General features: G+C 37.9%; 11 protein-coding genes, 1 non-coding gene and 2 pseudogenes across 16 annotated transcripts in view; 6 read left to right on the top strand and 8 right to left on the bottom strand.

The window, feature by feature from the left end:
* The window catches only part of LOC146157428 (ras-like GTP-binding protein rhoA), a 7050-nt gene extending 150 nt beyond the window's left edge, over positions 1 to 6900 (bottom strand). Inside the window, exons 1-4 of the mRNA XM_083386480.1 lie at positions 6699 to 6900; positions 5099 to 5186; positions 3540 to 3934; positions 1 to 1830 (exon numbers count right to left, since the gene is read on the bottom strand). The exon at positions 1 to 1830 is cut by the window's left edge and continues 150 nt beyond it. Coding sequence (XP_083242606.1) covers positions 1651 to 1830; positions 3540 to 3934; positions 5099 to 5186; positions 6699 to 6821 — 786 coding nt within the window. The 5' untranslated portion in view covers positions 6822 to 6900 and the 3' untranslated portion in view covers positions 1 to 1650. The remainder of the gene's footprint in view (positions 1831 to 3539; positions 3935 to 5098; positions 5187 to 6698) is intronic.
* Positions 6901 to 20423: 13523 nt separating this feature from the next.
* On the top strand, positions 20424 to 45822 carry LOC146157427 (choline/ethanolamine kinase-like). 2 transcript variants are annotated; one of them, XM_083387708.1, is made up of 12 exons: positions 20424 to 20870; positions 21982 to 22080; positions 22175 to 22292; positions 22747 to 22860; positions 23203 to 23333; positions 23834 to 23938; positions 24811 to 24869; positions 25382 to 25463; positions 35430 to 35538; positions 37016 to 37119; positions 41963 to 42044; positions 44189 to 45822. In XM_083387708.1, the coding sequence occupies exons 1-12, from the start codon at positions 20770 to 20772 to the stop codon at positions 44258 to 44260; spliced, it is 1176 nt and encodes a 391-aa protein (XP_083243834.1). In that variant the 5' UTR covers positions 20424 to 20769; the 3' UTR covers positions 44261 to 45822. The 2 variants fall into 2 exon arrangements, with proteins under 2 accessions (XP_083243834.1, XP_083243835.1); XM_083387709.1 differs by lacking the exon at positions 20424 to 20870 and adding an exon at positions 20881 to 21581.
* An 8930-nt stretch (positions 45823 to 54752) lies between these two features.
* LOC146157426 (membrane progestin receptor gamma-B-like) lies at positions 54753 to 67586 on the top strand. Of its 2 annotated transcripts, none has more exons than XM_083387499.1 (8): positions 54753 to 55167; positions 57521 to 57682; positions 61974 to 62131; positions 62873 to 63049; positions 63750 to 63909; positions 64511 to 64707; positions 65750 to 65873; positions 66443 to 67586. In XM_083387499.1, the coding sequence occupies exons 1-8, from the start codon at positions 54989 to 54991 to the stop codon at positions 66597 to 66599; spliced, it is 1314 nt and encodes a 437-aa protein (XP_083243625.1). In that variant the 5' UTR covers positions 54753 to 54988; the 3' UTR covers positions 66600 to 67586. The 2 variants fall into 2 exon arrangements, with proteins under 2 accessions (XP_083243625.1, XP_083243624.1); XM_083387498.1 differs by having other exon boundaries at positions 57518 to 57682.
* Positions 67587 to 68461: 875 nt separating this feature from the next.
* LOC146157424 (notchless protein homolog 1-like) lies at positions 68462 to 80454 on the bottom strand. The gene is made up of 11 exons (XM_083387308.1): positions 80278 to 80454; positions 78348 to 78482; positions 77106 to 77188; positions 76649 to 76805; positions 75360 to 75494; positions 75138 to 75293; positions 73814 to 73996; positions 73104 to 73208; positions 70937 to 71137; positions 70009 to 70136; positions 68462 to 68789 (listed from the first exon to the last, which is right to left on the bottom strand). The coding sequence occupies exons 1-11, from the start codon at positions 80437 to 80439 to the stop codon at positions 68777 to 68779; spliced, it is 1458 nt and encodes a 485-aa protein (XP_083243434.1). The 5' UTR covers positions 80440 to 80454; the 3' UTR covers positions 68462 to 68776.
* On the top strand, positions 74772 to 74846 carry Trnat-ggu (transfer RNA threonine (anticodon GGU)). The gene has a single exon. It is a non-coding gene; the product is annotated as a tRNA-Thr (tRNA).
* A 1292-nt stretch (positions 80455 to 81746) lies between the features above and the next one.
* LOC146157423 (thyroxine 5'-deiodinase pseudogene) lies at positions 81747 to 82880 on the bottom strand (annotated as a pseudogene).
* A 4967-nt stretch (positions 82881 to 87847) lies between these two features.
* On the bottom strand, positions 87848 to 91318 carry LOC146157422 (thyroxine 5'-deiodinase-like; annotated as a pseudogene).
* Positions 91319 to 94833: 3515 nt separating this feature from the next.
* On the bottom strand, positions 94834 to 96109 carry LOC146157421 (actin, muscle). Its single transcript, XM_083387056.1, has 3 exons — positions 95491 to 96109; positions 95230 to 95421; positions 94834 to 95159 (listed from the first exon to the last, which is right to left on the bottom strand). The coding sequence occupies exons 1-3, from the start codon at positions 96107 to 96109 to the stop codon at positions 94834 to 94836; spliced, it is 1137 nt and encodes a 378-aa protein (XP_083243182.1).
* A 1369-nt stretch (positions 96110 to 97478) lies between these two features.
* On the top strand, positions 97479 to 98753 carry LOC146157420 (actin, muscle-like). Its single transcript, XM_083386856.1, has 3 exons — positions 97479 to 98097; positions 98166 to 98357; positions 98428 to 98753. Exons 1-3 carry the CDS (start codon positions 97479 to 97481, stop codon positions 98751 to 98753), a joined length of 1137 nt encoding a protein of 378 aa, XP_083242982.1.
* Positions 98754 to 100845: 2092 nt separating this feature from the next.
* Positions 100846 to 102121, bottom strand: LOC146157419 (actin, muscle). Its single transcript, XM_083387051.1, has 3 exons — positions 101503 to 102121; positions 101242 to 101433; positions 100846 to 101171 (listed from the first exon to the last, which is right to left on the bottom strand). The coding sequence occupies exons 1-3, from the start codon at positions 102119 to 102121 to the stop codon at positions 100846 to 100848; spliced, it is 1137 nt and encodes a 378-aa protein (XP_083243177.1).
* A 1493-nt stretch (positions 102122 to 103614) lies between these two features.
* LOC146157418 (actin, muscle-like) lies at positions 103615 to 104766 on the top strand. Of its 3 annotated transcripts, XM_083386818.1 has the most exons (4): positions 103615 to 103750; positions 103862 to 104110; positions 104180 to 104371; positions 104441 to 104766. In XM_083386818.1, exons 1-4 carry the CDS (start codon positions 103630 to 103632, stop codon positions 104764 to 104766), a joined length of 888 nt encoding a protein of 295 aa, XP_083242944.1. In that variant the 5' UTR covers positions 103615 to 103629. The 3 variants fall into 3 exon arrangements, with proteins under 3 accessions (XP_083242944.1, XP_083242943.1, XP_083242945.1); XM_083386817.1 differs by having other exon boundaries at positions 103615 to 104110; XM_083386819.1 differs by lacking the exon at positions 104180 to 104371 and having other exon boundaries at positions 103615 to 104110.
* Positions 104767 to 105339: 573 nt separating this feature from the next.
* On the bottom strand, positions 105340 to 115201 carry LOC146157417 (E3 ubiquitin-protein ligase RNF10-like). Its single transcript, XM_083386876.1, has 13 exons — positions 114815 to 115201; positions 114353 to 114522; positions 113789 to 113997; positions 113366 to 113456; positions 112743 to 112927; positions 112166 to 112331; positions 111651 to 111758; positions 111370 to 111481; positions 110629 to 110762; positions 110199 to 110333; positions 109347 to 109566; positions 108425 to 108666; positions 105340 to 106469 (listed from the first exon to the last, which is right to left on the bottom strand). Exons 1-13 carry the CDS (start codon positions 114888 to 114890, stop codon positions 106173 to 106175), a joined length of 2145 nt encoding a protein of 714 aa, XP_083243002.1. The 5' UTR covers positions 114891 to 115201; the 3' UTR covers positions 105340 to 106172.
* A 2521-nt stretch (positions 115202 to 117722) lies between these two features.
* Positions 117723 to 121750, top strand: LOC146157416 (microfibril-associated glycoprotein 4-like). The gene is made up of 6 exons (XM_083388208.1): positions 117723 to 117939; positions 118434 to 118549; positions 119518 to 119614; positions 120073 to 120169; positions 120696 to 120836; positions 121561 to 121750. The coding sequence occupies exons 1-6, from the start codon at positions 117723 to 117725 to the stop codon at positions 121748 to 121750; spliced, it is 858 nt and encodes a 285-aa protein (XP_083244334.1).
* A 2723-nt stretch (positions 121751 to 124473) lies between these two features.
* LOC146157415 (putative sodium-coupled neutral amino acid transporter 12) lies at positions 124474 to 132783 on the bottom strand. The gene is made up of 12 exons (XM_083386694.1): positions 132618 to 132783; positions 131969 to 132090; positions 131453 to 131537; positions 131250 to 131376; positions 130670 to 130771; positions 130266 to 130365; positions 129921 to 130023; positions 129531 to 129624; positions 128239 to 128537; positions 126844 to 126960; positions 126055 to 126296; positions 124474 to 124895 (listed from the first exon to the last, which is right to left on the bottom strand). Exons 1-12 carry the CDS (start codon positions 132630 to 132632, stop codon positions 124796 to 124798), a joined length of 1506 nt encoding a protein of 501 aa, XP_083242820.1. The 5' UTR covers positions 132633 to 132783; the 3' UTR covers positions 124474 to 124795.
* Between the last annotated feature and the right edge of the window lie 10103 nt (positions 132784 to 142886).

Genomic DNA, 142886 nt, shown 5'->3' with positions numbered 1-142886 from the left:
TTTCGTCATTTTCTCTGGCTCATTGACATTTTAACTAAATACCCTCGATCGTGAAAACAAATCATAAGCAGCCAGTCTACTTTGCTACTTTTGTTAAAAAATAATAATTTTGAAAAAAGTGCCACATTTTTGGGCGCAAATCCGCAAACATATACCGCAAGGGATTTCAGTTTTCAGGGATGAACTTTTAAAGGAAGTTCTTTAATGGATAGTGCTACTTGGCAACTGGACATACTTAGAGGAGAATGGAAGTCCAAAGTATGTAAACACAGTGCTGCTATGTGTAATTAAATAAAAAACAAAGCATTGGAGCATAATGGTTGGAGGTTGTAGTAAGACGTAATAAGAATATCAAAGCCCATACACAATATCATTGATGTTGAAAATGTATAAAGTTATTTGAAACGTTTAAAACGATACTTCTGTATGGGCTTTGATATTCTTATTACGTCTTAAAAACAAAGCAGCTTTTACACCTAAAGCTTAAGGCATACTAACGGGGTATATAAGGTTTATGTTTTGCAGCGGGTTTTGAAAGTCAATCTAGACATTTAAGAGTAACATTCATCTGGGAACGATATAAGGCGATTTATAAATTATTCACACTATTTCAAGATACGTTTATAGATATGAATATGCAACATGTTTAACGATACACATCGAGGGCGACATTGCCCTGCATACTTGAGTACCGTTTGAGTGCGTTTAACCTAAAACCAAATACTCATTTTCACTCCAAAATTAAAAAAAAAACAAGGCTAAAAGAAGAAAACAGGGCTACGCTAAAATAAGCGAATTAAACCGCAGACGCGCGAGTTCGAAAAATAAAATAAAGAGCTGAAATCGCGTTTATAGTAAAGAAGCATTGCTGCTGGTAAGTGCATGACCATTGGCAAACGTATAGCACAATAAGGGTCAGCCTTCAGGGCTCGGAAATGCCAAGCAAAGGCCAGGTTAGCACCCGAGATAGCGGGCATTGTTGCTGCTTTGTTTGTGTTTCATACAGAGGCGTAATGTGGGAGTTTAAACCTTGAGTCGCCCAAGGCGAACACTAAGCAATGGTGCTGGTGTTTCCGTGTTGCCGCACAACTGCTTAAATAACGTTGCTGACGTAATGTCTCACTTGAAACAAAAAAATGTGAAAAAATCATTGGATTTTTGTGTGTTAGGATTTGTGTATAGTTGAAGTTAACACTAGCTTGATTTGAAAGCAATCCTACAGTAAGTGGATTCCTAGCCACCCATTAGGCGTATTCTTCCCATAAACCTGTTGACATTTTTGTGATGAATTACACCACTACATGTAATCATATTACATTGATGTATTTTTGCCTAAAAATCCAGCTGTATTTTTGCCGAGGAAATCCTGCTGTCTAGGCTACTATTGCCCAAACAATCCAGCTGGATTTTTTCCTAAAATCAAGCTGTGTATTCAGTTTGTAAAGCAGCTTGGAGTATTAAACCAACTGCAGTTTAAAAGGACTGTTAAATCCAATGTGGTTCAAAAGAGCCAACTTTTAAACGGGTCCGTATTGCGAAAACAGCCTACATCGACCAGCCATTTTTTGCTGGACTAAGAATAGTGAGCAAGGGCCCACGCCTTACCCTTTCGGGAAACGCGGCCAAATGCGGTTTACCACCAAAAACGTGTCAAAGAACAAGGCAACCGCAGCAGTCGCCGCCCCTCGTCGCCTGCTTGCTTTTGCATTTGCTGCTTGGCTGAAGGACGTGCTCGCTTGCTACCATGAAGACGTTCTGCACGTTTAGGTCGCTTTTCGCCGAGCACTCGATAAAGGAACTAGCCTGAATCGATTTGGCCATGGCGGTGCCCTGCAAAATCGATAAAGATTTTCAAGTCATTTTAGATTAAGTTATTAAACAGCTGTTTGCTTTGTCCCAGGTAGAGATCTCCGGTATACTTTGTATTTCTTTTCGATAACATTTCCCGATTTTTCGGGCAAAAAATACGAACTGAAACGAAAGAAAGTCATTACTATGCTGTTAATTATCCAAACCTATCAAATTAACAAAATAACTGTAATTTTTTGGATTTAGCCTTCGGAAGTCCGGAGTTAGTTATATGGGAAGGGGTAAGAACGTGTGGAAGGACCATCCCCACGCATTTGGTCATATGTCGGAACAACGTCCTACATTCACACAAACCTAACTAAAGATAGCTAAATGTCCGTGGTATACGTGTACAATGCTGATTATTTCGTGACTGAGTTTACCAGCTCTAATAGTAATAACAGGAAAGGAAAACCCTGAATAGACTACTAATTGGTGTTGGCCGCTCCAAACTAATATGTATAACTGGGACTATACAGATAACCCCGACACTACCCGTATTTGTGGGGATGACCAAACCATAGACCACCTCCTACATTGCTTGGTGGCCGGCCAAACAAGTGTGCATGGCTTAATGGTGCTCAATGAGCAAGCAAAACGTTGTGTGGAAACATTTAAAAATGTGCTGTGCCTTGATACAAAAAATCTTACACCTTTGTTTAATTAGGTTCATTAGCTAGGCTTTTTTTCTTCATTAGCTAGGCTTTTTTTCACTTCCATGGTAGGCGGGAGTTTTCAGGTGGTACGCTACAAAACTGTTTGGGGTTTAAACAATTGACACAAGCGTATTATTACAGCTGTCGCAATTTATTTTTTTTGTTGCAATAAACAACCCTCATTCATGGGGGTGTTAGCATGAACGTTGTCAATATATTTTGTGTGTGTTTTTTCCATCAATAAGTTTGAACAAAATTGACTTTCTAAAACGAGGTGGTACGCTGGAATACGAGGCTAAATTGGTAGTTTTTATTTGCCTATAGCCAGTGTTGAAACTTTTACCTGAAACAAAGCCTAATTCCAGTAGACCTTCTCCAAGGTATACTGTGAACGATTAAATTAGGAATAAATGTGTTTTTTTAATACTGATAATAAATTCTGGTATTTATTGGTTCTGACAATGGTGTGCCAAGTTTGGCGCTTTCCGCATAAGAAAAACAACGTCAGGTTGTTGCTACCAGGCATAGTATGTGCTTTTTTATGCCTAATAAAACTTCATAAGGGCTATTAGTTATAACACAGACGCATAATGTAAATGTATGCTACCGTTACGGGATTAATTACGGGATTCATTCGTGCAACTTTTTTGAAAAACTAATCTAAAAAAGGTGTGTGTATAAGTGGGAGAAAGATGTGGCTCTTTGCAGTTAACCAAGTAACCTATGCACCTAGACCTTCTTAAAGAAAGGCCGGTAAACGTTTCTATTAGTAACAAATGTGTTTTTTTTTGTTGGTGTCTGATAAAACTTCATAAGGGCTATTACACAGACATATGCGCATAATGTACGGTCCCGTATTGCCCTTAACTGACCATATCAGTTGAAATGGTGTCTAATTAATAAATATGCTGTTGCTGCCAGCATACGTTTAGTCTATGTGCCTAATAAAACTTCATAAGGACTTTAACACAGACTCATGCGCATAATGTATAGTCCTGTATCATAATGTATATTTCCGTATCGCTCTAAACTGACCATTTCAGTTGATATGATGTCTTTTCCGGTATCAGGCGCAGAAATGCTTGTAGCTCGCGCGTTCCCGTTTGCCATCTCGCCAACTCCGTTATTGCCGCTACTCGACTGGCGAGTCAACCCGTTCGACTCGTACTCGCCGGCACTCGTCAACTCGGTTCCTTGCGACTGCCACCTGCTGATGTCCACGTCATTCTCGGGCTCAGAGTTCAGGGGTCGCAGGTCGGTCTTGCAGGCCACTAGGACCCTCGGTACGCCCGGGCAGAAATGCCGGACCTCGGGCGTCCATCGCACCTCGATGTTTTCGAAGCTAGCGCTGCTCGTGACGTCATAGCACATGATAATGACGTCAGCTTTGTCGTAGGAGAGCGGCCGGAGGCGATCGTAGTCTTCCTGGCCTGTGGTGTGTAAGGGTTGTTGTGTTGATAAAAAGCGCTTGTTTTAAAAGTTAATTATATCAGTCTTACTCTTATCCCTTATTTGATCGGAGGTCGTGAGTTCGAACCTCACTGCAGGCAAGTTGTTTTTCTAGCCTGCCTTGCTTGCATCATTAATCGAAAAATTCTCGATGGCTTTCGGTGCACTTATCAGATTCTACTACGAGCTTGGAAAAAAAATTGTTGGCTCTAAAAAAATTGACAAATCTTCTCGTTCAACGTCGAAGAAAACAAATATTGAGAAAATTTATGTATATTAGGGAATAACGGTTATACGTTGCAAGGGGATGAAACAGTATTATTGCCGAAATAGAAAGGGTGCAAACTTTTGCAATAAATGTTTATTCAGTATTACACACCGAAGCGCAAAGTAATAAAGTGGTGTATTCGAAAGACAAACAGAGATATTGGGAACAACGTTTATAGTTTTCAAGTTTGAGCAAAACATTTAAATTATATATATACAATACATTTTATTTATCGTCCCAAACACACATCATTCTTGCTCGCGGCCGAACACATGTCCCATACAAAACGTTTATTATGTAAATTTCGTTTAATTCGACAAAAACTGGACCTTTGTATTATAACATACACCATTTGGTGCGTAAATTTTATACGGAATCTACCAGACGATTATACAGCAGTCATATTGGCTGTTTAGGCCGCACCCGCATTAGAATGGAACATCAAATATATTCGAAATCCCTTAGAGTTTTATTGGTTTGCGGTTAATTGTCGGTTGGCCAAATGACTGAGCCTAAACGTTTGTCTCGGAATTGACTGAACGACTAATGTACAAATGCGACCTAATGAAATTTACAGTTCCAGGTGTACAATTACAAGATTTTATTTAAATAGATAAATTTCATGGTTATGTTTCAAAAACCGAAAAACTTAATAATAGAAAATAAAACTAAAAACTAGGAAATCGTCACAAACATAAACAACGATAGGCCTTTAGGTGTTTTCTATATTGCTCCCACTTTTTAAATCGTATACAACCCAAATTTCACGCCAATTATAGGGTTTGTATTTTTACAACAATTTCACAGGCAATTTGAAATTTAAGTGGCCAGACTTCGTACTTTTACTTGTGTAATACAAGTACTGACAGCAACCTACCAGCGGTATCCCAAAGCATTAGAATCGCTTTCGTTTTCCCAACTTCAATTTCTCTTGTGTAGTTTTCAAACACGGTCGGTGTGTACAACTGCGTGGAACAAATAGGCAAAGTAAACGGGAGTTTTTGCTACTTTTTGATACACGTAGGATCACAATAGGTCGGGAACAGACAATAAGACCTGAAAAACAACACCTAAATCGGAAAAATCTATAAACCATAGTATTTCGACTAACGACATAAAAAGCCAAATACGCAGTAATAGTCGATCGAGGGGTATGTGTGCCATCGGCCGTTTTTGTGTCGACATTGAGACGCCCTAGTTTGAGCGGCGCCGTTAGGAAATTATTCCGATTTAAACGGTACTGCGACTATTAGGTATTAGTCCTATTTTGGTCTTATTCCGAACTTTGTTTTATGCTGATGTTGTTCTAATTTCGGTTGTATGGCTGGAGTCCAGGCCACTTTCGCTCTTCTATCTTATCGCCGGGAATTAACCATTGTATTTATTTAAGTATTTATTTCCTGGCCTGAAAATAATTGTTTGCTAGGATTAAAACCAATAACTCTTCAGTATAATTACCATCCGATTCATCAGGTTTTATGCCTTACAGTCGGTATAGCATCAGTTAAAACATGATTTTATTTAGGACACTTGGAAAACGCTTGGGATATAGGTTGCAGGCGAAACAATAATTATTATAAACACAAATTTAAGAACTCATAATACATTATTATGAATTATCACAGTCGTCGTATCACACAAATCATTTCCTCAGCAGTAACGTCATTTTATACTATACAGTTCTACTTTTAGGAGCGGACGAAATTAGATTCGAATTCGCTGGTTTTGACACAATTCCAGTTTAATAAAGTCTGGCACTAAAATCTAAACGGCTTAATATTTGTTGAAATGACAATTAACGCTTTGTAATTAGTTTTTGCATAACTTTAAAAAAAAACGCCAAAATATGTGCAGCGCCAGCTTACATAAAGCGTCAGCAACCAATCGCGGCGCTGGTCTAGAATCAACGAACATTATTTCAGTCAGTGTGCGGGTTAGCGTTTGGGTTTGTTAAGCAATATTATTAAATAATAATGCTTAACCCAGCACCCTCAACCATACACTAGACTAACCGACACCCTAGCCCAGGGGTTCTTAAACTTTTTTTACCGCGCGGACCCCTAACTTTTTTTTGTCTCGCGTGGACCACGGTAAGCAAAAATTCCAAAAATGATGTCATAAATTAACGCCACAATACAAACTTCATAAATCTGCTGATTTCGGTCCAAAAATGTGAATGTTAAAGTAAAATGGAGTCTTAATGCATTCAGTGCAAAACCGTTTTTATTTTTTTTTATTTGATAAATATATTACTTCTTAAATTTACACTAATATTTCAATGGGGTTCACTGTTTCATGGACCCCCTAAAACTAGTTCACGGACTCCCAAGGGGTCTATGGACCTCAGTTTAAGAACTCCTGCCCAAGCCCAAATATTGTGAGTTGATTTAATAAATGTTTCAACGCTGTGGTATAGTATTCTAGTAGACCAGCGCCCCAATCGGGGCTATTAACTATTCAACGGGGGAAGAAATTACCTCAGGAAATTCGCCCTCGGTGTACATGGTGAGCAGCGACGTTTTCCCACAACCTCCATCGCCCACCACGACGCACTTGATCCTATTACCTCCCGGAGAAAGCTTGTCGAAGTTGACATCCATCGCCTTTAGCAGCCACTGTGTACGGCAATCTTAACTCATTTGTTTTTGCCTGTTTCGGTTTTGATAAAATCAGTGTGTATCCTAAGGCCTGGAACACAAGTGATGGAAAAAGTAAGTCAGTGCAGCAACGGAGTATGTTACAAAAGTAAGTAGGATTAACACATCAGTTTGTCAGGTTTTTCGAAAATTGTCAAGACTTAAACACAAATTGTCGTTAAACAGTGCCGCCTGAATTTCCAAATTAATAATTTAGACAAATACGCCTATAAATAAGCAGGCTAAGTAAGTATACAGTTTTCCGCTGTGAACATATAACCCCAACATATGGCTTAAACTTTCTATAGCCATTTCTTAAAGTACAGTTAGTCTATACACAGAGTTGTAACATATAAGTAGAAAATGTCAGGTTTTTTGATTTTTTTTTCGGGTTTTTTGGTATTTTTTTAAAAATAATTTACAGCTAACAACCTATCGTTTAAAATAACTTTATAAATATCAGTCATTTAATTAAACTACAATAACTATCGGACTGAACTCAGCCTAATCCATTCAAAGGTTTAACAACAAACTATAATGCTGTCATTAAAAAACTAAAGGCAAATTAATCGAGAATCTACCTTCACAAACTCAGCTTTAATATACAAGCTCTCTGTCCGGAAATTTCCTCATTGAAAACAAACTTGAAAAAGGCTAGGCAGAGGGAAAATACTGTACACTTGCATAATGCACATACTGTTGAAACCACAAAACCTTGCACCATGAAGCGATTTCAAAACCGTCGCCTTCTTGATTACAGTAATTCCGAAATTGCGCCACGCTGCATGTCGCCGCACGTGATTGAATGATTGTTACCGAGGTGCTAAAAGTTCATGGAGACGCAATGAAATTCGCCTGCTGCTGCTGGTCTAGGTTTGGCTGCTGATTGGCGATGTTTTTTGGGGTTTCGGTATTTGGTAAACACGACAGCTCACTTTCCCAGAAAAAGACGGTCGAAAAACGCAATGATGCATGCGTTCGAGTTTCACGTTTCCGCATATTACACGAAATTTTAGGCTACTATTAAAGCACGTGTACGCCCGGTTGGTGGTCATGGGCATACTACAGTTCAAGTGACAAATGTCCATCACCCCTAAACTACTTTTCGCCTATTTTAATATTACTTAAACAAATAAAGGTTTCGAGCTTGGCGCGAAACTCAGTCAAGTTTTTGACATGTATTAGCTCATTTTTTGAAAACCCGAAAGCGTTGTGCGTTTTATGGCACCGATAAATATTTTGTGACGTTTTATGACCACTCCTAAACCAAAACAGTTGATTCAGGTCTACGCTTTAACTTTGTTAAAGGCCTTTTTTTCCGGCTAAACATTGCTGAAAAGCTAACAAGTTCAAACAAGTATGATCTGTTTGAGTTTACTCAAAACTGGACAGTAAGTGCAAGAACAAACCCCTTGTTGTGACGTAACAACCACTTCATCCTCGAGGTTCGTGTAGGTAACTCTCGCTCCAACCAACGAAACAATCAATAAACAAAATGTACGCAGGACAACATTAATAGTCAACATCAACTTAAAACACGATGCAGTCAGATGTACTGACACTAAATCTGAAACTTTATTCTTATACCTTGCTACCAAGTTACTTGCTAATAAGTTCCCTCAAATATAAGCCAACTGTTTTGTGCGAGGTGTAGATGGGGACGGTGTAGATGGGAAGTCTTGCAGCTTTTGTAACACGGTTCTTGACTTCAAACCGAACGGTATGTCAATATTGTCGCGAACGAGTCTCTATATTGACGTATGCCGTGTTTCTGAATTCCGCACTGGACAACTTTTATACGGGTAAACAACTCCATGGCTACACTTCGGCAAAAGTTCCCCAATTGGAAGATTTGCACTAAACAGACAAGAAAGTTACCCTTTTAACAAAGTTTACTTTTATTAAGAATGAAACTCAAAAATGCTATCCAAGATGCCGAAGATTGTTAGCAAACTAAGATGTGCCTAGCTGCCTCCAACTCTTTTCATAATTTCCTACACTTCCTGGGTGTCCAAAAGAACATCTGACATAAACAGCGTGTTGGTGTGAAGTTAAAGTCAGTTACGGTCGAATTACTCGGAATAAGCTTGACGTTTTTGGCCTTTAGAATTCGATCAAGCGTCCCACCAGTTGCCTCGTGTTACAAACGCGAATTACAGCAATTAACGGGGTATGCCAATACCGGTAAACCAGTTATAAATTCTTGTAACACTACTTACGAGACTATGAACAAGTCTAATTGATTTTGACTAAGATTACGACATCATCTTAAGTAAGACGTTTCGACACGAGCTTGTACCATCTTCAGTTAATGTGCTTGTAGCGAAACGCCTTAATCAAGATGAGGTTGATCTACTCAACCTTTTTGGCTTTGCAATTCATTATCAAGCTACATTCCGAAGAACCCCTGCCTTTTCTGCTAACATAAGATGAAACTAAGGACTCTACTAGTTTCTGCAGTTTGGCCACTACACAAGTCTAAAATCCACAAGAGAAGTAAGTCCATTATGCGCGTATGTAAAAACTCTGACGCACAGATACTTTGGCAGGCCGAATCTAAGTACAACTTGCCGTTGTAAAACACTTGTTACAACGCACATGGCCTAAGACGCCATTTCGAGGAAGCCATTCAAAACAGTTCAGAACACCCTGATATCAACATTGCCTATTCAACAGCACGTCTTGTTACGTCATAAACTGGAAAGCGATTGCGTCATACGACAGGCACCAGTTAAAGTTGTCCCCATCAATCGTAAATTGGCTGTAAACTTGTGGCGTGCATCTTTTCACTCAACTAAGTAAACTACATTTTCCTAAAGTTTTTTGTTATTAACGCGCTCTGCTGACATTGGAAAATGTCAGAATTTAGATTTTGGACAAGCACACACCAAAATTTTAAGGTCGGTATATTCAGGGACGCCGGAGCGATTTCAAGGCAAGGGGGGCGACTTTTTTGGTAAGGGCAGCATAGATCGCAGGCAAGCGTAGCGAGCCGAAATATTTGGGGTCAGGATGTACTCCCCCGGAAAAATTTTTGCGGCCACGCCCTCTAGATTGGCTTAAAATGGTACCAAAAATGTTTTAACAAATGTCAACCATGTCATTTTTCGAATTTTTTTGCATTTTTCCGTAGCTCAAGCCCTACTCCTGTCGGCCCTGTGGACTAGTAAAAGTTACTTGAATTTTCTAATTTATAATATTTAACGTTGTGAAAGCAATATATCATTTTTTATGAAAAGGGCACTTTTTTTTTAGATGTATTGCATAAATCTTGTTTTACATAGACAAATATTCCATCTTTGAGTTTCTAATCCATTTTTGAGTTTCTAACAATGGCTCTTATGGCCAACAGTTTTCTGACCCGGTATTATTGCACTGCTGGCTTCACAAATCACAAGACTATTTGTTTAGAACACAGAACCGAAGCAAAGTGTGCGGAAAACAAAGCGAGGCAGCCAAAATTGTTACGCAAATATTATTACTCCGCGCGCGCACAGTGGCTATTTAAGACGCCCGCGTCATTTCCTTATATACTGCTTAGCCCCGCAGTCCATACCATAGCCAATTTACTCTGGCGCCGCTCATATTGGCACTTAATTGATTTGCCTTGCCAAGCATATTAAAAGCATCGTGTATAACGAAATCAATTGTAAAATTGTTCTTCCGGCAAATTTCAAACTATACAGCACAGTGTTATATAGGCTTACGTCAATAAATTGACTTAAGTGCACGTAAGTCACTGTTTTTTGTCTTGACTTAAGCATTTTGACCAAAATTACTCGACTTGGACTTAAGTCATTATGTCAACTAGCTTTAAATTGGGTTATTTATCTCTATTTTATCACGTAAAACAGTTTTCTAGCTGTTATTGCGTTTTTGTTGTGTTTAGATATTGCTCACAATTGGACGAGTTTACCAATTTTAACGAACGTTTAATTTATTACGTCAATGAACTAAGTGTATAACGAAAGTCAACACAATATCGATAGTTCTTTATTGTAACTCAAACATTGTGGCCAATCGCTGCAACCGACAGTTCTGCTTTAGGAATCGGCATGACAACACTAAAATGTGGCATCGTTTCTCCGAATTATTTTACTGCGTCATTGCGATGACGTGCAGGAATTGCAATTTCTCGGGAATTGTGGATTAACATTTTTTAAAGCAACAGGCGCTTGGTATACTTCGCTATGCAATTCAGTTAAATGAACTGATACAACTGTTGATTTTTTCTGCCCTGCAATACGAACGAAAATGAAAAATTACGAGTAAAATATCTGGTCTTACAAATATATTGTAGGCTAACTTGACAATGAGTTGCAAAGCTAACAAGGTCGATCGACATCATCTTGTTTAAGAAGTATGCAAGAACTCATATTCAATTTAAAATTTTTATCTAACATAGTTGGATGCGCTCTGCCACTGCCTTCTTTACTTTTCACCCATCAAGCATCTACCTTTTCACTTATTTTCACTTTTTCACGCATCTTTCCTGCAGTTTCACTGTTTAAAATGGCAAAAGTACGGTCGAATTCCGTTTCCTTGCGAAGCATATCAAACGAATACGCCACAAAGCACATCCGCTTTATAAAACGAATACATCTGGGAACTGTCTAAAAACCGCGCCAGTCGACTTCAAAACAGCAGAAACGATACCTCAGTAACTCCCCAGAGATTTCCAATTTCGCTGCCAACGTTCAGCTTAGCAATGCTGGCAAAACACATATATAGGAGGCAAAAAAGCACCGAGTTGCAAGTATTGCGTTTCCTGATAAGGCCGAAGTGGCATACTGGTTATACACAGTCCTATACATCCTGTTTTGGGGCTATAACCTGCGTGGGTACACCGTACAACGCTGGTCACGACAATCATGCCTTGCATCGAATCATGCCGTGCAAAAGGGCTCCTTGGTCGTTCGAACTAGGAAGGGTAGAAGTGATAAAGTCTTGAGATTGACAGAGGCACTACAAATGAAATTAAACTCCCTTTGAATTCAGGTTGCATCTTTTTTTTGCTGTTTTACACTCAACCAAATATCCATAACACTTAATTTTCGTGAAAACGGACAAAAAAGCTATTTGGCACCACAAGCGTCGATTCATTGCTTCTTTTTTTTATAGGAATAGTTGCAAAGCAATTCAATAGTTAGCGACAGAGCAACGCTGTGTTTCATAATTTTTACGTCAGCGTTAAAGTCGTGCCGTGACTCATACAGACCAAGTGTGTTTCAATTAAAACAGTAAAACGCGTATTCTATTGCGTTGTACATGAATCTTTTTTCTGTTTGGCCGCAAAATATTTCGGTAGCCGTATCCTTGTTCAAACCACGAATTTTACAAATCTCCTCTATATTTTTCATTTATTGTGCACTAATTAAATCCTTGTCTATATATTAGACGACAACTTTTAGAAGTTTAAATATATCTTGTGAAGATGTTGCGAGCAAAAGTGGAAATAGTTTTTTAATTTACCTGTCCTAATTGTGTTTCCTGTGAATAAAATTGAACGACTAAACAGCATCAATTTCTGTAGAAGGCAATGTGTTGCAAAACGTGTTTTATGAATGAAACGTTCCTCTCAAGGAAATTACTTTTACCGCTAGATGTCCTTATAGCCCCAAAAAGTTCGCGCTTTTCATGGGCGTTGACTCAATGTTGTTTTGTAGCTAAACCTAAGTGGTTCACTGAGATCGATTGCTTAGCCCTTAACAAAAATCAATTTTAACGGGTTCTTGCCTGCATATTTGCAATGCTGTTAATTAAGCTGGGGATTAACAAATTATTTCATAAAGGCACAACAGATAATACATTGTTGTAAACAAGTCATTTTGAAAGTACTCAAGTTAAGTTATTTGAAAAACAATACCTTTAGTCTTTTGTAAATATAACAAGTCAAGTCCCAGTCCAAGTCATCGGTGGCCCAAGTCAAGTCCAGTCAAGTCATTTTGAGAGCAAGTCACTCTCAAGTCATATCATTAATATACAAGTTTAGCGTTAATTAAAATTGGTAAACTCGTCCGATTTTATGAGCAACAATTAAACTAAAAATATAGCACAATTACGCAATATACAACAATAAAATTGTTTAATGTGCAAAACTTGTAAATTTTAATAAAAAACACTTAATTTAATTCCAAGTTATTTGAAACCATGGCTCAAGTAGGCTACAAGTCAAGTCATTAGTCCAAAACACTTAAGTCAAGTCAAGTCATTTTGGTCAGAAGACTAAAGTCAAGTCAAGTCAAGTCATTTTGGTCAGGAGACTAAAGTCAAGTCAAGTCATTTTGGTCAGAAGACTTAAGTCAAATCAAGTCATTTTGGTCAGAAGACTAAAGTCAAGTCAAGTCATTTTGGTCAGAAGACTAAAGTCAAGTCAAGTCATTTTGGTCAGAAGACTAAAGTCAAGTCAAGTCATTTTGGTCAGAAGACTTAAGTCAAATCAAGTCATTTTGGTCAGAAGACTTAAGTCAAGTCATTTTGGTCAGAAGACTTAAGTCAAGTCAAGTCATTTTGGTCAGAAGACTAAAGTCAAGTCAAGTCATTTTGGTCAGAAGACTAAAGTCAAGTCAAGTCATTTTGGTCAGAAGACTAAAGTCAAGTTAAGTCATTTGAAAACAATGGCTTAAGTTATTTCACAGTGGATAATTTTAAACAATGACATTCGTGGGACAGATAACTGTATGGATTAATACTCGTTTTAACTTGCCTAACTTAAACTGGAAACCAAAAAATAAAATACTTAAACTGAAAACCAAAAATAAAGTGATTTAATAAAGTGTCGTTTAGTTTTCGATCAAAATTTAGTTGATACTTACGCCCGAGTGTCCGACCTACATTTACGTCAATACAATTTTAATAAACGTATTTTGGCTTCATTAGGGGAAATATGCAGCTGGTCGAAATAATTAATCGCGCGGGCCGTAATTCGTTGACGGATGGTTAAAACGAATACGGTAAACAAATTCATCAAATATTCAACTTAATGGTGTGACGTTGAACGAAACATTTACCCGAGTTACACAAATCAACATCCACAAAACTAAAACAGAGAGTAATGACTAACTGCCGCTTCTGTAAAGGAAATACTTAGCTTCAACGTGAGCTATATTTGACTGTACACATGAAAAGTGACTAATTAACATCAACATGAGCTAGATTGGCGTTATAAATGCTCCGAACTTTAAAGATTGGTACAAAACGCTTGTGGCATTGAACTAAGGTGTTAGACATAAATTAGTTTTTTCTTTGCAACATCTGGAGTTTCAAGTATATTTTCCATTCACTCGATGAGCAATGCAATGAACTCGCTGAAGTAAGTAGAATCAATATATTGTAAGCTTTAAAAACAAGAAACAGTCTTGAATAAAAAAAGTTTATTAAAACGAAACAGCTTTGAGAGGGAGAGCCCACTAATTTTAGTAAAATTTTGTTTCTGGCATTCGAAAGAAAAAATGACGCACATATAAATACCAAACAATATTATCATAACTAAAAATATCCTTTTTGCCTATGGCGCGAATTTTGTGTTTACCATTTCGCGACTCACATGCATGATTTAGAGTTTTAGACCAGTGCTTCGAAAATCTTTTTTTTTTCTTTCGGCATACCAACAGAGCTAAAACAATTTGGCGGCACGCCTACGAAATATATGTCGATCAACAATAGAAAACTGAAACAAATCTCCTAGGCAGCCAATGGAAAAATAAGCGTTTGACATTGTCACTCGCCATAGGCGCGCCCAAAAATTTTGCGCATTACATTGCTTTGTCCAATGCAGGGTTTCTCAACCGTGGCCCTCGGCCGCCCTGGGGGGCCACGGAGCGGCCATTGGGGGGCCACGGGTATAACTCTCTGGCTAGATATTGCGAAAGCTAAAGTGTCACTATTTTCAAAATTTACCAGATAACTTAATCTTTGTTTTTTTTATTATGACTGTAAACCTTTCTTGTAACGTTTTGTAACCCATTTTTTTGACACGTGTCTGACTCGTCAGTAGTGATGTTTAAATTGGAATATTCAATATTGGATCATTTTTATTCACTTTATCGCGGAAAGTTGCACCTAATTGGCCGTTCACGAGTGGCAAGTTTGGTTAAAGGCGTGTAACAATTGCTGTACATTTCCATACGTAGCCATGCAGTGCGGCGTCAGCGTTTTTTCGATCGGCCAAATATTTCTGTCGATACCCTTCGCCTCGAAGAACAAGATTTGTAATGACTAAAAGTTAATTTAAATTAAAATGCTTATTTGTACAAGTTTTAAAATTAAGTGCATTTAATCGTTGATTAATGGCTGTATTTGTCATAAACGTGAAAAAGTAAAACAAGTAAATACATTAAACACCATGCTGAGTATTTTTTTAAGCACGGGTGCCACGAGTGTCGAGAGCCTTTCGAAGGGGGCCACGAAACATAAAAGGTTGAGAACCACTGGTCTAATGATTTTTCTACAATTTCTGAAGCCGGTCAAGGCCCTAAAAACTGTACCCCTTTATAATAGCTGATTAGAAAACAGAGGGCTTTTAATAGCATTCAAAATATGAAACCTGACCTTTTACTTTTTTGCCTAATTTATTTTGTGAAACAGCTGCCAAGACGAATGATAATACAAATACAAAATGGCAATAATGTATTTGTAGTGATATTTTTTGGGTTTCAATCGTAGTGTTAATCTCCCTTCACACTTTGGCGAAAAGTTTGTAAACATTTTGTTGTACGTTGATATTCCTGGTAGTGAAATCAGTTAAAAAACTATTTTCATATTTGATTTCCTGTGATAGAATTCTGAAAAGAGGGCGCACTTTTTAAAAGCATTTTAAAATGTGCGCACATTTTGAAAAAAAGCCAAATGGCATGTGCAAAACAACGCAACGTACCCTGTTAAAAACAACGCCACGTTACCTGTTGCGTTCAGTTCGTCCAAACCCACACGGTTCAGGGGTCTCATGTTGGTCCAAAGGTCGGAAAAACACTGACGACGGTAAGAACAGCGCACCCGACCGTACAAACAACCGCGATAGTTGGAATAGTTCGCCTTTTGTCGCATTTCTTCGTCTTCGTTCCAACCTAGCACGTGTGTAGCTGAAGGAGCTTTTGTCGGCAAACAAATCCATTGTGCGAAGACTGCACGGCCTATACCAGTGCTGTAATGACTTAAGTAAATGACTTGACTTGAATGCACTTAAGTCACTGTTTTTAAAATATTTGACTTGACTTTAGTCTTTTGGACAAAATTACTTGACTTGACTTAAAGGTCTTTTGAAAAAAATGTCTCCAGTTAAAATGTGTTTTCATTAATCATTTTTCATAATAAAATTGAATTATTTCTCTCGCGCTTTGCACATAAAACTATTTGCTTGCTACTGTATATATATGTTGCGTTTTGTGTTATTTTTAGTTGGCTAACGAGTTTATCCATTGGCATGTGCAAAACAACGAGTTGACGAGTTTACCCATTTTGATAGTTCATAATATTCGGACGAGTTTATCCATTATGATAGTTTTACGTTAATTTTAAGTAGTTGACTTTGAAATTGACTTGCTCTAATAATGACTAGACCTGGATTAAGGTCTTTCAAAGATGACTTGATAGGGTCTCAAAATCACTTGTTTACAACTCTGGTATACCCTAATTGTTTTTTGAAACGTCGAATCGAACGTGGAACAACATGAGTAGCAATAATGATCCATGACAGCGTTTAACAAGTTCTCAGGGGATTGTAAGTAAACAAACCCATATGTGCGAAAGCCTGTATACGGCGTATACCTCAGTGTTATAAACAAGGCATTTTGAAATGACTCAAGTCAAAGTCAGGTCATTTGCAAAAAGAACAAGACAAGTCCCAATCAAGTCCTTATGAGAGCAATTTCAAAGTCAAGTCATTGACACAAAAGTAAATCGTTAAACTAGTGAAATTGGTAAACTCTCCAATTATGAGCAACAATTCAAGTAAAAAATAACACAAACGCAATAAAAAGCAATTAAATGATTTTATATGCAAAACTTGAGATAAATTGTAATGAAAAACACTAAATGTAATCCCAAGATATTTCACAAAAAGACTTAAGTCCATGTCGACTCATTAGTTCAAAATACTCAAGTCATGTCAATTCATTTTGGTCAAAAGAAAGTCAAGTCATATAGAAACTGTGACTTAAGTCAAGTCAATGACCTAAGTCATTGCATCACTGGTATACTCACACTGTTGGTTGAAACGTCGAATCAAAAGGGGGGACAACAACACGAGTAGCATTAACAATCCATGACAGCATTAAACAAGTTTTCAGGGGAGTGTATAGTAAACAAACCCATTGTACGATGACTGTAGTGTACGGCGCATACCCCAGCGCAAGTGAAGTCATTTGCAAAAATAACAAGTCAAGTCACAGTCCAAGTCATCGGTTACCCAAGTATAGTTCCTGTCAAATCATTATCAATTTCAAGTCAAGTAGCATAAAAGTAAACCGTTAAACTATTAAAATTGGTAATCTCGTCCAATTATGAGCAACAATTCAACTAAAAATATATGTTTTTAGCGCAATGCGCAGCAATTAAATGGTTTAATGTGCAAAAGTTGTAATAAATTCTAATGAAAAACACTTAATTTAATCACAAGACAATTGACAAAAACACTCCAAGTCAAGTCATTTTGGTCAAAAAAAGTCAAGTCATTTGAAAACTGTGACTTAAGTCATTGTGGTTTGACATTGGTCAACCCACAATGTTGTTTGAAACGTTGGAACAACACGAGTAGCATTAACGATCCATGACAGTGTTAAACAAGTACCCAGGGGATTGTAAGCAGAGCCTTATAGCTACGCATGAAATCAGCTGCCCGGTATAGGAGAAATTCAGCTTGCTGTAGTGTGGAACATGGGTCGGGAACAAATAAACAACTTTCGCAAAGACAGTGTATAAGGCCAATGAAACCTGTTTTTCTGTGTAATGTACGTGTAATGAACACTGCAGATAAAAAGACTTCGTTGGCTGAAAAGTTAGGGCAGAATTTACACGGAACGATCTAAAAACCTGAAAAGTAAAATTGTAAGTTACTCAAAAAGGGAAAATGTCAAACTAGGGTGTCCAAACGTCGACACAAAAAGACCGACGGCCCGCGATTGTCCCATACCTCTATACCAGGGGTTCTTGTGTGTCCATGAACCCCTTGTGTGTCCATGAACTAGTTATAGGGGTTCATGAAGGCCTAATAGAAACATTACTGTATATTTAAGAAGTAGTCAGTTTTTAAAAAGGTTAATTAAAAATAAAACGTTTTTGAACTGAATGTATTAAGACTCCATTTTACTTTCACATATTTTAAACCGAAGTCGGCAGATTTTTGAAGTCTATTTGTATTGTGGCGTCAATTTATGACGTCATTTTTGAAAGTTTCTTGCCTACCATTGTCTACGCGAAGCAAAACTAATTTTTTTCCGCGATAAAAGAAGTTTAAGAATCCCTGCTCTATACAGTTTCGGGCGTTATTTTGTCCATTTAGGCCTTATTCCAATGGATCAGGACGTATTCCGTCCGGTTTAGGTCTTATGCAGACAATTTGGATTTTATTCTGTCGTGGTTACTATGTATTCGGCTTTACTATGTCGTTGGTCTTTATACTATATTATTATAGAATATAGACTATTTATTGTCTCCTTGTTGGTCTTATTGCGTGTTTCCCACGAGATGATACAGTTAGCGATTTGTCGGGAACGAAAGAGGATGTTGCGCACGCTAGTGTAGACACACAACACACATGCGTAAGTGGCATGACACATTTGCAACTGCGTATAGATAGACTCCCAAGAATAACTAAAACGAGGGGGCGTCCAACATCCCTCGAAAAGAAAAGCAGAATAATACGCAAAAAAACTTAATCTAATCTAATTTAAAGTATATTTTGTGGGACTACAAACAACCGAATATTTGCCCTTTTCAGAAGTAGCCTAAAGCCTATTGTTGTGTTAAAAAAGTATTAAATGGGAGTGAATGTTTTGATATTTTACCATTTTGACATTGTTTACTTATTGGCGGTGCCTATTGCTGGTCTTGGCCCCGCTCAATATTGTGTGAAGGGGAAACTTTTACTGGGAAGTCGCCAGTTGTTTTTGAAAAGCAAAGTCACAACAGTTCGGTATTTGCGTCACTTTGCATTTCTTGTCCGTTATACGTGTCTGACGCATCCGGAAAAAAGGACCTCATATAACTGCTGGGCGATGATAACTTTATCACATGTTTGGTAGGCTTTGAAGTAACAGCAAGACAGCCTGGTACAAAGTGCTTACTGCTGGCTTTTAGGATTTGGATGTTTCGAAATAGCGTCAGCTAGTGTAAAAAGCCTTATTTGCTTATTAATAATAATGGTTGAACGTCGGTTGTTGTGAATTGTTTGACCCCAAACTGCCATGATTACCATATAAACGGGTACTTTTACTCTAGAAGAGTAATCGATTTGTTCTTACGCTTTTTTCTAAAAACTTAACCTTATTGCGGTCAAAATAAAGACAGCCTAAGTAGATAGAAGATCAGTCAAATAAAGTTGCAGCTACTTGAAATAGTTTAGCTGTGACATGTCTTAAGACTCATTAACGATCAGAAGCCTGTAGTACTGGATTTGTTTTTCGGGGTATTACCAACCGCAAAATCATGTTTGCACAGTTCCAGCAGGCCTCCGAAACCACAAGGTGTTTTCGTCGCCAGTTTTCGCCACTGGCGCCCGCAGTGAGGCAGAAAGGGTGACTTGTTTTACACCGCAAATTTGTTTTTCGCCGTTGTCGTTAGCCCTTTTCTAACTCTGACTCGATTTTAAGCCAAATTGTTTTTTTAACACTCTTAAGGTATGTGCTATGTTATTTCAAGTTCATACGACTTTCTGTGATCTAAACATATTATAGTGTAGTAGTTCCTCGCCATAAACACACGAATACCAATTTTACAACTTTGTGGGTGTTCACATATTTATTTTATTGCCTATGTATAGGTCCTACAGTTAAAACGTCGCTGTTTGCTATGTACCCAGTTTAACCCACTTAAAATTGTTTCGACAGAGTGCCTTCTTCCTAATCTCACGCTATAGCATTGATAACGCAAAGCTTTTTTCTCGAAAAAAAGATCGTATTGTTTAATCATTTGAGGCAGAGGCGCCTAGGCGGTTAACTTTAAAAATACCGAGGATACCTCTCCCTAGGCGGCGGCGCTCTCCTACGGTTTTGGTCGAATCATCAAAGCCCAGGTAACGATCCGAACCGACGTTTGATTGGAGAAAAAGTTTGAAGGCGTGACTTTGGGGGCGTGTGAAAACAACGCGAGAAAAAAGCCGCCCTATCGCTGTTGTTGCCGCCACGGGAATGTCGGCTCGAGAAAGAAGGCAGTTAGGTTGTTTATCGGTTGGTAGATATAGGGCTTGTTTGGTCAGATTCTTTTTTTACGGTTTAACGATGGGTGACGGATTTTTTTCATGTTTACCGCTCATCTTCTCCTTACGCTACAATAGACGTCAGTATTGATTTTTGGGCTTTCACAATACTCTACTCAAGGCAAGAGACATCCAAACATGAACTCTCGTGAATATTCGTGTGTCAATTGAGTTTTATAGTCGCTCCACTAGTTTACAATGTTTAGAACCTAAGAACATTCATGTAAGCTTGTTTGTTGCTTAGCAGGTCATTGTGGTTCGCCGTTGGTTTACTGATCTATATTTTAGAAACAATTAAGAAGGCAATTTATGTTTTATGAGGCTTCTAGAGATGTTTTTTTAGTCGTAAAACAGCGGACTTTGTTCAAGGCCCTTACTTATAACGTCTCACGCATCTTGTTGCAGATTATTTCCTAGATAACCCTGTGTACATTACGATTATCCTTCTGCCTGCGAATAGTGATCGTTTGTGCTAAAACAAATATTTCGACGAGAGAACACATGCTTAAACGGACCATGGAAATATTGAAAATTTTGCCAAACGCTCTGTCGAGAAGTATTTCGCCAAAGTGTGACAATAAGTCATCGACCCGACTTATAGGGTAAGTAACGCTTTGGTGGACGTATGAGTGTTATTTTTTATTTGTGAGTAAAGGAAATAGGCCAACTGTACAGCACAGACTGCTTTCTACAACGAAGCAGTAGGTCGCTCGTTGGGTAGGCTACTGTATATCGATTGCTTTTGGGGTCAAAGTCTATCGAGAAGTGGCAGCTTTGCTGTCGACATTAGTTCCAACGTGGAAGATTGCTGTTGAAACTTGTAGCAACTTGTTGTTAGGTAAAGCATAGACTTTGACCCCATTAAGTTCACAGAAACGTCAGGGTTCAGAAAACGGAAATTTTGTCACCGCTATATAATGCTTTCACCTAAACCTAATTTGAACCAACTGCTTAAACAGAAGCTGTCTGAATTTTCGTAGTTAGGCCCTTTTTTAATATGTTAGTGGTCTCTAATGGAGGTATTTTTGTAAATGTGTGTTAAACTTGTTTAGTTTGGTGACCTGTTTTGGCAGCATTCTTAACTAGTGTTTGTTTGCTAAATGCAAGCACCTTTGGTCAATTCTAGCTTTACCTATGCACTGCTAATAACGCTACCTTATAATGATTGACATTTAGGACATGTGTGCACTTTGTACGCGCAGATATTTTTGACTTTATGTACAGTAGATATTTAAGTGTCGAGCAATCATGGCGTCAGTACTTTTCCCTAAACGAAAGCCAGGACAATGTTCTTCAGAAATGGAGAAGCAAAGGTAACAACACTAGCAGCAAATTTGTTTCAACTTTCCTGGAAATCAGCAACAGTTGCCTGATCTTGTGTTGTGCTGAAAGTGTTAGTAACTTGTAAATGTTGTGTTTCACTCTTAATAATGCAAAGACGCCTATATTTGTTTAAAAACTTTTTTTCGATTGCTAAACTATACTGTTAGAATACTTGTACGTTGTTTTAAGTGCGTTTTAACACCAACTGAAAATTTTGTGTGCGAATTTTCTGGTTTGTTTGCTTGTTAAGTGATGTATGCCCAGTGTGTGCCATATTTACCATGTATTCGTTAATGCCACATCTTATAAATTTCTCGTGTACATTGCTTTCTGGAGTTTGTTTACGATGTTTTGCCGGGTTGGATCTTAACATTTGCTTTCAATTTGTAGATTGGAAATTGTTAACCACGCGTATCAGCTTTGCAAGGAATATTTACAAGGACCTTGGGCTCAAATTTCTCTGCATGAATTTGAAATCACTCCTCTAGGGTAAGTTGTTAGGGCAAAGCATTTTTATTTCATTTAAGTGTTGTTTGTCAATTTAGAACGGACTGTATAACATACAAACCTATATTTTGCACAGTGGTGGCCTCACAAACAAGTTATACATTTGCAACCTGCCCCCGAAATACAGAAATAATGATAACGAAAGCTCCTGCCCTAACACAGTTCTGCTAAGGCTGTATGGATTGATTCTTCAGGTAAAAAAATCTAGCCCGTTTTGGGTTTATAGCTTCAGATTTTTCTGTTTAAAGCTTCATATTTACATTATAGCTTTTTAGATTTATAGCTTCAGACGAAAAAATATCATGTTTAAATTTGGTGTAATCAGTTGTAAAACTGTGTCATAAGGACTGATTAGACTGGAAAAAATGTATAATTTACCAGCCCAATTTAGTTTTGGGTTTTCCTTAACCAAATAAAATTAAACAGACTAATTATTTTAACTTTAAACCCAATGATAAGGAAATTACTAACATTTGTTTTAAGATAATTGCATGTTCTTGTTTAGCTACAGCTGACAATTTTTATCTGAAATCCTTTCTATACCGCCTGCCATATTCCCAACTGTATTTTGATGCCTCTTCATGCAGAGTGATTATATGCTTAAATATATATTGTCCAGTTATATGTGAACTTTTGATTTCTGCACAGGATTTCAAGGCCCAGATTCAGGAGAGTGTTGTATTTTCTATTCTTGCCGAACGGGGTCTTGGACCCAAACTCTTTGCTGTTTTTCCCGGTGGAAGGCTTGAAGAGTTCCTACCAGTAAGACTTTTGAGTACTTTTCTTGTTATGTACATTGTTGTTGAAATTATCTTCAAATTTATTGGTCGACACTTTAGTTGTAGGCTTTCATTTTACTTTTGTAGTTGTAGGCTTTCATTTTACTTTTTCAAACTCATGGAAATTTGTTCTAGCCCAAAGTATTGATCAAAATGGATGTTAGTCAGTTTTTACTAGAGACATTACATTGTTCAGCAGCTAATAATACATTTTGTTATTAACATAGATAGCTAGAAAATAGCACTTTTAACAGTTTTACCTTTAGAGTAGGATTGCCAGTCCTTTGCCGGACTAATTATAAAGGTACCTGTATTTGTGTTACAGTGTCGTACACTGACAACCCCTGACCTTGCAACTGGCTTGTCACCTCTGATCGCAGAGCGCGTTTCTGAGTATCATAGACTCTCAATGCCAGTCAAAAAGGATCCAACGTTCATCATGAACAAGTTATTTGTGTAAGTCTATTTAAAGCTGTCAAAACATAACCGCATGTCTAGATTTATCAGCTGACATGAAGGTTTATGGAAATGTGTGAAAAGTATAGATATATTGTATCTACATCTTTTTTCTTAGCTTTATTCCAGCACTATATATCTCACAAAAAGTGGAAATGATACCATGGGTAAAACTATTTTTTTCAAATAACAGAATCTGTCTTAATGCAAATAATGATCAACAATGATAAACGAACGATTCTGGGTGCACATCAAATAATTAGGGTTTTTGAAATTAATAAATAAAAACATCAAATAAAACAAAAATCAAGATTAATTGCAAAACTAAGAAAATGCAAACCTACTTGGTAAAATATTAAATTGAACATACTTCACTTATTATAAGCTGCCTCATCGGTCATCACTTTATTCGAGTTTTAAAGTTAACAACATTTATGTTTGCTGGTGTTACCGAATCAATAAAATGAAGTTGTAATATATTGGAAACCAAATTTCGACAGGTATTTGGAAAAGTCAAAGAACGTTTCCTTCCATGACAACTTTAAGCAAGCCCTCCTTGAAAAGTTTCGAAGTTATGATATTCAGTCGGAGGTTGAATACATCACGTAAGTGGCTTCCTTTGATTGCTTGCTCACCAAGCTTGATTTATTAACAACATTGAGATGGTTTGTTGTTATGTGTGTATGCTGCTGCATTGGAATGGATTATATGAATGGTTACAACAACTGTAGCTACTCTGGAACACTATATACGGATCTGTTCATAAGTTTAATGGTGAAAATAACGGCCCAAATAGACGTAAAAAGCGCATGCTTTATTGTTCAAACGTTTCGGCAAATGCTCATGCCATCATCAGTGATATAAACGGGTGTAACTGATGTGGCCTTCATATCACTGATGATGGCATGAGCATTTGCCGAAACGTTTGAACAATAAAGCATGTCGCTTTTTACGTTATTTGGGCCGTTATTTTCACCATTAAACTTATGTAGCTACTCTATTACTGATAGAATATCGTGACTCTTATACAAGGCGTTGCTGTAAGCATCCAGTACATTTGTAGGTTTATGGCAATGTTTCCAACTTCGAATGCTTGCTAATTAATCAAGCGACCTTGCTTAATGCGCAAGCGGAAATTGTCGCAAACAGCCCAACGGCATTTTATAGCACTTTGCTTGTTGCGCACAATGTACTGTTTCAGTGCAGGCGAGTGTGAGTAATGCAGTTTGATTTCTAGCCTTACTGGAAACGTAAAATATCCATCACGTCTATGTCGCGCCCTAAACAACCGCAGCGCGTTGCGCAATCCCGAATTAATGCGTTTTGAGGTGTTTTGCTGATCTTTGTTAGACTGTCATAAGAATATCAAAGCCCATAATAAAGTAGGAATCATTTTGAACATTTCGAATAACTCTTTATTCTTTTTCAACATCTGTATTATTTTTTCAACGTTGAAAATGATTTCTTTCTTTTACAGAGACATGATTGCCAACATGAACCCGGTTGTAGTGTTCTGCCACAACGACGTGCAAGAAGGTGAGTGTGGTGTGGAATTAAGCTAGAGACTCGTTAAAACGGCTTTCCTTATGAAAAACGGCGGTTGTGGCAGCTATTGCTTTGAAAGACAATTTAATGTTTGCCAGGAAACATGTAGTAACTGTAAACAAACAAGAAATGCAATTTTCGCTGCGTCTACAAATTTACTTCTAACAACCGAAGAAAGCAACTAACTGGGCAAAAAAGGACCTGGAAATCACGTAACTTTTCACGTAAAATCTTAAATAATTTAATCATCAAAATGACTCCGACGAAAAACTTTGCGTAATTGACACTGAAAAGCTTGAAAAAACGGAACTTGGCCTGTTTTAGAAGAAACAATTTTTTTTTACTGCAGCGTCCATCAATTAAATTCAACCAACCATCTGCCCAAAATAACCCAACCACTCTCCTGAAAATCACGTAACCTTCCAGGGCAGCCTCATCTCTTTACAATCGCCCTATTTCCCTCATGCATTTCCCTTCCCTGTTAACTGGTTGTTGATTTTCAGGGAACCTGTTGTACGCTGAAAGGGACGACGGACAAAACCCGGTGCAGATGATAGACTTTGAGTACAGCAGCTACAACTACAGGTATGTGCTAGTAACATCCCAGCAGTAGTTTTGCATGAGGCAGCAAATGCCTGTAATACAATAAAAACGTTGCCAAAAAAATAGTTGGCAAAAAAAATATTTTTTTGATAAAAAGGCGACGTTTCACAAAACTGTTTTTTATAAGTTGGCAACTTTCATAATATTTTTTTGGTAAAAAGGCTACATTTCCAAGGTTTGGTACCTTAACATTCGACATTCACATAAGCATCTTAACTCCGCAATTTTAAAATGAAATTTTCCACTTTTGTTTTGTATTCAAATTTGCTACCGTTTGGTAAAGAATTGTCGGTGACAAAAAAACCCAATTGCAAAATTGCAATGAATTTTAAATAAATTGACTTACGGAGCTATAGTTACAACATTTATGGCAGATAAACTTTAAATATCGATGAAGGTTTACTAAAAAAAAAGCATTTTGTGCGCCTTTGATTGTATAATATAGGCTCTTGCCTAGTAATGACAAACGATCAAGAAAACGTTTAAACTTTTCATGTGCTAGTAGTTGGTACGGGAGCGTGCGATCGATCGTGAAATTTTTGTCTTGCCTATGCTAGCCAGCAAATGTCATAAAGGCCATTTTAGCTGGAAGACTGATAAAGTTCGTGTCAGGAAATTTAATTTCGACACATTGGCGGAATTCGCCAATCACGACTATCTACGTTTATCATGGCTGCTTTGATTGCAAAATAGTAGGACATCCGTAACCAGCAACGCGCCACAGCTACAATCCATTAAAGCAGACAGTTTCAAAACGCAGAACAGCAACACGGACCTATTTGACATTGTTGAGTGCTGTACACATGACGCAGTGGTGTCGCAATCGAAACGATCACATCAGGAAAATGAGTACTTGCGGCGGCGCCTTATCGAAAATCTCTTGCGAAAACGTACAATATTAACGCCACGGACTATTTGAACGCCGTTCACGTAACGAGACGGACACACAATATACAAGTCTGCACGTATTTTGTACCGATGCCGGTATTTAGAAGCAAAAAGTACATGGACCAAAAGACTTCATTACTGTGACAAATAGCCAAACTTGATGAAATCAAAATCTGTTTATGCAAAGTTTTAGGATTCAAGCCATATTTGCTTTTGCCTTTAAACATTGATTCTCAACCAATGGGTTTAAACATTGATACCCCAAACTGGGTCGCTGTTGATTTGGTTGGGTTGCTAACTGCAGTAATCTAAATTGGTATTTAGCGAGGTTTCTCCGAATTTGACAAAATTGTGGACGCAATACAAAGACAAAGCTTATATTTAATCAATTTAAAATTGTCCATGCTATTGTCTTATTCGTGTCGTGTTTCCATCGGGTTTAAAAAAAACTCCAGTCAAGAAAAATGAGTCGCCAAAGCTTTGGTGTTGTAGGCTATACGTAACTTGAATTTCTATTTTATGAGAAAATTTTACTTTTTTGTGGAAAAGGGGTTCCTGCGTCGGCGGCAAACCACAGTTAAAATCAACAAATTGTTTAGTATCGGATCGGCACCGATACCAATTTATATCGAACGACTGTTAGAAACAATTCTAGTCGTCAGTCGCCCACCATATATAGCTGTACGGCGCGTGTAATTCGCATCACACGCGGCTTTTAAAGCATCCCAGTGTTTTGGTTTTGTTTTCCCATGCTCGGTGGGTCGCTTGTGCACGCGCATGTGCGTTTCGTCCACACGGCAGAGGCGTGCTTTCCGGCCTACTACGACCGACCGCTGCCCTGCTGGTAGCAATATGATGTGCGCGTTTTTTGAATGGCCGCTCGCTCTACCTTAGGCAGTTTGCGGGGATCGGATGTTTTTGGTTACATAATGGGCGATTTTTTAAACCGTGTTTTTTTTCAACCTTGCTTGTCCTACGCCCAGTTCAGTGGCCGGTTTTACTTGAGAAAAACAATTATTTTTCTTTATTAATTTTTTGGTGTGTTTAATTATATATACAGACAAAAATACGCTCCTGACACACTTTTTTATATGTTTTTTGCGAGTGGCCAGAAATTATATATCAACACAACGGATGGCACATAAGCAAACGCACAAAAAATTAAAAGTGCGCTTCTATCTTTAAGACAGTATGATCGGCAAGCAGAAACCTGCAACAAATGGTTTTACACCAGATTTCAAAACACGTTACAACCACTTTCGGTTTCAACAGGCCCAACATACACACAGTCACACACACACACACGCGCGCGCGGCGCATGGAATTCCCAATGGTTTGGTCACGCCCACCAAAAAGCTTGTCGACTCCTGGAACACGTGACAGCGAATCGGTGTAGCTTACGGTATCCAAACATCGCCACGTTATCCAGTATCCAGTTGTTAGCCTCTCGCGACCGCGTCATCAACACGAAAACACGCCAATCGACGTAGTCGTAGTGTGCCTGGTTTTGCGAATTAGCTTGGATAAAGGAGCTGGCCTAGTTTTCCGTTTTTCCGTTCATCGACTGCGCACTTGTTGAGCCTGTTTTAACCTATTTAAGTGGCCACGTCGATAAGAAGCCCTAACTCTCATGGCGTTTTACGATTGTTTTTACAAAGTTGAGTAGGTTTTCTGTTCTCCAGATTAGCAATAGCATTCATTTCAATTTAAAAAAATGTAAAAAGAGAAAAATGTGCGAATAACTCTCTTCATTCAATTTCAACATCAAATGAATAAAGAGTTATTCGACCGTTCAAAATAACACCTACTTCTTTAAGGGCTTTGACATTTTTACTACGCCCTACTACAACCTCCAACCATTATGCTCCAGAAGAAAACTCTGTTTGGCAGTTATTGTAGAATTTATTTAAATTACGGTTGTTCACTGTTCAGTCGATTTAAAAACGATATCATCGGCAATTGTAAAACCCGAAAAGTGTCTTCGGTAAAAAGCTGCCGAATGATGGATTTGTTTCAAAATAAAAGGCGCATTGTGTTGGCTTAAACATATACTCGAAGCCCATAATTGTTGACCAGAGTACGTAGGTGTATCCCGACACTGAGACTACTATTGGTGCATATACTTCCTTCTACATATAAGTATACGCATTGTATTCACATAACCATAGCTCACATCGCGGTTGCAACGTTCTAATGCCAATGCGATTACACAGAGCTTATTTCCCAGTAGAGCGGTCACCAAAGCAACGTTAAACGATCGTCAGTCACACAGCACAATGTATTTGGCGCACCACCAACGCACAAGGGGTTATTAATACATCCGTAGTTGTGCTGAGTGTATTGCGATTATGACATAGGCGATAGGGTCGTTAGGCAATATACTAGGAACCAAACTAACCTGTCAGCACAGCCGTAGTATATACATAGCCCATTCAAAAGCGATCGCAAAACAACCGCGTGACAAAATTAAACTGATTAGCCATTTAATATATTTTAGGCAAATACAACTGTGCCTAGATGACAGATACTAACTAGGGGTGGCACATACGTTTTTCCGTAAGGATCCATACTTAGGTCAAAAAGTAAGGTCATTCGACCTAAAATCAAATAACGTCATTACCAAGCTCAAATAAGTAAAATCGATTAAGTTAAAAGTGGATTGTAATGTTTTTCAGGGTAGAAGTTCTAAATTTGAAGCGTTATTAATTATTTCAATTTTTTTAATTTTAAGGTATTTTTTTCCACGGGAAAATGACCTATCAGGCTTAAAAGCTAAAACTTGTGCGTTAGTCGAAATAAAACCGTACCAATACCACCCTAGTATCGTGCGAGTATCGATTCTACCCTCGGTATCCGCTCCAAAATTATCGTAAATCCACAATCTGGATGAATTAGTGTCTAAGAAAGGCGTAACAAAGTTAACAGTAGCAGTGCGGTGCATGTGCTTCGAAATCGATAAACGGCGAACAACACGCCAGCGAGGCACTCGTGTCTGAATATCACAAGACACCGCACATACACGTGCCAAGCTGGCATCTGTCTGGCGCGTGATCTTCAAAAACCGATCACGCAATTTGGCAGGCGCCTCTCACATGGACAGCAACCCACGTCGCCCGGCTGGCGGCCGCGGTGGGAGACGAGTCTCAATCCCACGTGAAAGCTGTACATTTGCTTGACGCGTGATCGCCGTTGTGTGCGTTTTCTATTGTCAGAGTGTAAATCAATGGAAGAGAGGATCTAATTCAGTGATTCCCAAACTGTCCACCGCGCGACACACTAGTGTGCCTCGAGAGATTGTTAAGTATGCCGCGAAACTTTTTGTAATTTTGGAAACAAGTTATTAGTATTACCAGTAAGCATAGCATTTTAGGCTTAAATACGCACAATCAATTAAAATTAATAATTTTGAGACATTTACTGATGGTTTGTCATGTGTTAAGGGCGATTGTAAAATTACTTTATTGTTGTTCTGTTAAAAGTGTGCCGCGAAATAGTTGGGATTATTTTAGTGCGCCGCAAGCTAAAAAATTTGAGGACCACTGATCAAATGGATGCTACTAGGATCGCGCGGGATTAGGTTCTCGTTCATAATTGCGTTTTGGGGAAACTTTACTTCAACATTGTGAAGAAAGACTAAGTGAGGTGATGATCAACTCCGATGTGGTCTACTAGCAAAACAATAAAAAAATCCGACTGTATGCAAACGGTTGGAGATGCACCGCACAAAAAGGCGCTAAAATAGTTAAACACTAATCTTATCTAAATTACGATTTTCCAGTCGAAATATACAAACGATATTATTGTCGGCTGGAAAACCCCGAAAAGTGTCTTTGGCCACAATCTGCCGAATGAAGAATTTGTTTTGAGCAAAATAAAAAAGCTTTGGCGTTTATGATCGGCGCTCAAAATTCTTGACCAGAGTAACTAGGTGTGTCCCGCCTTTCCTGGTCGATTAAGCAGCGGCTCGCATTTCTACCATTCGGTTCGGGCGTGATCGTTTGATGCCTAGCTGAAACTAGGTCGCTCCGCGCACCTACAAAAGCCCTGCTGCCGTCGCAGCGCGGCGACTTAACCTAGCAACGTTCAAAAAGACTTAGCGCAGGAAAAAGAGTAGTCAAAATGAGGCAGGGCGAAATTCTCAAGTGGCATTTCTGCGTACTTTATTTCTAATAGCATTTTTAGGTAACTACTAGATTCGGGTACGCAATACACGGATCTGTAATGTAGCTTAATAATGAATCGCAAAGCAGAAAATATCGACTAGATCGACATCATTTTAAAAAAGACGTTTCGATACGAACTTGTATTATCTTTAGTTAATGTAACTAAAAAGTAAATCGAAGAATCACTTACAAAAGGTGGGACGTAATACTTGATTTGAATTGCTTCTCACATTAACTGAGGGAGCACGCATCGAAATGTTTTAATCAAAATAAGTCGATCTACTCGATTTTTGTTAAATTTGCAATTTATTATCTATTTTTATATGTGTGTATAACAGTTATGTATATTCTCGCGTTAGTCAAGCCGTGGTGTTTGCACATTTAGTTTTTGCCTGACATATAGCCTGTACAGCTATAGAGATCAATTATTCATGCAAAAGATGTAGATTTGACAACTAATCTGTGACGCGACACGCGCAACTGAAATATGTTCTCATGACGAATAGCAGTTTCAAAGTTGCTATATTTAGCCTATTTCGGGCGCGTCGCTGAATCGCTAAATGACAATCGTCGAAAAAGACTGAAAGATGGCTGCTCGCAGTTCGCAAAATGAATGGGTGTTTTTTTTTTTTCATTAAAAGGCGTCATTCTTTGGTTACAAAAACATAATCGCGTAACGTTTTAATTTTTTTATTTCCTAAACTTCTTTTAAGCCATTAACCCTTCGCCGCACTAAGACCTTACAAAAGAAAAAAAAAAAGGTTTTATCAGTTATCTAATTGACAACGTGCGTTGAGAGAATTCCTTTCGACAATTCCTACCACTTAATCAAGTCATGTCCTGGTTAGGACGTTTTCTGTCGAAGCCCATGTACGATTTGTAAGCGGGCCGCGTGCAAAACATGGCATTAATCATTTTCTAACGTCGCACAGTAATAGCAGAGTCGGGCGCTGGTCTAGAATCCTACCACAACGAAACACCACTTGATTTAGGGGCGGGTTAGCGTTTGGGTGAGGGTGGGTCGAGCATTATTATTAAACAGTGAATAAAATAATACTTGACCCACCCTCACCTAAACGCTAACTCGCACCCTAACCTAAATGTTGTGAACTGATTTATTAACTGTGGTAGGATTCTAGACCAGCGCCGTAGAGTCGTGCACACGAATGGCAATGTCGGACAAAACAACACGCGCATACAGCAGTCGGCCCAAGCCGCCAACATACAGGTTCACATCCATCCTATACAACCCCAGTGACATCCTGCATTTTGGGGTATATTTGTAGACGCTGATAGCGTACATTGTCTCTCTCGTACACAGGACAGGACAAGCCAATTAGGTTTTCCTTTTCCGTTCAAAGCGGGTTTGACGAACCGCCGATTTGCATAGCGGACCTAGGTTGGTTTGCGGCCACGCGTTCCGACATTTGGCGTCCTTCTTCGGGTCAAGCCTTTGTCGTGTGTCGTTGATCGTGTCAGTGGAACTCGCATGTATATCCGTCCACATGATTTTCATGCGAACCCGTGTGACATTAACCTAGAACGCGTTTCCACTGCTATTGTGACAGGCCTATAAAGGTGCAGTTTCGCGGCTTTGCTGCAGCGTTTGAATTAGTAAACGTCTGCTAGGGTTGTCCGATAATATAGGATCGAAGCCCATGCCCGATACCGTTTGTTAGTATCGGTATATATTTGATTCCAGGGTGCGATATTTCAAGCATTTCTGTCATGGTTTACGAAATGAGCGTTTTTCGCTTTAAAAAAACTATTTGCTTAGAATATAACATATAAGAAAATAAAACTAATCAAGTTTTTCAGCGCTAGAGCTATTTTTGCCTAACTGGAAAACTTACAGGTTTAAATTTGACCGCAATTTTGCTTAAAGACCGTAGTAATGGCGCTATGTGGTATAAGATCGGTTGGTTAGTACCTACATTTTTCTTTAAAGTTTATTTGTATCGGAATAAAATACGAAGTGTAGCAAATCGCTAATGCGACATCTAAGTATTGAGGCCTTGGCATTACGCCTGTTGCTTTATGAGGGCAATATGAGTACGTTGTCCCCGCGAAGCGTCTATAAGTACATCTGCTGTTTAATTGACCTCTTGTATGCTGCTCAGTATGGGCACGGAAGTCATCAGGTGCTACACACGTAAAACGCCTTAATTGCTCGTGAATGAAATGACGCTTGGCGCTTGTCACAAACGCGTTGTTATTCATGACAGTTATTGACGCGCGAACATTCACGTCAACCCGCCACGCTGCTAAAGTATTCTCATCATGTCTGCACGATTTATGAGGTTTATACACTATGTTAACGACAGATATCCGTGTTTTTAATGCAGATAGCCTATAATAGGCCCTTTCTGCCATCTTAATACCGTTGCCGTCAACTAACGGAGTTTTAATTTAGTTTAATTGGGGCTTTCGGGCGCACTTTTTGTAAAGGTGTGATATCTTGGTTATGTGCGATGACTTCATTTGTTTAGTTTGAGATGTTTGAAGGCAATTTGCCTAAAATCAGGTTGCTAGTTTGGGTTGAAAGTTTTGCCTTTAAGAAGTGACGTTTAAAAACATAACAGACCTTAAAAAAAACAGATCTCAAAAAACTTATGCTGGTAATTTTTTCCGCAGTAACATAATAGGGCGCTCTTTCACTATTGTACGTGAAGTTATGCAAAATAAAAAAAATACTAATACCGTATACCACAACGCATATTGTTTGGGTTAGGGTGCGGGTTAGCGTTTGGGTGAGGGTGGGTCAAGTAATATTATGTTTATTATTAATAATAACTTGACCCACCCTCAACCAAACGCTAACCCAAACAATATGCGTTGTGGTAAGCGGCATTTGAAGAAAAAATTTTTTTAAATAATTTTTACGTACAATAGTGAAAGAGCGCCCATAATAGATAGAGCCACTCGCAATTAGGCAATACGTTTGCTTGTCGTTTCGCAGTTACGTATAAATCATTAGTTAATCCACGCCAACTGAAGATACACATTAAAACCATTGAATATCCGTCGAGAATTGAACAAGACGGCGTGACGTTGGTTTAATTGCGAATGTGACACGACTTTTTGAATTATTTTTGGCCCTTTTCAAAATACCAGTTTCAAAAATCTCGTGCATTTTGCTACCCTTTGACTGGTCACGACAACGGTCTATTTTGTCTGGTCACGACAACGAACTAAAATTGGGGTCTGTCAGCATCCAAGCCAAAAAACTATCATTTAAGCTTTTCTGTGCACGATTTTCAAGCCCGACCGACCTATCATGTCGCCCCATTTTCTTCGCCCTTACAAGGCGTCTTTTCCTTTATTTTTCTTTTGTATATGAAAACGCCGAACTTTTGTTGGCCCGTATGCTTCGAAAAAAAAACACGGATAAACTGTGTTCGTGGAATCCTAGCTGTCAAAATTTTGTTGGTGAAAGCTTAGCTGTCGAAATTTAATAAAATGCCACCTCACCAACGATAGCCCGTGTTAATTTTAATTCGGTTTGATTTTGCAGCCTCACCAAAACGTTATTAAAATGATCTAATATCAGGATTCCAAAAGAAAAGCGACTGCTTTTAAACAGACCGTTTAAACTAAAGTTCCAAATGTCGCATAAGGATGTCAAAAACAGGAGCCCCAGTAGTGTTAACAGTGGCCTTGTACTTACAACAGGCCCAGGTTAGACCCACTGAACCGTTGCCAGTGCCATGTGTATTTTCTTTGTGAATTGCAAACGTCGTTCGGTCTGATTTTACAGCTTCACCAAAATGGTCAAAAACGGGTTTCCAAACTAAGAAAGAAAGCCAACGCTTTTAAACAGACCCTTTTAACTAGTTCTAAATGTCATGTAAAGACAGTTCGCATATTGGTGTTTACAGTGGCGTTGTAGTTACAACAGACCCATGTTAGATCTAAATGCGTTTAAACCGCCCGACGCTACGCCAGCCCCATGTGTTTTATCCTTGTGAAAGGCAAACGGCGTGCGGTTTGCTTGTTGGTGCCAGTCGGCAACTGTTTGCTTCCTCAGCAGCGCTTTTTGGACTTTGTACCCGGCCCTGGGTGCAACAGCATCACCCATCATCGCGTTTGCAAGCTATGGTTAGATCGCTTGAAGCTAGTTTCTAGTTCTTTTGGCGATGAATGTGCGAATGGGTGTGTGAAGAACCTTTGGCTTGAATATATAAGTTCACCAAATTACGACCGACCGGGCGTATTTTTCTCGGCCAGTGAGGTATTCTCGAAATCAGTGGTTCTCAAAATATTTAAGCCATGGCCCCACTTTTGTTTTAAAAAGGCAACTAAAATATTAATAATTTATTTACAGATACTATCAGTTTATTTACGGAAGTGTAAGGAAGTTTCAAATTAAACCTCGCCAATCACCAAATACGTTATTAAATAATTTTAAGTTTCCTTCGATTTATTAATAATTACTGCAATACTTTTCGGTGCAAATTTTTCCATCTGACCCGCGATCTTTAGCCGTTACAGTTTTTTGACCCTCGGTAAAAAAAACTTTAAGCACTCCCCTGTCTACACAGTCAGACGAAAATCTTTTTCAAAACCGCCCGAACAACTTTGCTGTCAGAGAGAAATACTGGCTTCAACCGACGCCAAGCGATTATTATGCGCACTTCCACGAACACAGCGCTGACTGATTTTCATTATCCGTCGAATTTCAGACGAAGCGAGCAAACTTCCAGGCCTAAAACCAAAAATAGACCGTTTCCGCGTGTTATTATCGAGCTTCGCATTTCGCCTTGTTATTGCTAAGCGAATCTTTCCCGTCAAGCCCCTATGAGAAAAGCACACACCGATGACGTAACAGGCACAATGCACCGACGTCACGATATGACGCGTTTTGCTAACCCGCGATTTTTGTTGTTTGCGTGCGCAGGGGCTTCGACCTGGGCAACCACTTCTGCGAGTGGATGTACGACTACAGTTACACAACGTGGCCCTTCTACGAGTACAACCCCGAAAACTACCCCAGCAAACAACAGCAGGTAAGAAAACGGGCAAAGCAGCAAGCAGCAATAAACATATTGGGCAGCCAGAATGGGGTCTCCTCCATTTTGGGGGGTAAAATTTTTGTCTATCGCGATCGCTTAAAAATAGCCGGTATATTTGGTTTGTACAAAAGGAATCAATTTAAGACCTAATAAGAATATCAAAGCCCATATAAAAGTACGTATCATTTTGAACGTTTACAGTAGCTTTAGATCATTATGCTCCAGCATTCATTTAACGTCAAATTTTTTTGGGAAGCGATTTTTTAGCGTTCACTAAACATTGGATTGGTTTCGTGCGATTTGTTTCTCTAAACACCCCAACCATTAACACACTTTCCTGATGTTTCTTGAATTTAGCGCACCAATTGTTTAATCTCAAAACTTTGATAAAATAATGTAAATCATCAATACACGTTTCAGTTGCTCGACTCTGCGTTATACGCAAATAATATCAAAAGATCGTGACATAACAAGTTCTTCAATTGTGAAATTGCTCTTCTAGCAAGATGTGCCTCCAGTAAGAGCAATTTCACAATTGAAATAATGCCTGGCAGCAACAGCATATTTATAACACAGGTTTTTATAATGCCGTCTATCCCATTACCCTAAAAAATGCTTCAAAGTTTGCTTTGGTGCTTGAAGAACACGTTTTTAAGCTGCCGCCGTGTGCTTACTATGCACGCCAAAGCCCGTGGTATTTTTCCGCTCATTAAAATTTAATGCCCCGTCGCCGTTATTGAAAACGCGTGCATATCGGCCAAAGAAACCTTTGAACGGCCCTAGGAAATAGCCACGCCCCCTAGGCAGTTCCATGAAGGCATATGGTTAAAATTATGCGCAGTAATGGAATAACTTTTTCTAATGAATAAACTTAATAGAAGAAATCCAAAACGATTTTTCTCCTCTAAATTCAGTTTCCCGTTTGTTTGACCTAAAACAGCTGGTCTCTTAGTTTTACTTGTTTTATGACGTCATCTATGGAGGGTTTCGTGCCGACCCTCGTCCACGCGAACTTGTGTTAGTTTTTGAGGGTCCACATTAAAAAGGTTTAAGACCCCCTGCCTTAGCACAAATCGTATTTTTGTCAAGGAAAATGCACGCCAAGCGCATTTTTTTCTGCGGAAGACGTATTTCTGTCTGCTCTTCTGAGAAATAACCCGAACTACGATTCGCATATAAGGCTAGGGGTGACAAACGTTTAAGGCGCCCATCAAAGTTTATTTTAAATTTGGCAAGGGGCCGTATGGACTCCGCGAACCTGACGCGCTGCTTTCTAACAAACCGCGAGCGAAAATCTAAGACTGAAAAGAAAAATCGGTATAATTGAACTGTTTGATGAAATGGTCCCAATTTTACGCTGAAACGGGCCGGAAGGTCCCGCGGGCTGTAGTTAACGCTTTGAAAATGGTCCGAACGAAGCTAACACAATTGTCCTCCTGTTCAATCGCCCTAACCCCGTGTTTTTTCTTAGGAAACCTTTGTTTCTTCGTATCTGGCGTCCATGTACGCAGCCGTGCCCGCGCGTCAAGAAGACCCAAGATGGCAGCCAAAATACGTACTGGAAGAAGCCGAAAGGTAAGACATTTTTTGTCACCCGTGCCCGATACGTGTTTTTGTGTCTTAATTGATGACTATGCAGTCAATCGCTCGCTTTTGGCCTTATAGGTTCGCTGTGGTAAGTGCACGCTTTTTAATTTGCCAACATTAATCTGTGAAGGTCAATCATTAAGTAATTAAAGTGTGGAAACGCTTTGAAAAATCACAATTTTTTGGTAATTTGACTTCGAAAATTGTTTGCTTCTGCTTATACTCCTCTCCCGAAAAATAGGGGGGCAAAAAAACAATAAGGAATTTACTGACTTCGGTATTCTTGCGAACACAAAAAGCAACGTTTCTTCCAAGAAAGCCGCCATAAATTCACTGAAATGCTCGGAAACGACCTGAGAGCAAATTTGCTTAACCTATATTTTATACGGCGGCAGTTAAATCACTATTCTCGGATAAGAGCAGTTATCTGTCTATTTAGGTAACGCGTTAATCACTTGTTTGCGTCCGTAACGCGCCTTACTACATAGCTTGTTGGCGACGTTTTTTTGGAGTTAGGAACACTAACGCTCATTTTGCGCCGAAATCTCCATTCACATGAAATTGTGCTTGTAAAGTTGATATTTCCAGGAAAACTAGGTGTGCTATGGGTTTCCTCGCGATTTGGCGCGCCACCGTAAAACCAGTAAAAGCAGAAATTATGGTGTTTAATTCTGTTCGACAACGCAGCTTAATCGGTATTTCGTCGCCAGCCCTGAAGCACTTTAAACCAGTCCAAACAAAACTGCGATTTGCGGGCTTTGCATCTGAGTCAACACCCAACACACAAAATATAATCGGCCGCAATATTTTCTGCTTACCTTGCAAAACGAGTGGTCGTCCCGGTACGGCGCACTCTGTTTGGCCAGAACACATGTACTTCTACAGGTTAAAGCACTACGTTCGAAGCCCTAAAAATCTTTCCGAAATCAGTAGCGTATTTAGCAAACCGTGGGCCAGTTTAGAACGATTGGTTTGAAAAAGGGGGTCTCCTTTTTCAACTGTAATTTTGGTTGAAAATTTGTGCTGTCATGCATGACTTGCCCGAAGCATAAATCATGATTGCTTGTAGTAAGGGTACTCGTCCGTAACTAAGGTGTCTGTGCCGCCCAAAGATTACACTTTTTGTGCATTTTTTGTCCTATGTAAACTAATTTGAAAAGTAATTTCAACTACCCAGAAATTCCTTTAAAATCAAAGTTGAATAATTGCAACACCTTTAAGCACTGCCATTTTAACGCGATGACGCATTTCGTATCGTATCGGACGGATCTATAGGATTTCCTCGACTGTGGGGCAATTTACCAGGGGCGTTAAAAACTGGCCTATAATGACGTTTTGCGGTTAACTTGCCTGTTGAGCCTCGCTGCACTCAAAAAATGCCTGACGAAGCTCGTACGGCGTGCGGGTAAATAACGCAGTGTACTGATTCGCTAAAGTGCTAACCCAACCGTCAAATACTTCAAAAATCTCGTTTTAATTAACGACGGTTAAGTATATCGACGCTACCGTCCATCACGAAACAACTACAAATAGAATTAGACGAAATTGGTTTTGGTATATAGACATCGGTGGCTTTCTAAAGGCGCCAGACCACGAAAGACGGGGAAATCTCAAAAACACAGCACTTCATAATGGTAACGCGTCAGAATTGGGCACTTGACGCAGTTTGAATCCGTTGTCGTTGACAAAATACGCCATTCGTTCAAGCCAACTCGATATAACACCTCATATACCAGACTAACACTCAACGTACAAAAAAGAATTTCACAAGTCACATAAAGGCCGCGGCAGAGACAATGTGAGGGTAAAACGGAAGAAACGCTTTTAAATCTGCTTCTAGACGTGAAAACGTTTTATCCTCGTGCCTACTGACCACTTTACATGGTGCTTAAAAAAGTAAATAACCACAACAAAAGGGTGGACTTTACACTTGCATGTAAACTGGCCAATGTCGTCTCCCGCCAACGCCCGCCTTTTCCATAACATAAGGCCGTACCATACCTATATAAAATCAAGCAAAAAAAAATAAGTGTCGCCGAATACGCGCTATAAAGAGCGTCGTACATATGTGCTTGGTTTTGCTTATATGCATTACCATTCAGCCGTTAAAATAGCCATATTCGCTTAATTTCGCATGAAATACTCCTAAAAAGCCATATATAATATTTTCCGCATTCTTATGCAACTATCAATGTCATAAAAACTTACAGGAAATTCACGACAAAGGCATTTTTTAAGCGGTGGCCAATGTGTGTTGTGTGTGTGCCAGCTGCACTACGAAGTTTCTTCATAGGTCGATCTAAGCCGCGGGTGTGGCTTGGGGTCTCGTCTGCCCAACGAGAGGCCAGTAGCATGCTACATTCTCTATCTCGCACGTGTGACGGCCGGTGGTGATGGTGATGGTGCTGCTGCCATCCAGTTTCTCCTGCAAGTATTTGGACCCCTCCCTCACTCCCTCCCTCCTACTCGACGTGGCAAGCAAAAAGCGCCAATGTCTCGCGTTGGTTTGCCTTGATTGTTGATACGTAGTGCTGCGTTCGGTTTTTTTCGACCTTTCCTCTTTTCCTTTTAAGTCTTTTTCGGCCACCCCTATATATTGTAACAGCGCGCTTATTTTTTATTTTTAAAATAACGCGCTGACGAGTGCGGAATTTTTTTTTTTTTTTTTTGAGGGGGGGGGGGGGGCAGACGCTTTTACGCCGCTGATAACCATGAGATTAATTTTTTTTATCATAAAATAATATGGTTAGGTACACTATGCACGGATTTGTCATGTAGCTTGATAATGCAATGCTAAGCCAAGAAGGTCGGGTGGATCGACATCATCTTGATTAAGACGTTTCAATACGAACTTGTATCATCTTCAGTTAATATGACTGAGAAGTAAGTCAAAGCAAGCGTGTCTCATATTTTATTACTTTTATTACGCGATGCTTTGATTTAGTTCACATTAACTAAAGGTGATACAAGCTCGTATCAAAACGTCTTTATCAAGATGACGTCGATCTACTCGACCTTTATATTAAACTTGGTTAATATTGTTTGTATTATAATTTCTAAGGGGGAGTGTTTTCTAGAATATTCTCAAGTAACGACAACTGAGCGAGGTTACAAAAATCCAAATTCTTTAATTTTAAAATGATGTGGTTAGGTCACTTGGGAACTTCAGAAACGACAAATAAATTATGCTTTCACAATTAACGCGTAAGAAAAAAACTTTCCCTGGAAAAAGCTTTAGTATACTACCACAACCATTCTATATTTCTTTATTTTTTCCGGGAATGCGTGCCTTTTTTAATCAGTTGGTTGGCCTTAAATTTTTGAAATTTTTTTGAATTTTTTTTTTCCAACAAAATCACATCGCCTCAATCCAATAATTATGAACAGTTTTAACGGTTAATTCATGCCTAATTTATGTAATTACAAGAAATTTCTTGCACGGATCTGTAATGTAGCTTAAGAAAAATTGCAATGCCGAAAAGGTCGAGTAGATCGACATTATTTTGTTTAAGACGTTTCCATACGAACTTGTATCACCTCAGTTAATGACCAACTGAATATGATACAAGTTCGTATCAAACTGTCCTATAAGTGTTCATTTAGAAAAAATGGTTACACTGTTTGACTGAACCCTGTAAATGTCGCAAGTAATCGCGACCACCGATCACTTAGGACGAGAAACGCCCAAAACGCCCAAAACGCCGACAGTTTTTTAAGAAACAAAGCAAGCTATGTCCTGCGGGTTATCTTGAAGCATTTAATAGGTTCTGCCGTTAAGTAAATAAGCTTTAAGCGCGGAAGGGCGAAATTCTGATAAAATACCGGAGCCGGCTTATTATCGCCTTATCTCACGATTGTCGCACCGCAAGCTAAAATTTAGCCGGCGAAATAACTTGCTATCGTATTGTGCCTGCCGGGCACGTGGCCAAGACGGGCGTTCTCAAACAAAACTCCTGTAAATTTCCGTTCGGCCTATACAGTATAACAGTGCTGCGGTTGTTTTACAAAGAGAAATCAGGCTGATGTTAGACTGGAGTGTTCAAATATTTGTTTACGTGTAAATATTGTCATACCATGATAGCATTAACCCTTTTTACTGCCATACATCGAAGTCTGTTAGTTTGCCCTAAAAGGATTTCTTATCGTATGCGCAACAGTCCTACAATTTGGCGGGAAACCCTGTTTAAAATCAACTGTATCGCGAGATTTTTGCTTACTGTGTTTGTGCGACAAGAAAAATCGTTGGTGTTTATAAAAAAGACATACCCTGTTTTTGAATTTACCTTGAAGGATAAATTTCTTTAAATAAGTAGCGTGTTATCACACAAAAACCTGTTGAGTGTAAACCAAATATAAAAACCTTTCAAATCTGTAAAACCGCAGCCTAAAAAAATAAAATAAAAAAAAAACACTTTGCAGCACTCTGGTTAAAAATTATTATTAATTAAAATGTTTGTTTAAAAATTGATTTGCAATTTTAACAATTAAAAATTGCAATTTGAATTTTATTTAAGGGAGAAAAATAACTTATCAGTTGTCTATCTTCCCAAGGCACGCATTCCCGCCACTTTTCCAATCTTTCTTGCGCTCTAACACCCCTAGGACTCTCCCGTAAACAAGCATAAAACAAAAACGTAAACTTTTCGCTTTTTTAAGCAAAGCGGTGCACGTTTTTTTTTTAACCAAACAGCAATCAAGCGCGGTTTTCTTTTTAAAATCAAGCAAAAACGCGGCAAGCGTGTGCAAAAACGCGGCAAGCGAGCCCCTTACTCGGCTCAAATTTACTGGTATTTTTCCACTCGCTCATGACGCGTTTTCTCGTATTTTGCAGACTCGCCCTGCTCTCTCATCTCTTCTGGTCTCTCTGGTCAGTCGTTCAAGCCCAGATCTCCGACATTGGATTCGGCTACATGGTGAGTACGGCGATCGTGTAAATTTGGATTACGTATTTGGCCGAAATTTGGGGCCTGGCCGGATCTTTTAATGCAAAATCTAGAGTAAAGAAGACTTGGCTGGCCTACAAGCAGAAAATGATCTAGGGGGTAAAAACAAACGATGCCCCTCCTGAACAACGTTTTGAAAAAAAAGTCTTTGTAACCACAGTGGCCTTTATTCTACTAAAACTTTAGCCAAATGAAATCTCTAGATATTAGTCTTTAACCGCTTTAGGTAGTTTTTTTAGCGCGATTATTTGGCCGAAATAAATAAAAGATTGCGAGTATTAACGGTCTCCACTTTCTTCAAACTGTCCAACGCCGTGGACACAATAGTGTTAAAATTTGGCAAGAAAAGTGGGCTTGGCTGCTTATTATGGCCAGGTAAACCGGCCAGTTATCGTCCCGTTCTGTTTTATTCAACGTACGGCTATAAGAGGTATAGCTTAGTAAAAAGACTCCACGAAAACGCGCTGCTCCGGCCTTGTAAACTTTATAGCAGGGGTTTCTAACTGGGGTCCATGGACCACTTGGGGGTACGTGAACTAGTTTTAGGGGGGCATTGAGAAAAAATGAAAATATTGGTGTATATTTAAGAAGTAATCAATTTTTTGAAGATGAGTTTAACTAAAAATAAGACGTTTTTGCACTGTATGTATTTAAACTCCATTTCACTTGTACATTTTTTGGAGAAAAATCAGCATATTTCATTTAAATTCAGCATATTTCATTTTTTGGACAAAAATCAGCATATGAAGTCTATTTGTATTGTGACGTCATTTTTTGAAAATTTTTTGCCTACCGTGGTCCACGCGTTTTGGAAAAAAAATTAAGGGGGGGGGTGCAGTAGAAAAAGTTTAAGAACCCCTGCTTTATGGGGAGGGTTTGGAAGCTACCAAAATAAGCCCGAAACACGTCAACAGTCTGCTTTTTAATCGGCCACGTTTTTAGGCCTTCTTATGTGGTGAATGTGTTTCGACGGAGTCGTAATGTCCGCCGAAATGCGGCCAGTTTACGTGTTGAGGTTTATAGCGCACGTGCGAATCGCCTCGAGGCCCCTTTTCTTACAACGTGTTGGAAATTTGGTAGTGCCGAAACGAATTTCTTTAGAAAAGAAGAAATTTTTGACAAAAAAAATTCTGGAAACTTCAAAATCAGGAAATCATTAAAAATATTCAAATTAAAATAAACTAAAAAAACGCGATGAAAGAAACTTTCTCGAAATGCTAAATGGCTTCAATTAGTTGTGTTAAAATCTAGTGACCACCATCGTTTTCTTAAAAGTGGAAAATCCGGTCTCACTTAAGGACATTCGTAAAGCCTTTATTTGGGCGAATTTGCGCAACTTCGGACCATTTAGGTTGTTATCCGTGAATTTTGCCGTTCGCTTTGAAATCAGCTTTATCGTTTAGTTTCGCCTAAATTGGCAAATATCACAATAAGCAATCAGAAAAAACGCTTAAAATTAAGCTCTAACACTGTTTGGTCGAACGCAGAATTAAAAACGTCCATTCTATTTCTATACCCCTCGTTTGCCCAAGAGTACCTTGTTTAATGTGTCGGAAGCCACCGGTCCAATGACTTGCCGGCTTATGAGTCATGTGCTGTTTACTATTCAGTGGAGTAAACAAATTTATCGATGTTCGGCTAACGGTGCAGGACCCGCTGGAAAAAAGCACATTACTTTCCGCAGCATTGTTGTTAAGTACGCCCCTAGAAAGAACGCTCAACTCTATAAAAATATCAAATAAATAAAAATAATTTCAATTGTTTTCCATTCGTTTTCCATTCGAGAGTTTCAGCATCGAAGCATTTTTTTAGAGTTGAGGGGGTATGGCCTGGTGAACCCCTGAATTAGCTCCTGCTCTTTGCTTTGTCCCAGGGTTTAAGCTCTCAGACTTTGTAAATTTTATTTAACTATCGTTTCTAGGAAAAAATCTGGGGTTGTGAGCATATTCCTAAATAGTTACTGTACATATTTTAAGTCGCGGCCGGATTAGATTGTTTGACGAGCTAAATATGGTCCCGCAGTTTGCCCAGTTCTGAGGTAAACGTTGTCAGGGCTGCAACTATTGTAGCCACGAATCCACTAACAGTCATCCTTTTACTTTGTGTCGTCGCAGGAATACTGCCTGGCCCGGATGGACGCCTACTTCCGCCACAAGAAATCGCTGTCTCTGCCCCGCAAGCCCTAAAAGCCCCCGATCACCCCTTATCCAGCTTACACCCCGCGCCCGATCGCCACCCATAATTGCCCGCCGACGGAGAATCAAGCTTAAACGAAGCCGAATGCAGAGAAGGGGATTTCGGCGGCTTACCACCCTCGAAAAACTACTAACAACGCGAAGTAGCAAGCAATTCGGCAAAGGTGCAATTTAAAGTTCGACGCAGCGTTTTATTTTTTCTCTCGTTTTGCGTCGCCATATGCGGCGTGCGTCGAATCCGCGTTCGCAGCGAAATTTCTTTAGCCGGATTACGTAGAAGCCAAATTTTCCACGTCCAAGCTACCTTTATCGCGAGTCTTATTTTTTCCACGTTGCAATTCTTCTTCTTATTATTCTTATTTGCGGTTGATGTGTGTCATAGCGGACGAAAAAAGTGCGACCAAAAAAGGTTCAGTTTCTGTATGCTTACTTTATTTGCTCCACTCTTTTGTCGCTGCCAAGTTTCACCAAAAACGTCAGCCCCGTAAAAATACAGCCGCAATTGCTCTATCGTATGATGACGTTTTTCCCTTATTTCTCTTACCTTAAACATTCACATTTTCAGTTTTATCTTTGAAAGCAATTATTTTGTTTTGGATTACACTTAAAATAACCTGCGCTCCTCGATTTTAATTTTTTGTGAAAAAAAATAAAGAGTTTTTTTCTCTTTACCATATAATTGCAACCATGCATCGATAGTATTTCTCCTACCTTCAAATGGTAAACATTCTCATTTTCAGTTCTATCTTTGAAAGCAATTATTTTGTTGCGGATCAAACTTAAAATAACCTGCGCTCCTCGATTTTAATTATTTGTAAAAATAATATGAAAAGTTGTTGTTTTTTCTTCACTATACGATTCCTTCTTGTGTCAATATACGCGCTCTCTGTACAACGTAAGTTTAGATTTAGGTCCAGTAGCCTTGCATCCGCCCACAACCTTCTGTTCCCGTTAGCAACGCGTTACTATAGTTAGTGCAATGGCGCGCCAATTATTGTGACTTTCTTATTTGCAACTGTAAGTGAATACAATACAGTGTAGCGTGCGTTTAAAATTCTCAAGAAACAGCGTAAAGGGTTGATATGACTGTGTGACCATAGTTGCGTTTGTTTTTTGTTTTTTCACGTTTTTACTTGCCATAGGGGTTTGTTCGGCTTTAAGTGCAAAAATAACTTCTTTAGAACCTGCAAATTTAAGTCTAACGTTCTACATGAGTTTTCCCGAAAAATAACTTGTTTTTAGTATATAAGCGAGAAAATGTATTTTATAATCTCCGCCTTGCTTCGCGAGAAAACGAAGACTTCACATCGTGAAATACGGTTCATACAAATTTGCTAAGGGAAAAAAACACTGAGATATGCAACAAGTTACAGTTTGAAGCTCGAAATAACGTTTTTTTTGCGCTTTTTCGCGGTCCATGTCCAATCTTCCCCTGCGTCCTTTCGTTTTTTTATTGTACATTTGGCAACTTTTTCTCTCTCTGTTAATCTGTGTTATTTTTATATCGTTTCAATTATTAATATATTGCGAGGAATAAAACTTGCCGAAATACGCCCGTGTTTTGGGGTTTTTGTTTTCCTATAAAATGAAACTGCCTTAAGTAATAATGAATATCGAGTATAGCCTAAACCAGTGGTTCTCAAACTTTTTAGCTTGCGGCACACTAAAAAAATCTTAAACATTTTGAGGCACACTTTTAACAGAACAGCAATAGAGTTATTTTACAATCGCCCTTAACACACGACAAACTATATGTAAATGTCTCAAAATTATTAATTCGTAGTTAATAGTTCGTATTTAAGTCTAAAATGCTTGAGTGTATGCCTATTGGTAATACAAATAACTTATTTTCTGAAATTACAAAAAGTTTCGCGTCACACTTGACAATGCTTCGAGGCACACTGATGTGCCGCGGCACACAGTTTGGGAATCACTGGCCTAAACTGTATGGTAAGCACATGTCCAGGGTTATACGCCTGAAGTAAGGTATTTTGAAATTCAAGTTCCTTTGTTTTTAAAGCCAAAACATTTGAGATTATTGTGAAGAATCTGTTATACCTAGCTAGTGTTTAGTCAGCATTAGAGGTAAGAGCTTTTTTTGTTTGTTAACCTATGTTACCTTTTTAATATTTAGAGATGTGGTTCTCTAGTTGGGGTCTGTAAACCTAATTTAAATATGTTGTTTGACAGCTTGTGTAAAATAAGGAGTTGAAATTAATAGGGCCCGGCATATTTACAAATAATCAAAAGGCAAAAAGATTGTTAAAGCAATAATTTGGGTCTTTTGATATATTTTGAGAATCTAGCAGGGTCAAGGTTAAAGTAAGAATAACCAAGCCCATACAGAAGTAGGTATCATTTTAAACGTTTCGAATAATTATTTATTCATTTTAAAAAATAAATAGGCCTATAGAGTTATTTAAAACGTTAAGAATAAGTAAAAGAGGTACTCGAAACGTTCAAAATGATACCTACTTCTGTAAGTGCTTTGATCACTATAGGGCTAGGCGGTATTCAAATAAAGAGTTATTCGAAACGTTAAAATAATACCTGCTTCTGTATAGGCTTTCATACTCTAAAATTTTGTGATAAAAAACGTAGATGTGGCTTATTTAAAAAAATCTTTATTTAGTCAATGTTCGATTTTTCCGGTTAGTTACAGTTACAGCTGTGTTAGTGCAACGCGTTACATACAGGCGTTGGTTAGTGTAGATAAGGGCTTCACTAAAAAGTTGTTCGGCTTCAAATATTAGCGCCACAGCGACATCAAACGTTGATATGCTTTCACGTTTTTTTAGCATCCGTAATGCGTAAAAAAAACAGACCTTACAAAAGTATAAATCTGCAAGCCACATATTAAAAAAGAAACTTGTTATTGTTATGAGAGAATTGCCTAAAAATAAACAAATAAAATCAAAAGAGAGAATTGCCTAAGATCTGGGACAACAATATTATTTATGTATTTTCGTTGGCCACAGCAATACGCTATGAATGGTCGTGCTAATAATTTGTCCTTTAGCCTAATTTTTCATAGAATTTTATGTAGGCATTATTTGTAACGGGTACAATATACGAAATCTTTCGGAAATGTAAGCAAATCAAAAACGTATAGACGTCTCCAAATTAAAGAATGCTTTACTGTATTAACGTTTACGTCGCGTACTACAAGGGCTTTGATTTGGACCATCTTGGTACATACCAGTGTTGTAATAACGTAAGTAAATGACTTAACTTAAGTCACTGTTTTCGAATGAATTGAATGAATTGACTTTATTCTTTTGTGCAAAATACTTGACTTGAGCCACTTGAACAAATTATTTGGTTGAAATTAAGTGTTTTTAATTAAGGAATTATTTATAAAATTTGGTTATTTATCTTACATTTTGTACATAAAACAATTTACTTGCCACATGTCGTGTGTATGTTATATTTTACTTGAGTTGTTGCTCATAATGAGGGAGTTTGCCAGTTTTAACAGTTCCAATTGCTATTTTTACGACAAGGACTTGAAGTTGACTTGCTCTAAATATGACTTGACTTGGAAGGTTATTTATTCAAAAATATTTGATTGGAAGTTAAGTCAGTTCAAAATGACTTGTTTACAACACTGGTAGGCTATATACTATATAACTAAAAGCCATTGTGGGATTGTAAATCTCTGTTGCCGTTAAAACGCGTCTATTTTAGCTCTCACAAGTCAAATGTTGTGCATAGGTAGAACCTACATTTCGCGTGTCACATTCTTTCGTGGCAGCAACTAGCCAATTACCCACGTTTTGCACACAACTTAATCTACAAACAAAGAAAGGTCACCCCAACTGAATAGGTGTGCAGACTTGGACAACTAGATTTATTTTAGCTTTTAAAAATTAAATTACAATTAAAATTAGAGCATTTTAGTTTTTCTAAATTAGATTAGAATTAGAATTAGATCGTTTTGAGTTTTCTCAAATTAGATTAGAATTAGAATTACCGAATTCCTAAAATATGAAGTTTCAACTAGAATTTGAACTAGAATCACATTTAATTATTTACAAACAATTTAATTTAATCGCAATTTGTTCTTATAAGACCGTGAATGGAAGTTATGGGTGTGCTAATTTTTATGCCTTTTATTGTTTTTTAGACTGTAAAAATACATACAAGACGTTCCAACCAGGGAGTCGAACCGGAACCGAACCGGAACTTTATGAACCGGTTTTGGGTCCATTTTATCCGAACCGTAACCGAACCTGAACCGTTTTTTATAAGATTTTAAGGAGCCGAACTGGAACTGAACCGAATAATTTGAAAGTACCTGAACCTTAACCGAACCCGAACCTGTAAATAAAAGCGGTTCGCTCCTGTATGACGTCACAACTTCTATTTTACTGAGTCAATTTACGTCATATTCGAAATTTTTTGAAAAAATTATGAATAATGAAAGAAAAAATCGTTGATTTTTATTTTTTAAGATATTTCAATAACGAGATACTGTTTTCTTTATACGTCACGTAACTTAGATTAAATGACTTACAATTCAAACATTATTCTCTACATTTATCGACCAACATTTTTAGATTTAACGCAAATTATATTGTATCTGAACCGGAACTTTATGAACCGGTTTTGAAATAGCGATGGTCGAACCGGAGCTGAACCGGAACCTTTAAATTCCTCCGAACCGAAACCGGAACTGAACCGGATTCCGAAAAAATCCTTGAACCCGAACCGAACCTGAACCGGAAAAGTCAAACGGTTCGACTCCCTGGTTCCAACCAAAAAAAAAAAAATTAATTCTGTGTTTAAGCTGAGAAACTAAAAATGCCGTTGGACAAAGTAGCATTTTTGGTAAAATCCGAATTAGATTAGAATTAGAATTAGACCATTTAAGCAATTCACAAATTAGATTAGAATTAGAATTAGCCGCATTTTGCTCTAATTTGATGAATTAGAAAACTAGAATTATCTAGTTGTCCAAGTCTGTGGGTGTGAATGAGGTTTTTGTGTGGGAACGGTGTTACCATAGAATACTAATTACAATTAGTATTCTATGGTGTTACCAGAAACCACAGGGCAAGTTTAAAGCAAAATAAATTTATGAATTTTGTGTAGAGATTGTTGACAGTTGGACTTATTATTATCTAGGCAAACTGTTTACTTTAATACAATCCAATAAAAAACATTCCACAAATATAATAAAGAGTTGAGATAAAATTTGGGCGCTGGTATAGAATACTACCGTACTACTTTTTTTAAACGTAACGAAACGAGTGGTCAAAAATGAAATTGCAAGGAACCAAAAAATTGGGTAATAAATATAATATTAATAATACTTGACCCACTCAAACCCAAACGCTAACTCTCACCCTAACCCATATTGTTAATAATATAAACCCCCAAACGAAAATTTGGCAGGATTCTAGACCAGCGCCAAAATGTGTATTACTTAGGCATTTTGCTAACATTAATATCTCGGTATTGCTTTCTTTCTACACGTAGTGGTTAACGCCTCGCATTATGTAGTTTGTTTATACTCCGAATTTTCACAATTAACCAGCAAAAGCTCTTTAGTCCAATTCGAACGGTTAAGACAGTGTTTCTCAACCTATTTATCGCGGCCCAAAACTGGGTCGCTCATTGATTTGATTCGCAGTAATTTACCCAGTTAGATTTATTGAACTTGGCCCTGAGAACGATTTTTATGTAATTTTAAGAAATTTGCAATAGCAATACTAATACATGGCTCACGTTGTTTGAATTTGAATTTGAATATATGCTCTTTGTCTTATGTTTTGTTCATTTGCAAATAAATCAGTGTTCGGGCGCCAAAGCTTCGCTGTTACAGCCTATACTTACGCTTAGAATGTTAGGTCGCTGCGAAAAAAGGGACTCCAGCCATAAGACCGAGATAAGAACAAGACCAACGTCAGAACAAAACACAACTCGGAATAAGGCCAAAATAGGACTAATACCTAATGTTATTAGTACCGTCTAAATCGGAATAAGTCCTAATCCGTCGGAATAAGACCTAAAAGGCTAGAATCAAGCCTAAACAACACTTTAACAAACCTTAAACCCCACCCCTAAGTACATCGCTAACTCCCCTATTAATTTTAACACTAACCCATGTTCTAACCACACCCATTACACCAACCAATAACCACAAACAGTATGTTTCTTGAAAACGTCAAAAAAAAAAGAATTTAGGCCTTATTCCGAAGAATTTAGGCCTTATTCAGATAAATTTAGGACTAATTCCGATGAATTTGGGCCTACTCCGACAGATTTAGGTCTTATTCAGACGATTTTGATCTCATGCATGTGTAGTACTGGATATTACTTTGATTTGGCTGTATTATGTCGTTGGTCTTAATACTATGGTTTATAGATTTTTCTGCTTTTGGTATTGTTGCTTTTTAGGTCTTATTGTGTGTTGCCGACAAAAGGTTAGCTACACTAGGCAAAGACATATTTTGTCAATGGATCAGTTTTTGAAATGGAATGTAAAACGCCTGCCTGGTTTTTAACAACGTGTTTGTCAATTTGCAGTGGCAGCATTTTGCAATTTTAACTGTACTCTATTTCTTCGATCGAAATCGTAATGATGAAACTTAATAACATTGATTGTCGTTTTAATAATAAATTCCCTTGACGGTTGACCTGCCTGACACTTCACGGCACCTCAATCCAGACTTGGACAATTAGTTTTATTTTAGCTTTTTAAAATTAGATTAGAACTAGAATTAGACCATTTTGAGTTTTCTCAAATTATATTAGAATTACTTTCTAAAAAAGAATTCCTAAAAAAAACAAATTTGAACTAGAATTACATTTGAATATTTACAATCAATTTCATTTAAATCGAGAAGAATTCCAATAAGTGATGGTAAATATGTTTGCTAATTTTGATGTCTTTTAGCATACCATATGCTTTTCGGACTGTGAAAATTACGTTCCAAACAAAGAGTTTGAATTCATATTCTTTGTTTTGACTAAAAGACTAAAAATGCCGTTGGACAAAGTAGCATTTTTGGTAAAAATTAGATTAGAACTAGAATTAGAGCGCACAAGCAATTTCCAAATTAGATAAGAATTTTAATTAGTCGCATTTTGCTCTAATTCATTGAATTACAAAAACTAGAATTATCTAGTTGTCCAAGTCTGCCTTAATCCTGCTGTTTGCCTTAATCAAGGGCGCGTCGTCAAGAAATTTGGCCGGCAATATGCGTTTCGTCCCAGTATCGAAATTATAATATACCGCCAGCTAAACATCACACGAACTTATGCAATGGCAATTAATAGACCAGTGGTTCTAAACCGGGTTATCGCGACACTCTCGGGTGCCATTTCTAATGCTTAAGGGTGCCGCGACATATTTGGGATTATTTAAGAATCTGATTTTTGCTAAACTCTTGTAACTTTTTGTAAAGATTAGCGTTGAATAAATCCAATTAAAACTTCCTCAGTTGTGCAGAGTTGATGTGCGTTGCTCCAGTTTCGTTTATTGTAATATTCTAGTGAATCCCACGGAAAATCTTATATGGGTGCCGCAATATATTTATTATATCTGAGGGGTGTCGCTAGCCATATAAGGCTGAGAAACACTGTAACAGACATAGACGAGAAGGTGCTGAGCAGTTGAAAGCAATCACGTTCGCAGATGAAGCCTTTCCTCTGGCAGATCGATACAGTTCATAATACCAAAGTGTGTTGGTTGCCGGCTTCAATTGCTCGGCGGGTGACTTCAAATCGATATAGGACCCTTGGCACTCGGGCAGCAGCAAAAGCTACATGACAGACGTTTAGTCCAGCTCGCTTGTGAGAACTTGGCACAGGTTAAACTGTTAAAAGCGTCGAGACGGGCTGAACGAAAAGCCGCACTATTTATATGCGACTTTACGAGCAACAGTTTTGGGTTTCATGAAATGAACATGGTATCGTGCAGGCTTCAGTTGAGGCTGTACCCCAATTTTACTTTAAAGCTTGCAGGGAGCTAATGTATTCTTGCTTCATTGGGTTTGGACCCACAACTTAAGTACACCTGCAAATAAGGCGAAGCGAGTGGCCAATGCCGTTTACAATAGTCAATAAGGGCGAAGCATTTGGCAAGCAAAGGAAAACAGGCCCATGTTATTATTCAGTTGTATTCCAGTTAGATTGTGTCTTGAGGGTTCTGGACTAACTGCAACTACAACATAAGAGTGTTCTCAGGTATACCATTCTCAATAGACTGCAGAAAACTTCGGTTAAAGTGAAATACAGTAATTGATTTGGGTGCTCATTCCACTTACTTTGTGTTGGTCGTGAGGCAATTTATAGACCTTTAAAACATATAAGTAATGGCAGTGGCCGAATAAGTTAAATGTCGGGGGCTTTAAAAGATTCTCAAACTGCGTGCCTCGGATCTGTGTGTAAATTTGGTGAATAACCTTTTCGTATGCAAATCGAAATGCAGGTATTAATTAAATAACTATAATACTATTCTACCTATTGCTCTGTCCGGAAAGTATAATTAATCCATTGTTTTATAGAAACAGTCTGGCGAATTATTAAGATATTATTAATGCGTGACAAGATGTAAAAGTTATCACTGAGTCACTCTAGTGATTTCAAAAATTTGCTTCGTGCAATGCTTCTTCAATTTTTATTTTGTCAATCAAGAATAAAACCAAAAAGAACCACAAATTACGCCAATGTGATAAACAAAGGTTTTCAAACGTTTTTAATGCGAAACATTTAAAGCTAGGAAATGCAGAGGCAGAAATAGAAGCACGACCTTTTCCTGTTATTAACTGGTGTTTCCTTTTTGTTTTATGCGTTTGCCACCGACATGCGATTGTAGAATAAACAATACAACTACTCCGATTATATTCTAAATTTAAGGCCATTGGGCCGGGGTGTTTCTACACCACGGTATTGAGTTCAAAGGTTTAAGTTACACTAAAAATAGCCTAACTAAAGTAGGTGGACATAATGACAATCAAAAGAGTAATGCGAGCAAGATGCCACTTTGTAAAGCTTGAAATGAACTATTGAGGAAGCAGGATAGAACAGGCCTAGCCAAAGTTATAAAACTGATCAAGTTAGTTTCCGGCTGTTAAAACCCCATACAAAGCCTTGGTGAAAATCCAATACGAAAGCACAGGCCTTTAGAAAGCAACCATTGACTGACGTTAAGACACTCCCTGAAGGATAACGGTAGTTAATTCAGTCGCTTCACCGGCAGTTTAAAATAGTTTAGTAATGCCTTCTGTGCGGTATGAGTCGAAGTCATATGCTATTTATGTTTGTTTAGTCTAGCTAGGGAAGCGTTGGGGAAATAAATATCACTTGTGATAAGTGAGAATTTGCCAAATTGAGTAACTTTAGCATTAAAGTTACTGTAATAGATTATTTAATATGCTTGTTGCTATCCACGTCTAGACTTGTTTTTGTATACGTGTAAGTCCATGGACGCTTTGGAAAGGGAAACAGGGAATAGATGGCAGTGCGCCGGCTACAACATGTCACACAATACAGGCCTTTCAAAGCAGTTCACCCGGCAGTCAATTGTACTTAAATTTGATAGCACAGGTCTGCTTACTGTATATTCGATAGCGCAAGTCTACCGGCTGTACAATGGTATCACCAAGCCTACACTGGGCTCGCTCACCGAGGCCCAGCCGACCGGCACTTGGTTGTGTAACAGGCATTTGCGTGTACGATTGACTGAGTTAAATCAACAGATGATTGTATAACACCTGATTAAGACTGGCTAATGTGCAGTCGAGCACCATATAGCCTGGTGATATGTGCGTTAATGACTTAAGAAAGTTTGTGGCCTGTCGGTAAATGAAGGCCTTGATTATAACATATCATATTTATACGATCGCGTTTTTAGACAAATCAGCTATTCGTATTGTGTTCATATTTATTTACTAGCGATAGGTAGGTCTATGCATATAAACTGGCCTTACATTTAAGGTAGGAGAAGCGTGTACGAACCCCCAAATAAAGCACGAGCCGGGTATTCAACACTTGCCATACACCGTTTCTATTTTTATCTTGATCACAAACCATGTAACAAGTTTATTTATAATAAGGTCAAATTGACAAAAACATAGTATTCTCTTAAATAGAATTCCAAATTGTTTCAAACTTGTAAGATAGCAGTTGCTGTTTAAAAGTCTAAATGCAGTTTCAGCAGAGGAGAATAGAATACGACATGCGAAATGGTTTTCCCGCGAAATCTTACCAAGAATTGAGAATCAGCAAGTCTTAAGACACTTCAAGAAAAGAAGGCACTCGGTATGAAATGAAAGCCTCAAGCTTAGTAACTACGTCCGGTATATGCGTCTGCTACATATGCCATGCAGTCCAGCTTTGTATCAGGTGTTAACTGTAAAGCCTTACTTGTCGTGGCTACAGTTAAGCGAATGCGACTAAGTCAAGGGCCAGTTAGACTTGTTGCGCGTATAACAAAGCAATATATGACATGGCTATTGTATTTGTTTCAGAGAAATGCGAGAATAACTGTACTAAAGCTCGCGCGTAGACTTTCCGGAATCGGCCTGCTTTAAGTAGACTGCCGCAGCCTCGTGCGTAAGCAAACGGCACCAGCTAGCAGCAACACCAGCAGCAACACAGCAGCAACACCAGCAGCAACTGTCTTGTCTCTAACGCGCCCACACCATTGTGCAATTCAGCGACAATGCGAAACGCCTAAAGTCGACAGACAAAGAAAACAACTAATTTGCAATGCTGGTTGAAGGCAAGGCTACCGCAGGTGCCGACATAGGCTTCTGCCTTGACAACGGAGACGACGAAACGAAGCAAAGTTGCTGCCCGACAAAACGCTGCTGGCAATCTACGGTCGAGGAAAGTTTAACAACGAAACCGGAGAATTGCGACTGGCAGAATGGCACGCTGAATGAAAGGTCAGTAAAGGACGATTTTTAACAAGCCGATGCCACTTTTGGCGCCCTCTTTTTATTTTTTGGTGACAGGAAGTTGCCTGACCCAGTTAGGAAACAATTAAGGGTTTTGCAATAACAATATGAAATATTTAAGCAGGTTATATCAAACAAATGCTTAACAAACTTACATTAAAAAAAACGATATTTAAGGTCTTACAAGGTGATACAATTACTTACATAATGTTTTCATAGATATACTGTTGCTACCAGGCATAGTAATAATAATCAAAAAACAGCTCCTCTCGTAATTGTATTTCTTTACCAACGTTTCGGCAACCTATTCAAGTAGCCTTCGTCAGGGTGAATGACCCCGAACGCTCGAAATGTTTCCAGTTGGACCAAATTAGCCAAGTCGACCGCAAATAGAAACAAACACCTACTTAGGCAATTCCTTCTTACCCGATTGCACCCGAACCCAAGCGTATGCGAGGTATACATCGTAACTCAGATCCCTGTTTTATTTGAGATATTGAAAACTATTCGGCTGAATGTTAAAGGGCACAGTGGTCGATTGATTTAACCTTGAGGCAGTTTTTGTGTCAATTTTGCGCATCGGTACTAACGTCAAAAACGCCTCGCCATATCGAACTTTGCCCTTTGAGAGAACAACTTTTGCGCCGCTTATTTGACGTAAAGTTGCGACACTGCACAATCCAACACCTGGCACCGCGGAGAACGTAATACTGCCGATTGGGCGAAACCTACTATTGATCTAAAGAAGTTGCGCGTTTGGTCTAAAGTCCAATAAAGCTTGCGTCTCATTAAACACTGGTTTACGACGGCAAATCAAATAGCATCCCTGTCGATACATAACTGCATCCTTTGTTCTATTTAGACACTTGATTGTCAATTAACAAAAAAATAAGCATTTTTTGCCGCCCGTCCATTTAAGCATGAGAAATGTTTAGCCGGCGTTCATGCACAACACGGAAGTCTATTGAACGTTTCCGCGATATTTTACTATATTCAGACCATCTCGCCAGCCTGCTATGCTTCGATGTTTGTAAAACACAATAAATGTCAAAAACAAAAAATATTCAGGCTCGGGCTGTGCACTTAAAAATATATTTTCTATTATTTAAAAAAAATCTTGACAAATAAAAATGCTTTTTAGTTTCGAAAAAAAAATCAAATAATTTAGGTATATTAAACGATTTTGCAATAAAATGTAGGCATGTGCTAGATTGATAGAAGTTTCAATGAAATAGACCCGACCGTCCAAAATAAACGAACAAAGTTTATTCTGTAACTTTTTTTTTTTTTAAGTAAACTCTACAGTTGTATTATCATACCACAATGTATTATTATCCCATTATGTAAAGAAACGCCCCGTTTTTAAAACAGTCGAGTATGACGGATTATGGGGTTTGGTGCAAGGGTTGGGCAACCATTTCACGCCACCCCCTATTTAAAGCTTAAACTTCCAATTAGGTCGCCAAAGGGCGCCACGGCTCCCGGGATGCATGTACAAGGTCGTTCAACGTGGACGCAAAAGTAAACAAAGCGTTGTGGCCGTTTTCGGAAATGCCAATCGACGCTGTTTTGTGCCATCTATTCGCGCTCAGCTAGAACCATTCATTTTTGTGTGATTTCATTCCGTTGTGCAATTCGAGTTTGCGGCATATAGATGACCTCACAGCTGATGACAGGTTAAAACGAACGGTCAGCACGCAACTAGGACGATTAAAAACGCAGGCCGACAATAAACATTACACGAAGGCCTAGAAAACAGCCATTGATAAACAATTAACGCCTGCCTTTTACTCATTTACGGTGTGCTGTCTAAACCTAATCGAAGTCAAAAACTGGTAAAAAAAATAGCCAAATGCTTTTGAATTGTCCACGTAAAGCATACGGCTATTATGGGATGCACATACGCTACTGGTCTACCACGCAACACATATACACTTTGTTGTTATTAGTATCTCAATAAGCTATAATTTTTAGGTATGAATTGCAATTACCAGAAGAGCTGTATTTTGATCAATATTTTAATGTTAAGTAGGCCCGCAAATTGCGCAAAACTCGCTATTCTGCCAGAACTTTTACGCCATGAAAAAATTGTGAAAGGTACATGAACAACAACTGTTATCTAGCCCTTATGAGTCGATTTTCAACAACGATACCTGCTTTAATGTATCACAGTACACCAAAGGTTTCAATAGTTTGCATGAAAATCGTTAATTCGTAGGTTGATTTGATTATAATCTATTAGTGTAAAACAATTGAAGTAGCCTATAATTAACGTGAAAAATTAAGCGCTGAAATTTTCCAATTTACCATATACCGACGTTATTTTGTCATGTTTCAGCAGCAAAAGCAGAAACAACAACAGCAACGGCAGCCGTGACTTTGATGGTTGGCTGCGCAGTTTCGGCCTAAAATCCCGAGATGAGATGCCCTTCTACTGCCACGAGTCGTACATTCTGCACGGCTACAGACCAAACCCGTCGTCGCTCGCATTTTGCCTGCGCAGGTTCGATTTTACTGATCAACGTATAATTCCTCGTAAATGGGAACTTGAAGTTTATACATTACAACCAACCAGTGGCGTAGCCAGCCGAAAATTTTTGGGGGGGCCAAAAAGTTTGAACTTTTTGTTTAGCTTTTGTCATTATATTTACCGCTGTAACGAACACAATAACAATGTTAGCAAACCGTTTCGAGCAACTGACTGTGGGTTAGCGCTATACTCCATTTCCAAGAAAACAATTCAAATACCAAAAACTGACTTTTAAGTAGTAAAACTACATTAATGTATAGCAAATGTAATATTTACTACATCGTTTATGACGTAACAGTGCATGACAATTGAAGGTGTGGCATGCCTGTGATCGACTGTTGCGGTACTACTCATAAATGCTAAAAAAACAAAGTATTAAGAGTAAAATATTTATAATTTTTTTTTGGGGGGGGGGGGGGGGGGGCATGGCCCCTCAGGCCCCCCTGGCTACGCCTATGCATCCAACTCCGTTTTTTTTTCATATTTGGAAAAAATTGTTGCCAAAAAATCGATTTTAATCGTCATTTAATTACGCAAACGTAGGCCGAGATATGTTTGAAACCACAGTGCAAAGTATATAACGTCCGTCTTCTTTAGAGATAGGGATGTCCGCTGCCACCTATTTTATTCCGATACCAATGCCCATATGTAGAGCAAAACTATCGCCGATTTAATTTAAAACCAAATGACGTCATTAATGCGATCAGTTAAGCCAAATTGATCGATAAAATAATATATGAACGTTAGTGCTATACGCGCCGTTCTTTAAAACAATGCTTTTCCGCTAGTAAACTAAGTTAACTAATATGATTTTCTGTAAATTAGTTATACCTTTTAAAGTGGGAATCACTCAATTAAATCACACATCTTGGCCCAAATGCTTAAATTAATTTGGCATATCGTCAGCAGCGATACTAACCTAGTATCGGACAAGAGTACCGATACTACTTGGGCTCCGATCCAAAAATATCGCATTATCCGAGTAAGAGGAGCTGATTTTAATGCTTTCTAAACCTTATTTTAGAACCTGTTTAGTGTTATGTTTTCGCACATACAGCTTCTAAAGGGAGGGTAAGAAATGACTATTAATTAATTATCATTCACTAACGTTGGAATGACGGCAGCCGGCTTCAGGCTTAAAGGCTCATGAACCAATCTGATATTTTAATCAAACCCACCAAAAGGCACAATCGACCTTGGCGTCATTTTAAACGTTAATACAGGAATTAATGTAGATGTTGATGAACCTTAAAATCCTTAAATTAATTTGGTGGACGAGAGTACCGATACTACCACTTGGTATCGGGACTTTGTTCCGATCTAAAATTATCGCATTATCCGAACAAGAGGAGCCGGTTTAAAACCCTCAAAAGCCAGGGTTGCCAGATTGGCCTTTTACGGCCCCAAACTAAAAATTTGGCCCTTTTTAGAATACGCTTGGCCGCAGATTTTTTGCTTGGCCTTATGTTTTTGCCTATTATAGTTAAATTAGAAATAAGAATTGTCCACGTAAAGCATACGGCTATTATGGGATGCACATACGCTACTGGTAAGGTTTACTCTACCACGCAACACATATACACTTTGTTGTTATTAGTATCTCAATAAGCTATAATTTTTAGGTATGAATTGCAATTACCAGAAGAGCTGTATTTTGATCAATATTTTAATTTTAAGTAAGCCCACAAATTGCGCAAAACTCGCTATTCTGCAAGACTTTTTACGCCATGTAAAATTATGCAAGGTACATGAACAACAACTGTTATCTAGCCCTTAGGAAGTCGAAATACTGCGAAATATGTTTAATCATATTTCCTGAAATCCCCCCCTTCACTAAAGCAGCTGGCTTTAGGCTTAAAGGCTTATGAACCAATTCAATCTTTTAGTGAAACCCTTCGAAAGGCACAATCTATTTTGGCGTTGTTTTTTATCTTAATACAGGAATCAATGTAGATGTTGATGGAACACCGTTAGGAAGACGATTTTAATCGATAATAATAATAATTCCACTCTTTGCGTTGTAATAACGTTGTAATAACGTTGTAATAACGGCTTTCAGATGATCTCTGCATTGTTTAGTTATGAGTTGTGAGTGAAAATTATCGAACGTCTGAATTTTTTTGCTCTTCCGTAAAGTAAATTAAACCGCGTGAACTGTATCCCTAATTGTTGTTTAACCCTTTGTCGGTTTTAGCCGGAAATTACGAATTCTTCCCCGTTTGTATTTCTCTTAACATAAACAAACGTTCACCCGGCTATTGTGAAACGATTTTTTGAATAATGGATAATTTATTATGATAGGTATATTAGTAGAATTAATAAAATGGATCAACCCCTGTTTTTTTGGACAAAATTACCGTCACGTTAATCACGGCAAAACAATATTTGTATAAAATTTCGTTACCAAACAAAAAGCCCACAGCCGGATATAAAACGCTTTTTAAAATTTACGTATAGTTTTTCGCAGCTGAAACGCTCTCTTTATAAATTACTATTTAAATAAATTAAAAACTAAAACAACATTCTTATCGCGTCCTGCTTATAGTCGCTAACAATGTTCGGGGCGTGATGACGCATTCATAATGCATGGCGATTTTGCGATTGGCCCTATAAGCCCCCTGACATCTCGTCCACGAAGCCTTGAGAAACGCAGGTTTTTTCGACTATGTTTTTTTAATGACCAGATGGCCCTTGTAAATGAGTTGCTCGGCTGACTTTGCGTTTTGATTTGCCGATCAGCTGTTGATTAACAGGTCTAAGGTTGAATATTGTCTCCGATCCGGATAAGACCCTCTGCGCATTGGCTAACTGTTTAAGAGGCTCTATAACCATTAACAAACCGAAAAGTGTAGTCTTGTGTTTTTCCAATAAAACCAGCAAACAATAAAGTATGCTGGCAAGCCGTGAGATGTTAATCTGCGAGCAGATTGATTGGTTAAAGCCATGGAATTTTTCTAAGATGAGAATTCTTTTAAGATGAGTGCTTTTACATACAAAACGATCAAGTTGGGTCAACAAAAAAATCCATTATAAACTATATATTTTCCCCTTTGATTGTTTCCTTAAGCGATAAGCCACAATTAACTAAAAAAATATCCTGCGTTAAAAATAGAAAAAAACTAACGTATTTCTCCGTGGGCCATATGGATGTGGACTTAGATTATCTCTTTTAACTTTGGGCCGCGTTCCCACCGGGAACGATTTTTGTTTGCGTGAGACACGAACACAGTTGTGTGCGTCGATAAACGATTTACCTTTTGGGTCCGTCATGAATAATTGAGCGCCATTGAACTCCCCGCTTTTCCTGTCTCTCGTCTTGTTACTTGTTCGATTCAAACAAAACAAGTGGCCAAAATTTGCCGAAAATTAAGTTAGAACCGCCATGGGCCTGTCGTGAAACTTTGCTACTTTGGACGAGTGAATGCTTAAGTGCACCAAAGGCCACGGGTTTAAACCGCTAATCGTTAAAAGTCCACTAATGTGTTTGAAGGTTTATTTATATGTTTTCTAAATCGTGTTTTGCAATTGCCTAATCGTTTTCTGGGTAGTGCAGTTTATAAGATTTTTTAATTGAAATGATTAGAAACGATAAAGTGTTTTTGGAAAATTAAAATTAAATCACAGATTACCGAACGTTTAGTCGGCGAAGACTTTGTCTTTGAGTGTATTAAAATTTTTCGCGACCCTTCATGCTTAACAGTGAAAACTTAATTCGTTCTTTCTGTTTGCAACTGTTGAAATGAGCTGCACCAAAAGGGTTGTGTTTGGATAGGTTTTGACATTTGCATAACGAGCAACAGAAATATGATATATACTACGCAGTAGAACTTTGATTCAAATCAATGTAAGATAACTTGCGGCACCTATAGGCTCATCGCGTGCCCGCAAACCCATGTATTTGAATTTCTGGCTTATACAATCCATGCCAAGACCGAATGTCATATCACCTAGCGCTCTTTTTTTGTATATTTGTGAATATGCTATGCAACCGGTCGTTTACGGAAAAATCGGAAAGGCGCTGTCCTAAAATGATAAAATACCATTTGTGTCAAGATACGTTGTTTTATGAAACGTGCATTAGGCTATACCCACATTTGCCTATGGGAAACTTGGGACGTTACATCCCATATATAAAAGATGTCGCCATACATTTCTTAGGCTTCGAAACTCTAACGTTCATATTCAACAGCGCTTGAAACTTGCATCAATGGATGACTCAACGGGCGCCATCCTTTGTAAATCATTACTTCTTTGTCTTTCCCAGTCTTTTCCATCCAACAAACGAGACTCTGAACGTGTGGACGCACGCCATACCAGCAGTGCTGCTAATTTGGTTCAACATGTCTTTCGCCTACAACAACCTGGACGGTGTAATCGGTTGGAATGATCATATCATGCTACCCTACTGGATTTTTACGTTAGGTGAGGCTTCTGCACTTCTAGGTTGTTGACGTCCCCGGATGCGGAAAGCCCGGTGTTAAGCTGATAAGAGACAGCCTGGTGTTAACCATATGTTCATTGCGGTTATGAAATCTGTTTGTTTTGTTAGTCTATACGTGTGCAAATTCAGCTTTTCGCGGGAAAAGACTTGTTTACTGTTGCCAAAACGTTCCGTATGCAAATGTTTGAAATGTAAAGATGCCAAAACGTTTAAGAATAGAACAAATCTTAACGTGGGTATAACAAGCAAAAACAAAATAGAGCATTTTCTACTGTAACGTACACCGTTTTGGGTGAATGCGGATTTTTATCGAACACATTGTTTGTCGTCTTCAAAAGAGTTAAAATCCTGTACACCTGTTGAGCTATAAAATATGTCAAGACGAAAAACACGACTGATAAAATTTAGAAAAAAGTTTTTCCGACACTCCAATGTAATTTTGAAGTGTGAAATAATCAGTAGGACTTTATTGCTTTCCACCTATTTGCCACAAAAAAGACAACATTCCACTTAAACTTTTAGGACCACTTATACTGTCAACGTCGACGTAATCACCTACATGTTTGCGTTCACAATGTTGTTCTTGTGGTGATGCTGGCGGTGATCCCAAAATGTGTAAAACGGCCTTGCGTAAAGCCGAATCAACCATGTACTGACTTTATGCCCATTTTTTTCTCCAATAGGCAGCAAATTGAAGCTTAACCCCAGCCATTTTCGTTCAGGCATCGGCATCTCACTTCTAGGCAGTTCTGGCGCCCACCTCTTCAACTGTATGTCGCCAGCCGTGAGGGAGGTTTGCTTTTGTTGCGATTACGGCTTCATAGCTTTCCAGGCCATGGGAATCACTTGCTTCTTCACCTTCTATCTCTGCCCGTACACTTGCATGGGATATTATAAAGGTAGGGCTTTCCGGGATAATTCACACTCCTTAGATTTCCGTGTGGCGATAACAATTTATTGACTCTCGAGAGTTATTTTAAGCTAAGATAACCGGTTTACTTTTATGTGAAACCGTAATGCTTTTTTGTAACCCTTGGTAAATGTAAAATCATCTGTTAGGTTTTTCATATGGTGATACCTGATGTGAGATTTTATATCTATTCAAATAACAACGCTGTGAAAAAACATCCACTATATAGATGAAATGTCAAGTTTCTGCGGGATGTTTTGCTATTCTATACTCAGTGAAGAAAATGTAGCCTACTTTAATGATTTGAAAAAAGAAACAAAAACCTTAAAAAAAAAAAAAAAAAAAAAAAAACTTTTGTACGGTTTCTTAAGTCTAACAAAACTTCCACAGGTTTCTCAGCAATTTGTGCCCTAATGCTCACGTCCTATAAAAACTAGACGGCTTCTTTGTCCCATCAGGTTGAGAAAAGCAAGATACATTCACAAAAAATATACAACCTTAGTTAAATAAACAAACGAATCATCAAAAGCGCGCCACACTAAACGGTTTATCGTATCAAACATCACTTTAACTTAAAACGTGCTATTTTTGCTGTTGTGCTAACTACAGTGCAGACGACTACTTAACAAACACATAAGCTGTTAACTTCATAAAAGTACGGTAAGACAAACTTGTCGCTTTCGTTTCAGGCGAATGGTTTCTCATCTACGTTGCAATTATGCTCGGAAACGTAGGTTCCGTGTCGGCTGCTTGCCACACGCGCTACCCCAACGTTCCCCTGCGCTACCTGTTCCGCGTTTTACCCTTCGCTGTAATGTACACGATCCTCAACATTCCTTGTATCACCAAGTGAGTTTTTATGAAGATCCTTTGAACGTGGGTCGATACTTAAGACCCTTTTTTGTGCTTTTGCAATTGACAAAGCGAACTTATTTTCCCCTAGGCCTCTCTATGTAATTTCCATGGTTGGTTACAGTGGGACATGCTTTTAATTCTCTGAACTTTCTGATGTGTTATGTTTTTATGAATCTTTGTCGAAAATACTGAAATATATGTTGAGGGTAAACGGACGAATTGAGGGTAATGTTTTATTACTAAGAAAGAGGTGATAGAAAGGAATCACTTTTCCTACACAAAAGTTTAACTAAAATATAAAAAAACCTCCAGAAACAACCTTACGTTGTATTTACATGACAATACATGATAACATGGCCAATTGAAATATCATCCAGTTTCGCTTTTTTTAGTTGCTCTATTTAGAGGTCTATGCACCACTTTTTACTCCTGGTATGACAGATTAGGCGCGTCTGCCATGACTTTCGGTGTACTAATGATACGTAAGCTATAATCGTTTGCCAAAAGGCAGCTTCAGAAGGGCTAGACCACAGTTGTTAAACACCTACGTGTGTGTAGCCTACCTTTCGTTAAAATAACTTCTTTCTCCTTTAAGGTATAGCGCAATTGATGAAACCGATTCGTCCACGGTCGCATTAAACAACCACGACATCCATGGTAACTTATCGTCCACCTTGGCCTGCGGCATCGCGTCAACCCGGGAAGGCGCCAGCGACTTCTACAAACTGACCTGGTCCATGCTGCTCGGCGCCATCATCAACGCGGCCAAGCTACCGGAGAGGCTAAAACCGGGTGAGTCCGCTTTTCAGTGTTGTAAACAAGTCCCGGTCAAGTCATTTGCAAAATAACTTTGTCCAAGTCAAGTCATATGTAAAATAAATTCGGTACAAGTCAAGTCTTTTTAAATAAATAACCATTCAAGTCATAATTGGAGCAAGTCAATTCCCACTTAAGTCCTTGTCACAAAAATTACTTGTTAAGCTATTGAAAAGTGCGTTCTCGTTTTTATCAATACCTATACAATATAAGCCTTGTTTTTATTACACCGCGTACCACCTAATTGGCGTCTTTATTCACGTCTGGTCGTGCATTATTGACGATGCGATAGTACTAAGGCCGAATCGAGCATCGCCTGTTCACGGAATATTCGGGCCATCGATTTGGTCTGGTCTTTAAGAAAACCGTTGATGACGTGATCAATAATGCACGGTGCCAAGCAAGAGAGGGACAACTTTCATTACCGACGACATCTTATCGATTTAAATCGCATAACCGAAAACTAACTATAGAGCGTGACTTTAGTCTTCCAAAAACCTTGAAACCATTGCCAAAGTGTGACGTCATATCGACTTTTTTTGGTTAGGAATCTTGCCGCCCATCGATTGTGAGAACAATCACAATGCAGGCTGCTTAAAAGGGATGCAGCAACATCTTTTAAAAAAAACATTACAAAGATATACAGTATAATTAAATAGGGTAATCAGGTGGTTCTATTTAGCGGTAAATTGTATTGAAATCTCCACAAGCTTTCGCACAACTGTGCTTCCACTATGTCAACGTAGAAGATCTATATATATATAGGGCCACCTGATTGCCTTATTTTGAATTAGACAAATACAGCCATTTACAAAGAGAGGTAGCCTATAATGAAATATGTGTTGTTGAAAGGCGATTTTGAAAAAAGTTTTTAGAGTTTTAATTTTCGTATCTTTTGGATTATAAATGAAATAAGTACCCCACTAAAACTTTCCGAAATGCTATTTGTTTTAGAAAGTGTGTAAAATGTTATTGGAAACTGCCAAAAAAATTGTATAACACTCCGTTTTTTGTCCAGGCTTTTTTGACATCGTTGGTCATTCGCATCAAATCTTTCATCTTCTGGTGGTTTTCGGAATCTATTACATCTGCAAGTTGCTGCACATTGCGTTGGGCGACGTGGTGAGAATGAGAAAGACTGGGTAAGAGATAATCTAGTTTTTTTATAGAAGTTGTTGGCTAATTGTAAGGTGTAGCTAGGTAAACAAAAGTGTGCATAGGCTCCTTAAGAAGGTAATTTGTTGTTTGATATTGCTGATGTGGGCTATACCGTAGGTAGGCCTATATGGTGTAATACAACCGACACTTTAAAACTGATTTTTAGACTTTCACAGGAATTTTCCTTTTTTTTTTTGTCAACAGCCAAGTACGTCGGCTATTGTCGGAAGTTGGTTTTATTTTTTCGAGTGTTCATTAACATGACGTCAAATAGATCAATTTAGGTTGCCTAACCTGAATAGGTTCACAACCTTGTTTTAAAGACGTTTTTAAATAAAGCGGAATGTACATAGCCGATTCCCCTCAACATAGCTTTCAGTATTTTTGGCAAAGATTAATAAAAACATAAAACATCGGAAAGTTCAAAGAATTCAAAACATGTCCCCACTCTAACCGTGATTAGAAATGCGTGACCTGAAGCATTGCTTAATTCGTTTAAGAAACATATCGCGTTTCACCAATGTGGAGTCAATTTCCTTCTGTTTGCGTGCAGAGCTTTTCCACAAGCTGAAGACCTGAACATCACGTCGTTTACTGGGCTTGCCATACCGGTCATGTGCTGCGTACTGTCCTTAATGGTGTCGGTCAGGTATAGTCTGGACTTCTATGTGCGGTGTAAGGCGCTGAAGCTGATTGACAAAGTGCAATAGCAAGAGGTTGATGCATTTCACTTACCTATGTTTGGTATTTATTTTGGTTTGCAGGCTGTTACACTTAACGAGCGCGCTTTAGAAGAGTTCTATGATAAACGCTTTTTGTTCTTTTTCAATTTTAACCCGCTTACAATGTACACGAGCTTACAAGCATTTGCAACAAATTAGACATTAAACGTAGAAAACTTTTAAAGTTCTTTACTTCAGTAACGAACGTCCGATATATTTTGTTATTTTAGGCATTTTTCTTTTGGCTTAACTTAGGACCTAAAACAGAGTGTAATATTTTCAAAATCGATTTTCAAGTTTGTTTTTATGCAAGGGGAATTTAAGAAATTACTTCTATTGTTCTGTTTGCTTACCTATACAAGTCACTTTGTTTCCTTCATATTTTCCTGTTTGCTTTCTTTAATTTTAGGAGTATTTATGGTGTGTTGTGATAAGGCATGGTGTACTTTTCTATACGTATTTACTTTTCTTCAGCCACTGTGTAAGATCGAGCTACTTATTGCTTTTAGGAAAACTGCTTTACGCTGAAAATTTTCAATCCTATTTGCACATAATCGCTTAAAATCTTAAAAACAAAAAATAGCGAAGGTGCAAATGTGCTGAGGTACGCTATTTGGACAAGCAGAAAATGTAAAACCGTTTTGCCGAAAAAAAATATTGGCGCGCATTGCAACCAAATTTTTCTAGGAAGTCGTTTGAACTAGCTACGAGTAAACATCCAATATTATTGTATAAGCGCAAATTATAGCGAACAATTTTCAATTTCTGCCGTGCTGTACAACTGAATTTTATTAAATGGGCAGCAACCTGCACTTCTTTAAAATTTCACATTAGTTTTAAGCCTACCTTCCGCCACTGTGATAACACGTTGTTTCAAAATTCTTACGTGCGAAGTCATTTTTCTTTGTTTGTTTTCCGATGTGTAGTGCGCTTTTAAGAGCAGTGTTGCATTCGTAGGTAAATAAATTTATTGCTTTCAAATTGTGCTAAAAGTAGAAGAAAAAGTTTCCCTCTTTTTCGCCACCCGGACTGTAATTCAGATGGAACAGGAATAAGGTGCGTTTTTCTTAGCCACGTATGTTAACCTTGTAATTCTAATCTCCGGGGCAATTTAATGTAAAAAAAATTAAGTTTTTAAGTATGCAGGTCGTTTGGGGTTGAACGGCTTCATTTGTAAAATGGTTTGAAAGTGTTTTTTCTTGAATTTACCCAAACGTTCTCAAAATACATACTTTTGAAACTTATGAACGTTGGTATTCGTTACTGCCAAAGAAGAAATGATTACGGTACTTTGAACAATCCTTGAGGTGAGCAAATATAACCCTGTATATTTGCATTTCTACCTGAACTAGTTCCAGATAAATCATAGAAGGGTTCACAAAAGATATGCAAACGCTACATTCATGCTACCCGTAATCAAACGGTGTTGCTGTAGTATATTTGTTGGTAAAAGAATACCGTTCGCACTTTGTGGATCGGCGGCTAATACCAGATACGAGCAGTGGTGTGATTCAGAGATCAGCGAACCGGCTAGCATTACTGTCAATGGATTTTTTCAGCTTATCTTATACACAGATATTTAAGGTCCAAGTAGCTCGCGTGATTTTTTCGCAATGTGAAATGGTCAAGTTTGACGTAACATAATCATGAGATGACTGCTGCTTTTTAGCAGTTAGCAGTGTTGGGATTCAGCCGGTTCCAACATTTCGCGAGAACCTTCAGTTGCATCCTGTTATTGCAAATTATTTGCAGAAAAATGTGACTTTTGTGATAGAACTACAGCTGACAAAAAATTTGAATCCCGTCACAGGATGAGCCGATGTGGTTCAACCTTACAACCAGTGCTGGGTCTTAAGTACTTAAATACTAAACTGTAACAATCAAATAAACTGGTTACATTTTGCCTTAATTTGTAATCAATGGTTCCACGAAATCAATAAATCCTTAAAGTATTCCACTAAAAACGTTTGGCAAACCAGAAGGTATGTGGGTAAATACGCTAAGCGTACAACCATTGGAAACAGTGACATGGAAGTCAAACATTTTTTCGCATGTAAATCCCTGTTCCATCCACCGCCAGAATTTACCGCTAGGGGGTCGTCCTTGGCGTCGAAACGGCGCCACCGCGTGTCAGGTTTTGAGAACTTAGTCGGTATCAGCACCGGCTACTTACGCCATCTGTCGGTAAAGCAAATTGAAAATAAAAATATATTTTATTAAATTGGTAATTTGTTTTATTGAGGACAGTGTTTCGCAAGCTTATTTAGCTTGTGGCACCCTACAGAAATAATAAATCGTTCGCGGCACCCTTGTTCGTATTTTTGCTGAGTGGTAACTGTGCAACAAGTTTAAAAAACCTTTAAATTGTTGGTAATTTTATCGCACACAAAAAAATGTATTAAAAAGCTTACCAAACGAGTAAAAATAAAAATCCAAAAGAATTTAAAATATCTCTCGGCACCCTTGAGCGTTAAAAATGGCACCTAGAGTGCCGCGGCACCCCGGTTGAGGAGCACTGATCTAGGAAATATGTCAGTGATTAAACCGGGTCCACTTTTTTTCAACAGTTGTGACCTTTTCTGATTTTACCCTTGGTATAACATTTTTTTTAGAAAACTTAGTTGGAATCAGCTCCGGTTACTTTCGCCATCTGCCGTTAAAGCAAATAAAGATAAAAAAATATATTTCACCAAATTAGTAATTTGTTGTGATATTCAAACATATACCCTGTGACCTTTTAACCTGTAGTATACTGCTCGACGCTAAAAGTACGTTATATAGATAGCTAATAACGTTGAAATTGAGCTCGTTTTTGCAGAAAAACGAGTTTTCGTGCAAAGTTTTATCTACATTATATCTACAGGATGTTTCAAAAAAAATATATATTTTACTAAAATTGTAGTTTTTTTTAAGCCATGTAGTAAATAGGTCAGTGATTTTCAAACATATCAAACCAGCCCACTTTTGTTTTCAAATAAATATCACGCTTTAGCAGACATTCTATATTCAAAATTAATATATGTGATTACTCTGTCATAACGAAAGCATTCATACCACACCAAATTTCCTACAAGTGACCTAGTTTGGGAACCAGTGGAATTGAAATCTGGTGTGGACTACAGCATAAGTCGGCCAAAGTTGAAAATATTAGAAAAACATTTTGGGCCGCTTTCGAAATTCTCTTAATTTTAAGAAAAATTGTATTCCCGATTTTAATGGGCCAGTTTAAAGGGTACAGTAGTAACACTATGCACACACCGTGTGTTCTTATCTCAGCCACTTTTGCAATTAACGTACAGTTAAACAGATTCGAATAGTTGGGAGATTCCAACAGCAAATAAAAGTATATTTAAAGCGGTATTTTTGGGGGGGAAGTCAAGAAATTCGCCGCACTTACATTTTAAGCACTTTGTCCTTTCCTCCACTGGCCACCCGCTGTCCATCGGTGCTCCAATCAACGGCGTACACCTCGTCGGCGTGCCCGGGAAGGTCGAGCAGCAGCTTATGCTTGTGCGCATCCCAAACCTTTAAAATGATAATAAGATAGGGTTTTCGGCGGCTCTTTCTACGCGTTTTACAAAGAAAGTTGGTTTAGAGCAGTGGTCCCCAACCAGGGGCCCACACATTCCCATAGGGGTCTGTGAGAAGGTTCCAGGGGGTATGTGAATGCATTGAAAACTGACAAATTTTTTTAGTGCGTGCAATAACTTGTACAGACATTCAAATAAATAGAGCCGTCATATGTATTAAATATTTGGTTATTTTGTTATTTTTTTTATTTTGTTGTTAATTATGTGTGACGTTTACCAAAGCTCTAGAGATTTAGATTACATGTTGAAATATCGGATTTAAAATATCAGAATTCATCTGGTTTTAAAGCAAAGCAGCACCATCAATTCAGACATTGACAAGAGTTCAGTGTTTAGCGAACGAACCGGTTGTAATTGTTGGGTGAACAACCGGGTGCTGGCCACCCCTATGCTACGCCATCATTAAAAAGTACGTTAGCTTTCCTGGAGGAGTGTAAAACGACTATAGGAGTTTTTTGAGAGATCTTTAAATTGGATCATTCGACGTGTTTTGATTATAAATTACAAAATTTAAGCAAAACAGTTGTACCTTAAATAAATTCAAAGAGTATGAAAAGTCTTATGGAAAAACATAATTTTTTTTCTAAGATTTTAAATGCCCAAATCAATCGAAAACATTCAAATAATTATCGAGATTCAAAGACTTCGAGGCAACCCTTTACACAAAATGCCAAGAAACTCGAAAAACATTCAACGAACGAAAAAAAGTTGAAATAAAACCCCTACAGCTCTCACCTTTAGCGTGCTGTCTCCGCTGCCGCTCACTAGGAGGCGACTGTCAGCCGACCAGGCGACCTGGTAGACCGAACCCACGTGACCGCGAAGTGAGGCGAGGAATTTGCCGTTTTTTCCGTCCCAAAGCTTCACAGATTTGTCGAAAGAGGCCGAAGCTATCACTCGACCGTCCGGCGAGAAGCGAACATCGTTTACGAGCGCCTAAAGCAGAGTTCGGAAAACTTTTTAGCTAAGGAAACCAGAAAAGCGGAATACTGTGTTTCCATGAGCGCCATACAATATTGTTCAACATATGGTTTAGGTTGGTAAAAATAGTAATTTGAATGGGACTGTTTATTTTATTACTGCTTATTAGGCGCGAAAAAATGTATTGGCCAAGTTTGCAAAAATTTTTTTTTTATAGTAAAACATGTTTATTGCGAGGAGATTATTATCTAAAATTCTTCGTAAAGCATCCTTTTCCTGACACTTAGTAATGCCAAAGTAATCATTTAAGAAAACCAAAGCTATCACTCGTCCGTCCGGCGAGAAGCGTACATCGTTCACGAGCGCCTAAAGCAGAGGTCAGAAACTTTTTTTTTACATAAGCGTTTCCATGGGCGCAATACAATATTGTTCAACATCTGGTTTAGGTTGGTAAGAATAGTGGTTTAAATGGGACTGTTTATTTAATTTCTACATATTAGGCTTGAAAAAATGTATTGGCCAAGTTTGCAAAAAAAGTTTTTTTTTTTATGGTAAAACATGTTTATTGCGAGGAGACTATTTTCTAAAATTCTTCGTAAAGCATAACTTTCCTGACACTTAGTAATGCCAAAGTCATCATTTAACCAAATTATTTTTTTTGCTTAACACAGGCCTAGATAGTCTACCATAATACTTTAGGGTATCTCCGGGAACTTATATTCTGTCTCCGGTGTTCTTAAAACATCAAACAGAGAATATTTATTGAAAAAAATTCTACCCAAATAACTAAATGGATTGGGCAAGTCTCCGATGCTAGACATTTTATTCAGATACAAATACCCGATATTTTAGACAAAAAGTATTACGATCAGAACTGATAACAAATGACGTCATAACTATGCCCATGCAAGCAACATGAAAGTTTGGCGCTCTTTTACTTATGTACGTGAAAAGTTATGCAAAAAACACAACAAAATAATACCGCATACCACAACGCATATTGTTTGGGTTAGGGTGCGGGTTAGCGTTTGGGTGAGGGTGGATCAAGTAATAATAACTTGACCCACCCTCAACCAAACGCTAACCCGCAGCCTAACCCAAACAATAAGCGTTGTGGTATGTGGCATTTGAAGAAATTTTTTTTTTTATTAATTTTCACGTACATAAGTAAAATAGCGCCGAAAGTTTAGTAACCTCTTTTGCTGACCCACTATTTATGGATAAATTTACTGTTCGAGGTAGAAGCTGTTTTGGATCACACTCCATGGCTAAAGTTTCCACGTTAATTTGACATCGGATTGGTACCGATTTCAAAATCGTAAAAATACTTGTTTTTTTGGAGAATTGAATCTTAGAATAAAACATATTTAAACATACCTTTCTTGTTTTTATAACGGTTTTAAATGCAAATTAATAAATTACAGGTATGTTGTGTTTTTTTTATTCAACTAGAACTTTGAGTAACACCTTTTACACTTAAAACGACGTATTCGGTAGAAATCTACTAAAATACAGTATTTTTCCGATAATTTTTTGCACAACAGCAATATCGGACGCGTGCCTAACCCAGGGTTTCTTAAAACCTTTTTTACCGCGGACCCCTAAAATTTTGCTTTGCCTTGCGTGAACCACGGTAGGCGAGAAATTTCCGAAGATGACGTCATAAATTGACGTCACAATACAAATAGACTTCAGAAATCTGCTGATTTTCGGTGCAAAAATGTGAAACTGTAATGGAGTCTACATTTAGTACAAAACCGTTTTAATTTTAATCAAAGTTATTTTAAAAATTGATTACTGTTTAAATATATACAGATATTTCAATTTGGCCTTCATGGACCCCCTGAAACTAGTTCACGGACCCCCAAGGGGTCCATGGAGCCCAGTTTTACCCCCAAACCCTGGCCTAACCAGTTACATCCGGTATTGGACATTCCAAAAATGGATGTGGTTTGACAAATTCTGCTAAAGTTAAACTAACCTGGTGACCGGTCATGCGAGCAATTGCCTTTTTCTCCTGCGAAGGGTTCCACAGAAAAAGTGTGAAGTCGTCAGATCCAGAAACCATCCGCTCCGCACCTTCACCCTAAGTTCAACACATAAGGTTGGCAATGGGAACTGGAAAAAGTGATGTTTAAAATTCCCTGGTGTTGTACTGTTATTTTAAGCTAATTAAAATGCAGAGATTCCGGATAGAATAGTTCAGTATTAAGAGGTGTTCAAGTGCAGTAGGTTAGGTTGTTTTTTTACTAAAAATTATGCAGATCTATAATACAAATTTCGCAAAGCCTCAAAAGTTTTAAGAACTATGTAAAAAAGGCTGCATAATGTTTTTTTTTAAACTGTACTGTTCGGAAATAAGAAGGTTTCAATAATTTTTAATTTTTTTACGCGATAATAAGTTACACGGCGGAATAAAAAGATGAACGAGAGATAAAATAAAGATAGCACCTAATAACAAGCGACAGATATACGTTTAAAGACTGGCCCATTCAACTCGAAATGCTGCGGGCTTCTTATTTCCCAGCGCAATATGGTATTCTGTTTTTTTTCACAGTTTTTACCGTGTTCTTGAACATCAGTAAGAAAGGCAAAGAAGGCTTTAATAAAATTAGCTAACGTGACTATGCAGAGAGAACTTCTAACCCAAGCAGCTGCAGACACTTCAAATTATTTTCCAAAAAGTCTAACCTTGACCGATTTATATCTATCCAATGCTTTCTTCTGTAAAGTGGTGGGATCATCTAGCACATCTTTCGCCACGATCGTTGCAGCTGCCGGATCAAAAGCCCCAGTTCTCATCACATAATCAGTGCTGAGGGCCAGGACGTTCACCCAGTGACCGTGACCTTGTAGCGTTCGACACAAGACACCCTTAAACATACGACAATAATTAAGAAAATACAAAACAAGTTGAAACGTCCTAATCAAGATGATGTCGACTTAATGTGGTCCTAATCAAGACAGTGTCTTTGATGTCTCTACCTGTTCGGCTTTGTGATTTATTATCAAGGTACATTTCATATCCGTGCACAGTGTTTTTTTTAAGGTGTTTCCCCAAATTTCTACAGCGGTTTCCCAAATTTTGGACTTGCAACTTTTTGGTATTTAGATGAAACACTTGCGGTCTCTTAAAACTACTTAGCGGTCACCCAAACCTTAAAAAAAACGCTGTCCGTGCATAGTGTACCTTAAAACATATTAAAAATATTAATGGGTGATTTACAATGAATAATCTCTAATCAGGGGTTACTTTACACAAAATGTTGGAAAACGTCAACAAATGATATAAATATAAAAAAAAAAAAAAATTTAATTAAGTTTAAAAATCATTAAAAATATTTACACCGAAAGCCTCACAGCAGGCTAGTTGTTGTTCTAGCCTGCCCTGCTTGCATCATTGATCGACAGATTTGGCGAGTCTGCGATGGCTTTCGGTGTACTAAATATATGTAATCCGTAAACGTTGGTCAAAAAGCACCTTCAGAAGGGCAATATCACAGTTGTAAACACACATATATGTGTCCAATGTCCATGGTTTGATGAACATGATATGCAACTGTAGATCCCCTTCAATATGAAGTTGCTTGTACTTACAGAATGTAGCAATCATTGGTGCTTGGTCGTTTCTCGACTCGCTCCTCTCTGAGCCTGTGTAGCTCAGTTGTTAGAGCGACGGTCCCGGTATGACCGGAGGTCGTGAGTTCGAACCTCACTGTAGGCTAGTTGTTTTTCTAGCCTGCCCTGCTTGCATCTTTGATCGACAAATTCGGTGAAACTGCGACGGCTTTCGGTACCAGGGTTTACTTTCTATTGCAAACAGCATTCAGTTGCAAATGTTTTTTGTTTTTATTACTTTCAATATTGATTTAAGACAATCAGGTGGTACTTTTAGGACTACAGACACGTAATTACTCACTAGTGTACCCTAGAAAAAATTTACATCAAAATATCTGAACTGAGAAGCTAACAAAAAGCAAAGTTGTGTGGACCAGCTGTCAAAAATATTACTTACATCATCCGTTCGCCAGACTTTAATAGTTCTGTCCTGCGACGAGCTGTATATAAGATCCTCACCAGACCACCTTATGCAGGTGATACTTTGAAGGTGGCTAGACAACGATACAATACAATGACACGTTGTAGTGTCCCAAATTTTTATCGTTGCATCCTAGAAAAAAAAAACACTTTCACGAATGAACTGCAAAAATCCATGGTCATAAAAAAATATTTCTACCTTTGAAGCACTTGCAAGCTTTCTACAAGCACCATTTAGATGCAAAGGTTGCCAAGATAGGCATGTTATCCATTGTTTGTGTCCAGTCATCGACTTTCCGAGCTGTTTTCCAGTTTTCGGGTCCCATATGCAAACCTAAGAACAATGTTGGAAGGTTTATTAAATAGAAATTTGCCTGGTGCAATATATCCATAATCAGAATGCATCACTGCCAAAAGGAACAATTTTCTTAATATGATTGTCTTTTTCTAGAGAAACATATTATAGATACTCTAGAACAGGGTCGGTAACCTTATTAGCTGAGGGAGCCATAGGAATGTTTTTGGTTGTATTTCAATGAGAGCCATGTAATGTTTTCCAACAATTGTTTAGGATGGCAAAATCAGTGATTTGAAATTGGTTGTTTAAAAAGGCAACATAGTAAGCACAAAACAAGAAAAAAAAGGGTTTGGCTACAAAGGCAGCAAATTCCACCGAGTTATCAAACAATTCATGATCCAGGGCGGAGATTTTACAAAAGGAGACGGAACCGGAGGTTTGTGGTTTGTCCCTAAATCTTGCCTTACTATTTTCTGGTTCGTAGTTACCATAGTACGCATCAAACCTGTAAAGCATCAACATGATTGATAGTTACCATTAGAGAGAGTCCGATATATTGATTTTTACCGATAATATCAGATGATATTTGACTTCTACCGATATAGTGGTATCGGTAAATGTAGGCGATTCCTATATTTTGTACGAAAACTTCCAGGGATGGCATTTAAAAAATCGGTATAACAAAATTGTAAAAAATCACGTATCGGTATTCGTCCAAGGTCAATCTCGCACCATAGTTTGCAAAACTTTGTTTACAAGGGCAGCAGTGGCATGAACAAGGCCGTTTAGTTGCAAAGAGATTTCTTCAGATCGGCTAACAGTCACGAAAAGACAAATAGGATTTGCGCGAAGCAGGAAAAAAAATGTTATTTGACTAGTTTTAAATTAAAACGAATACAGTTTGAAAGGGGTCATGGCCGCTTGCAGTTTCATTTAAGTCATTATAAGAAATGATAGCTTGGATTTATTTGCAAGCAGGATTATATACATTATAAAAAGAGCCATCTCGCGACCCATAGGTTCCGGACCCCTACTCTAGAAACTTATTTTAGATAACATCATACAGTTATATTATATCGTTAAAGGTAAACATGCTGCAAGAAGAAAAAAAGTTGTTTACAATTAATATATAGTTTAAAAGGTATTTTGTAATCAAAGATCTTTAGTTGGACTCTCATTTCAATTGATACCTGTCCATTTTTGCATGCTGATGCTAGCTTAGTGCCATCTGGTGACCAAGCAATGCACAGAACCCAGTGCCGGTGAGCTTTGCATGTGTGCTGAGGAGTTTCTGTGTTGAGGTCCCAGAATCGAACGGTGGTGTCTCCAGAACCACTTGCTAAATATCTGCAAAAAGAAAAAATCAAGGATAAGAAAATTTATAGATAGAGGTGAAGCATATATAGAGATAAAGTAGGGTGGAAATTTAAATAGCTTTTTTAAATGCAGATTAATGTAAAGCTGGTCCACCTTTACTATGTTTTATGAATCGGTAAATAAATTATTATTCCTAGCTTAAACCAGAAAAATAACAATTTTCCATTTAATGATACCACAAAATTACAGAATTATTGTGAGGCAACTTTTAATATATGGTACAGCTTGTATTCAAATATTTAATTTTAAAGTTAGACACAGACATCTTACTTTCCATTAGGACTAAATGCAGTAGAAAGAACAGCCTCTGCATGTCCTTCGATAGAAGATGTACATCGGGTGACAGCTCGCACCTGAAATACCACATGGGAAAAGTCAAACTTTTCAAGCAACACATTCAACACTTGCTATAATTATAACTTGAGATGTTGAATAATACCCGATACAATAAGTTAGTGCTTCCTAAACTTTTTTGTTTAGTTCACTCCTAGCATCTATCTCCAGATCTCATTCACCCTTGTCTCATGATATGATAAAACTATATTGTCTATATATAAGAGCACAAAATGACTTTGATTTACTGCAGAGCTATCATCCATTTCTGACGGTTCACCCTTATTCACCCCTTTTAGTTGGTTCACCCCTTCAAAAATGTTATTCACCCGGGGGTGAACCATTCACCTGTTGAAGAAACACTGCCCTAAGAGATAATAAAGCTCCTTGTCCTATACTAGGTTGGCAGTATGGCAGAAAGCTGGCGACTTGGCAACTATGTCGGCCGAAGAATCAGACAGAAAACCGAAGAAATTGGTCAAAAAAAAAAAAAAATTATTTTTTTTTTTGAAAAGATCGACTTTTCAAACCAACGTGTGCTTGTTCTACACATATTCAATCAATATTTTTTTTAAATGCTGAATATGTAGGAACATTTTGCACTAAAATTGGCAGAAAATACTTCTTTTGGGCCATTCTGAAAAAAGTACGAAGCATGGTGTTAGCATCAGGGAAAAGCCAGTGTTTGGCATATAGATGGGCCAAAAAATCGAAGAATTTACGCCAAAAATGCTTTTCACCAGAAGGCTGGCAAGATTCTGCCAGCCTGCTAGGTTGGTATCGGCGACAACCTGGTGCCAAATTAATTATACAATTCTAACCATGGTTTGCAATCCAATGCAGCGATTTATACTTTAAGAGTTGGATTTATTTAAAACAATTAAAACAGTACGTTAACAACTTAAAATTACGTCATTTGGTATCATACGGGATCACAATAAGTTTTATCCTAAATATTGGGTTTCAGTATCGCAACAAATAAGTATCGGACATCCCTAGTTATAACTTTACAGTATTTAAACACATGTGTCTCACTGTAACAACGAGGTTTCCAACTCTGGTTTAGATTTAAAATAGTTAGATATATTACAAAAAGTAAATAAACATAAAAATTGAATTAAATCTAAGTTCTATACTTGACACAAGTTTCTCAGCTAAGTAAGTAAAATCACCACTTACTTTAAACACAGCTTGAGGCTGATACACTATCCTGATAGAACTTTCTGTTGATATTTGTTCCTCCTTTATTAAAGTTTCCAAGTCACCCAAAACTTCTTTGTCATTCACATAGAATGCATAAGGTGTAACTTCATCCTATGAAATTAATAAAGAAAAAATACTCAGTTGAATTCGTAATATATAAAATGTATTAGGCCTGAATAGGATCAGAAACGCAGCATTGTGGATGGTGTAAAGCAGTGTTTTTTTTGGCTCGCGGCACACTAAAAATTTTTAACTATTTCGCAGCACACGTTTAAACAAAACAACAATAGAGTAATTTTACATTCGCCATTACACACGACAAACCATATGTAACTCTCAATATTAATACCTGGTAATTTGCGTGTTTAAGTCTAAAATTTGGTAATACAAATACTCTCTTTACCGAAATTACAAAAAGTTTTGCGGCACACATGACAATCTCTCAAGGCACACAGTTGGGAATCACTGGTGTAAAGTATGATAAGGGCACGAGTTTTATCTGTTGAAAAAAATTGCACCACAAAAAATTGAATATGCAGCCCAATTTTCACATACATTAGGCAAATAGGGAGCACTTTGACCCAAGGTTAACCCTTATTTTCAGCTGTTAACCTTACAAACCATGTAAAAAAAGTGCCATAGTTCCAGACTGGATAACACGCTAATATTACCCAACATGTAAGACTTTAACAAAACATTATAATTCCAATCTGCATTCTCGCTATAGAAACTTATTTTGTTAAGGATTATATTGGTTGAAACAATATTTAAAGTAAATAACTAAAATGTGTGGTGTATTTTTGTTGAAATCAGATTGGCAAATATTAATAGTCACCCTATTTTATTGAAATACAGGATTATTTCAATACAGGATTATTTATAAATTTAGGTAAGGGTTGAGTTTAGCGTTTGGGTGGTGGTAGTATTCAATTTAAATTGAGTTTTGCATAATTTCACTGATTTGTTCATAACTCAATTTAAATTACTTTTTGGCTGGGTAAATAGCCTCAGGAGGTGCCTATAGGGCTAGTTTGGAAAGTATGGCAGATTTCGATGAGATCTCGCGCGTGCACGGCCGAAAAAATTCTGGTGACCGGGTGCAACAAAGATCAAAAAGTGCACCTTGGGTAAAGGGTTAAAAAAGGTTAAAAAAGATTGCGGGTGCACTTCCCATACTTTCCACAGTGGCTATAGAGTATTTGACCGGATCACTTGCTTCCTTAAGTGATTATATATCAACTTGAACTACTTTAGTCCTATGAGTGAATAGCCTTATTCTATTTTAATTTTATTGGATTTTAAACAGAACTTTTTAAATGGCCTTTGAAACACCAATAAATCCCTTGCGCAGCACAAAACTTGGCGCTGGTCTAGAATACTACCACAATTAATATAATAATACCCACCCAAACCCATAGCAAGACGCTTGTAGAGAAACAACGCATGTCTGTTTGTGCTTGTAATTATAGCGTGTTCGCCTGGTAAAGTGTTAAATATTTCACCTAGATACTCATTTCCTTTTGTGGCCGTTCTGGCAAATCTATCCGACATTCGATTCAGCTAATCTCCATCGCAGTCGCTCTTGTGCTATATAGTGTCACGCTGCTGTTGGATTAAACACTACAGTCAACTGATGCATGCCTTACTTGCGAGACCCGTTTTTACTGCACTGTAAGCTCTTTTATTGAAAGCGAGCTATGCTAAATTATGTGAATGTACAATAAATCTATAAGCGACCTGACAGTATGCACTTTGAAATGCTATGACAGTTTGTTTAGTTTCGATTTAGTGGAGTTCAGATAGCACGGTGGTCATGTCTAACCTGTTGAAATATACACGCTAATCGGCAACCTAACCTAACTAATATGCGTTGCGGTTGGATTCTAAATCAGCGCCCAAAACTTACATTTTCAAGGATCGAGTTACAGAGCAGTTGTAACTCCTTGGGTGTTATGGCAAGCGGCACATCGAGTGGTGGTCCTGTTTTTTCCCCATCTTCGCTGCACATCTGTATGATGGCGCTGCTATTTGTAGCTTCCATCACTTCTTCTGCGTCGTCCATCGCCATTTCTACACTTTTACTGTTTTATTGTTTATTTGCGCGTATTTAAATGTTAATCTCACTAAACAATATCTACAAATATTAAAAGTTTTTAAAACTTTACTTATTTTACTCTGTTTACATTTTACATGTGCAGTTTTGCATTATGAAGCCTAAAATCTAATACATAAAAAACTTTTTGCTTTACTAAGATTTCAAACATTTAGACGGCTTTTTAATAAAACCACTTAAAGCTTAAATAAAATTAAATAAATTCCTAAAAAACAGAGCAATATTTCAAATATGGGCAAAAAAGATTACCTTTAAAATAATTTTTAACTTTATTTTGTGTGGTAAAGTGTCCTAAAAATCCTTGCTGTTACGCTAACACTGGCATAGGAAAGGATATTGATTTTGAAATACAAAATGCTTGAGATCTATAGAGAGTCGAACCAAACCAGAACCGAAATTTTATGAACCGATTTTGAATATAAATTTTGCGAACAGTAACTCTTAAATTTCTCCAATTTGCACCGGATTACGAAACAATCCATGAACCCGAACCGAACCTTAAAAGTCTTGAAACGATTCAACACCCTGAGATGTATTTCGCATCTTCGCAAAAATACCTTTGAATGATATACATCATGTTGCAACGTAACGTTTTATAATTAACAAAACTAACACCTTCTAACTCTTTGCAAAAACACACGACTTCTCCTTATTTCCCACCTTATTTTCCCCCTTTATTATAGTTTGCAGCCCATAATATAATACAGAACACTTACACAAAACTGCAGAGCCTGTAGTTCTAATTTTTAACCAATCAATGTTCAAGTTTGCTTATTTATTTTTGTATTAAAATTATTAGATATAGAATTGTTTTTCATGAAACTTGTGTGGACCTGTTTATTTGTTAAAGCAAAATGCTCCCAGATTCACATTTCTGCAATTTTTTAAATAGAACTAACCAAAAAGAAAATGTCGCCATGCCTGAAATTTTTGAAATGCTTAAGATCACTTATCACAGTATTTAATGAGTCCATCAAATTAATATATATTATAGCACTATCAAACAATACGCTAAAAAAAGTTCGGTAAATCATTCTGACAAAGTCATTTAAAAGATTAACGTCATAAATTTAGCGTAACACTTGATAAAGTGCTGAAAACACTATTCAACATTTAAAGTTTCGGCCAAAAGAACCAACATGTTCGCATATTTTGAAAATTAATAAAATGATTAAAACAAATTTTAAACAAGTAAATGATATCGATTAATAATCAAAATCAAAATAAATAGGACTTCGAAATCTCAATTGTAACTTTAATAGCTAGTTCAATTTATTGTTCAATAAAAGATCCAGCGATGCTTTCATTTCGTCAATTTTAAAGCTGTGTGGTCCCAAACCACCAAGGTAAAAAACTCGTCCGTTAAACAGAATGGACATTCTTTCCGGGTTGGCAGCGAAGGCTAGATTGCCTTCGTTTGTCATCGGATCAACATAAATTGGAATGTTTTCTTTCATGCTGCCTTTAAGGATCTCGGTGGCAGCCAGACGGTCCTCGAATGTCTTGTGGGTTTTAATGGAAAACCTATTGGGCAGAAGTGTGTTTTTTTAATCGTTTGAGTATTGGTTTAAGTCTAAGGAGTGTTTGAATATTTTCTTTTGGGCATTATTAAACACTGCAGGTCAACGAATTCGCCTACAAAGAATTGATTTAACAAAAAGATAAAATTAACAATATAATAGTACATACCGTACTTAATCAATACTTTTTACAAACACTTTGTGACGGCCAATTGACCCACAGCTGTGATTAGGTTAGCAAAACTGCCATTTTAGAAGGTGAAATTCGCGAAGATAAATGTAATTCTTTTAAAAATTATAACACAATTTTTAACAACGTTATTGAAACAGACAATAAATCTATCGTTTTAGGACATGACCTTGAAGCAAACTCTGCACCTCGGTCTTGCGGTTACTCTATCTGCCAAACGATATTCCTGTTATATTCTATTTATTGCCTCTTCTCGTGTCTGTTTATATGCTCCTGAGTTCTGTATCTACTGTCTTGGACAGAGACCGCGCGCCCTGTCTCTCGCCAAGGCCAGCAACACCTTTTCTGGTCAATTTGCTTATCTTCTACTTTGCGACCTTGTGTTACATGAATAAACTAAGCAAGCTAACCGTACAACTAGTAGTCGACAGTACACAATAAAAGATACACTAAACTAAAGCCTGGGAAATAAAGACATAATACCAGCAAAAATTATTATTTTCCAGAAGTTCCGGCTTACTTTGATTGTGTCCGTTTTTTCTTAAGTTGCTAAACATGAACAGACCATTAGCCTACTTGTTGTTTTGGAATGGCCAGCCATCGGACGCGTGCCTTTCCTCGATGTAAACGATTATGAAGTCGACCTTGTCGCCGTAAGCGACAGAAATGTCGCAGAGGCGATCCATGATCGTCATAAACGGAGGTCAGGTACAGGAACCAAATATCAACACCAGGGGTCGTCCGTGAGTCGAGAGGTCAAGCAACCTGAAAAAATAGAGCACACGGCATTAGAAATTTTGATGTGCACCTTAACTGACTTGGCGGGCCACCTGAAATTTACTTAAACGATTCGTGCTACTTATAGCGAATTTGATTGAGATAAGTACATTAGCTCCCTTTCATTCCATTTACCGCTTTTTGGTTAAATCCCCAATACTGCTTTATATTTAATTAAGGACAAATGTTTTGCAGTTTAGGGCTATCTGATTTCTATATTTTCTCACTGTACCTATCGTAAAAATGAAGTCCTAATTAACAGCTTTATCTGATGAGACACGTAGTTCAATTAGTGTGTTTGATTTCATGCGAGGCTTAAACTGCCAATTTGTAGCTAAAAAACTTGCTTTAATACTACTAAAATGCAGAAAAAATCATGGATATTATAAAATATTAACAGTTGGACATCTTAGACGTAGGGCTTAAAAATTTTTTGAAGCGATTGGCATTATGGATATATATAAAAAATATCCTTTGCAGTAATTGTGTTTCATGTTTCGGGTATCAAGCCAGCGAAATCAAAGTTTGAAAAAAAAAGTTTGTGGGACAGCTTAATATATTGCAGAATTATTTGATTGCAGTTACGTATAGGAATGTCCAATACGTGGCATATTATTGCGAAATCTATAAAGTTTCGCGATCCACGTCAAAACACGTCATTACGGTAGCCAAATGAGCAAACTTTACCAGATTTGCGGTAAGTGCAATAGCAATGATTTACAGGGTAATAGATCGAAATTTATTTCTACGTTAGGAAGTTCATGTAATATTTTCTCGAATTTACGTTTTAAAAGTAGAAACTGTACAATATATTGCAAAACGTTGCTGGAAAGCAACAGATATTTTGGTATCGATTCTGCGCCGATACCTTGGCATTGGTTATCGGCCCTGATCCGATATTGGCAAACACCCCTAGTACGTATACCTGACCGTTTCCAGTGTTTCGTAAGACACCAGCTTTGGGTTAGGGGCCTCCCCGTTTGTCACAGCTGTTCGCCTCATGTCGATAAAGAACTGGTAGAGCAGCGTGCGAAGAGCGCCAAACGAACTGAAAATATCACTTAATGAAGGCAAGCCTATAAACTTTAAGACAAAAAAAAAACAGTGTTGTAATGACTCAAGTAGAGGATTTTATTTAAGAGCACTTAAGTTACTGTTTTTAAATGAATTGGCTATGGGCAAAATGACTTGCTTGGACTTGAACGGGACTTGAGTTGGGCAACCGATGACTTGGACCGGGACTTGACTTGTTATTAATTTCGAAAAAATTGACTTGGACTTTTATTTTACGAATGGCTTGACTGGAACTTCATTTCAAAATGATTTGTTTACAACACTACAAAGAAGACATGAATAAGATTGACGATTTGTGAAATAATAAATATATAGATACGTACAGAGCATGCCAAGACCATGTTATTCAATTTTAGATTATTTTTTACTACTTTATCAATGTTACGTAATGACGTTTATTACTTATATTGCTAGTATCTCTACTGTAAGGCCTATTTATATATCCAATTATCCCTGCATAACAGTGTACCATAAACGTAAACTTAAACTATTAAACTATTACCAAAACAACAGCATTACAATTTTCTTTGTTTGCGCATGTCGACTCCAGTTTTGTTGAATACTTTTCTCATTCTTTCAGTCATTTTCCTTTTATTTGCACCTGCAGGTTAACTAGAAGTGTATTGTAGGCTGTATAGAAAGAAGCACGTAAAACTGATTACGAGATTTTGTTAAACGCAATCAGCAGACTCCAGAAATAAGCTTGTAATTATGTTAACAATAGGGTTGGAATGAAGCACAGCTCGGAATAAGATCAAAATGGGACAAATACATAATAGTCAAAATAAGGTCTAAATTGAAAAAAAACTCGATAGAAAACAAAATAAAACATTAACGGCCAGAATAAGATCTTCAAAGGTTTTTTCTTAACCCCAAACTCAACCTCTAGCTTCATCACTATAACTACTCAACCTAATAAGTTCAACCCTAACCAAAGTTGTAATCCCACCCACTACTAACCTCTGACCTAAACGTCGATACCAAAACAGCGGCGTCACACTAAGGTGCCCAAACGTAGCCTAACAACCAAACCATACCGCCTCGGTACAGTTTTAGGTATTAGGTCATGTGCCTTAATAATTTAAGGTCCTATGCCTAATAATTTAGGAATTGTTTCGTCAGATTTAGATCTGATTCGAACGATGCGCTCCTGACAAACTTCTTTGCTGCAGAAACGCTGAACTAAAGGTATACTTGAAACTTACCGCCAGCCAGCTTGTTTGCAACTAAGTTCTTGACGTCATCCGTGAGGAGCAAAATCAATATTGACAGGATCCACCAAACGTTATGCACAAATCTCCAAAGCCGCCAAGCGTCCAAATCCGACTTAAGCATGGCTGAGAATTTTGCAATACGTAACAAACTGCCCAAAACACAGTACAGGATTTCGGACCAGAGGCTACAAAAAAGATAAACTTAGTTCAAAAGGCAATGTCACTGTTCCTAAGTTAGATGTAGGGATTCGGTTAATCCTTTTTTCACGATATTGCGATGAGTTTCCAATTGTTGTAATGACTTAAGTATATGCACGTAAGTCCCTGTTTTAAAATACTTAAGCCAATGCTTTAAAAACTTAAAGCCACTGTTTTAAAAAAAGTGCTATAATTACTTGACTTGACTTAAGTCTATTGAGCATATTGATTTTACTTGACTAAAGTCATTTAGACAAATGACTTGATTTGGACTTGTCAAATAGCCTGGTTTAAAATAGGTGTCTTTATTATTATTTTTAATAAAATTTGGTTAATTATTTCAATTTCTGCGGACAAATTTCCTCATTTTAATAGTTTAACGCAGCAATTCGCTATGGATCGTGGCAAACTATAGTAGCTTATGCATAGGGATTCTTAGGTGTACTACGCTACTTTTCCTCATTTACGAAACTAAGCTATTTATATTATATTACTCATATTAAGCATGTAAGCAGGCATGTGAAACTTCGATGCACACTATCCTTTGGAAAATTCTTTATAGTCTATGATGGTATTTAGTTATTTTTATGCCGTCAAACTAGATTAACCTGATACTAAATTCTGATTTTTTTTTTATTATTTGGTTTACACTTAAACAACAAACTAAAAACACAGACGAGAATGAAAAATAGTGGGCTACCTATATAGTCGTAAGCCTTTTTTTGTAACTTTCCTGACATTAGTATTTTGGGTGGTATACACGCTGAACATGACTATGTAAAAATCAGGTGCTCCCTCTAAACCTTGTCAATGATAGATGCTAGCAAATCATAAGCTTTTGGGTCATTCAAATTAGTCTGCGTTAAAAATTTACCACATTTGGAGAGTTAAGTAAGGGCAAAAGTTCTAACCATTAACCGTCCATTACACTACAGTATCTTCGACTACCATAAGGCACATATATCATTGCTCTCACAAGTTTATCCTAGGCTTAACGGCCACTGCGCGCAAACAAAAAGACGCTGCCGCTGCACTAAGGAAACTCAAATAAGCTGGAATGTACATATTTGATATATGACGTTTGAACTGATTTTGCATTATTGACTCACTGGCCCTTATCAAACAAACCCTTGTACTAGGGCTTAAACTTAACACAGTGAAAAATTGATATCGGCTTAATGGGCTCCCGTACTTCTATTGCTTAAGTTGTGTTGGCGGTTTTGCTGTAAGATAGTATTATTGAAACCAGTGGCTCTCAACCTTTTATGGCTTGCGACACCCCTACAAGATTTTTCCGTAAGTAAATCACTAGAATGTTACAATAAACGGAACTGGAACAACACACATCAACTAGGCACCAGCTAGGAAGTTTTAATTGAATTTATTTCACTCTAATCTTACACAAAAAGTCGTAAGAGTTGAGCAAAAACAGATTCTTAAAGATTCTCAAATATCTCTCGGCACCCTTGGCCTTGAGCATTAGAAATGGCACCACACCCCGGTTGAGAACCATTGATTAAAACACTGCACCACCGTCTCCAATCAGAAAAACTAGTTCAATATCCATCTCGTGTAACTTTTGACCTGCTTAAACAGCGGCTTGAATTTGACTGATGCTTGCAGTGCCACAATGGGCCAGTCATGTTTTTGTTGTAATTAAGTTGCGCGCCTGTAGAACGCTTCCGTTTGCCTTGCGGCGCTTTACTCCTTGATGACTTTGCCTCTCACAAAGTTGTATGCAGTCACAAGTTGCAGAACTGTCGATTATTCTTTTTACTCAATTTGGCGCTTATTCGCAAAGCCAACTGCATGGGAAAAGACTAATGCATACGTTGATAACAACTAAATCCAACTCAATTATTGGCTGAGCAACTTAGCATAAGTATGACGCTACATACAAAACGACTTAACACAAGTTATATAGTTGTAAGTCTGATTGAAATGCTTATCATTTCAAAGGATCTTGTACCGCCACATATAAGGCTACCCAAACCTTATCACAAAAGGCCCTATACCGAAACAAAAAGGTTGTTTTTATGTGAAACAACGTTGTTTTTCGTTGAAATACAATTTGGAAAAAACAATGACTTGGCAAGGTCCGAAAAAAACTAATTAAACTCCTTCAGAACAACGAAAAGGCAGTCAGTTGATAAGCTAGTAAGTATATTCAATAACAATAGTTGTAGCATTGATTGAATTTTTTTATTTAAACACGTTTTTAAGTAATACGTTAACAAAGTGTCAGTCGATCTTTGCGAACAAGTCGTTTGAAAGATAAACGTCATGAATGTAACGTAACACTTTTGAAAGGTTTGATGAAAACAATGCGATGGTCGAAAAAAGGATAAAAAAACATCGTTTCAATTTTACACGTCTATAAAATGGAACCTTTAAAAGTTTTTTAAATAATAAAAAATAAACTTTAAACAATTAAATCGCAATGAAAGAGCGACCAAAAACGACACAAGTAAGATGTTGATTTAGAACGCTGGATTTTCTAATAAGCGGTCCAAGGATGATTTCATTTCTTCAACATCGAAATCGTAAGGCCCCAAACCGCCAAGGTAAGAAATTTTTCCGTTAAGTATGATAGACATTCTTTCCGGAATTGCACCGAATGCTTGGTTGGCTTCGTTGGTCATCTGATCAACATAAACTGGAATGTTTTCTTTCATGCTGCCTTGCATCATTTCGGTGGCAATCAGGCGGTCGTCGAATGTCTTGTGTGTTTTAATAGAAAATCTGTAAAGATAACCCAGCTTTTTATCTTGTGTTGCTGTAAATTCACAGCTTTAAAGCACACTGACAAAGTAGTCGAGAAAACTATTGACGTTTAAGACTCGGCAAAACACTGTTTATATGTCTTCATGCAACTATACTATGTTGCCAAAATACTAGTAAAAAGCATTTTTAAACAACGATGTCGCAAAATTAACACAAAATAAACGCTAACAATAGGGCAGTAAAATACTATCAATTCTACAGTACAGAAAACCTAATCAAAAAGTGTTTGGTGATGAATATGACAAAATTGGTAGCCAGGATATGATGCGGGGATAAACTATAGTTAAATTTAAAACTTGTATGGCAACTATAAATGTTTTAGTTGTTATTATTCTTATTGGTCGTAAAATAGTAAAATTTTGAACACACTTGTTGTTAGTGAATGACCATGCATCTGACGCGTGCATCTCTTCGATGTAAATGATTATGAAGTCGGCCTTGTCGCCGTACGCGACAGAAATGTCGCAGAGGCGATCCATGACCGCCATGAACGGAGGTCAGGAACAAGAACCCAAGGTCACCACCAGGGGTCGCTGGTGAGTCGAAAGGTCAAGCAACCTGGATTGCAAATTGATTCAATTTTATTTTGTGCATATTTGCAAACATTGAAAAAGAAAGAGCACAAGGAATAGCACAAGGACAGCGAAAGGAACCTTACGGTCATCAAGCCGAGCTGCCCATAATGCGGAAAACAATAGATCAGTGGTTCTCAACCTTAGTAAGCATCTGAGCCAAATTTGAACTGACAATTTAAAAAAAGAGCCGCAAAAAGATCAAGCAGTTTATTAAAAACAAATTTTAATTAATGAGAAAATAACACATAAAATAATGCAAAATGTTTGTCTTCTCATTTACTCTGAAACGTCCTATTTTCTTGGCAAGTATTCTTTAAAAGTTGTCTTTGCATCGCGGTATATGTTATGTGCAGGGGTGGATCCAATATTTTTGTTTAGGGTATGAAAATTTTCAGGTATGACGTCACAAAACTACGTAATCAAGCAATCTAAAAACGCCTGCTGTTTTCAAGCGAACTCGTGCGCAAATATGCTTCTGATAATTCATTTTATTTTTGAACACTAATGGGAGCCGCTAGAAAGACGATTAGGAGCCGCATGCGGCTCTCAGAGCCGCGGTTGAGAACCACTGCAATAGATTGTCTTTATCAATATTTCATCGCAAAATTTAAGGAAACATACCGCCATACCCGACCTATAAAGTAGATACATATGCACACAACCACCACATCGGAAATCGCGCAGCCGAACAATAACGGCCCAGTATTATTCGAACACTATTTGGCCAAAATAGCGTTCCTACCGTTAGCTGAGCGTCGAACCTAGAAAGGTCAAGCTCATGAGCTGGAATCTCATTGCATTTTTCCAGATTGTCTTGAGGCGAATACCTTGCTTGCAATTGATCATTTGTCAGCTAACTGATTACTGAGGCAAACCTAACAATCATTTACTCAAACCGATTTATTTTGAAATACTGTAGGCCTACAATTGGGCAATTTCCAAACTTACACACCTGACTTTTCTCTGTGTTTTAAAGTCTACAAGTAACGGATTGGGAGCGTTTCCATTTTCCACGGCTGTTCGCTTCATGTCAACGAAGAAGGCTTGGTACAGAAACATACGAATCGAAGCAATGGAACTATCAGAATGATAAATTGATTATGTTAATTAAAACATAGGGGCGAAAATACACTTTAGGGTAATTTTTATAACTAGCATTTTATTAGTATTTTTTTAAAGAACTCTGTATCCTTTAAAAAATAAATTACAAAGCCAAAAAGGTCGAGTAAATCGACATCATCTTGATTAAGACGTTTCGATACGAGCTTGTATCATTTTCAGTTGATGTCTACTTGACATTTTCGGCTTTGCGATTCATCATTAAGCTACATTGCATATCCGTGCATAGTGTTCCTATGTAATCTTTCTTGCTGAATTTGACGGTGCAAATAATTTTTTATCCATAGAAATCCTTTGCTAAGAATTACTAATATTCAAAATCAAAAGTTCTACTGTCCTTAAAGTAACCTAGGAATAGTTTTTTTTTTCGAAAGAAATTTCAGTGGAATTGCTTACTTCAGAATTCGCTGTTTCCGAAAGTCCACTCCGGTTTTGCTGAGAATGCTTTTCGTTCTTTCCGACATTGTTCGTTTATTTGCATCTGCGAGAAAATGAAGTAATTTATAAAGTTTTATTATCTACAAACCTCCTGTGCGATTTGCAGACCACGAAGAACATCATTAACACATATCTATCTTTGTTGATAGACGTATATGTCTAATTTCAAATCTGGAAACAGGTGGCAATAGCCCTACTTTGACCTGATGAAGCACGGTAGTGCGAAAGCGTTTTTTTCGAACCCAAAACCGATGTTGGAAAACATCTAGCAAATAAACTATAGTTAAAAAAACAAAACGCTATTGATTAAAGCAGTGGACCTCAGTCGTGTGCCGCGGCACTCTAGGGTGCTATTTTTAACGCAAGGATCCGAAATATATTCCAAATTATTTAGAATTTTAATTTTCGCTCTATTGGCAAGCTTTATTGATACAAAAGTGCCAAGAACTAGGTTTGATCAACCTTGTTGCACAGTGATACAAAAGTGCCAAGAACTAGGTTTGATCAACCTTGTTGCACAGTTAGTGTACTGTTTCAATCTTGTTTATTGTAAATTTATAGTTAACCAATCATCAAAAGTACGAGCAAGGGTGCTGCAAACTCTACAATGTCTGTAGGGTTACGCATACCAAAAAAGGTGGCGAAACACCGGGTTAAAATATATTCTTGCCAAAAATTAGAGAATGAAATTAGACGAATAAGCCCACCACTTGTAAAATTACTTTATGGAAACCTTAAGTCATGCCCAAAATGTGGTAGGTGTTTGCTCAAAGTAATGGTTGATTACATTTTGTATTTACCGTCCGCCAGCTTGTTTGCAATCCAGTTTTTGACATCGTCCCAGCATTCGCAAAACACGACTGTCACGACCCACCAAATGTTGTGCATCAATCTCAGAAAGCGCCAGTCGTCCCAACCGGGTTTGGGCGTGGCCGAGACTTCCATGGCCGAAATTCACACTCAATATTTCTGAGAAACAGTTTGCAAAGTCCAATTGGCCCCACAGCTATTCGGCTGCACACAAAAAAAGAAGTTAAAGCTGTGTGCAAAAAGAGAGTTGTTATGGATTCGATTTGAGCACAACTGTTATTGAATTATAGTTCTATCGAACGCAGAGCACCTTTGGACTTAAACGATTCATTAGGACCGGTACATAATAAAAATTAAAATGTGATTTGCTCGAAGCAACAATTAAACGAATTTTCCCCAAATATGTTATTAAAATAGGCAAATATAGATTTGAAACAAGGCCTCGTAAAGAAACATACGTTGTACCAGTACAACACAAGGGCAAAAATTTATTTTCCCAGAACGCTATTCCAAATGGTTTCCGTTTTCTTTCACCAATGCACTTCTCAAACAGCAATTATTTTACTAAATATTTCACGTAAATTAGTACACTATTAAAAGAATGTATAAAATTACACCGCGACAACTTTTACACTACCCTTACATCAACACTAAAAAAATAGTACTCTTTTAAACTAACCCATATTCCACTGCTGTACCAGCACGACCTTAGCAATTTGTGATATTTTAAGCGTTTACAAAGAACGAACATGCAAAAATGACAAGCATGATCTTGCAAACTCATTCTGCAAAGCCGCAATGCAAAACGTGCGCTTAATACTAGGCTACAAACTGGGAAGGAATGAAGAATTTTTCGGTTTGCTTTATTTTGGCTGAACCGGACAACGGTCACAGTTAGGGGAGTGAGAAACACTTCACATCGCCAGGTTAACTATTAACCTCGTCTAAATCTTGTAAATTAACGCCTATCAACTGGACAAACATGATAAGCGGTTAAATAAGTTGTAACGTCCTTTAGTGATCTATATATCTGCGAACAAGCAGGCTAAAAAGATAAAATAGCGAAAATTGAGACCACATTAGAAATTAAACTACAAAACGTATCCTTTTAGGAGCGTGAAAGGAAACAAATATTTTAAAGGTAATTAAAACACTTACTCGACATAAGACTTTTTTTACAAAATAACTAATAACGCATTTCAAAAATAGCTGTTAAACATCACGTGGAAAGGCTAAATAGTTCTTTTTTAGCGCCGCGACGCATGAAATGACGACTTTTAGAATTTTTTTCGCCTAAATCTTGTAAATTAAATCAACTGGACAAACATAATAAGAGGTTTTAAAAATAAGTGGTGACGTCTTTAGTGACCTATACACTTGCAAAAACGCAGCGCAGGTTACTACGAAAAACTTTGGCAATGAAAACACTTCATCGAAATAAGACTTTTCCTTACAAAATAACTAATAACGCATTTTAAACGAGCTGTTCCGCAACATGCATTTGTACACCAGTACATATCACATGAAAACAGAGGGCCAATACGAGTTTATACACAAAATTTAACTTTAGTATCTATGATATTAATGTGTACATATTTTCAATCTTATAAATTTTTCAATTGATAATATATAACACTTTTACCGTTCATAAGTAATACATATTACACTTATAACAATAATAATGATCGCATTTTTTCCAGAGGTTGAAAGTGCCCCCCTTGCCCCCCTGTGGGGGCGCCCATGCGCGGAAAAGCTAAACAGTTCTTTTTATGCCGCGAAGCATGAAATGACGACTTTGTTTAGGCTTTTTCCAGATTCATCTTATTAAATTAGCAAATCTATATTTGAGAACAATCTGCCTTATCTAATCTTAAAACAATTCAAACTCTTCTTATTCATCTATCGGTAAAACACATTATATTTGCGGGTGCTAGTAAGTTGAATACAGCGTTCCAGCTGAACACTAGAACAAATTCAGATCATTACGACTCCACTGCTGAACTAAACTGAACAAGTAAGAATTGCGCAGATTGGTCCAAACATGACACATTGACACACCCTCACGTACTTCAAATTACGTCGAGCTGTAGCTGTAAGACTACTATGACTGACGCGCAGTACGAAACAACTTCAAACTACGCATCATTTGCGTAATGCGCCTATACGTAAGTTGGCACGCAACTTACAACAAAAGCTTTTGTTTTGATCAGGGAAATAATCTAATAGGCCTAAATCGCGCTTTAGTGGTTTTGTCGCCCATAGATATAGCCTATATATGTTTAGGATCCTGATGATATTCTGTTCGGAACTTATAGTTAAAGTTACAATGTCGCTTTGCTGCGCTTTTTCCGAGAAAATCACAAACCGACAAATTCATGTTAGTTCAACTCAGGGTTGTTCACTTAAGCGACTTTCCACTAATGTTTAGCGACTTTACAACGCTACTACCCAACGACGACGCAATTTTTTTGGTGAATAAGAGCGACAGTTTTACATTTTTGAAATAAAAACAGTGTCGTAACACATTGACACACAAACAGATGATAAATATAGTCGATTATTATTATTGTGACAAAGTTTTGTGACTTAAACAAAGCAAATTACCCTTATAACTCCAATTTGCTTATGTATTGAATTTATACATTTTTGCAGCATCATATAGCAGTTCACAGTTTGCTACAATTTAGAACAACGTTCTTGTCTCTTCTTAATCAGTTTATTCAAGCATAGGCTATAATTGAACGTGGTTGTACGAGTTAACTCTAAAATACCGCACTTGTTTTCCAGATAGCCTAAAACAACAGCAAATACCAGCAGTTACAAGAGTTGGAATAGTTTTCACAGCGCTGGCACGAACCAGACTCTTATAAATATTAAACGGAAACGGCCAACAGCTTACAAATGAAAAATACATCTCTGCATCTCAAGCAATGTTTAGGTTTTCGTTTGATTACTTCGAAAGAGCTATTGTTGTTTTAAATTGTCATTTATGAACAAAATAAAAAAAAAATGCTTGAACAAATAACCGAGTGCGAAACCTTCAATCATAATAAATGTGACTTATAAAAAAAAATTTTACTCATTAACGTAATTAGCGTAAGCGGCAATAGTATAACCAACCACATTTAAGTGGAGTTTTCCTACATTGCCGGAAATATAATTAATGCTTTATAGCGCTCGCGGTAGAGCTAGATACTTACAAGCAGTTTTTACAGAATTGTGTCTGTCATAACTAAACTAAAACTAAACAAATATTAAGAAGTTCTAGAAATATTTCAGGATTCCATAAACATAACTGTTCTTGGATAAAAAAAAATTAAGTTCAATAACATAGCATCATTAGACTATCAAAGGCATTAGCACTGATATTTGTTGCACAATATTAACTGACACGGTTAAATACTCAGTAAGGTAGTGCAACGCAAACAAAGCATTGACGATCTTGTTAGTGGCTAAAGTCAAACAACTTCAGATGCCTATCCTTATCTGCTAATTACGTCCAGCAGCCGATCAAAGCTAAGTTACAAATGCAACTTCTAAAATCATAGAAACGACTGTATTTTTTTTGTACGGTTTAAATTTGAACAAGAACAAATTTAAGCCGTACACATTTATTGTACAAAATTTTTTTGCAATAAATTTTCTGTAAATTAAAAGCATTTTCTGTGGACGATAGAAGGACCAGCTTCATCGTACTCCTGCTTTGTGATCCACATCTGCTGGAAGGTGGAGAGGGATGCGAGGATGGAACCTCCGATCCAGACCGAGTACTTGCGCTCAGGAGGAGCGATGATCTTGATCTTCATGGTGCTGGGAGCAAGAGCAGTGATCTCCTTCTGCATCCTGTCGGCGATACCGGGATACATGGTGGTTCCTCCTGAGAGGACGTTGTTGGCGTAAAGATCCTTGCGGATGTCAATGTCGCACTTCATGATCGAGTTGTAGGTCGTCTCGTGGATACCAGCAGATTCCATTCCTGAACACAAAAGGTTTGTTAGTACTTGGAATTTTTATGTTAACAACTTTGAAAAAGTTGAGTTTTTTACCAATGAATGATGGTTGAAAGAGAGTTTCTGGGCAACGGAATCTCTCGTTTCCAATGGTGATGACCTGACCATCAGGCAATTCGTAGCTCTTCTCAAGGGATGTTGATGATGCTGCGGTTGCCATCTCTTGTTCAAAGTCGAGAGCGACGTAGCAGAGTTTCTCCTTGATGTCACGAACGATTTCACGTTCAGCTGAATTCAAAAATTGTAATTAGCTTTTCACTAAAAGGCTAAGATAAATGGACAACGGGTTGCAATTACCTGTTGTGACGAAAGAGTAACCACGTTCAGTAAGGATCTTCATCAAATAATCAGTGAGATCGCGTCCAGCCAAGTCCAACCGGGCGATGGCGTGAGGGAGCGCGTATCCCTCGTAGATTGGAACGTTGTGGGAGACACCGTCACCAGCGTCAAGAACAATGCCGGTGGTTCTTCCTGACGCGTAGAGGGAAAGCACAGCTTGGATGGCAACGTACATCGCTGGAACGTTGAAGGTTTCGAACATGATCTGTGTCATCTTTTCGCGGTTGGCCTTGGGGTTGAGTGGGGCTTCAGTGAGAAGAGTTGGGTGTTCTTCTGGGGCGACACGGAGCTCGTTGTAGAAGGTGTGATGCCAGATCTTCTCCATGTCATCCCAGTTGGTGATGATTCCGTGCTCGATGGGATACTTAAGGGTGAGGATACCTCGCTTGCTTTGTGCTTCGTCTCCAACGTAGCTGTCTTTTTGTCCCATACCGACCATGACACCCTGATGTCTTGGTCTTCCGACGATGGAAGGGAAGACGGCTCTTGGCGCGTCATCACCAGCGAAACCAGACTTCACCAATCCGGATCCGTTGTCGCACACCAGAGCGGTTTCATCAGCTTCAGAGTCCGACATTTTTGGTTTGGATGTTTACTGAAACAAAACAATATTTTTATACTTTGTCCTGATGAAGCACGGTTATGCAAAAGCTTGTCGCGAATTCAATAAAATTTGTCTTTATACAGTGCCACCCCATTCCTCCATTTAGAATTAGACAAATTCGGTCATTTACTAAGAAAACAATATTGGTAAGGGACTATACAGTCTAATAAATATAAATATTAGAAGACACTAACGGTGTTGGACTTTTCTAAGAAAATTAAAGTGATTTTCTTATTTGCAGCATTCACTACTCGCCTAAAATAAATACAATCACATAATACAGGAGCAAGCATAGGTTAATAAATATACTATGAACACTTAAACGATCCCCTTCTTACCTGGTGGTAGTTGTACTGTTGAACTGTAAGTAACTGATGTAGTTTATACTTTTTGATCTCTTTATATACCCGCCCGTGTAGAAGGCAATACCTTATTAGGTGCTATCAATTCCAGCTGTCAGCCGAACCGTTTCGCCAACTAAAGTCAGCGCAGGAAAGGTGATAACAATTACCGCGTGCTGCTAACAGTTGGTTGTAACTGAGATAGATCAAATATTTTACGTACAGTATTTTACGTAAATGTTTTTTTATACATGTTCGCATTTCAGTTATTGAACACATGGAGCTCTCTACTGCAAACAAAAATTGTTTTTCCAAATCCTATAATAAAATTTTAATATATCATTTACCTGAAACCAATATTGAAAATCGTTTATTGTTGATCATTAAGATACTGCCAAGGTATATTTTTGCAACCTTATGAAACTTTAACTATCACACCCTTTCATGTGTAGAAGTGTTTAATATGTAGAGTTGTTATGCTCGATTACGCGTATTCGAAAATGCATTGTGCTACAACCAAAGTGAATGATTTTTGTGTGACAATACGTAAGTTTTAAAACAGTGTGAAAGTTGAGTAGTAGGCTAAATTGGAACATATCTCCACAAACCATAAAACGCAGGGGTGAATTTCTAAAATCGGGACGTCAAGCGTTGACCTTATTTGGTACGGCTGTCGTACGACGCATATGTCAGAGTAACATGTCGGACCGAAATGCAGCTGATGACAGCTTGAAGTCTTCACAGCTTTTCTCTACGACTAGTATATAAGAGCGCCTTCATATCTCCTACAGCATCAAACTGTCTAGAACAACTTCAGGTATTCAGCAACCAGCAACAACTAAAGGTATTATGTTCTCTATTACTATATTGCATGTAGCTTACGTCGTGTATGCTTAGCGATCTTTAGGAACGATCGAAAGTTATGTGGGTTGTAAAGCGTAAAATCACATTATACGAACAAAGCTAATGTTAAAATGTAATTTCGATTTAGAAAAAAAGAAATGTCGGACTCTGAAGCTGATGAAACCGCTCTGGTGTGCGACAACGGATCCGGATTGGTGAAGTCTGGTTTCGCTGGTGATGACGCGCCAAGAGCCGTCTTCCCTTCCATCGTCGGAAGACCAAGACATCAGGGTGTCATGGTCGGTATGGGACAAAAAGACAGCTACGTTGGAGACGAAGCACAAAGCAAGCGAGGTATCCTCACCCTCAAGTATCCCATCGAGCACGGAATTATCACCAACTGGGATGACATGGAGAAGATCTGGCATCACACCTTCTACAACGAGCTCCGTGTCGCCCCAGAAGAGCACCCAACCCTTCTCACTGAAGCCCCACTCAACCCCAAGGCCAACCGAGAAAAGATGACCCAGATCATGTTCGAAACCTTCAACGTTCCAGCGATGTACGTTGCCATCCAAGCTGTGCTTTCCCTGTACGCCTCAGGAAGAACCACCGGCATTGTTCTTGACGCTGGTGACGGTGTCTCCAACAACGTTCCAATCTACGAGGGATACGCGCTCCCTCACGCCATCGCCCGGTTGGACTTGGCTGGACGCGATCTCACTGATTATTTGATGAAGATCCTCACTGAACGTGGTTACTCTTTCGTCACTACAGGTAACTCTAATCGATTTTCTGCTTGAATCAGTTAATGCGACCACAAGCTAAACAATTTGGTATTTCAGCTGAACGTGAAATCGTTCGTGACATCAAGGAGAAACTCTGCTACGTCGCTCTCGACTTTGAACAGGAGATGGCAACCGCGGCATCATCAACATCCCTTGAGAAGAGCTACGAATTGCCTGATGGTCAGGTCATCACCATTGGAAACGAGAGATTCCGTTGCCCAGAAACTCTCTTTCAACCATCATTCATTGGTAAGTATGCTCTGCCCTTTCTATGTTTTAACAATAAACTTTTAGGTACTAACAAAATATTTGTTTTCAGGAATGGAATCGGCTGGTATCCACGAGACGACCTACAACTCGATCATGAAGTGCGACATTGACATCCGCAAGGATCTTTACGCCAACAACGTCCTCTCAGGAGGAACCACCATGTATCCCGGTATCGCCGACAGGATGCAGAAGGAGATCACTGCTCTTGCTCCCAGCACCATGAAGATCAAGATCATCGCTCCTCCTGAGCGCAAGTACTCGGTCTGGATCGGAGGTTCCATCCTCGCATCCCTCTCCACCTTCCAGCAGATGTGGATCACAAAGCAGGAGTACGATGAAGCTGGTCCCTCCATTGTCCACAGAAAATGCTTCTAACTGAAAATGTGTCATATGTTTTTTTTTGACAGACAATGTTTTTTATCGCATTTTAATAAATAAATACCAATGCTCTTTAAAAATTCGTTTGTGAATTGTTCTGAAAATTGTAATTACGTTTTGAAACATTAGTTGACAAAGTCAGCCAAGAAGCAATCGTCGTTAAATACTATATAACTGCTGTAATCACTTAAGTCAATTGCTTTTTATTGTTGAAAATACGAGTGCACTTTGGTTGGCAACTGATGAATTGAACTGGGAATTAACTTTGTATTTGTTTTGCAAAAGACTTAACTTGAATTTAAGTTGTTTTTACAAATAACTTGACGGGGTGTTATTTACAACACTGTACTATATAAGGAATCATTTTGCTGAAATACCACAAATGAAAGCTACTAAAATAATTCTGAGGCGCCATTTTGTGCACAATATTACAGTTAGGTCTAATACGGTTCTGAAAACTTACTGAGGTAACCCGAGCTGCTTTTAATTATTCTGCTTAACCAATAATTCTAACGTATCCCTGGCATGAAGAATAAGGTTTATCCATCTATGGATGATTTGAACATATTTTTATCGCTACATCTTATATACGATCACAAAGATCGATAGAAACACAGGCAAAGATGGGTAGGATCCATCACAAGTATCCATTGGGTGAATCATACTGATCATTGCGACGCTGCACATTTTAGATACACTACGCTTTAATTAAATAAGCCGCGGGTCGGATCCGGGCCGCATGTTGACCAGGTCTGTTATATACGATCACAACGATCGATAGAAACAAATACAAGGAACGGTAGGATCCATCACAATTATCCATGTGGTGAATCATACTGATCCTTGCGATCCTGTACATTTTAAATATAGTACACAATTATATTTTCTTGCAAAAGTTCACATAAGTTAAATTGACAGATAGTAAATGCATCGCAAATTTCTAGAAAAATATTTTCTAAAGCAGTTTTCTTCAACTTTTTTTCTTGTAATGCCTTTGGAAAAGTTTACTGGACTTGCGACGGCCACAGATAGAAGATTTTCTCCTTTTTTTGTTTGTTTGTTTGTTTGTTTGTTTGTTTGTAACAGAAAATCAAAATGAATAAAACAACAATTTTGATTGTTCGTGTTACGGTAAAACATTATCTTTGCAAGCATTTTATTACCGCAATCCATTTTGAAAACGAAACTGAAAAATTGTGATTATCTTGCAGTAAAACCAAAAAAGCTTCATTTTAACTAAATATAAATTATAATTTTTGTTGCCTCGCGCTTTTGCCTTAAAAGAGTAGTTGAATGGTGTTATAAATGTCTCAATATCACTGTGCTTTCTGCATTGTATTGCATTCAATTTTATCAAATGATTATACTTAACTACTTAACTCTATAATTATAATGAACTACTTAAAATGTGTATTGCACATCATCAAAGTATAAGGTTCCGAAAGTATGTTACTCTTGTATAAAACAACTAAAAGTCATTTTGCTTATTACTAAGTGTGGTTCATATTCTCAAAAGTGAACTAAATGTTATATAAAAGTGAGCCGCCAGGTTAACAGCATCAACATCCTACAAATGAACCTCTATAATTAGAACAGATCAATATTTTGAATAGGTTGATGTATGTGGTAAAGTCTGGTTTGGTGTTTGTAACCCTGTTTTTGCATTCACCTAATTTTACACTGCCATTTTTAAAAAGGTTAATAACAGAACCGTTTACAAAATATGCTTAATGTAATAAATACAAATGGTTTTATTTTGAATAATCTACAAAATTACAAACTGAACTGAAGAAAACTGCCTTAATTTATCTAAACTTGTCAAAGAGCAAACTTACTGGAGTATTGGCGAATAGTGTAACAACAGCACTACACGACATTTGTGTATAATAAAAATTCTTTTTTATTATAATCGTTTCCTGGCAAACCCTTATATGTGCAAGTTAATCTAGCTAAATTTTATTACTGAAAATGCGAAGTCCTGTTACAATTCAACTTGGAGAAGGCGGCATGATGAAGTCGACTGTTTATTTAATAAATTACGGTATAAACTGTATAAAATGCTGAATATTGTTTTATAGATTTTTTAAATTTAGAAGCATTTTCTGTGGACAATGGAGGGACCAGCTTCATCGTACTCCTGCTTTGTGATCCACATCTGCTGGAAGGTGGAGAGGGATGCGAGGATAGAACCTCCGATCCAGACCGAGTACTTGCGCTCAGGAGGAGCGATGATCTTGATCTTCATGGTGCTGGGAGCAAGAGCAGTGATCTCCTTCTGCATCCTGTCGGCGATACCGGGATACATGGTGGTTCCTCCTGAGAGGACGTTGTTGGCGTAAAGATCCTTGCGGATGTCGATGTCGCACTTCATGATCGAGTTGTAGGTCGTCTCGTGGATACCAGCCGATTCCATTCCTGAACAAAAAAGGTTTGTTAGTACCTGAAAGTTCATTGTTAAAACATAGAAAAGGCAGAGCATACTTACCAATGAATGATGGTTGGAAGAGAGTTTCTGGACAACGGAATCTCTCGTTTCCAATGGTGATGACCTGACCATCAGGCAATTCGTAGCTCTTCTCAAGGGATGTTGATGATGCCGCGGTTGCCATCTCCTGTTCAAAGTCGAGAGCGACGTAGCAGAGTTTCTCCTTGATGTCACGAACGATTTCACGTTCAGCTGAATTCAAAAATTGTTATTAGCTTTTCACTAAAAGGCTAAGTTAAAAAGAAAACAGGTTGCAGTTACCTGTTGTGACGAAAGAGTAACCACGTTCAGTGAGGATCTTCATCAAATAATCAGTGAGATCGCGTCCAGCCAAGTCCAACCGGGCGATGGCGTGAGGGAGCGCGTATCCCTCGTAGATTGGAACGTTGTGGGAGACACCGTCACCAGCGTCAAGAACAATGCCGGTAGTTCTTCCTGAGGCGTAGAGGGAAAGCACAGCTTGGATGGCAACGTACATCGCTGGAACGTTGAAGGTTTCGAACATGATCTGTGTCATCTTTTCTCGGTTGGCCTTGGGGTTGAGTGGGGCTTCAGTGAGAAGGGTTGGGTGCTCTTCTGGGGCGACACGGAGCTCGTTGTAGAAGGTGTGATGCCAGATCTTCTCCATGTCATCCCAGTTGGTGATGATTCCGTGCTCGATGGGATACTTGAGGGTGAGGATACCTCGCTTGCTTTGTGCTTCGTCTCCAACGTAGCTGTCTTTTTGTCCCATACCGACCATGACACCCTGATGTCTTGGTCTTCCGACGATGGAAGGGAAGACGGCTCTTGGCGCGTCATCACCAGCGAAACCAGACTTCACCAATCCGGATCCGTTGTCGCACACCAGAGCGGTTTCATCAGCTTCAGAGTCCGACATTTTTGGTTTGGATGTTTACTGAAACAAAATAATATTTTTATACTTTGTCCTGATGAAGCACGGTTATGCAAAAGCTTGTCGCGAATTCAATAAAATTTGTCTTTATACAGTGCCACCCCATTCCTCCATTTAGAATTAGACAAATTCGGTCATTTACTGAGAAAACAATATTGGTAAGGGACTATACAGTCTCATAAATATAAATATTAGAAGACACTAACGGTGTTGGGCTTTTCTAAGAAAATTAAAGTGATTTTCTTATTTGCAGCATTCACTACTCGCCTAAAATAAATACAATCATATAATACAGGAGCAAGCATAGGTTAATAAATATACTATGAACACTTAAACGATCCCCTTCTTACCTGGTGGTAGTTGTACTGTTGAACTGTAAGTAACTGATGTAGTTTATACTTTTTGATCTCTTTATATACCCGCCCGTGTAGAAGGCAATACCTTATTAGGTGCTATCAATTCCAGCTGTCAGCCGAACCGTTTCGCCAACTAAAGTCAGCGCAGGAAAGGTGATAACAATTACCGCGTGCTGCTAACAGTTGGTTGTAACTGAGATAGATCAAATATTTTACGTACAGTATTATACGTAAATGTTTTTTTATACATGTTCGCATTTCAGTTATTGAACTCTCTACTGCAAACAAAAATTGTTTTTCCAAATCCTATAATTAAATTTATATATATTATTTACCTGAAACCAATATTGAAAATCGTCTATTGTTGATCATTAAGATACTGCCAAGGTATATTTTTGCAACCTTATGAAACTTTAACTATCACACCCTTTCATGTGTAGAAGTGTTTAATATGTAGAGTTGTTATGCTCGATTACGCGTTTTCGAAAATGCATTGTGCTACAACCAAAGTGAATGATTTTTGTGTGACAATACGTAAGTTTTAAAACAGTGTGAAAGTTGAGTAGTAGGCTAAATTGGAACATATCTCCACAAACCATAAAACGCAGGGGTGAATTCTAAAAGCGAGACGTCAAGCGTTGACCTTATTTGGTACGGCTGTCGTACGACGCATATGTCAGAGTAACATGTCGGACCGAAATGCAGCTGATGACAGCTTGAAGTCTTCACAGCTTTTCTCTACGACTAGTATATAAGAGCGCCTTCATATCTCCTACAGCAACTGTCTAGAACAACTTCAGGTATTCAGCAACCAGCAACAACTAAAGGTATTATGTTCTCTATTACTATATTGCATGTAGCTTACGTCGTGTATGCTTACGTCGTGTATGCTTAGCGATCTTTAGGAACGATCGAAAGTTATGTGGGTTGTAAAGCGTAAAATAGCATTATACGAACAAAGCTAATGTTAAAATGTAATTTCGATTTAGAAAAAAAGAAATGTCGGACTCTGAAGCTGATGAAACCGCTCTGGTGTGCGACAACGGATCCGGATTGGTGAAGTCTGGTTTCGCTGGTGATGACGCGCCAAGAGCCGTCTTCCCTTCCATCGTCGGAAGACCAAGACATCAGGGTGTCATGGTCGGTATGGGACAAAAAGACAGCTACGTTGGAGACGAAGCACAAAGCAAGCGAGGTATCCTCACCCTCAAGTATCCCATCGAGCACGGAATCATCACCAACTGGGATGACATGGAGAAGATCTGGCATCACACCTTCTACAACGAGCTCCGTGTCGCCCCAGAAGAACACCCAACTCTTCTCACTGAAGCCCCACTCAACCCCAAGGCCAACCGCGAAAAGATGACACAGATCATGTTCGAAACCTTCAACGTTCCAGCGATGTACGTTGCCATCCAAGCTGTGCTTTCCCTCTACGCGTCAGGAAGAACCACCGGCATTGTTCTTGACGCTGGTGACGGTGTCTCCCACAACGTTCCAATCTACGAGGGATACGCTCTCCCTCACGCCATCGCCCGGTTGGACTTGGCTGGACGCGATCTCACTGATTATTTGATGAAGATCCTCACTGAACGTGGTTACTCTTTCGTCACAACAGGTAACTGCAACCCGTTGTCTATTTAACTTAGCCTTTTAGTAAAAAGATAATAACAATTTTTTAATTCAGCTGAACGTGAAATCGTTCGTGACATCAAGGAGAAACTCTGCTACGTCGCTCTCGACTTTGAACAGGAGATGGCAACCGCGGCATCATCAACATCCCTTGAGAAGAGCTACGAATTGCCTGATGGTCAGGTGATCACCATTGGAAACGAGAGATTCCGTTGCCCAGAAACTCTCTTCCAACCATCTTTCATTGGTAAGAAACTCAACTTTTCAAAGTTGTTAACAGAAAACTTTTAAGTACTAACAAACCTTTGGTGTCCAGGAATGGAATCGGCTGGTATCCACGAGACGACCTACAACTCGATCATGAAGTGCGACATCGACATCCGCAAGGATCTTTACGCCAACAACGTCCTCTCAGGAGGAACCACCATGTATCCCGGTATCGCCGACAGGATGCAGAAGGAGATCACTGCTCTTGCTCCCAGCACCATGAAGATCAAGATCATCGCTCCTCCTGAGCGCAAGTACTCGGTCTGGATCGGAGGTTCCATCCTCGCATCCCTCTCCACCTTCCAGCAGATGTGGATCACAAAGCAGGAGTACGATGAAGCTGGTCCCTCCATCGTCCACAGAAAATGCTTCTAATCAGACTTGCACCTAATTCGCCGAACTATTATCGAATTCTAAATTATTGAATAAAAAATGTCACTTCATTTGCTGTTCCTGGTGTAAAGTGTTTTTAGTTTTCGAAACTATGTTGCCAAGTAAGGCACCGTATAAGAATGATTAACTTTTAGGAAAGTTTGTTTGCTAAATTTTACTGAATACCAAACAAATCTAATAACTCTGAAAGGAAATACATAGTTATTCGATATGAAAATAAAGAATTAGAGGTTATTTTTAAGTTACAATTTTAACGCTTACTTATTGCTTAGAACAACTTGTTCGATTTTCTGTTGAATAGCTTCAACATTTAGGCCAAGTTGACAACATATTTCTACTGCAAATAAAGTAAACTGTGTGCTTACCTAACAAAACCTTTTCAAAGCATATAGTATATACAGGACTCTCAACTGTACTTCTGAGGTTGTGAAACTAAACTCTAACGGATAAGAAAATCATTTTAAAAATATTTAGTCTTCTTTTCTATAAATACATCGTCACGTCCATCGAAAAGATGAAATTATTTTAGAACACAGGACAAACATAGTCAGGCTTTTATTAAAGATACGATCAAACAACGGTCACCAATAAACGATTAGGCAATGTTAACTTAAGGTTTTTGAAACTGACAACAAAGAGTAGATTGGTCAGTAAGAGGTGGTCCAGGCATTAGCTTAAATTAATTAAAAAATAATTACATTCGGCCATTAACTGAACTTTTTCGATATGACAAATCTATCTGGAAATGGGCACTAAGAATTTAATGAACAGATTACAGACAAGGCTAACAACAAAATGTTAAAGGCAATTTCGCGATAAATTAATAAACTTGAACTGGTAACCGCGTTGTATACGGATTCGTTTTGAATCAGTATTTAATATAGTTTTTAACAGTTGATATTTACAGGAAATCATAACAACTTGCAACCAACACCGTTATACGAAAAAGTACCAAGCTTCACTCACTGTCGATCGGTGAAATTTAATTAAAATTTTTGCAAAAGCTATGCATTCACAATTGCAGTAATTGATACAGAGGGCAATCGGTTAAGCAACAAAATGTTACTTCGAAGAAAACGAAAAGATACGAGTTGGTAGTACCCGTTAGACACTTAACCAGTCGGCGTCACAGAAAGCAATACTATGAAAACGAGTTCTTAACTTTAATCAAAACATTCCCAATTACCCTCCGCAAAAATCACTACCACTCACAATTCTAAACCTAAGTAAATGTTGAATCCACGTGAGTTTAGCGATGTCCTATATTATGCCTTGTTGTTAAAAGAGAAATCATCCATCATTTATAAAATGCCTTGTTATTTAAAGAAATCATCCAATATCTATAAAATGCCTTGTTGTTTAAAGAAATCACCCAAACGAGTTCCAAGCTACTGGTGATGTTGGCCAGCCGTGCTAAACAACAGAACCTTCTTGCCCTTCTTTCCTTTGCCTTTTCTCCCTCTCCCGCCGTTCTTGGGCTCTTCCTTCTTCTCGGCCTCCAGTCGGTCGAGGGCGCTAGTGAGCGCGTCGCCGAACGACGACTGGTAGCTAGGTGGCGCCACGTAGCTCGGATCGGTGTCGTCATCGTGATCACGTGATAGAGCGAGCGAGGAGGCGCTACTGGATTGCGAAGGAGCAATTGAACGCGGCCAGACTGGTGGACCTGGTTCGTTGGACCTGAGCATCTGTGGGGAGCGAACTGAGGTTGTAAAGCAAGTTCTGTGGCTTTTGAAAAACATTTTGTAACCATAAACGGTGCCCTACTTGGTAGTAGACGTTTGGGTGTAGCCTGGTGATATTAGCGAGTAAGACTTTAGGTGTTATATGCTCTGTCACACTTCATAATGATTAAATAATTTATTTTGCACCAATATTAGCTGACTTGCTAGAACAAAATTGGAGACTCAAAAAGTAGTTAAAAAAAAAAGATTAGGCACAGCTCTAGAATACACCACTTTTTTACAATAAAGAAACGAGATGTCAAAATGAATATTGCAAGAAAGAAATAAATTGTAATTTTTAACTGATTATTGCTAAACTTTTACAAACTTCAAACTCTGCAAACGTTGCATAAATATGCGTTGCTATCGGTCATAGTGTATCGATGCCGAAACGCTGGACAAATAAATAAATACCAGAAGAACTTATTTTCGGTTGAAAACCATTTCTGTGGCTTTTAAAGACCGCTTTGTTTTTGTTACTCTGCTAACAGTGGGAAACACCGTCGGCTAAAAAAAAAAAAAAAAAAAAAAAAAACTTTTACGTTGTCTTCGGTGAACAGTGTTTTAAAGGATTCAAGTGGGAATTATTTTTGATTTATGTTACGCGCGAATTGGGTAAAATGGATGACATGATTGGTGGAATCGTGTTTTTTTAAAAGCCACAATATTTTTGCGGTTGTTTTCTTTAAAATTTTAATAAATTAATAGAAAAAAAATAGATCAAATCTTATAAACAAGGGAAAACACTTAGCATCGCAGCTTGGAAGAATTTACCAGGATTTAAGTATTGACTTTAACTTTTTTACCGACTTCCGCAAACAAAATAATCTGATGTAATCCGAGACAATGTCCGCTTAAAGCCATTTCTGAGGTTTTAAAACCAAGCTCCGACTCAAAAACAGAAAATGTCATTAGAGTTAACATTTTCCAACAACATTAATCTGATGTAAACCAAGACAAGGTCTTTGCCAAAGAAATGCCGAAAGCAGAAGGGATAAAAATAGTAAAAACGTCTTTTCACCTGTCACGTGCTTAATTAGCACTACAAAATTATCACTGGTTGCTAATTTAGCCGACTGTAAATTCTAACATTTATTATTAATTTGCGCCTTTATTTAAAAATAAGGTTAGGGATTAAGTTTTCGCATTTCGGGACATTCACAATGACGTTATGTGTTTGTGCTCTCTTGTACGTTGTTCGCTCGTTTAATTGGACTATTGACCCGTTATTTCCTGTCTCTAAACAAATCTACAAATCTCACAATCATTTATCGCTTGTGTCTCGCCGCGGTTCAACTTCTCACGGAAAGGTCCGCCCATTGTAATCTTTCCACGAAACGGCCGCCCTGTAAGGCAGGCCTTGGGTTCTAGGGAGCGCGTCGGTTCCCGTGAGAGAGAGTTTTTTGTATGGCATATAATATGTGCGACTGGCCGCCTAGAAAGTAGTAGATGTTTGGGTGTAGCCTTGTGACATTAGCCAGTAAGACTTTAGGTGTTATATGCTCTGTCATTCGGTTGTTTGTAAGAAATTGTGTTTGTCTAATTGTCATTATTGTTTGTGGTGTGGTAATTTTTAACTCTTGCTTCCAATAAATCTGTACATAGTTTTAATTGTTGTGGTCTTTAATATAAACTCTCCTTTCTAGTTTTTTTTAATACCCGAAAATAAGCACTCACTAGCGGCTTTAACAGCAGGCTTTGGTAATTCTCTAAAATTACTAGTTTAAGTCGTAACCCACCAGACCTGTGCGAACGCGGTTTTACGACTATGTATGGTTTAAAAATCATTTAGGGATAAAAACACTAATTTCGAGTCAAAACTCTGTTATTAAGCACAGAACCAATCTGACTTAATCAAGAAAAGGTCCTTGCCAAACAAACGCTAAAAGCAGAAGGCATCAAATAGTAAAGACGCAAACCTGTGCGAACGAGGGTCCAGCGTTTTCCACGCTACTTCCGAGCGAGCTAACATTAGAGGAGGTTGGCGTTTTGCCGGCTCCCAAGACCGCGTTGTCATGGTAACAGTCCGGTCCTCCGGATCCGCGTGACGTCATGAGGACAGAGAAGGATGCGGCAGAGGAAGAAGAGGACACAGGTTGGCTCTGGCCAGGAAAAGTTGGAAACTGTCGCTGGCTCTCCAGGGTGATTCTCGCATCCGGATCTGGGAGAAATATTACTCAAGAATAACCAAGTATTGCTCATACAGCAGTTTTATTATAAACAAACGACGTTTCGCATCTTATGCAAGACGCCTTCATCAGGATAATGGCATATCTATGGCTCTTCAGGGTGATTCTTGCATCCCGATATGGGAGGAATATTAGTTTAGTTAGATTATAACTAAATAAAATTTAGAAAAATAGCCCGATAAGTTTTTTGATAGTTTATGTATTTGCTTTTTACATTTATACTCGTGGTTTGGATTTCAACTTTTTTTTTAGTTTTGCCAAAAATGTTGAAGATTCAGCTCGAGTATGAAGAACCTCTCATCCGATGTAACACACAGCTCATCCACAGTCCCTTCGTGATCAAGAATGAACTATTTATCATAGATATGCCGTTATCCTGATGAAGGCGTCTGTATAGGACGTCGAAACGTCGATTGTTTATAATCAAACTGTTGGATCAGCAATACCCGGTTATACATTAAGGCTGGCAGCCACACCTTATTCTATTAGTATTTGATTAGGTTGTATAACAATACTTGAACTAGTCTAAACGCAAACAAAAATAGTACAAAACACGAAGTCTAATTCAATTACAAAATAAAATATTTTTTGGTTATTAGGCGAAATCATTTTATTAGACTAAACCCCCCAAAAATGTATTCAAGTAACTTACATTTGCCTTGTCTTCTCAGTTCTTCATTCTGAACCTTACGCAGGACCCTCTTTTCATCTCTCGATTTCTTCTTGCGCTGAGTCGACCTTCGCTCGAGTTGATCACGAAAAAAGTCCAAGGTGCCTCGATGCAGGATCGGGGGTCGGAGGTCAAGCTCAATGATGTGGAACTCAAGCGAAAGCGGAAGATGGCAAAGGTATCGGTTCCTCTTTCGTGTTCCCTGTGAAGGTGGGAGTTATTTGGTGATTTTTTAAAAAGTGTAACAATTGACCTTGTGCATTTTAATGGAAGTGCTCTCTGACTTATTTAGTTATTTAAGCATTCTATGACTTACGGTCGAAGGTCACTGAGCACATGGTGCTTTCCATTGTACATGGAGCGGTATGGGCCAACCTTGTTAGTTAAATGAAGCGTTTGGTGATGATGTTTAACTTACACTTATGCTGTTTCTGCTTTAATAGCATTGCTTCGTATTGTATTTGATGAAGATATAAATGCACTTGTGTAAGCCATTGTGTAGTTAATAAATTGATTAAGACTTCAGTATCAGATCCGATCCATTAGTTTTCAGTAGCACTGAATAGAAGTGTTTTTTTGGTTTACTGATAAATCACCCTCACAAAACCTTTCGCAGTTACATTGAGTGACTTTCTTAGTAAAATTGAAGCGGTTTTATTTCGCAATGCATGTTTTTTTTATATAAACCAAAAAGATTGCCGTTGTCAAGCTGACAATATTGGTTTTGATTTCCAAACTACATATGCAGATTGCAAAGATAGTCACTAGTTAAAACAGACACAAAGTGAGAAAGCAATTCCCCATTATAAGAGGGATATATACATTTACATATACCTCATTCATTGTGAAATCTTGCATTTCAAGAATCTTTCCAGTTATTTCGGATGGGCATTTGTCGAAACTGCCGTATTGGTGAACTAGGCATCGGACATTAAGAGGATGTAGATACATGTGCTGGCCATCTTTTGCCTAAACGAAAGCTTGTCATTAATATTATACCCATTCATAAATTTATTAATCTTAAGCTACTGGTAGCATCAGCAAAACTGGCCAATGTTTGGTGATGACTATTTCTATTACATTGTGGTGGTGAAATAACTTGCCTAAACGAAATGAAAGCTTTGCATTTGTATTATACATATATCCACAAATTTATCAATCGTAAGCTACTGGAAGCATCAGAGAAACTGATCAAAGTTTGGTAATAATTATTTCTAATTACATTATGATGGTTAACTGTTGAGGCATAATATAGACAGCTGACCTGGTAAAAATAGTAAACACGGTCATGTGGATCAGACATGCTTGCACATTGCTTGGTTGACTCAGCTTTTATTGATATGCATTTCACTCCATCGGGGCTCAGTGGTTTGATGGGAGTTGTTGACTCAACAGAAGCTGTATATAATTGTTGCTTTGAGATGGCAATAACTGACTGTTGTAATTTAGAATAGGTCAAAAAATTGGTGAAGTATATAGTTTTATATATAATCCCAAAACAGTAAAACTACATTACTAAAGGTGTTTTTTTATTTTTAATACATACAAAAAACGAATATCTAATTTCAACAAAAGTTTTTCTTCAAGTAAAACTTTGTATGTTTAATGCCCAAATATACAGGTGATACTTATAAGATGATATCTATATATTTTAAGACCGCGATATTGAACACATCTTAGTTAAATTGTTTAGATAAAGTCTTAAAGTACACCTAACTGCATGGCTTATGACATCATTTCTAACAGGAAGTCTTAACGTTTAATGCAAAGTGATGCCGCTAATCAAAACCAAAACAAAGGGTTGTGTTTTCAACCCCCAAAACCAAAACAAAGGCTTGTGTTTTCAACCCCCAAAACCAAAACAAAGGGTTGTGTTTTCAACCCCCCAAAACCATAACAAAATGTTCACAGCACCATTTAGCATTAAAAGTTATGACATTCATGAAAACAACAACATTGCTGTTTTCACGACATTCGATGTGGGCTTGTATCATATAGCAATTACCATCCAACAGAATGGCATTGTCTTCAGAATGGCTGGTAACAGATTTCATAACATTACTTTCCCAATCTTTACACAAGTCTATAGCAGATTGAATGAACTGTTTTTCCAATTCCTGCAGAACATGAATGGTAATTGTTAATGCACGTTTTTCGTCGAAGATGTATAGAATATTAAATTTTAAAGCAGAATATAAAAGAAACTAATAAATGCATTTCAGAAACAATAACAATTATGATGTCTAGATTTAGATAAAATAAAATACAAAATAATAGAATAATTACATCAGTTTCAACAGCTAGCTTGAACTTCAGTTCCTCCATATCAACTTGTACAATATTTTCAAGGACTTGATCTGGTTCTGCAACCAAGTGTTTCAAATTTCGTGACATCTAAAAACAAGCCTGTCCAGTTATTAACAGTACACACACAAAAATAAGTTAGAAGTGTTTCTGTTATTATTGAACCACATTTGGGTCGCCCTTAAATAATTATTTATTTGCTTACATTTTCATGCATTATAGCAAAATTTTAAACTATAATACACATGAAATTTCTGAAAATTGGCGCTTTTAATAGTATTTTTAACTTTTAAGCTTGACAAGCCATTTGAAAATAATAGCATTTTTTTCATAATTCTTTTATCATTCCAGTTTTGAAGTTTAAACCATGAAAAAAAGCTTGATAAACCGAACCATAAAAAATGTTTAAACTTTAAACAACACTAATATATATAACTTGGTTTTCCAAACTTAAACTGTACTTTTAACCATGTAGCATGCCTAGTATGTTAACATACCAAAGAACTTTCCTTTTTTCCAGAGAACTGGAACATGGAGTTGTCAGCGTCGGACTCAGTATCGTGGGTTACTGGGCATGCCACAATAGATCCCTTGGTCCGTCTCATTAACTGCATTGTAATGACCTGCTGCTGGTTGTAAAGTTGCTCCTTGAATACTGACACACTAAATGAGATGCAAAGGTCATATTAAACTGCTTATTTTGTAATGGAACACAAAAATATAGTAAACTAATTAACAGCACATCACATTGTAAGTACAGTACTGGTTATAAATACAAGTTTAAAAATCGTAAACATGCTGAATGTATGAAAAGCGAGTCAAAAATTGTTTTGACTATTGTTAATAGATCTAAATCTCAAATCCTTGATGTTGAAAACAGAAGTCCCGAGTACATCAGATAATTAAATTCAAAACAAATTTGGTGTTAATAAAATCATATTTTCCGATTTATTTATAATGCCAAGGTAACAAATCCATTTAATAAAAAGTGTACAAACCACAGCAAGATTTTTTTAACACTGAAAGAATTTTGAAAAGAGAGTCAGTTCTTAAAAGTCTTGTACAGTTTCTTACCTTTTCAAATCGCTTTTATGAACTGCCTCATGACAAATGGGGCATTTTCTCCACTTCTTGTCATCAATGGCCAAGTAGTGTAAGATGCAAGGCCAGCAGTAGATGTGGCCACACTTGGTGACTCTGGCAGCGTAAGGTTCATCCAAGCAGATCGGACACAGAGGGATTTCTGGACTCCACATATTCTAGTAAAAAAAGGAAATAAACAAAGAATATATTAAATAGGCTTTATAAAAGTTTAATCAATTACTAAACCTAATCACAAAAACAAATTTGTTGCTCTTTTAGGGTTAAGTCAATACACAGAACCAGCACTAGATTGGTCTAAAAGACACAAATTTTTATAATCCAATTTTATTTGAATATACTGTTGCTGCCACGCATTGTTTGTTTGTAAAATTGTTCTTCCAAAAATTGATTATAGTACCAACGTTTCAACCATCTATTCGGGCAATCTTCAGGGGGGCATTTTTGCAACCATAGGTGAAAATATATATACATAAACCAGGCAAACAATGAAGGAAAAAACACAATGGACCACGTTACAGTTCCAATTATCTGTGATAACTGAATAACTACAATTTCCTGAAAAGAGCTAGTAACAGCCTGAACTGTGAACTCACCACTTTTTCAACCAATTCCCAATCAATAACAAGGTCAGCATCGTTTTGAAATGCACTGTAATCAGGTCCAGACTTTACGACCAGTTGGCAGCTGAAAATAAAAATTGTTGAATAAAATGATGCTAAAATGCAACTGTGGTTAATAATTTTCAAATAAAATAACAATTCTTTTAAATAACAACAACCGGAAAATGGTTCTTGTATTAAAGATTTAAAACAAGAAATTCGATAAATTTTAAATCTGTTTAAAGTTGGATACATATTAATTGGCTAGCTAAATGAAAATTAAAGTGTTCCATATAAAAATAAAACATTTTACATAAAAAACAATTGAAATTTTTTTTCTAAATTTAGATTCAATTTTAAATAGAACAACGTAAGGATTTTTAAAGAAAATTTCTAAAATTGGTTTAGGCCACTTACTTAGCCTGTATAAACTGTTCCTTGTTGAAAACTGCCTTGTAGCTATTGTGCCAGTTATAGGACCCTTTAGGTCTTGCACTGTTGCTAACACGAAAATCATCAGCATCTGATTCAAACGTGAAATTGAGCAAATGATTCAGGTTGGTCTTCTTGCTGCCATGCTGTTCCACCGGAATAGGTGAGAATGCATCGCGCTGTTCAGACTTCACCTAAACAGTTTGTGCAATTATGGGTAAAGTATCAGCAAAGTTATTGTCAAAAAAAGCCAATTTTTTAACCAGTATAATATAGAAGTTAAAGGAGTGCTTTTCTGGTCAATTTAATGACAGTAAGTTAAGAGCCAACTCACAAAAGAGAGATTTCCTAAGATAATTCCTAGAGCATGTTTTTTTTTTTTTAATTTAGGAGTTAAAATTTCCCTAAATTTGACAAGTTACCTATGTACAACATTTTAGTATGAATAATAAATTAAAAAATCGCTAAAAAGAACAAATCTATATTTTTATTGACAGAGTTTCAAGAAACTCTGTGATGACAGTTTACTCCTTGTTTAGATTTATATACCTGATTTCTTCTTCCACCCCAAGATTTGTGTGCATTTCTTGTTTTCGGTTGTTTGTGATTGTTGGCGTTGTAGCGGCTGTGGTTTGATGCACTGGCATTTCTTTGGTTGTTAAATTCCTGACGCTGTTGTTTGGCGATAAACTTGGTTGTGTTGTTGCTGCGGGGACGATCTAAGAAACAACACTTAACTTATCAAAAAAACATAATTATCTTGAACAAAGGCACATTATAAAATATATGTGTTGTGTTTAGCAACGTGACAGTTTTTAACAATTAAGCATGTCCTATATATATTTAATTTCAAATAATGGGACTCTAAATGTATGACTGATATAGTTTACAAACTTTGAAGTTAAAGATAAATTAAAAAGGTCCAACATGTTTTTTTCTCACAATATAATTTCTGGTTGTTTTAAACTGCAAAATCTCTCTATGGAGAAATTTGGCAAACAAGTCACTTACCTTCTTTTTGTTTCGCGCATACATTTTCAGAGCTGGAAACTTTGGCGATCGGTGCCACACCCGAACGGGAAGACATGGCAGTAGGATTGCTTGCAAGAGGCGAAAAAGGACGAGCGGACAGATTGAGAGATGTCGACGGCAATAGACATGTTGGGGAGGATTTATAAGGCCATGTTTGCTCCACAAAATAGAAAGTAAAATCTTTTTGTTGGGTTGCTGAAAGCTTGGTTTGGGGGGATGAAATGTTGAGAAAAAGGGGAATGAAATAAGGCGAAGGTCTTGAGTGCCTTCACCGAGTTTTAACACACGCGTCTCTCCCGCCTAAAGGAGGGCAAACTAGTTAAATGCACCTAAACAAAGTTTTAATAGATGGGAAACTGATGTTTCTCCACCTGCAAAAAGAATACAAGGAAAACAATTTGAGAATTATATATAGATACTATATACTAAAAAATTTGTCGTAAAAATCCCAATCTGGTTCTGCACCTAGGTTTTGTTTAAGCAATTTCTGTACACACCTGAATTAGCAAATTGCAAAAATCAAGTTTTAATTAGTTGGGTGTTGATCTAGAATTCTAACACATTTTTTGTTATTTTTTTAGGTACAGCAATGAAACCGCTCGTCAAAATTAAAATTGCAGACTGGGAAAAAAAAATATAATAACAGTTGACCCACCCTAACCTAATAATGTGCTATACTTTGATAAATATGTCAACGGGGTGTTAGGATTCTAGACCAGTGGTCTCCAAGCTTTTTAATAAGCGACCCCAATTTAAATTAAATCAGAATTTACATTGCGACCCCATTTTTTCAGATAGGAATAAATTATTATATAATAATGCTGCAACTAAGCAACACAAGCAAATATGTGAAAATTAGAGACATTTTCAGAGAACTGTGGCTATATATGTGCACCAAAACGATTTCTTTTAGGTAGTTTTATTTAAATTATGAATTTATATTTAGCACACGAATTAAAGTTAAAAATTCAATTTGTTTCAACACCAAGTTTGTAAGACCATTAGAAACGTTTGTGTAATTCCTATACAACCAAGTTTATGGCAATTGCCTTTATTCTGTGTTGTGTCATAACATTAATCTATTAAACAAAAAACTACCTTACTTTTCTAGCTGTTTTAGTTTTTTAGATATATATATTTTTTTTACCCCGATCGATTCTATGGTAACCGGGTAAAAAAAACAGTGTTTTTTATTACCCCAATGTAATTTTTTTTTACCCCATAATTTAATTTTATAATTTTTAGTTTTAAAAAGTATACTGAATATGCCTAGCCAATATGTACCAATACCAAAGCTACATAATGAGGCTTATTTGTAGACCATGAGCTAAGAACACTAAGGTGGACAACTAACAGGCATGTACTTAGGGTAAAATAACCAAACTTTTTAGTTTTTTTCAGAAAATTTAAAGCTATACACCAAAATGATGATGCTCTGCCCTCAAGATCTTGTTGAGATCCAAAATACTTCCATTCTGGTTAATGGCGGTTACTTAATTATATAAATGTCCGATTTATATTAGTATGTTAATCTGCAAACCTTTGATTTCGTTTTAATCAAGCGTTGCAAAAAATGAATCACATCGCAAAGCTGAGTAACGAAAATGGTTAGTCATACTTATGCTAGCACACTATGTGGTAACTGGCCTTTTAGTTGAAAATAATTAAATTAATTTCCACCTATAGGAATGTCTAAATTATTTTATCACAATCATAACAAAAGGTGTAATAACTTCGCGACAATAAAACAGGGAGAATATAGAATTGGGAAATTCTATTTATCGGTATCTATTCCGTATTCAACCTTTACATATCGTAATGCAAATTCCGGGTTGATGCCGGCCTAATATAACTGACAGGAAATCATATAACTTACAGGAGATGTTTTTAGAATCCTTTTTTCACTTTACCATTTAGATGTCAGTAAATTTAACTACGTCATGTCGGAAGCCGAAACGAGCCAATCAACAGCCGTTGCAGCTTTGACAACGCTTCAGACCCGATCCGGATAATCGACTTCAAATAACAATTATTAGTTCTTGGCCAAAAAAATGGTCGCTTTTTCTGTCATGTCACAAATTAGATTTTTACCAGTAAAGTATAAATAGAATAGAGGTTAATGATACAGACAGCCTACCACTACCATACCTGAGATAATTTCACTCACATGTTTCAAATTCAGACACAAATGTAACCGGTATCTATTCATGCGTGACTGACAGCTAAAATAACGACCATGGTGATTTTTCAGGAATTGTTTTACGAAAACACTTGTCGTATATAAAACTTTGTGTAGTTCCATATGCTGATAGTACTGAGGTGCGCAAATATCCACAAAACAATTCGCAAGCAACAACATAAAATGTCAGTGTGTAAATAAACCTAAAAAGAGACAGGATTTGCTTTCGCAGCAATCCGCTGTTTCACCTGCATTAAGGAAATGTACACGCCTAAAATATGCATTTTATGTGGGTACCTGATTGCATCATTTTCTTGAAGTCGGATTTACCGAGAAAAGCCGTCCACCAAACAAGTGAGAAAACGGTATAAATTATTGTGTTAGAAACCGAAAAAAGCCACGAATTAGTCACAAGGCCCACAAGGCATATTTTTCCTTCCAAATACACCGAATGTGTCAAGCAAGATTGTAAAATTTGAGCAGGTAATTTCCCACCCGCAAAACGCGCGGTAAATTGGTTCTGAGACTTGTAGACTACACGCGACGCAAAGCAAGATTAGAAAATTTCACCGCGAGCTAGCTGGCATATATAGCGGCGCCAAAACACGCACGGAGTCAGTTAGCTGGTGAACAGCAACGCGATAGCATAGCAAAATGAACGCCGGAATACCTACTCTGTTGACTGTCTTTGTTTTCGCGTTTCACACAATGGCTCAATCGGTTTGGGGTCAGCACCAATGCCGATACGAGACAGTGAGGGTATGTGACGTTTCGGTGAATAACGGAAATGGTGGGACCGGAAGTAAGGGGGAAAAGGGTGACAGGGGCAAGGCAGGGCCGATTGGAATAAAGGGAGAGAGGGGCGATGACGGCCAAAGTCCCGATGTTGGAATTTTGATAACGAAAATCGAACAGTTGGTTGCGGGTAAGATATATATCGCAGGATAAAAATAAAATCAAAATCGTAATTCATAAAAACCTATTCTCAATGTATGCTTAGAAGAACTAACAATTTACAGTGTCTGTAGCTTGGTCTAGAATGCCAGAAGAAGTTTTATTTAACAACAGTTTTTTGTCACGACAACAAAAGTCAAGGACCGAAAGGTTGCGCCCGTCAGTCGGCAGCTAGTAGGATAATGCTCTTTCGGACGATTTGCGCTTTCAGCAAATAACTTTGCGGCCTGGTAGATTAATCTAACAACATTTAACAAAACTTTTATATATTATAGTCAAAACACTTGTATATTCACATCTAAAAGTGTACTCTAAAATATATAAGCCAGAATTTTGGGTAAAATTGACATGTTTTTGAAAAAGCGTTTTGTCAAAAAAAATTAATAAATAAAACTACTTGTTTAAATATTAGTTTTATCTCTTTTTATTAGTTTTATCTCAAAAAATATTGTTTTTGAAACTCAGATATGGAAAAAATCAACGAGACCATGCAAAGACCAATTTCCTGTCGCACGTCGCCGGTCGCTGGCTTCCAAACGCTCAGGAGCGGAAAAGAGACATTTTGCGACGGAAAATGGACCGTGAGTAAAGAACATTTTTTTACTCAAAGATGTCCACCAACTTGTCTTACTAATAAGTATAGGCGTCCTATGATATCGGATACTCGATAACAATTGGTACTATCTGTACTGGTTGCTATCGGTGCTTATCTAATACCTAATTCAGGGTTTCCCAAACTTTTTTAGACCACGGATCACTATTTGTAAATCTGTTTTTTCGCGGACCGCAATACAAAGCAAAAAATAAATAAAACCAAATTTTATATATTTACAAAACTGACAACATCAATGGGATGGATGAGATTGCTCCCCTCTGCTTAAATCATAATTCATCATAAATTCAAAGCGTAACAAGTAAGATTTACGATACTGGATAGCAAAAGCTTTCAGTATCAATAAGTTGTGAATAACTGCGGCAATTTAATTATCTTTAAAAGAGTACACATACCGTACAACAGGGTTCGGCAAATTTTTTCTAGTCGCGGGCCGCACAAAATGTTAACTACGAATTATGTTATTAAAATGTTAGAACAACTGTTAATCAGACGGGCTTCGGATATGTTTTTGCACTTAAAATCGTGTTGGAGGCAGTAAAGTGTTGGCGCAAAGCGAGACAAAAAGCGTTTGTTATGTTCAAAATTAAACCCTGACCTAATTAATATAATTATGAGTTTTACCTTTAATTTGCCATCAAACGCAGTGTTTCTATCACAAAAGATAAAAAAACAAAAATATATTATAGGTTTACAGCATGAGCTAACCAAACTTTTAAATGTAGGCCTACTCCAATATATGATAGCCTAATCTGAAAGAAACCACCGTCAAACGCTTAAAATCATCTAAATTGTTTTTTTGAGTTTAGCTTATAACGTGATTTGGATTGCGGCACTTTTTGTCCAAAATATAAGGTAACGGAATTAAATGTTAAGTTAAGCAGCAGACATCCCTACTATAGAGTGCCGAATTTTTGATACCTTTTGAAAATTTAGGTGTTCCAGCGCCGATTCAACGGAAGCGTCGATTTTGCAAGATCGTGGAACGACTACAAAAACGGCTTTGGCAGTTTGCGTGGAGAATTTTGGCTAGGTAGGTATATTTAGAATTTGGCCTATAGCCTATTTAGGTTATAGGGTCTAACTCTAAAACAACTTGCTGGTTGATAATAGATTAACCGATGATAATAGAAGAACTTTTCGAAACGTTTTTATTAAGATTATGTCGATTTACTCGACATTTTAGGCTTTAAGATTCATTTTATCAATTAAGCTACATATTACTCACTTGCTGGTTAGCAAAAAACGCTGACGTATAATTACAAACAAAGTAACAAACAGGCTTCAAACGAGATGGAGACACTTTTACTAATTAGCGCACAAATGGAAACACATGCTCAGATTTCAAAGAAATACTAATTTTTTTATATAAACTTTTGATTATAGCCTACAATATTTTGATTATTGACCAGCTTTGTTGGGTATTGTTGGCCTAAATGTGTTTGTGCCAAAAGCCTTGTGCGATATCTTGAAAATTGCATTCACCAACAGGGCTGGAGAAGGTCTATCAGCTAGTTAAGGGGCGAGGCTGCCAACTGAGGATTGACATTTGGGATTTTGATGGGGACCATGCTTACGCCTTGTACAAGTAAGTAATTCGGGCATCTTCCATTTTTTGCTCTTCGCTGTGCCACGTATAGCGGATTCAATGGCGAGACAGTACTTGGGCTCTAAATCTCCTGTTTTTACAAGACGTTGACACAGTGGTTACAAAATGATGCGAAAGTCGATTTATTTCAAAGGAAAGGATTTCTTGTTTGTGATGGAATTTTTTTTTTATATTTGATAAGAAGTGTTTCACATCTAAGTGGCCTACTATTTCTGGCTTGCCGCCAACACCTAAATGTCTATGCCGCATATTTTGGATTGAAAAGGACTTTTCACCCGTTTCGACTATTATGGATGACCTGAATCTTTAAAATTCGCCTTTACGAAGAGCAGTAAATATAAGTTCTGTTTTACAGCGGTAGACAACACAGCATATATAACATTGCTGTAAATAAGTCATTTTTGACTTAAGTCTTTAAACAACACTGACATATTATATGGTTTGATGCGGTCACGACTCTACTCGCGTCAGTTGATCGAATTTTTAACAGCATTTTATTTTTCAGCGCCTTTTCCATCGAGGGTGAGGACGACTTGTACAGATTGCACGTGGCTCGCTACAGAGGAACGGCAGGTGACAGCATGACGAGGTCAGATCATCCCGCCGATGGAATGGCGTTCTCCACTCGTGACAGCGACAACGATTTGTAAGTTTTTTCTTTGGTTAAGAACAGTGTTCCCTCTAAGGCTGTGGTTCTTTTTTAGCTTGCGGCACACTAAAAATATTATGTATTTCGCAGCACACTTTTAACAGAACAACAATAGAGTAATTTTACAATCGCTTTTAACACACGATAAACTATATGCAAATGTCTCAACATTATTAATTCGTAGTCAATAGTGCGTAATTAAGTCTAAAATACTTGCTTGTATGCCTATTGGTGATTGAAATAATTTATTTTCCGAAATTAACAAAATTTTCTCGGCACCTCTCGAGGCTCACTAGTGTGCCGCGGCACATGGTTTGGGAATTACTGCTCTAAGGAATAAATAACAAACAAAATCCCAGCGCAAGTCAAATCCCAGTCAAGTCATTGGAACAAGTCAAGTCCTTGTCATAAAAGTAAAAATTATTAAAACTGTTCTTCGATTAGGAGCAATAACAAGTAGAAAAACATAAATGCAACAATTAGCAGACAAATTGTTTTTATATGCAATGGTTACGATAAATAGCCCAATTAAAAAAAATGCTTGAAATCACTTTATTTCAGCCCAGATTTTTTGTCAAGTCAAGTAATTTGTCCAAAATACTAAAGTCAAGTCAAGGTATTTTGCCCAACAGACTTAAGTCAAGTTATTTGCAAACAGTGGCTCAAGTGCACTTTTGTCAAGTCAAAGTCTGGTTCTATACCTGCAGCTCATTTTCAACAGAAACGCGAAGAGCTGCTCGACTGGGGTTTACGGCGAGAGTGGCGGCTGGTGGTTCCGCAGCTGTCAGGTGGGCAAGCTGAACGCCTACTACGGAAGCTCGAACGGAGCGTGGCACGGCAACATGTGGCACGAATGGAAAGGAGCGTCGAGCACACTGGCCGCTTCCACCATGAAGTTTTCGTGCGGCTGAGACGTGGCTATATACTTGCCGGGCCGGATCTTGTATTTTAGGGGCCCTAAGCCAGGGGTGTCAAACTCAAACATGCCGGCTTGCCAATTTTTATCCTATTACTTCTTTCCGTTCCAAAGTTTAGAAACTAATTCTTTCTAATAATAAAAGCGTTTTTTTACAAATAATAAAAACGTGTAGTAACAGTGCGCATAACTGCATCTAAGTGTCCGTCGGTGAGCTGTCTTTGGCTTTTTGTTTCTTCACACCAAACTTTATAGTTATGTGAATGCTAGCCTCCACTACAATATAATGTTATAGTATTAGAAGTAATTGTTAGTTGTCGCGATTGTTTTATATTGTGAATAAACAATGACAATTTACTGTATAAAAAAATAAGTATTTTTTGACAATTGGCTGAATAAAAAATTAAGTAATTTAGGGGGGCTTGCGTGCCATTTTTCAATAGGTCGCCTTCCACATTTGGCACGCGTACCGCTTGTTGGACACCCCTGCCCTAAGCACTTAAGACTTTGGTGCCCTGTATGTGCCAGTTAAAATATAAAGACCGATAAACAACACGAGATATTATCCATTGGCATTCATCAAAACTAACAACAAGAAAGAAAACTAATTTTACTTACATGCGAATGTTTGCTCCTGATTGTTTTAACTGCAAAGGTTTTGCCCAAATCTTCAAATGCAATCTTACATAATTCATCGGCTTGTATATTATATAATAATCGTTGCGACCCAAATACTAAGCGTAAGTATGTAAGAGAGAAACTTTGGCGAACCAATTTTCTTCACTGAGATTTTTGTAAGCGAGCAAAACATAAGACATTAGCATTTATAAGTTGTAATTTAATTAATATGAGGCACGTATTCATATTGCTTCCGCGTATTTTGAAAATTATTATTACTCAGAAAATTTGTTAAGAACCAATCTTAACAAATTGAACCATATAAAACCAGGGAGTCGAACCGGAACCGAACCGGAACTTTATGAACCGGTTTTGGGTCAATTTTTTCCAAACCGTAACCGAACCTGAACCGGTTTTTATAAGATTTTAAGGAGCCGAACCGGAACTGAACCGAATAATTTGAAAGTACCTGAACCTTAACCGAACCCGAACCTGTAAACAAAAGCGGTTTGAGTCAAGTTACGCCATGCTCGAAATTTTATGAAAAAAATATGAATATTGAATGAAAAAATCGTTGATTTTTTATTTTTTAGATATTTCAATATTGAGTTGCTGTTTTTTTAATTAAGTCACGGAACTTCGATTAAATGACTTACAATTCAAAGATTATTCTCTACATTTATCAACCCACATTTTGAGATTTAACGCAAATTATATTATATCTGAACCGGAACTTTATGAACCGGTTTTGAAATAGCGATGGTTAAACCGGAGCTGAACCGGAACTTTTAAATTCCTCCGAACCGAAACCGGAACTGAACCGGATTCCGAAAAAAATCTTGAACCCGAACCGAACTGAATCGGAAAAGTCAAACGGTTCGACTCCCTGTATAAAACTACTGCAGTAGGCGACCCAATAAAGGGGGTATAAACCTCTACTATGTTAACTTTGTATTTTAATGTAACGTACTTGTCATCTTTATTGTCTATATATGTTTTTTTTATTTGGAAATAAACGACTGCTGCCGCAACAACTTTCGTCGCAGTAGGCTACGTATATTTAATCCTAAAAAGTAAAATTACCCAAATCAGATTTTTTTTTTCTTGTAATCAAAACCAAATGCTGCATTCCAAAATGCACATTGCACATACAATTCTTGAATTTCAACGAGTGCGTTTGTAGGTCACATCACCGGGATAAAGCTACAACGAACAATTAAATAAAAATATGGAATGGTAAAATTCTAATTTAATTAATATGAGGCACGTATTGGTATAGCTTCAGGATTTGTTGTTCAATTATCATTGGACATATTTTATCGGAAACAGTCATATAAAGTTCAAGTATAAAACAAGCGCAGTCAGCAACGGAACCAAATCAAACTGCGACTCCATTTTGGGTCGCGATCCATAGGTTGAGAAACAAAGATTTATGGGTTATAAACTTATAACTCGTGAACCTTGTGTTTTAGAGTAGCTTGCAATCTTCATTGTCTATATATGTTTTGTTCGATTTGTAAATAAACGACTGCTGCCGTAACAACAACTGTTTTTAGCTTAGTCGAACGTCGTCAGTATATATACGTATTTTAATCGTGTAAAGTAAAATCACCAAAATCAGATTTTTGTTCTTGTAATCAAAACCAAATGCTGCATTCCAAAATGCACATTGCACATACAATTCTTCTGAGAATTTCAACGAGTGCGTTTGTAGGTCACATCAACGGGATAAAGCTCACTGAACAATCAAATAAAAATATGGAATAGTAAAGTTAATTTCGGATAAATAGAAACTCATATGAATAACAGTTTAAGCTGACCAACTACAGTAAAAAGTGAGTTGACATTTAAATGCAAATATGAAAGCGAAATGCGTATATGTTGAAAATCGAAATCAGTGGGAGCTAATTAGCGAATAACTTAGATAGGTTGTACTGGCGTGGATAACAAATAAATACTCTTCCGCAAAAAAACAAGAAACAACATTTCCCCTTTAAGTCCCAGATAAAATTAGACCAACAAAAGCAGTGTAAGAAATCTGCAACATTTAAACAAAAGGCACAATGTGGCAAACTAAATATTCACCAGAGATGCAACTACTGTTCGAAATTTACACGTTGTTCTATTAGGCTGCGTCGCGTTATATGTGAGAATGTAAAGTTAAAATTGCACATAAATAAGGTTTAGAAAACAAAGTAAAGTTTGTAAACAGTGTTGCAATGTCTGCACAAACAAAATGCTCACCCCGTTAAAAATCGCTCACACCCGTTAAAAATTGCATACCGAAAATTTTTCATCCACAACTCGTTCGTTTAAAACAACAGTGCGAGGCACAGAGCGTATATTTAAATGATCCTAGGGCGGAATTCAAACGTTAAAAGGGTGGCACTGTAGTCTGTAGTGGCAATATATAATTAATTATTCAAGTGAGTGACAAGATGTGATTTGTTGTGACAAAGATTAGACAAATCGCCGCCCAAATGAGAACCATGAACACCCAGAGACGACGTGAGAAAGGCGACCTGAAACGAAAAAAACGTATGGTAAAAAGTTAAGCTGAAAAAAGAGAAAATAACTTTGTCATTAAGTGAGCTTTGTACTGGTGCAAAAATATGACTCTTTTGAAAGGATTTTACAATCCAGGCCAATACGTTAATAACCGTTGGTATGTCGATGAAGAATAATATAACACACCTGTTTGAAATATACAGTAATTAAATACATAAAAAATGCGGAACAAAATGTACAGGAATGGCTGCGAGCTTGCGACCTTCTGGATCAAGTTCTGAGGACGGTCGGGTCACAGCATACGAATAAAACTAGTTCTACGTCGTATAGTTTAAACTTTAAACGACCATATATGCAGTAACAAAAAAAAAGAACTTAATCGCCTAAATCAGTGGTTCTCAACCTTTTTTCTTTCATGGCCCATTTACGTTGCAAAACAAATCTGTGGCCCAATAGAATTTTTATGGAAGAAAAACCTTTAAAATAGGTTTAGAACAAAATACAGCAGAACCTATTTCAAAACAGATTATTTATTCAACTGTGCATTAGTGAGATACTTGCGGCTGAACAATAAATTTACATTCCTTTTTAATTCCTCCCCAAGCCATTATTCCTGTAAAATTAAATATTGTGACACAAATGAAACTAAATCTAGCTTATTGAAATTGGTCTGTGGCCCACCTCAAATGTTCTTATGGCCCACCAGTGAGTCATGGCCCACTGGTTGAGAACCGCTGGCCTAAGTAAAACATATACTTGTCGGAATAGGTCATAAATTCATCAGAATAAGGCCTAAATGTAAAATTACGCCTGAAACTGTAGGGATGAGACGATCGGGTGCCTTCTGTCTGGCATCGGCCGTTTTGGTGTCTACGTTTGGGCGCCCTAGTTTGCCACCGGATTTTTTGGCCTGTTTCGGCTTATTGGTGGTTAGGGGTAGAAAATAAGTTGGCGTTGAGATTATCAGGAAACTTGGTGTTGTACTTAGGGGTGAGGTTAGGCAAAATGCTGTGCTCATATAAGGCTTCCACGTCTGCACAGTGGACACTGCTAATGGCACTAACAAACAAAACCGAAAAGTTCGTCAATCTAACAAGTCAACGATGTTCTATATCCACAGCCTCTTGCGATTAACATGAGACAATCCCCTCAAAAAAAGTGCCCGAGTTTTACCTGAGGCGATTCCTGGTTGCCGACGACCTGCAAACAACACGGCTTGCCTCGCGTCTCGCCATCAGTACAAGGCAAGCGGGCACAACGTACTGGATGCCAGCTCCTGCGTAAGACCCAGTGATGCCAACCAGGGTGGTGAGGTCGTTGGTTGCAAAGGCGACGGCCACTGGCGGTATTATGGCCAGGGTGGGAAAAAGAAGGCGATCGGCCGCGAACGAACTGCTGCAGCCTTTGAAGAGGGCCTTGGAAGAATTTTAGGGAAGTTAACGTATTTTGATTTGTGTAGAGAAGAGTTGTTAAAACTGTGTAGAGAAGAGTTGTTAAAAATGTAGTACACTTAGCGAGAGAATAAGTGAGTAATGCTATAAAATGAATATTTTACACTTGAATATTTTACACTTCTAGGAATACTGAACGATAAACTTTCAAACTGTTCACGTTTCTCGGGTGTACGTGAGGGATTTTTTATGAGGTTCGTCAGAGGAAGTTTTAAAAGAAAACTTCCTCTGTACTTTGCTGTTAAGTTTCATGCACCTTTAGCGCAAGGTATTTCGTTAATTTATTTGGTGATTTTCGACTAAAAGGAAACTTAAACAAAAGAGATTTTTTAAACCAGTTGGTAGTAAAAGTAACAATTTATAAGGTGGTGCGCGACCAAAATGTCATGTTCAGTAAGGAGATACAAAACATATATATTCCGCAAATGATGGCACTGTCATGCCACTCAACAAGAAACAACTAAAACCTTTCTCAAAAAAACGTAAAAAATTGCACTTGGTCGAAATATACCTTTAGGTTGTTTCGGAGGGTAACGGCGATAATGGGAAAGTTTGTGGAAAGCGTGAAAACGGGAAACAGGCCGAGAAAGTAGCGGAGGAATGCGACGTCTGTGACGTAACAGGAATCCTGCGACAACAATCAAAATTAATTTTTAAAGAAGGATTTCATTGTTGAAACTTGCAATAAGCCTAAATGTAATACAGTAGAAATATCAGTTGTAGGAGCAATGCATTATGTAGGCCTATTGTATAAAAAATTGAAAATACTTTTTGACTACAAACTGATATATAGAAATCAAGACTATAAACTCCTATCTAGAATCAAAGAGATTTGATCTATTTGATCAAACGGTACTTTTTTACATATAGATAACTAATTACTATTCCATTGATTTTAGGTTGTGTTTGTGCTATTCTGGGTTATAAAATATTTTTTGAAAAATTATGACTTACTCTTAGAATGTGCCTTGATTAGTTATCTTGTAGACAAGATTTGTAGAAATAAATAATTTTGTAAACGACTAAACTAAGACACATCTGCGACATTTTAGAAAATATATATAATGTAACAGACTATAAACATTATCTACGACATAATTTGTGAAAAAAACAATCATTACTGGCGATTGTACAAGGTACTTGTGCTATTTTTGTAGCGAAACCTCTTGGCCCGGTCTTAATGCTACGTTATAATTGACTAACTTAGTTTTTTCCTTCCTCTGATAGTTCTATCCTGCAAAGCGCGTTCGTAGGGTATTTTTTAGACGACTTGGCTTAACCCAGTAGTTCTCAAACTTTTTCTAAAAAATTACCCAACGGTCCCCTAGCAATTTTTTCAATTGCTCGCGGTTCCCTGAAAAATACACACAAATAAACATAAAATAACACGTTTTGATGGGACGGGTGCTCTTACAGTCTTAGGTAGGCTATGCCGTATTGTAACGCTCACAAAATCACTTTATTTGAGTGAAACCATCACTATAAGTTTTAAAACCGCGACCGTACAACCCACAAAATGGCAGCACAGCAAGCTGTAGAAACGTAATTCTTATTAGCACAACGCATCATTATGACGTCACAATGCACAATCCAGCTCAAAGCATGCAATCACGTGAATGAACAACTAATCGTAGCTTTTGATGACAGGCGCAAACACGTTGAAATTAAAATGTTCTCCTTTAGGAGGTCTAGTTGATTTTTGGTGCTTCGCGGTCCCAGAAAATTGTCTCGCGGACCCCAAATGGACCGCGGACCCCAGTTTGAGAACCACTTGTTTAACCAATGTACTTTACAGATGAAATCGAATTGAACAGTCGCTTCGTCTATAACGCCCTCTTGTCATTTCAAAGCGAATCGCACACAAACCACATTTCGGTTTCATTTCGCGAAAAAAAAACGAACCTACCTGAAAATTGAGGGTGTAGACGTCCATAAGGGCGTCACTGGAGAAGCAAAAAACAGCGGTGAAGCCAAGCAGCGCATAGAAGAGCAGTATAAGGAGGTAGTCGGAGGCCAGAATCCTATAAAGGTTGCGTTTTTCACGGATAGGAGTCACCAGCGACGGTAGCGAGTGCTGGCACATGAACGAGTACACAGATACGCCGAAGAGGTTGGGAACGCCGGCTAAGTTGGCCACCGGTGGTTTTGCAGTCGCACCTTGGCGAGCCATGTGAGCGCTGGCGAGGGCTATCATCGTTATGAAGGCTGCAGAAAAAACGGCATTTTTCGTGAAGTGTTTATTTCAGGTGTTTTTTTAAACGTAAAACATCGATTTTTAGAGAAGTTTGAAACCCCTTTCTGACCTTTTTTTATAAAATGAGGCCAGTCTAGGAGTTTTGTATAACTGACGAGGTATAGATACTTAACCTTAAATTCGTTCGAAATATCGCCCAAATAAGATTTGACCTAGCACTGCGATGACAATAATGTCCAGGCAAATCAACACTAACTTCCCGACAAGCAGATATGCCACCACGAAAGCTTTGCTTTGTTTTGTTTGTATTAGAAAGCGCGTTCGGCTGTTAAAAGTAAATCTTGAGATCACATGGTACGAACTTTTAATTCATTAGAATTTTGTTTAAATCATTATAAGTCTGGTTGTGGAATAACTTGACTAAATGTTTTTTGTTAGATTTCTTAAAGCGCTGATTGACAGCAACTAAGTTTTAATTTCGTCTAAATATTTACTGACATTTATGGGAAAATTTTCCTTTATTACATCAGGGGGAGAATATGTATTTTTTTAGTTGAAATATCCTTTGTGACGCCCTTGAACGTGATATGCAGTCTGTATATGGACAGAATTTGGCCTAGTTTAAGGACATAAATGCTTTATACAAATTTTGGTGTGGCACATCTGCTTACAATATATAGTATAAAAATTTGCACATTATACACTGGCACATAACAACTATATATAAACTGTTGCTACCAGGCCTAGTCATAAAAATCACAAAATAACATCTCCTCTGGTAATTGTAATTGTTCACCAACGTCTCGGCAACTTATTTAAATCGCCTTCGTCAGGGTGAATGACATCGAACGCTCGTAGTACACGCTCGTCGCTCGTAGTACAGCGTTCAGTGTCATTCACCCTGGCGAAGGTTATTTGAATAGGTTGCCGAAATGTTGGTTAACAAATACAATTACCAGAGAAGCTGGTTTTGATCATTATCATAACTATGTTAGTCAGCTTACCTATCCAACGGCACAGCGTTGTGAGGATTTGCAGATACTTGGTTTTCTGAACACTGAAGTAGGTAAAAGGGCCCAGGACGACAGCAAAAATAGCCTAAAAAATAAAAAAATATATATTGCGCCAATTGAAAGGCAAGTTATCAAAGAAACATTAAAAACAGTTGAACTATTTCGTTTAAGTGCTAACTTAATTTAAAAGAGTTCAGATGGCCTAATTTTGATAGATTATATTAATTGAAAACAGACAGTATAGTAAGCAACTATTTTTAATAAAATTGGTGAACACATTGTAACAAATTGTTTCAGTTGGATCATGTTTTATTACAAAGGTTTGATAATGAAAGTGATATTGTTTGTTTGCTTAAAACACTTTTTGATTGTATCACTTACAACAAATATTCTATAAACATCCATTCTTGTCACAGTTTTTCCCCAGCAAATATCATTGTCCGATGGCGGATCGGATGAGTTTGCTGCACATGACATGTTTTGGCTGAAAGTAAAGTTTTAAAATAAACAATAGGTTGTTTTTTCATTAATTTGTTTTAAATAAAAAAAAAACATAAATATCACATATGGGAGCACAGCAAAAACAATTAGGTTTACTAATTTACAATTGGATAAAAACACATTTTTTGCAATAAAACTCTTAGTTAATCCAAATAAACAGTTTGAAGCTGGGCCAAACAAAAAAAACATTTTTTTTAATTTTTTAAAATTATTTTTGTTTCTTACCACACAATGTCTCTCAACGATTTTGGTACAGCAGCTGCATATATAGCCAAGTCGCCATAGAGATAAATCGCAATGCAGAGGTAGAACAGCGTTCTTCCAACTTAAAATATAACTAAAATTAGGGGCAAAGGAAATAAGATGTACCTCGGATGAGTGGGATGTTTTGAAGACAAGTTTTTGTGTTATTCTATGCCTACACCAATGTAACATAAATACTTGTAATAGTTTAAAATATACTTATTGTGGTCTTTTATATTCACTTCTAAGTCCTAACCACTTAAAAAATAAATGTTGCCTAATAATAATTAACTAAGATTCTTTTTCCAGTATCTGCCTTGTATTACAGTATGTATTTGGTAAAAACAGCAAACATATCACTAAAACTAAATTGGGCGGCTTGCTACCTTTGTTGAAAAACATGTCGGCCATTCCACCCATCTCCACTGCTTGTGTGATTTCAAATTCGTCAGTTTGCGAAAGTGATCGACTTCTGCTATAACCGGTAGCTGCAAAATACATCAAATAATTGCTTAAATCAGTGCTTCCCAAACTTTTTCAGTTCGCGACCCACTTTTAATGCAAGTTTTATTGTGCGACCCACAATGAGATATTACCAAACAAATGAAAAACAAATTAATCAGAAAAATAACAATATAATGCAATAATTTCCCGATCTAATAGAAAACGGTAATATTTAGAAATGCCTCGCAACCCACCTGAAATAGCTTTGTGACCCATCAATGGGGTGCGACCCACTGGTTGGGAAGCACTGGCTTAAATCTTTAAAGACATATTAAAATGAGGTAGAAAACATTGGTGAAAAATATAGCTAACTTTCTATGGGAAAGACATCATTTCGAGTACAAAGAATACTTTATTAAAACGAGGAAAAAACGTTTTTTTTAACATTATAAACACAGTATGTTTGAAAGTAACATCAATAGATTAATACATGAAATTTATTTTCATATTATCTTTTCTTACATGGAGCAGTATCAACTAACAAGTGAGTTTGCTCTGAATGATCTTTTGTCCGTATGCGCACGTTTGTGTTTTTGGAATAGTCATTATCACTGTATTCAGAATCAATTCCTTCAGCTGCATCAGTGTCCTAATATAACAAAATGACCATAAATAAACATATATTGCCACCATGAGGTATAATAAATAGTATAACAATCTAAAACCTCGTCAATTGAATCCTTCTTGTTTTCGCGAATACAGGCATTTGCAATAGAGAGAGACTCTACAACAAATGTTGTTGTGATGTAACTACATTGATTAGAAAAGTAAAAATTAAAAACCAGATGTTAAGTTTTTAGCTTTATACTGAATTGCCATTACGTCTATTTAAGTAAAGTAAAAGATTTAGGAAGTGGCTATTTGCCCAAAATGCTCTTTTCCACTTTTATCCTTATGCATATGTGATTAGGCATTGATTTAGGTTAAGGTTGGGGTCCCCGTTCGGGTTTGGGTGGGGTAGAATTAATTTTAAACTGCACCGTTTGCATAACTTTTATGCATTATTCTTAATAGATTTAAATTACTTTGTTAGCTGTGTAAATAGCCTGAGGAAGTGCCCATACGCTATCTGCCCATTGCGCCCGTTAGTGAACATATGCCAATTTAAACTACTTTAGTGTCCAGGTAAAAAGCATCTTCCAAGATTTAATTGGCTTAAACTTTTAATAGCTTCAACATACCTCATTGTTCCTAACACACAGAGAAGAATCAAACTGAGAAGCCAACCAGCTGAGCTCATAGCTTTTGGAAGAGTTAGTGCTCCAGTTCCAACAATTAGATTGAAAATGTAAATCGTTCCAACCTAAGTAGAAATGTTTTCCATTTTAAAGCAGTGCTTTCTGTTGCCCCGATTGCATTCCTGTACCTTCCCGCCAAAGATCTTTGGCATAGAATGCTGCCGTAAATCACGTCAGTGACCATTTGGCGTGAAATATCAACAGCCTAGTAAATTTATTAAAAAATAGTCATTTCTTGTCATATACGTTGTCTTAGTTTAACATAGGATTTTAGATAAAAGAATTTTTGGCGCAAATCTTGGCGCTCCTTCAGTTATGCAAAAAAACAAACAAAAAATACAGCATACCACAATGTACATGGTTTGGGTTAGGGTGGGTCAATTAATAATAACACTCGACCCACCCTCACCCAAACACTAACAATGTGCTTGCATATATTTCTACATGCACAACTGAAGGAGCGCCCAAATCTTTGGTGTCCACAAGTTATGGTATGCAGTCAGGTTTGTTACCGCCTCAGAATGTTTTCTGTTACCACCTTAGACCTGCACATATGTTGGAATATGTTTAATTATTCCTAAACAAAACTTACTGTTGGTGAGTACATTGTTGAAGGCTTTTATCCAACTTAGTTGATGGAACTGGCAAAATCATTGGTTATACAAAACCTATAAAATACTTCTATCTAAATTGGCTAACATAAAAAGGATTAGCATGACTAGACAAATTGGCGCTCGTCTAGAATCCTACCACAACGAACATTATTTGGGTTAGGGTGCCGGTTAGCGTTTGGGTTTGGGTGAGTCCAGTAATAGTGTTAAACAATATTACTTGACCTACCCACACCCAAACACTAACCGACACCCTAACCCACATATTATGCATTGCTTAATAATTATTTCAACGTTGTGGTAGGATTCTAGACCAGCGCCGACAAATTTGACATCACTTTTTGAGTACAAAACAACGCTTCTTACAGATGGAACAGCAAAACAAATAAAATAGATTCCTATTCATTTGATTTGCTTCAGTTCGCATAAACTTAGCGTCAGCGTAGAACGGCTGTGTATAGTATATTAAGCTAAATTGCAAACGCCAACAATTTTATCTGTCGTCATAAACCACACATTGAATAAGTCGATACGCTGCAAAATACAATGTCTTTCAATCAGATTTTTTCTGGTGTATTAATTAACCACTATATGAAGGACAAATATATTACCAAATAATAATTTAAACAACCAATAAACTGGGTTTTCACCGTTAAAGTTACTTCACTTCCAGTAACTATATTTCTCCAGTTTTGATCTCGGGAACAAACAGCTGATACAAAACCAGTCACGTGATGTTGTTTGCCAAAACACGTGGTGCGTAACCAAGTCTCGTGGCGTGACGAAGGAAAACGGCGCTAAAACAAACCGTACGCTCGGCGCGGCATAAAATCTCGCCCTGCCTATGCAAAGAACGTACATAAAAGAAAAGTCCGAACCGCACCCTAGCCTTGTTTAAGCTGAACTTGCACTTGCTGCAATTTAGCGTACATCCGGCGCCAAATAAGCCTACCATCAGCGATTTGACGATAAGATATCACACGGCTCAATCAGATCTGTTTACCATCTGCGTTTGCCTGTTCTCGAGTGTTTTTTCGCGCTGAGGTAGCAGTGTGTGTACACTGTATAACGAACCGTTTTAATGAAGTCAAGTAGCGACATCGCCGTAGGGCATCATTAGGTAGTTTGTATAGCAGACGGCGCAACACACACTTGGGTTCAAGGCAGCAACAAATTATGTTTTATTTGACGTGTTTGGTGTGGCATTGTAACCAATAAATCAATAGCGCTTTTAAGTGTTTCTGTAATAACTCAATTAGTTTCATATACGGTACTACACTAAATACAGTGTTTTAAGTTAAAAGGAAAACTATAAAATGTGTGATTAATTTTAAATTCTGTTTTCCAATAAATGCATTGGAAACCCTTTGCTTTCTACAGTCCCGTTGATGTTTTTTGTTATTGTTGCAGTTTTATGTATTTTGTTTGTACTGTTTATTTAGCTTTGTACAGAGTGCAATAAACCAACTGTGGAAAGGTCATGGCCCAGCAAATCAAAACAGTAAGAAAAGATTTGAAATCAGTTCACGAGGACTTATTTGTTTGGTCAGAGCAGCTATTCCTACAGCAACATGTTGATTCGTTGCCTGACAATGATCCATCCCAAATACACTGTGCAATTCAAAATCTATCAAAAAAGTGGAGGCCGTACTCAATGAGCTTTAAAGCTGAATGTGGACATTTTGCTGATACAGCCGTTGACAAGAGAGACTCCTTCAGTGCAGTGGACTTTGGCCAAACAAACTACGACCTACATGCAGATTTGCTTGCTTTGGCTTATCAGTTACAAACTGCATCCGAAAGGCAGCTCAATAATTACCCTGTCACCACACCGACTTTAAATGTGGAAACATCGGTAAGTGAAGGAAATCAAGAGATGGAAAATCCTTTGCCATATCAAGCGAGTCTTTTTCCCAGCCTATCTGAAGATGAGGAAATTTTTGACCCGTTTTCAACTCTGGTTGATGATGTCTTAGATTCAGCTGGCGGTTCGATTAGAAACAGTGTTGGCCGATTTTCTTTTCTTGGAGTACAGCCACACGATGAATTCTCAGTTGCTAAACAAGACCAGCATGAAGTTTCAAACAAGACTTCCAATAATTCTGTTGCGAAAAAATTAAAATTTGATGAAACAGTTGATGAAGGTAGTCAGAATGCTGCGGACACAATTCAAAACCAAACGAGTTTAAAAGCACCGATCGGAGGTGAACATGAACAGATAAATATTACTGGGTTTAAAGTCTATGTAGAGCAAGAAGCAACAAGTGAGTCTTCTGTTTTCGTAACCAATAGAAGTTATGCATTGGTTTCAACTTCAGATTGTAGTTCACCACTAAACTTGGATGATAGGCAAAATAGCATGAATGATGAAGGCTTTACCTTTGTAAATACATTTGCAGAGGACTATTTGCCTTATGAGGTACGTCAAACCACAACACAGTTAGTTGATGAAATTCAACATGTAAAAGAACTTGATCAACCAACTCCATTTAATCTACAACAACTAGACCAATCAGAAAGGCTTAAGGCGTCTAAGGCCGGGACTGTTTTGCTAGAAGTTTCTACCTTAAATGCCGCAAGTTCGTTCTCAAGCTTACCTCCTCCACCTAAAGAGCTCCTGTTGGAAAATGGCCAACCAGAAGACGCTAATTCACTTGATTTACAAGAGGGTGATTATAAGTTTGAAGAATCGCTGGTCATCTCAAACAGACATGAAGAAACCTCTCATATGGTGACCACCCAAGAACAACAGTTGCCTTTGCCAGATTTTGAGGATGACTCCGGGCAGTCATCAGAGTCTGTAGAAATCACATCCACTTTGGGAACAGAAGATTTATTACCTACAGTGAAAATAAAGGATGGTACTACTGTAGAAATTGAACAAAAAATAATCACCCCACAAGAAACTGATAAAACTCCTATCTCTTCAATAGAAACTGAAGAAACATTTACTTCACTTCCAGAAACTGAAGAAAAATGTATCCCTGATGAAATTAAAAGAAAAAATACGTCTTTTGAATCTGAAAAAGATATTCTTCCTCCACCAGTTATTACAGATGAACTAATTTTTCCTCCACAAACTAAAGACAAACTAAGCGACAAAGAAACTGAAGAAATAAATGACTTGTCTACTGAAACTAAGGAAGATCCAATTACTACTCCAGAAATAGAGGATGAAAATATTTCTCATCGTGAAATTAAAGAAGAAATTAATATTCAAAAAATTGTAGAAAAGCCTCCTGTAAAACTAGAAGCTGAAGAAAAATCAGAGACAAACAGTTTAGAATTTCTTACAGTAGAAACTGGTGTTGAAATTTTGAATCATCTTCCAACCACTGAACAATCAGTGGCTGCTATCGAACAACCGATGGCATTTACACCAACAACAGATGACGCCAAATATCAGGACAAACATATTAGTAGTAATAGAGTGTCTCAACCTGTGGTAGATGAAAATTTACCACCTCCCCCTTCAAATATCATGGGCAAAGAGGAAATATTTCGAACATCGGATGATAACATGTCAATTAGCATTGAACAAAGTAATCAAACCTCTGTTATTAAAGAGAAAGAGGAAGTCCCCTTAAAACTAGTTGAAAAAAAATCTGTGACCTTTCAACTTAAGGAAGAATCTCCTTTGACCAAAACAAATGTTTTACCCTCACCAGGTCACTTGGAAAAAGTTTTACCTACACCGACAATTAAAAAAGTTTCTGTTTTACCTGCTGTGCAAATTAATAAGGTTACGACTGACAAAGCAGAAATTCTCACTGTTCCTGACAAAGCAAAGGAGAACTCTCAGAACAGTTGTGAAATTAGAAAAAGCAATATCAGTGATATTGAAATACATCAGACAGGAATAAAAGACAAAATGGAGGTATCGGTATCTACAGAGCAAAAAGGTACCTTGGAAATAACCGAAACCTCATCCAATGAAATCGTAATAAATACAGAAGATCAAATGGACAGCGTTCATATTTATGCTGTCAAAAGCAAAACTGCCTTTGATCAAAAGCGATCTCTGTTCGAGAAAGTCAAAGTGACTACAACCACCTCTACCGCCTCTCAATCTGCCAAGCAAACACGCTCTGGTCTTGTACAGTCTAAACTTTTCGCTTTGAGACAGACTGTCGAGGAACAGCGTTCAACCAGAAGCGCAGGCATACAAACAGAGCTGGAGTCGCTCCGTTCCAGACACAAGTCACAAAAGTCTCCAACTCATGAAAATCCAAATACTGAGCTACCAAAACAAGAGCCAGAACAAAACATTAAGTCCCCTTTGGCACCCTTTGGAGAAAAAAAGAAAATTGTCAAGCCACTGATTCACAAGAAGCCCAGAATTGATCTCATGGCTGCCAAACCTTTTACTGTTGCTGCCCCGGACAATTCTGAACCTCACTGTCGAAAGATAACCCACGTTGCTCCTATTTCTCCTCCTGTGCCACCATTACCTGCCGCTGAAATTTTGCAAGAGGAGTTTCCGGGCAGTGACAATCTTTGACATTTGCTTTAACGTTTTCCTTTTGCAAGAATGTCTTAATTAATGTTTTCCTATCGCTTTTAATCATGGTATTTAACTGTAGATCTAGTCAGTTTACCTAGAGTTTTATTGCTCTGTTTAATGACAATCGCCATTGCTGTGGCCATACTGTATCACTGTTTGATTGTTTGTGACATAGAGTTTGATTTTTATCTTTCCGAAACTGTAAGAAATGTTTCTTAGCAATGCTTTTGCCATGTTGCCTTTTCAATTGATGCATTGAGTACTATTTTTTTAGAATATGTAACCTATTTCAATTAACAGTAGTAGAAGGTGTGCTTTTAATTGTGCCTTTGTTCCTAATTAGCTTTTATTTATTGTTGGTCTTTAATTGCGTTTATTTATACGTTGCCGTCTTGTTTTTAGGATCATAAAATATTTTAATTTTTGCTAGAGAGCTCTTCAAAACTTTCTGCTTTTCTTCAGGAAATAGCTTAGGCAAGTTTTGGGCGGCCTGTGCCACCTATTTAATGTATTAAAGTGATTTGTTTTCCATCTGAATGGAAAACGGCTCCCCACTGATTACTGACAAGCGACCTGTAGAAAAATTCACCGGTAGGGAAATGAATGGACGCCAGAAAAAAGCACAAACATCAAAAAGATCGTCGCGGCTCGCATTCGGGTGGACAGGCCTTGTTTAATGCACTGGTCGGCAAACTTTTTTTGTCGCGGCCCAAAGTATTCTTTTCAGAGCTAGGAAGGCCCACTACGAAAAAGTGGGGATTCAGGATATTTGATTTTAAGATGAAATGTAACACGGCGCCTTGGTGTCCAAAACATTGCCATAGCATAAGGTAGACATAGTATAAAAGAAGAATATACGCGCGAATTACATACAGTTAAAGTTGGCAAAAAATAGTGTTCTACAGGCACCCAGGACCACATTTTGGCACGTGGGCCTTGACAAGCTGAGCCAATTAAAAAATTCTATTCCACACCAACTTTTAAAATAAAGTGGAATGAATGTTCGGCTATTACGCGGCCCGCAACTACATGATAACACTATAAGCTATTCAAAAGTAACTCGCGGCCCACTAAAAATAAATCTGTGGCCCACAGTTTGCCGACCACTGTATTAATGCAACACACCGGCGCACTAAAGCAGTGGTCTCCAGCCTATGGGTTGTCTAAATATTTTCTGGGTCGCCATCGCTCACCAATTCCTGCGGTTTTGGCGGTTTCGTTGCGCTCGTGGTTTAATCTAGCGCAATAGGTATATTAAAAATGGTAAAAAAAAAATAAAAAAGTCGTTTCATGGGTTAACTTTAAATCCATGTGTTAATTTAAACTTGTCATTTTGGTGTAGCCAACCAACCACCCTGTTCTCTGGAATTCTGCACAATTTAAGCATAAATTTGTGTTATTTATTTCAAGGAGTGCTTATCGGAAAACAAATCTTTATCGGAAAAAAACAAAGGGTTCGCATCTAAATTCTGATTTGTTGTCATTTTGATTGGGGTCGGTTAATAAAAAGGTTGGAGACCACTGCACTAGAGTATAGTAGGCTAGCCGTTTGTAGGTCGCTTTCGCGTGTATGGGAGCAATAGGTCGCCGAGTCACCGCAGCTGCTTCATTATCTTGCCCCTCATCTTTTGCCTCGCGTCGCGTCGCGCCCAACCTTTCTATTCTAGGTCTCCGCAGAGAGAAAAGGCCGATTTAGCTTCGAGGAATTGCCACTGTTGTCGGTGGTGTCGTGTGCTGCCTTAGAGGGCTATTTACGCAATTTGACCAGTGCCGCGCTACAACTAGTTTGCCGTCACTGCTTTGTCGTTCAGTTGTAGTTAGTTTTGCTGGTAGGATTTCGTCTCACAGGGATTGTAAAATTGCGTTACCATTGATCCTTTGTGGGTAGGTTTGGCCGGTATGGCCGAGGTCGTAGGTTTGAACCTCACCGATCGTTAAAATATTTAGCCTTGCAAGCTATATAAAGCACACTAACCCGCCGGCCTTTTGTCTGAAAAAATAGTAGTTACAAAATATCGGCCAGGTCCCGTTTCAAAGAAGAAGCAAGTGTTTCGTACCACTGTATGGTGCTGAGTTTTCCAGCTATATTTTGCGATCTATTGGCAATGGCAGCTTTCCTTTGTTTAGTAGTTTATATTATTATATTCGTTTGGGAAGCTTCTGCTATATTTGGTCATTTATAGATACGCTTATGAGTCGAGTATTAATACGTTTAATTTCTGCTAATCGCAGAAAATGCCCTACTTAACATTTTACAACCATTGCGCCGTCGTTTGATGTATACGGTTGCCAAACGGCAAGCTTCAATTTTGACAGATTAGCGTAAAGAAAATTCTCGATCAGCTTACAAATTGTCACAGCTTGAAATTTTAAAGTAAGCGGCAGACATACTCGGCCTTGATTATGTAGGAAAACGTTACCCGGTAAATTCAACGCCGCCGTTCGTTTTGTTTTAGGAAGGAAAGAGTTTATTTACCTTCGAGGATTACCAGTCGCGCCAGACGGCGCATCGGCGTTAGAAACTCGGCTGGTGGTGGTTAGTCGATGGTAGTGAAAAATTTCACACTGTTAGATCAGACGCAAACACTTCGGTTTAAAGAAATAGAATTGTTGATGTTGGTTATGGCTTCATAGCATTGTAAACTGCCATGGCTTCAGATTAGGAAATTTTTTACCAACTAAAGCTTCGAAGCGCGCCTTTTGTGTTTAAAAAGTTTAAACCGCTTTTTGTTGAAAAGTCATTTTCGTTGGGTACACTATGTAGTATGTACGGGTATGTAATGTAGCTTGGTAATTAATTGCAAAATCAAAAAGGCCGAGTAGATCAACATCATCTTGATTAATACGTTTCTATACAAACTTATATTATATAACGTTGGTTATAGAAATATATGCCAGAATAACCTATTTTAAATATACTATGCCTGGTAGCAACAGCATATTTAAACCTATATTATCTTCAGATAATGACATTATGACATTAACTGAAGATGATACAACTTCGTATCGAAACGTCATAATTAAGGTGATGTCGATCAACTCGACCTTTTTGGCTTTGCAATTCATTTCCAGTATTTTGGAAAATGTACGTCAGTTCAAAATTGTTAATTTTCGGAGGGAAATAACGCAATGGATTTAAATGGGCGGTAACACACCGATTTGGAAAAGCGACTTAAACATTTTTTAAGGTATCTAAAACTTTTGCCAACCCACAAGCCAGCGACGTTCGATCCCACTTGGGGCAGATAAAAAGTCGCCGAATCGATTTTCGTTGGGATTCGCCGTCAGGGTGACCCCTCTTAACTTGCTAGTTCAAGGGTGCTGGAATGTTTAAATGCGCTGCAGTCAAAACCACTAGTCCATCACGGTTTAAGGCGAATCCTGTTTACTGAAACTGCTAGCGCTGCATTGTTTTAGGCGGATCGCAAAGCCGTCAAAACGGTTTTATGTTCGGTAGCGTTTCGGTTGTAGATTTGCGGAATGTGAGTGCTTAGGAACAGCAATTTGATTTTTTGCGTTATTTCGTTAGACTTGCTTTTCAAATGGCAACGATGCTGTAACTTATGCCAAGTGACTGCCATTTATCTATAAACGAAACTATGGTAAACTTAACTTAAGCTACAGTTAAAGTATCAAGCTATAGATACCAAGACCCTAATTCTCAATTTTTTGGAAAATTTGGAGTTTATTTCGTCTAATTTACGTGTAAAGTTGACCAAATGTAGGCTTTTCCGCAGAACGTATACAGCGGAGCGCTATGTCCAAAACATGTATCCCCACCATCAGCGAAATTGTTGTTTTACCTGCGTGTAACAAGAGCTCGTTTTAATGCTTTCAAACAAGCCACAACAACCGTCGCCTGTCGCATCAGGGCTTCGTTCGTTGAATAAACCAAGCTGCAGCAGCGGCGTGAAAAAGGCACCCTTCGATAAGTGACACTGCTTCCGTTTTGAGCAGGATAAAGGCGACCTTTTGTGCAGGCGGCTTAGCGACAGGCAAGGGCCTAGGAGACTTTCAGCGAAAGGCCTCGCGCTGAGGTATGATGATTAACTGAACTGCCAGGAGTGTTAGGCAGTCGACCGTCACACATTGAACCACCTCAATCTAATGTTCGAGTGTTTGCTGTGTGAATTAAATGTGCCGATGACGCGGCTGTGCCGTGTGGAGTGGTTATTGTAAAGGTACAAAGAACTGAAAGCAGTTTTGGATATGTGCTTAGCGGTCTAGAAGTCAGGCGTTTCAGGCAGCCTAACTTGAATCGACAATTGTAGATAACCGCGCCTTAAAAACTTTTTAACATGAAGGTAACATTCCGTGCTGCCAGTGTGATTCTAAAAGCCTATATACGACCGGTAAAGCTAACGGCCGGTTTTAAAATGTTTTAAATAGAAGGTTGCAGTTCGCGGTCGCTCTAAGCCCGCGAGGCTTTAAACGTGCAGAGGCCCGTTGCAGCTCGTAATCTGTTTCGCCAAATCGCTGCCCCTGACTTGGTTCAATGCGCAGCCGCTATGTCAATATCGCTTTCTTCCGACGGCTTTGCAGCGGCTACGCCTGCTGTTTTTCTGCCCCAGGTATGCCAGCGTCGACAGGTACTCGCTACTGCTTGCGGGCAGAAGTATGCTGTAGTTCAGCTTCCTAGCGCAATAGCGCCAGTTGACAGCTTCGCCGCTCGTAAAAAAATTAGCCGCCTGCAGACCGTACAAGCAGTTGGTTTTACAACAGCGCGTCTTGAGAACGGCTGCGTTTTTTGTGCGACTGAGCCCTTGTAACAGCAAAGTCGAGTGTTCGCTGCGTTTAAGGTTCGCCAGGTTCGCCCGGGCTCAATAAAGCGCCTGTTGACATTTTAAACTGGACGCGCCCGCTAAAGGTAACTCTATGTACTCGGCGACCGTTCAGGTTATTTGCGTACGAACAAGTAAAAACAGCGCGATGACAGGCAAAGAGCGCGCGCGCGATGTCAAAAGACGCGCTGTGCCTTTTACTATAGGACTCGATTTGAAAGGGGCGCTGTTTGTTAAGCCTATTGTCACTAAAGCTTTTTGCGGTTTAGCGGTCGGCGTTTTCGACAAACAGCAGTTGTTGTGGGGCGGTCAGGTTTGCTTTCTACTGCGAGAAATCACCGGGAAATTGCTGCATGGAATCGCGACGCGAATTCGTGGCGTGTCGTCCCCGCTCCAAGGTCGTTTCCTCGCCCGAAATGACCTTCACGCAACGGCGCGCATCCGAACTTGACACCTTGGTGGACGTTCTCAATGAAACCGTCTCTAAAATGGAAGAAGAGTACCTGGAGACCTTTTCTCCGCGGGGCAGCGAATCTGAAGATTGCGGTAACTAGTTGGCACCTTTTGTAGAACGGCGCTGTCCGGTCGTTAACCGTAAACCGTAGTCGTTTTCTAACTTAGCGTGTTTGTTACATGTAAAAGTTTCCTGTAGAGTTGTGTTCATTAGCGTTGTGTCGGTGACGGGTTTAGGTCGTTGACTATCTGTAGTTTTAAATACTGTGCATTTTGATTTTGCCAGGTACTGATATTTCAGTTGCAGATCAACTTGTAGAAAATTTATTCGTTTCAGATCTAATGTTCCGTGCTGGTCTAGATTATGGAATCTTCACAGCGTTGAAACAATTATTTAATCAACGCACAATATTTGTGTTAGGGTGTCGGTTGGTGTTTGGGTGAGGGTGGGTCAAGTGGTATTATATTTATTTTTTAATGATAATACTTGACCTACCCAAACCCAAACTTAC

The sequence above is a fragment of the Ascidiella aspersa genome, chromosome 4 (genome assembly GCF_963924565.1).
Source record: "Ascidiella aspersa chromosome 4, kaAscAspe10.2, whole genome shotgun sequence".
Classification (NCBI taxonomy): Eukaryota; Metazoa; Chordata; class Ascidiacea; order Phlebobranchia; family Ascidiidae; genus Ascidiella; species Ascidiella aspersa.
The sequence above is the reverse complement of the archived record's forward strand: the minus strand, read 5'-3'. Positions and strand labels throughout refer to the sequence as shown.

Coding starts and splice junctions, on each gene's coding strand:
- LOC146157418 (XM_083386817.1), top strand. CDS start 103,630: ATGGTCGGTATGGGACAAAAAGACAGCTACGTTGGAGACGAAGCACAA. Junction 104,111..104,179: donor TTACTCTTTCGTCACAACAG/GTAACTGCAACC, acceptor TTTTTAATTCAG/CTGAACGTGAAATCGTTCGT. Junction 104,372..104,440: donor CTTCCAACCATCTTTCATTG/GTAAGAAACTCA, acceptor TTTGGTGTCCAG/GAATGGAATCGGCTGGTATC.
- LOC146157417 (XM_083386876.1), bottom strand. CDS start 114,890: ATGTCTTCCCGTTCGGGTGTGGCACCGATCGCCAAAGTTTCCAGCTCT. Junction 111,759..112,165: donor GAAAAAAGGAAAGTTCTTTG/GTATGTTAACAT, acceptor GCTTGTTTTTAG/ATGTCACGAAATTTGAAACA. Junction 108,667..109,346: donor ACTGAGAAGACAAGGCAAAT/GTAAGTTACTTG, acceptor TATTTCTCCCAG/ATCCGGATGCGAGAATCACC.
- LOC146157420 (XM_083386856.1), top strand. CDS start 97,479: ATGTCGGACTCTGAAGCTGATGAAACCGCTCTGGTGTGCGACAACGGA. Junction 98,098..98,165: donor TTACTCTTTCGTCACTACAG/GTAACTCTAATC, acceptor TTGGTATTTCAG/CTGAACGTGAAATCGTTCGT. Junction 98,358..98,427: donor CTTTCAACCATCATTCATTG/GTAAGTATGCTC, acceptor ATTTGTTTTCAG/GAATGGAATCGGCTGGTATC.
- LOC146157427 (XM_083387708.1), top strand. CDS start 20,770: ATGCTTAAACGGACCATGGAAATATTGAAAATTTTGCCAAACGCTCTG. Junction 20,871..21,981: donor TCATCGACCCGACTTATAGG/GTAAGTAACGCT, acceptor TTCAATTTGTAG/ATTGGAAATTGTTAACCACG. Junction 24,870..25,381: donor CCACAACGACGTGCAAGAAG/GTGAGTGTGGTG, acceptor GTTGATTTTCAG/GGAACCTGTTGTACGCTGAA.
- LOC146157416 (XM_083388208.1), top strand. CDS start 117,723: ATGGCTCAATCGGTTTGGGGTCAGCACCAATGCCGATACGAGACAGTG. Junction 120,170..120,695: donor CATGCTTACGCCTTGTACAA/GTAAGTAATTCG, acceptor TTTATTTTTCAG/CGCCTTTTCCATCGAGGGTG. Junction 120,837..121,560: donor CGTGACAGCGACAACGATTT/GTAAGTTTTTTC, acceptor CATTTTCAACAG/AAACGCGAAGAGCTGCTCGA.
- LOC146157421 (XM_083387056.1), bottom strand. CDS start 96,109: ATGTCGGACTCTGAAGCTGATGAAACCGCTCTGGTGTGCGACAACGGA. Junction 95,422..95,490: donor TTACTCTTTCGTCACAACAG/GTAATTGCAACC, acceptor TTTTGAATTCAG/CTGAACGTGAAATCGTTCGT. Junction 95,160..95,229: donor CTTTCAACCATCATTCATTG/GTAAAAAACTCA, acceptor TTTTGTGTTCAG/GAATGGAATCTGCTGGTATC.
- LOC146157424 (XM_083387308.1), bottom strand. CDS start 80,439: ATGGCGATGGACGACGCAGAAGAAGTGATGGAAGCTACAAATAGCAGC. Junction 73,209..73,813: donor ATAGATATAAATCGGTCAAG/GTTAGACTTTTT, acceptor TGTTGAACTTAG/GGTGAAGGTGCGGAGCGGAT. Junction 71,138..73,103: donor CTCGCATGACCGGTCACCAG/GTTAGTTTAACT, acceptor ACTCTGCTTTAG/GCGCTCGTAAACGATGTTCG.
- LOC146157419 (XM_083387051.1), bottom strand. CDS start 102,121: ATGTCGGACTCTGAAGCTGATGAAACCGCTCTGGTGTGCGACAACGGA. Junction 101,434..101,502: donor TTACTCTTTCGTCACAACAG/GTAACTGCAACC, acceptor TTTTGAATTCAG/CTGAACGTGAAATCGTTCGT. Junction 101,172..101,241: donor CTTCCAACCATCATTCATTG/GTAAGTATGCTC, acceptor TTTTTTGTTCAG/GAATGGAATCGGCTGGTATC.
- LOC146157426 (XM_083387498.1), top strand. CDS start 54,989: ATGCTGGTTGAAGGCAAGGCTACCGCAGGTGCCGACATAGGCTTCTGC. Junction 57,683..61,973: donor CTCGCATTTTGCCTGCGCAG/GTTCGATTTTAC, acceptor TGTCTTTCCCAG/TCTTTTCCATCCAACAAACG. Junction 63,050..63,749: donor TTGCATGGGATATTATAAAG/GTAGGGCTTTCC, acceptor CTTTCGTTTCAG/GCGAATGGTTTCTCATCTAC.
- LOC146157415 (XM_083386694.1), bottom strand. Junction 131,538..131,968: donor TGTGTGTTAGGAACAATGAG/GTATGTTGAAGC, acceptor TAATCAATGTAG/TTACATCACAACAACATTTG. Junction 126,961..128,238: donor TCTACACCCTCAATTTTCAG/GTAGGTTCGTTT, acceptor TTGTTGTCGCAG/GATTCCTGTTACGTCACAGA.